General features: G+C 40.3%; 5 protein-coding genes across 9 annotated transcripts; 3 read left to right on the top strand and 2 right to left on the bottom strand.

Annotated features, from left to right (window-relative positions):
• Positions 1–799: 799 nt before the first annotated feature.
• Positions 800–44,857, top strand: rasgrf2b (Ras protein-specific guanine nucleotide-releasing factor 2b). 2 transcript variants are annotated; one of them, XM_040154292.1, is made up of 29 exons: positions 800–1,111; positions 16,143–16,249; positions 17,413–17,560; positions 20,809–20,898; positions 21,094–21,230; positions 22,256–22,372; positions 22,551–22,630; positions 24,497–24,690; positions 24,863–24,972; positions 25,060–25,178; positions 27,523–27,683; positions 27,815–27,881; positions 28,531–28,667; positions 29,231–29,313; positions 29,696–29,944; positions 31,447–31,539; positions 32,995–33,488; positions 35,940–36,065; positions 36,981–37,070; positions 37,375–37,481; positions 39,241–39,353; positions 39,521–39,581; positions 40,181–40,284; positions 41,283–41,367; positions 41,468–41,665; positions 42,175–42,254; positions 42,389–42,506; positions 42,609–42,677; positions 43,304–44,857. In XM_040154292.1, the coding sequence occupies exons 1-29, from the start codon at positions 836–838 to the stop codon at positions 43,394–43,396; spliced, it is 3,906 nt and encodes a 1,301-aa protein (XP_040010226.1). In that variant the 5' UTR covers positions 800–835; the 3' UTR covers positions 43,397–44,857. The 2 variants fall into 2 exon arrangements, 1 of the variants encoding a protein (XP_040010226.1); XR_005709477.1 differs by lacking the exons at positions 40,181–40,284; positions 42,175–42,254; positions 42,389–42,506; positions 42,609–42,677; positions 43,304–44,857 and having other exon boundaries at positions 41,468–41,569.
• Positions 44,858–52,551: 7,694 nt separating this feature from the next.
• On the top strand, positions 52,552–56,751 carry LOC120805252 (creatine kinase U-type, mitochondrial-like). The gene is made up of 9 exons (XM_040155318.1): positions 52,552–52,694; positions 53,238–53,436; positions 53,520–53,615; positions 53,719–53,940; positions 54,054–54,139; positions 54,901–55,024; positions 55,318–55,452; positions 55,570–55,695; positions 56,635–56,751. Exons 1-9 carry the CDS (start codon positions 52,552–52,554, stop codon positions 56,749–56,751), a joined length of 1,248 nt encoding a protein of 415 aa, XP_040011252.1.
• A 2,656-nt stretch (positions 56,752–59,407) lies between these two features.
• LOC120804814 (CD59 glycoprotein-like) lies at positions 59,408–60,008 on the top strand. The gene is made up of 3 exons (XM_040154460.1): positions 59,408–59,456; positions 59,562–59,663; positions 59,839–60,008. The coding sequence occupies exons 1-3, from the start codon at positions 59,408–59,410 to the stop codon at positions 60,006–60,008; spliced, it is 321 nt and encodes a 106-aa protein (XP_040010394.1).
• Positions 60,009–66,129: 6,121 nt separating this feature from the next.
• On the bottom strand, positions 66,130–76,863 carry LOC120805353 (corticotropin-releasing factor-binding protein-like). Of its 4 annotated transcripts, none has more exons than XM_040155530.1 (8): positions 76,612–76,863; positions 76,377–76,464; positions 75,584–75,741; positions 74,129–74,339; positions 72,644–72,798; positions 68,043–68,073; positions 67,953–67,960; positions 66,130–66,920 (listed from the first exon to the last, which is right to left on the bottom strand). In XM_040155530.1, exons 1-8 carry the CDS (start codon positions 76,690–76,692, stop codon positions 66,846–66,848), a joined length of 807 nt encoding a protein of 268 aa, XP_040011464.1. In that variant the 5' UTR covers positions 76,693–76,863; the 3' UTR covers positions 66,130–66,845. The 4 variants fall into 4 exon arrangements, with proteins under 4 accessions (XP_040011464.1, XP_040011463.1, XP_040011462.1 ...); XM_040155531.1 differs by having other exon boundaries at positions 66,883–67,000; positions 76,612–76,861; XM_040155529.1 differs by having other exon boundaries at positions 67,953–68,073.
• Positions 76,864–89,038: 12,175 nt separating this feature from the next.
• On the bottom strand, positions 89,039–93,804 carry LOC120805603 (homeobox protein orthopedia B-like). The gene is made up of 3 exons (XM_040155977.1): positions 93,768–93,804; positions 93,005–93,399; positions 89,039–90,137 (listed from the first exon to the last, which is right to left on the bottom strand). Exons 1-3 carry the CDS (start codon positions 93,802–93,804, stop codon positions 89,634–89,636), a joined length of 936 nt encoding a protein of 311 aa, XP_040011911.1. The 3' UTR covers positions 89,039–89,633.
• Positions 93,805–121,274: the final 27,470 nt, after the last annotated feature.

Raw genomic sequence — 121,274 nt, forward strand, 5'->3', positions numbered from 1 at the left:
TTTAATCTGTAAAACCGGTGGACTTTCCCCTCCAATAAGAACTACAGCTTTTCTTCTTACTCGGCAGAAAGTGAAGGAAACAGATTTTGACAAAAGGAGGCGTTGAACTGTTGTCTTACACCTGATTTCGTCCAGGATGAGTACTGTATTTATTTTTCTTCACCCATTAATGCATTTGTTAGTGTGTGCTCCTTGATCCAACGCTATTATTAATGCAGAAACAAATCACATTTGCTTCTGAGGGATCTGAATTACATCTCTAGCCCTCTCACCCACTCTCGAACACACTCACACACTCACACACACACACACACACACACCCAACTCACGCTCCGCCTTTAATTCCGCCAACTCCAAGATCAGCACCCATCACCGGAGAGAGAGAAAGACAGAGAGACCTAGTGGGTGTGAGTGTTTGTGTGCGAGAGAGAGAGAGAGAGAGTTAACCACTGTCCTACCGATTACAGCTTATCGGGTCTGCGATTCGGTCACTGTCTGTCCACTTGAGGGTTCTCCCCTCTGTGAACGACACGCCTCTCGCTTTCTCCCGCTCCTGAGTTGTAGTTCATTTATAGAAGCGTGCTGTTTTTTTTGTTGGTTTTCTTTGGCCAGCAGCCTGCATTCGTTCTAATGCATGTGGGACTCGGACATCTCTACTATGAGTTCCTCTGCAGAAGCGCTTCCCTCAGTGAGGCAACTTTTCCGTGCGCCACGGCGCCGCTGAGCCGCGCGTCTCTCGGGGGGAAAGTTTACGCGCAACCCCCGGCGGACATGGGCTCGCGGTGAAGACTCCGACTGTACCACTTTCTTCTCCCGTCCGAACCGTGCGACAAAAATGCAGAAGAGCGTCCGCTACAACGAAGGGCACGCGCTGTTTCTGTCGGCAGTCGCGCGTAAAGAGGGGACCAAACGCGGCTACCTGAGCAAGAAGACGGCGGAGAACAGCCGATGGCACGAGAAGTTCTTCGCCCTTTATCAGAATATACTGTTCTACTTCGAGAACGAGCAGAGCGCGCGACCTGCCGGGATTTACCTGTTGGAGGGATGCACCTGCGAGCGCGCGCCGGCGCCCAAGATGTCCACCACGGTGAAGGAAGCGCTGGAGAAACAGGTGAGAGATTTAAAGAGAGCGAGTGGCGCCAGTGCACTGAACCCTGCTGTCAATGGACAAGTGCCCACATCTAACCGCTCAAAATCTGCTCTGAGCCCCCTGACATCAATAGAAGGAACAAATGCCGTCAGTTATTATATGGTAACGGACATGCACACCAGAGCGAGTAAAATTTTCTGGAAGCTAATCTGTTGTGGTTTTCACGTAACCTCTAGTTTCTAATTACATACTTTAGGAAAAATATAATGATTAAAAAAAAACAACTGCAAAATCAAATAGATTCCTCACGCTCGAACTGGCGCCCATGTTGGCCACTGAAAAGAAGAAGCGGCACATGCAGCATTAGACTGAAGTGGCTGCAGCAACTCCGCGCCTCTGCTCCCCACAGTTTTCGAAGAGCCCTGTCGGATTCAAGAGCTCCAAGTGCATCCTCCCATAGCAGGTGACCGTCCCCCAGGGATTCGAATGCGCAAATGGCAGCAGGCTGGTAGGAGTGAGCAGTTAGAGCATGCTTCCAAAAAAGCCCCCCAAGAAAACAAACATAATAAAAACCATAATCGGGTCCTCGCCTTTCAACAGTCACAGGCATATCTATTTCTCTCTCTTTCTCTCTCAGCAGTTGGAACGGTTCCTCTCTCTTTGATGTCATGGAATTTTTGTAACCACAGAAAATACCTGATTTGTGATCTGTGGAGTGTGAGCCCAGTAGTCTGTCACATTTTCATAATGAACGGAGTAGAGTAACTAAACTAACCTGTACACCACCTTATACGGATTAGTCAAACAAGGTTGAAATTTCTTTGTAGCTCAAAGTCAAATTCATTGTAAGTCTGACATTGGGAGGCACAATGCAGCAACAGGTTCTTGTATTTAACCCCATGAATGCTGTGAAGGAAGAGAACAAATTTTCCTTATGTATCACATGGAAATTTGACATTTTCTCGATCCAGCAGTAAATCCATATCATTTTTACATTTAATGAACGATTCATTCCCCAAGATGCCACGTTTTTATGGCTGTAACATTATGTCAGATGCAAATATTATAGATGTCTTGTGCTTCATTTAGTTAAACATAAGTGCGGCGGGGCATATTTAGTGTCTTCAGAAAATGGATCTGAACCACAATATAAAATAAAGGTCTGTGGGATTAAGGCATTTATATTTGTGCAACTCTGTTTTTTCTAATAATAGACCCGCTCCTGAATCCTGCAGGGCTGACAAATGTTTGGCCTTCATGACTTAAAAAGCTGCGATATGCAGGGAAATATTTTTGGGCAAATCTTTTAGTGACTCTGCTCCTGGAAGTTGCCTCAGCATTTTTGCCCCGACTGTAAGGTAGACGTTGATGCTAGTAAACATTTGAATTACCATTGGCACATGCGTTTCGCCGAGAAAAAAAATGAACTGCAAACAAAACCGTACATCTACTTCATGAAAGTGATCACAGAGAAAACAGTGATTTCTGTTTCTGATCCCAGTTTTCAGCTGGCCTTGGGAACTGTGTGCATGTGTGTGCACGGGCATCGTGCCCGTTAAAATGTAGGGGGAGGAATACACTGGAGAGTATTGACTTTTTACTGTTTGGGCAGTGTTAAGGAGACAGTGAGTGGATGCACAATTAATCATACGAGAGCTGAATAGAGGTCAAAAATAGCCACCCATCAGTCCACAGACTCCCACTTACTTGTACAGTAGACGTCTGTCTCTTTAAATGTACAGTGTGCGTAAAGACAGTTCAATTCCAGATGTATGCAAATGCAGGAGAGGCCTTAGGAAAGCCAAGAGATGGTAGCTTGGGGTTTTAATCAAGTCATAGGTAAAGAAGGAAGAGTATGTCTTTATATCCGTAATGGAGTTTTTATTAATGATGATGAAAGGAGGACAGGTCTCTTTTTGAGGGCAAAATTACATGTGGCTCCAACCGCTAATGGTGGTATTGATGTAAGCATAAAACCTGTCTCTTCTGATGTTACCAAGATTGGCAATTATCTTATTTTATGCTCTCTCTTTGCACACTCACGCTGACTGTCTCACTCTCTATCCCCATCTGTCTCACTCTCGCACTACAGCTGTGATGTTTAATTAGGGTTATTTTCAATCTGTCCTCAGCTGAAACCTCGTGTGCTGCCATGTAACCGCCACATAGCCATGCACACAGGATGAATAAACCGCATAACGGTGAAATTTGTTCGTGCCTATAAGGTGTGTGTTTGCTTGTGTGCTCCTGTATTTTAGATGATCAAGTCTCGATCAAGTAGAATTTCAGAGTTCAGTCTGATCCACGGTTTTGTGTCATAGGATAAAGTGAGAGAAAGGTCTTCCGTCTTTCCATCAGTCGGTCTCGCTCTTCACTGTTTCTCTGTGCAGTCGAGTGGGTATGCCAGCAACCTGCAGTATCACACCCCCACAGTGAACCACAATGCAGCCACACAAATACCACACAGCTTCTGCGTTCCTGCTCGCTTTCTCTCCCTCACTCTGTTGTGCTCTCAGATAGACACAAACCCTTCAAATAATTTGGAGTGTATTCGCACCGGTCTGAATGGTTTCCACAGCGACTGTGGTTACGCATTGCTGATGTGAACGCATGTGTGCGTGCGTGTGTGTGTGTGTGTGTGTGTGTAAAGGCCAGCAGATTTAGCTGTGCATAAATTGGCAAACTATACCTCCCCCCTTCATCGGGTGTTGAGTTGGTTATTGATCCCAGACAGAGTTCATGAGAGGCCATGAGCTGGTGGAAAAGGCCATTACATACAGTGTAGTCCGTTTCCAGATTGCCACTCATACACACTGCTGTAGGAAAAAAAAAAACAAGCCAATCAAAGCCTTTGTAGAACATTTTAGGTGTATAGGTTGGGAACATCATCTAATTGTGCCAGAGCCAGGATCCAAACAAATATAGAGACAAAGCATGAATGAAGTCAGTGCAGCTAGAGAGTCAGTTTTAAATTGATTGACAAAAATTAAAGTGCTAAAAGGAGAAAGCTATGCATTTTTTTCCCCCTTTTTGCTCAGACTCCCCTCAGGTTTAGGAAAAAGTTTTATTAGTTTTTATAATCAGCTAATTTATCAGTTGGCCCCTCTGGTAAAGAGCAGGGTCATACAGTGGTTTTCCCTCAGTTTCCCAGAATGGGTATTAAATACAAAATGCTGACAACAGCCAGGCTTGGAGTGCACAGCAACAATTAAATAGTAAATAGACATTAATTACATCATTTACTGGTTATGAAACGAAAGTTCAGTCTGAGTAACAGGCTTAGTACGGTGGCCATGAGGTGCAAAACACAGTGTCTCCAAAAATAAATGAACAAAACACAACATCAACAGCTTATTTTTGAAAATAAAAAAAGCAGTTTTTCAGAAAACAAAATGAGAGTAAAGTACCTGCTGTTCACGTGTTCGCAGCTGATGCTGCATATACAGCAAACATACCGCAAATATGCTTTTTTTTCCACTTCATTTTGCACTTATCACCTGTTTAAGCATGTCTCTCTTAAACAAGGGAGACATGCACTTGTTTGTTTTTGTGACAGTGTCTTTGTCCAATTTTCCTTGGTTGAAAAGAAAATGTAAATAAAAAAATAAATAATCAGTACGCCACTTTAGTAGGTTCAGTGCTGCTTTCCAAAACTAAGTGCATTCAGATTGTTGTGTATACGTCAGCTGATTCACTGTCAAGCTTTGGATTTGTGTAGGAAGGCACTTCATGTGTAAAATAATCAAAACCAACCTTACTTATTTATTGAAGAGGAACCGTACTATCTGTTTCCAGAACGTAAGACCGTGCATCATCATCAAGGATGCCTTGAAAGGGATGGACAAAATTGGCTGTTAAGGGGATCGAATCATTGGCCTCGCCTTCATCCATGCGTGATGCACACGGCTGTAGTACAGCGAAAGGGTAACTTTCATTAGAAACGTCAAGTGTGGGAGAGATATCATGTTAATTCAGTCCTGTCTGATCTGACTGCACTGGCTTTAATAAAGTGTGCTTTTGTTGAGCTATAGGCACATAGGGTTCTTTTCAGCAGCCAACTTCCTCATTAGAGTTCACGCAAGAAAAGGTGGGATGACACTTTAGGGTCGAAGTGTCAGCGCTGGCTTCCTGATGCACGTATGTATATGAATGTGTATTTGCACGTGTGTGTGTACTTAGTTGTCATTAGAACACTCCTCTAGCTCTAAACGCCCCTCTCAGATCCATGCGTTTTTGCTGTTGCTCACACTAATCGTCTGCATCAAGGAACCAATTCTTCCCGTATTCACAGAGCCTGATCTGCAGGCTGCTTTTCATTTTCCTCTTAGGTTTTCTGCCAAGAGTTAGAGCCATTATGGACCTCATTAGTGTCAGATAAGAATTTAAAGCTGGCATTTGTCTTCAAATCTGTCTCTTGTGTTTAAAATACTGCACTAATCAAAGTATGGATGAAAACGAGGGTGGACTTTACTTTTAAGAAAACCCTCCTGATACAACAACAGTGTTCGGGTATCTAATTAGCATATACTCCCTCTCCTATCCAAAAAATTTTGTCTCCAAATTTTCAAATGTTCATGAACTAAAAAAAAAAAGTTTATTTTAAAGGAGTAGCTCAACATTTTGGGAGATACGCTTGTATGCTTTCTTTCAGAGAGTGAGATGAAAAGATTGATACCTCTCTCATGTCTGTGTGTCAAGTGTGGAGCTAAGGCCAGGAGACGGCATAAAGCCTGGAAGCAAGCGGAAAAGCTAGCCTGTCCAAAGTTCAAAAATAAGGGCAAGTTACTTGCTGTAACTATCTCATTGTGAGCAACAGTCTGGTGCAGTGACTTCTCGGAGTCTTGTTGTCACCATGAGGTTATGAGACAACCAGCCACACAGAATTGCTGGGCAGAAGGATAAACTATTGAGCCTTAAAGGGGCTGTTGTGAAAGTTTTTGCAATTTGTAGAGAGCCAGCGTAGCTGTTCCCCCCTTCTTCTTTATGCTAACTAACGCTATCCACCTCCCGGCTGTAGCTCAGTACTTAACACTCTCAATTAACCTTCAAATAAGTGTATTCTCTCTAATATTAAACTATTCCTTTAATGTTTTTCTAATCAATTATTTCATATGAACAATGGATCAGATAGTTATGTGTAATCTGGGCTTGTTTGTAGCAAATAACCCACAGAAATTTATCATCAGACTCTACAGTTCCCACAACTCTATCGAGCTTTTATTATCTTTCAGCTAATTGTCTTGGTTTTATAGCTCACAATATGGCTGTTTTGGTTCACTCCCACTGCTCTCTTTAGTGTTGTATACAGCAGGCAGCTCTTTTCAGCAAAATGTTCTAAACGTCCTGTATCTGGTGAACATGATGGAGAATTTATCAGCTAATATGAATACTGGACTAAAAGTAATCACAAACGTGACTCCTAATGAATACTAACATCACGAATGTCTACTTGGTATGTAAAAAAGCAGCTTTGCTAACTTTATCGCCATATCAGCCGTATCAGCCATATCAGCCATATCAGCAGTTTCAATTATAAGGTGATGTTTCAGTGTTGTGTTGATAACTGGTGGTGCTGCTCCCAGGGGAACAATTAATACACATTTGAGCTTCACAACAATGCATTTTGTGTTAATTAAATGAATTTTAAGAGGGTTTTATTACCTTATAATTGGTCAAATTTTCTCAAACCATAAAGGAGCATTTAAATATTATGTTGTTAAAAGGTGCTCTACAAAAAAACTTTCCTTGCTTTCAGTTTACCTGAAAAAGTAGAAGTGATCAAATTTGGTGGTGGTTTTTATTGGACAGCTTATTGACTGACCGGGACACCCATTAGTCAAAAGTTGTGGCTATTACGGACCTAGCCATGAAAAGGATTCAAATGATTTCTGCTGCAAATTTGCTGACTCCCTTTCTGCAAAATAGCAACATAATATGACAATGTTGCACCATAATGAGGCCTGTCAGGAAAGCTGAATTTGGAATGGCTAAAACATGTCAGTCACCACACTGCCTCAGGTTAGGCGGGGCCGAGGTGAGAATAATACATAAAAGAAAACATCCCAGCAGGTATAAGATTCATATCATCACATCTCCTGAACTTGCTGGGCTGTTTTTTGTTGGGACGCCCTAAAAGCTCTGGGAGTGCTGAGCCTCTGTACTCTTCAGTGGTGTTATTGGTATTGCTGGAGCTGCTCCCATCTCTTATACATACTCCTCCTGTCACCAGCTACAGTTGCCGATGCAGAGTGGTGGCACAGGGTAAAGGACACACACACGCTCACACACACATCCCACCAGGACAGTATAAAATAAACTGTAGCGTTAGGTAATAGGATTGTCGAGTATTCTCATGTGTATTTGTTGTTGTCTGTGCAGCACTTATGAGTGCTGCTTTTTTGCAGGATCAGGCCAGACACACTGGCAATTCTCAAGAATATATTAAAATAGAGTTATGGTGTGTTTAGACACGTCTGCCGTTGCACTGTGGGGGTTGTAAAACAAACTCTCCAATCCAGGATCTATTGAAAAAGGTGGCAAGATGTTTCTCAACAAATCCTCCTGGCGATGGAGTGATGGAGCAACTGTGTTAGATGGGAGAAGAAGCTTTATGTTGGCTTTATATTATATGTGTGTACATGTAGAGTAGGAGGCCAGCATTGAAAGTAAACAGTTGAGGAGGGGAGCCATTTGTTTAATCTCCAGATAAACAGGCAGGTAATCACTGATGAGAGTGTTCTGAGGGAGGCGCAACAGTTATCAGTATACTTACAGTATATACTGTACAGTGTGTATATGTGTGTGAATTGTGCGTATGTGGGAAAGTTTTGTGCATGTGTGTATGTGCGACAGAGAAACCCCTACTTTGTAAGAACTTCTCTGGAGGAAGTGAACAGCATGGAGGGCAATGAGAAAGCAGCAGGATGCGAGATGTTGATTCAGTGATTGTCACATTAGCTGATACATCATTAGTTGAATTCAGTGGTTACATAAAGTATTGCCGGTGCCATTGCTGCTGTCAGATTAATGTTGCGAATCTCTTCCCAATGACAAGTCTGCCGGAAATAAAAAAATTGGTTGGATTTATTCTAAAGAGAAGTAAAGCTTTTTGGATTTCTGAAATTACAAAATAGATCTTTTAGGGTTAGAAATATACAAAGAAGGCCATTTAATCTCAAGTGAGACAATTAACCTGTCAAAGATGCTACATTTAATTTTTAATAAAATTTAAATTTTAATAAAATGTCCAAGGTTACTGAACAAAAGAAAATAAAAAAACAAAACTTAATACAAACATACAGCAGCATAAGAGTGAAATAATACAAACACAACATGTAGCCCAGATACAATTATAGGCACCCTTAATTAAGCATGGTTGAAGAACCTTTGGCAAAAATGGCAGCCTCTAAATGTTTCCTGTAGCCATCTAGAAGCTTCTTGCACCAGTTTGCTGGTAGTTTCTGCCACTCTTCCATTGCTATGCGTTCAAGGTCTTGTTGGCTCTTAAATTTGCAGGAGTCCTTTTTGCGGTGGCAGATTTCAGCTCTCTCTGAAGGTCTTTTCCTTTTTTTGCTGCTAGATATGTGCTTTGAGTCATTGTCCTGCTGGAGGACCCATGACTTTCGCCTCAAGCCTAGTTTTCTGACACTGGGTAACACACTTAGCTCTAAAGTGCCTTGGTAATCATCTGATATCATCCTTCCTTTTATATATTCAATGCCTCCAGGACCAGAGGCAGCAAAGCAGCCGCACAGCACGATAGAACCTCCACCATGTTTTACTGTAGGTAGGCTGTTCTTACCCTGATGGGCCTCATTTCGTCGCCTAGGAACAATCTGATGCAGTGCATTCACAGAGAGCAATAATTTGGTTTCATCTGTCCATAGAACATTATCCCAGAAAGACTGTGGCTTATCTATGAAAGTTTTTGCAAACATTAGTCTTGCCTTTTTGTGCCTTGTGCGTTATATGGTACAGCCTGAAACCACCACTCCAGATTTCTCCAGGTCAGCCTGAAGCTCTTCAAATGTCTTGCATGGTGTTTTTTCCACTATCCGCATCAACCTTTGTAGAGTTCTCTAACAGAGTTTCTTCTTAGCGCCACGTCCCGGAAGCTTCTTAACATTTTTATGACTGAAACCTCTTGATATTTTTACAAGCTGTTAAAATGGGTTTCAGGATCTTTGGCGCTTGCCTTGTAGCCTTTGGAATTGTTATGTTTTTTGATAATAGCATTTCTGATGCCCTCTGACAGCTCTTGTCTTTGCCATTGTGAAAAGACACTGGAAATAATCAGCCCCTTTTTATGCAGTAAAGCCATTATTCATTGGTTAATTCATGTTATGTTAACACTGAAAATTAAGCACAGGTGAGTCTTATTTGTTTTTTTATTTTGAATGAGGACCTCATTTAAATTCATCAAAAGGGTGCCAATAATTGTGTCAAGTGTACATTTTATGTCTGTATTTTTTATTTCACAATAGGAAAGCATTTTGTTGTTGTTGTTGTTCAGTAACTTTGGGCATTTTACTAAATATTCTGATTATACAAAATTGGTTAATTTGCATTTATTTCTGGAGATGTTATAACTTCTGTACTTCAGGGGTGCCAAAAACTTCAACCAGTATTTTATAAAGAGTATGACTATTTGCGGTTTTACAGGGGGTTACTTTATGTTTGGGACTATTTCTTGGCTGGGAGCAGTGACTTCCTTGAGTCTCATAATAACAGTAAGGTTGCCTTGCGACCAGAGGAGACTCCAGGTAGGCATCATAAAACTTTAGTGCCTTTTTACACTTTGGCTTTTGTATTGATTGAACAAATGAGATATAATGATTCAGCTGTTTAGCCCTCTTTCCAGTGTTTATGCTAAGCTAAGATGACTGCCTGGTGGCTGTAGCCCTCTATTCAACAGACAAATATGTATATCAAACTTATGTAAGTCTTGACAAGAAAATTAGTAAACATATTTTCATAAATTTCAAACTATTCCTTTAAGGTAGATGATGTTTATTCTCTCTACTACATTATTTATTGTGGAAAATATCAGATGACACCTGGCCAATTATTAAAAATTAATTCACGATTTTGGTGTTGTCACACATACATCCATGCAGCCTGCTGTACAGTAAATGAGATAAAATCTATATAATTGAATGCACAAGGTTTTCATGACAATAGCAGTTTGTGTTTTTGGTCCCTTCCTTGGAGTATTTATGAAGCTACACTCGGCAGAAAAAGATTATTGCCCCTGTGGGATCATGACAGGAGCTGAGAAATGAGAGGAATATGAAGAGGAGAGACGCAGATTGTGAGTCTGATCTAGAAGACTGGTGGGTGGAAAAAGGGAACCCACACCCCACTCTCCTCTTTATCTTTCCAAATCTTTCTCACACAAATGACTTTGTTTAGTAACTGACTTAACCCTTATAATGGGCAATGATGTATTTCATGGCTTTACATGGAAATTCTGAATAAGCTATACACGTTATCAATGAAATTTCAGTCTGTTGCGAAAAGCCAAGTGGTTCTGTCTGCAACATATCACCCCACAGTATTTGAATTTTATGTTCCTCTAATTACTTTTATTGGGTTTTTGATTTCAAAGTAATCCAATTTTCTCTTATATGTTGTGGCTTTTTTTCTGTAGAATATCTTCATACCCAGTGTATGATCTTTTCAAACTAAATAAGTGATATTTATTGTGAATATGAAGGCCCGTACTCTCTTGCTGATATGTTTTAGGCACCGTGTTCTCCCATGAGAACTGCCGACAACAGGAGGTTTGAGATTATCTCTCTTTTGATAATCACTCACGATCACAACATGTGGTTCTTTTGTAGTATCTCACTTTCTGTTTTGTTCTGTTCTTTTGAGGAAAACCCACATGGCGCATACTGTGTACTCCCACATCCACCCACTCACAGGAAATCCAGTTTATGGATTATATCAATTCCTCTATCCTCTGAAGTCTCACATACATACACATGAATCTTGCCTACTCTCTGTTGTATTTCTCTGTAATGGTAATTATCGCCCTGTGGGACTCTGGATCACTGTGCAGAGCCTGCAAAGGTGGAGACACATTATACATCAGCTTCCAGTGAAGCCCATTGTTTTAAAACGGCCTGTCAATTATCTTTCTTTCCACGTTGTAATCAGCACATATAGATCTAAGTAATAATATGAGACAAAAACCTGTTTTTACTCTGAAATTGGTCAGATGTTAACTGCATACACAAATGACAAAGGACAGTCATGGTGGAAATTATTGGCACCCCTGAATTCTGAAGTACAGAATCTAGAATTTCTTCAGAAATAAATGCAAATTAAAAAACTGTTTCTTTTTTGTTATTCAACCACTCTTTCAGTACCATAAGTGTATACACATTTAGCCCCAGTTGAGATCAATCCTTTAACACTTTGCGTATTCATGCCTCTTTCTATCCATTGAAGTATGCAATATTAAAGCAGTAACATGCCAGTCGCTTTGAAAGGCTGAGAGTGAGAGTCGAGAACAAAAAACAAGGTCCATCTGTACAGCACAATTTGGCCTCTCGTCAGTGCAGATACCAAAGCAGACGGCAGTGTTGCATCATTAGTGGCTATTCCAGTCCCTAAACATCATTGGATCCCAACAGTGATTCTGTCATCTCTACTTTTAAATATTTAGAATAGATGAGTATTTCTGGATCCCCCAGCCATCGTTTGCCTAATGAATCCATTACCACGTAGTCCAGCAACATCCTTGACTCTTTAATCTCTAATAAAGAAAAAAGCATTTCATCACAACGCTGCCGTGAGACTGAGGGTGTGTTTGTTTGTGGTAGATTTCCTAATGTTTACCGTAGACAAGATGGCGGTGCATGCACATTGCGAGGCTCAGTGTTTTACCAGATTTCACAAAATAGTATTAATGTATCTGTTTGTTTCCGGCGGGTTTGCCCAATTCAGCTAAGCGAGCTTCACGTACAGCAAACAGACACAGTTGGAGATTAACTCTTGGTGCACCAACATAGTTTTGGCCTATCCATTCAACTTTGATGAACTACAACCAGAGTTAGAAAGGACACCGTGGACAACTCACCCCGAACCAGATGTGTCTGGCGCCTGCGTCGAGCCCGTAAACAACGATGAGGTCTGTATGTTTAGATAAGGCTTAATCCACATTGGCCAGTTCTACCTAGCATCTTACTCACCAATGTACAGTCTCTGGCAAACATGCTGGACAAACTAAGGGCTTAGACCCTCACACAGAGAAGGCTGGGGCCAACTTGAGGAGGGTAATCTCCCATGCTAAACACATATCAAAACAGACGACTGAAGAGCACTGCAAATCCCAACATTCCCCCCTGAGCAAGCACGTGGTGACAGTGGCAGAAAAAAGACCCAACCAGGTAAAACCTTGAACAGAACCCGGCTCATGATGGGCAGCTGTCTGCCTCGACTGGTTGGGTTGTGAGAGAAAGAGTGAGGGTTTGAAAGAGAGAGAGAAAAGGGGGAACATAGCACAATGCAGGTTCCAAATAAAGATGTATAATAATAATAAGACTAATAATAAAACTAATAATTATAATAATAGGGCTAATAATAATAATAATACGACTAAATATAATAATAATACCAATAATAGGCAACGACAAGATAGGGATGAGGTGCAGCATCTGGCCGCGTGGTGTCCCAACAACAACCTGGCCTTTAAGACCCAGAAGACCAAGGAGATCATTGTGGACACACACATTAATCTTCATCCCATGTACATCAAACTTCAAATTCTTTGGAGTCCACATCTTCGACAATGTCACCGGGTCTGTGAACTCCTCCAACCTGAACAAAAAGGCGCAACAGCGCCTTTACTACCTGCAGAGTCCTAAGAAAGCTCACCTGTGTCCCAGGATACTGGTAGACTTTTACCGCTGTTGCATTGAGAGCACACTCACTAGATACATTTCAATGTGGTATAGCAATTGCTGCGCATCAGACTGTAAAGACACCATTGGGTGGTAAAAACTGCCCAACAGATCACCGGCTCCCAATTGCCCACCTTGAGAACATTCACCATAAATGCGCAAAGCATTATCCGCAAAGCATCCCACCCTAACCATGGTCTCGTCACTCTCCTCCCATCCAGCAGGCATTACCGGAGTCTCCACTCCCGCACCAGAAGACTCAGGAAAAGCTTTCTTTGCTGCGGCTGTGACTGTGACTGCTGTGGTCCACATCACAGCGCTAAGCATTATTTCACTCATCACTGCACTGTCTCAGTACTTTTATATTTGCCCTGCTCATTCTTGCACAAGCTGAACATCTCACGCTGTTCATATTACTGTTATTTATATTGTAAATACAACGACCTATACTTATTTTGTCCATACGGTACATACAATCTTACTGGCACTTCTGGTTAGATGCTAACTCCATTTCATTGGCTTTGTACCTGTACTCTGCACAATGACAATAAAGTTGAATCTAATCTAATCTAATCTTCAGCCTCTGTTGGACAGTGAGAAGTAGTCAGTTTTTGTCAGATCTATTCTCACAGCAGGCAGTTTTAAATGACTGACCCAAAATTTGCTGCCCTTGATTGCGTCTGTGTCCTGCTCTGGGGACAGTTTCATTTTCTGTAATAGCTGTTTCTCAGAAAAAAATGTTTCACGTGAGTGGTAAATTGGTCGTTAGTGACATAAAGAGTGAAAGAGTAGAAAAGAATCTCTGTCTCTTTGTCTCTTTTACTTTTCCTCTCTGTCTTTATTTGTCTAAATGAAATTTCTTACAGTACAGTGAAGGCCCTGAGGGATCGGGGCTACATTTGAGTTGATTTGAAGGGAGAGTGAGCTGGTTCTCGTGAACGGTACTCTAGAGTTGGGAAGCTGCGTGTTTACAGCTCGGAGAGACTTAGACCTCTTACTGTGTTCCTCTTCGACGAATGAGGGCACAGTATAGTGTTACAGTGTAATTCAGTGTATTACATTAATGCTATTAGCTCCAGCATATTGCAAAAATCTTCTGTATAGGATGAGGTAGGCTACCATTAAACTTTAATGACTGCCTGTGGGCAGCTGGGTAACTGCTGCAGCAAATAATAGTATACAGTAGGGGTAAAAAAAGAATATTAGAATATAAACATAAAAGTGGGATAAAATACATACCAGATTTGAATTATTTAAACTTAGAAACTGACTACTTTAGCACATGTTAAGCAGAGAGCAAAACTGGGAAGACTTCACAACAAAGAACTGAGTACAAACTTTTACATAATATAAAGTATCTTGGCAAGGGAAATGCTATGAACAAAAATAATACCAGTATGGTGATGCTGTATTCATTATAAATGGTGGTGGATTGTAACTTCTGTTACAATCTAAGCACATTTACTTAGAAGAACTGTACTTAGCGGCGCCCTGTGGAGCTTTCAAACAGTAGTTATGCCAATATGCAGTTTTCTCACCAAATTGTATTGTGTGTATCCTTCAGGTCTGACGGAAACTGAATAGCACACCCCGGACAGGTCACCAATCTATCACGGGGCTGTCCTTAAAAGCAAGTAATAATAATCAAATATTATAATACATAATAATATTACACCAGCAGGGTCCGTTCTGCCTTCATAATGAGTATTTTTACTTTTGATATTTAAGTACATTTCGCTCATAATGCTCCTATAGTTTTACTTAAGTAACACTGTAAACCCAATACTCTTACTTGTAACACAGTGTCCTTACATTGTGATATTGCTCCTTTCACTTAAGTAAAAGATCAGATTACATCACTGAGAATAAAATAGGAATTGTTATGATCACTATCACTATCATCTCTGTATATGTGATGATAATGACAGGGACGTCTGTGTGATCAAAGCATCAATACCAACATGATGTGAAAACTTTGGATGTATTCACTTAAATAAAGCTATAAAAGGCAGCTAAATTGCCATCCTTACACATAATGTAATATTTCCCTCCTCCTCATGCCTAAAATTGCAGGATGGATCAATAAAAGCATTAAATGAACAGAGATAGTGCTGAAAAGCAGAAAATGGATGCGCAAAACACGGCAGAAGCGTCAGATGTTGGGTTGCCATGGAAATGTTATCTTGTTAGGTAGTGAAACAATTTGGAAATATGTACTGGGTTAAGAAATATTACGTAACAAGTCTTTCTTCCCCCTCTCTATCCTTCCCTGTTTCTCTTTCTCCCTGTCAAACACTGTAAGAGCACAGATTATCGCTGATATAATAAAATCCAGCCAGCCAGTGAATTGAAATGACAGATACAAAAAAGAGATAGATAGAGACGGAGGAGTGTCTGTGTGTATGTGTGTGTGTGTGTGTGTGTGTGTGCTCTAATAACCTTGGTGACTCTGTCCCCAGCCCACCCCCACTGCAGGGGCTGAAGCCCATCCATCCTCCTGCAGGGAAAACATCTCTACCCTGGACTCTGCTTGGTTCACTGAATCCTTACTGAGAGAGACACAAAGAGATGAAAGTATGAAGGGATGTGAAGATGGAGGAGGAAGAGGAGGAGGAGTAGGTTTTGACAACAAGAGAAGTGAGGATGGCGGTTGAGCTGGGCAGAGGAGGTGGAGTGGGATGATAGGTGAAGTGCAAAGAGAGAGGGAGGAGGAGAGAGGTGGTTGGATGAAGAGAAGGGAGGAGGAGGAGGGAGAGTCCATGTAGCGCTCACTCTTCTCTGTTTTCCCTTACTAAGAATAGCAGCACTTCTGGTAACCCAGTGCCCCAGGACATGACCATTTGAATACAAGCCTCTATCACTTCATATAATGTCTTGTGTGTGTGTGTGTGTGTGTGTGTGTGTGTGTGTGTGTGTGTGTGTGTGTGTGTGTGTGTGTGTGTGTGTGTGTGTGTGTGTGTGTGTGTGTGTGTGTGTTTGTGTGTGTGCGCGCTCTACTGTAGAAGTCTGTCTCTGTGCTCGCATGTATTGGCATGTGTCTGCATGTGAGACCGGGGAAGTATTTTAAAAGCAGATACTCAGGGAAACTCATCAGGGTCACAAATATAAACAGCTTTTCTCTCTTAATCTTTTTCTCTCTCCAGCACTACTTCCTCATCGTGTTTGGGCATGATGGACAGAAACCTCTGGAGCTGCGGACAGAGGAGGAGAGTGAGTGTGATGAATGGGTGGAGGCCATCCAGCAGGCCAGGTATACACATAGTATTACATAATGCGTATCTCCTATGAGCATAATAGTAGCAGTGTTTGTTTAGTTAGCTAAAAAAAAAAAACGTGCCTTCTTCCTTTGCATGGAAGGGAAATACCGTATCAAATTAGATTGCATGACAGCAGTTTGATTTAATGTGACAGAACAATAACATTAAACAGCATTAAAATGAATGTAAATGGTAGTGTTGCATGTTATAGGCCATTAAAAATGAAAGCTGGTTGTTTTCCAAAGCATAACCCTAACTTCTTGCACTTGTTTTTTTTTTAACTTTCACTTCATTTTCAGTGCTGAATTCATTGAAACTTGCTTTACATACATAGTAAAGCAAGATTTAAAAAAAAAATCTGCATCTGGAAAGCTTCCTTGTTGTTTGTTGGTTCATTCACAGAGACTATGACATCTTGAGTTTTGAGTATCAGCTGTTGGGAAGCACTTCATTCACAGGCTCCACTGTGGGAAAATTCAACCTGGAAGATAATCAAACTCAGTGCTCTGAAACGTCTGAAAAAGATAATGTACATTTAATAGTTTCGAAGCAAGTGGGTATGGTTTGTACTTTAGAGATGGTGCTTTACAGTCTCAGGTTCATTAGTTGCTCCTGGTGTCACCTGAACTTTCATGTTTCCCTCAGATTCACGCTAATTGGTCAGTGATTATTCAGAATTTCTGACCTGACTAAAGCTACATTATGTGACATGGCTCAAGATATGTGGCATTAAGGTGAATGGAATCAAACCACTGCTGGCCAGCAACAAGACTGCCAGGTGTGAGCCCACCTCCAGTTGCAGTCTTAAAAGGAAATTATGGCACCCCCTAGAAGAAAGTATGGTCAGCAGGAATATATAGTAGACGCATTTATTGATAAAAGGATAAATCATACCAAACCCTCAGTATGGTCCTTTAAGACTTCCCACAGGGTGGATAAGCATACATCTGATTCACTCAGCAGCATTAATTTCACTGTCATAAGTGTGTTTTTGTTTTTCCCTTACTCTCTGCCATAATGCACAGTGGGTTACAGCAGCAAGATGAGATAATGCAGTCTAGTGTCTTATTACTGTCTTATTTAGCTGTTCATGCTGAGGTTGTGTGCTTCTTTGCATATCTCTGTGTATATTTCTGGACCTCTCTTTTATTTTCAGTTATTCTGACATCATCATCGAGCGAGAGGTGCTGATGCAGAAATACATCCACCTTATACAGATAGTTGAGACTGAGAAGGTGGCTGCCAATCAGCTGCGCACCCAGCTAGAGGATCAGGACACCGAAATCGAGAGGCTCAAAGCAGAGGTACAGTATACATGTATACACACACACACACACACACACACACACACACACACACACACATAGACCTTAGAGGTACAATCCTCAAGGTTTTCATTATATCAAACCTCATTTTCATGAGGTTTCCAACCGCAAGCATTTCCAAATCACGCAGGATCTTAATATTTTAAAGTTATAGGTGGATTAAGAGGGAGAAATTAATAAATTAAAGCATAATCAGGCTCTTTTAGAAATGTAAACAAGTTTTTGCCAACTGACATCCATCACATAGCTCCTCTGGTATCACTCTCTGCTAGCTTCTGGTACTATATGATGGGGGGGGGTTAGCTCCTAACCCCAATTTATATTTAATTAGATTAATTTATTTAGTTTAAGATGAGTCATCAAAAATATAATAAAGTTTTACAGGAAGAGAAAAGAGAGGGATTTTGCTATGGAAAATCCTCAAAAATGATTTGTTTGATATATATTTGACATAACTGAACACAGGGACACAGGATTATAACTTGGAAAATTTATATTTTTATTTCACTGTCTTTAAGAAGTATAACAATATTTGGTTATGACTGACACAACAAATAGATCATGGTCTTTGCCGAAGGTGATTGCAGTGCTGAGAATCCTAAAAATGAAGACCTCATTTCCCCTAAACCTGTTTCTTCTTAATTTTTTATGGTTTTTGTCAGGCATTGGAACTCGCTCGCTCGCTCAATCACTCCCTGTGTTTATGTCAGTGGAGGAGTGGGCGTTAACGGTGCTCAGTCACCTCTGAGCATAGGAGGAGAAGCCCACCGCTCAATAAAGACAGTCCAGCAGCCTCCTTACAAACAGCTGCCAAGCCATTACGCTTATCGAACGCAGCATGTTTCTGTTCTGTTCACAGCACAATAAATCAGCAGTGCACGTTCACACACAAAACACAACACTGTTAATATGAAGTACTTCCGATTCTCTCTCTCACACACACACACACACACACACACACACACAAACACACGTGACAGCAGGTAATTATTGGTTTATGTTAATTAGATCAATAGCTCTAATCTTTTCTCAGCTAAACAATAAGTGAGTTTACAGCGCTTTTCGATCCAGACATCACTGTCAAATGTTGAAATATGGATATGTCAGTACATCACGTAGATTAGGGCTGAATGACGATTCAGTGTAATTATTTATTGTCTTTCGCTGGAAATTATTGTGATGATATGATTGTATCATGTTATCATTTCACAAAGTTGTCGTGTCCAAATTAATAATTCCAAGCAAACTGTAGATGAAAACTAGCAAAATGACTTACTGACATGTTTGACATGTCTCACGTAGTGCATAACAGTGGGACACAGTTATTGCAGAAAACACTTTTTGGTTATTATTTTTCTAATTTTGCATTCATTTGCCATATCATGATATATAACGATATTGGAAAAATTGTCTTAAAAAAATTATTTTAAAAAAATATTCGAAACTCTTCTCCATATATGTGACATGTATGCTGGCCTGTAGACAAATTTCCCACTTTTTGCAATTTCAGCCGACCTAACAAAAAGAAGGTTTTACTACTTTTGCATCTGATGAGAAGTGGTTCCTACGCGCATATTCTCTTATGTGCCACGTAGTGGCCAGAAGGCCAGAAGGCAAGGCAGAGTTATTCTCACTTTACAGGTGTCTGATTGAAATTGAATTCTGGTCTGCGCAGCAGTCTGCCCCAGGGGATGCCATTTACTCATCGGGCCAGCTGCTAACATCTCCATAAATCACACCACCACTGTCATTTCTAATTCTGTCTCTGCTCATCTATGACAATAATTACTTTTATACACATTTTGCTTGTATACACTTTTTCTGTCTTTGGGAAAAAATAACACTATGTTGAATGGATTAGCCTGTTACGCTGCTTTTAATTGTGATTCTCCCTCGGAGCAACGAGTGTAGCAGATAGTTCTTACCACTACCCACTGTGCTTATATCTCACTGGCAGGATACACTGAGCCTGGTTTATAATGAAAATGCTAACGAAAGACATTTTATATTAGGAAACATCTGCCTGTGAAATGGGGCTGCTCATGAAAAAAGGATTGGACTTTGAGAGCCAGTGTGCAACTAGTGATCCTTCTCATTAAAACATACTGTTGTTTGTTTGTTTATGTGTGTGTTGCTCCGTGTTTATGAATAATTAAACCAACTAGCCACAGTAACTATCAACACTTGGCAGACTAGTTCCTCTCTGCTGCCATTTGCATGATAGCGCTAGAGAATAGGAAAATGAAAATGAAAGTGTGTGGCTGAAAACGGCTTTGGTTTCATCTTTCATGCTTTTCTTCATCATTTGATAAACTGATGTTGCCAAGAGGGCTTGAAAGTAAAACTAAATAGGTTAAAGTAATATAGTACAACAGCCGAACTTAACCTCCGCTGAGTTTCTCTCTGCCAAGAAAACTCTTTTACCAGCTATGTTTGAGATTCATCACTGTTATTTAAACAGAAATGGTGCTATCTATTATCAAGTTTACAATGTGAAATGAGATTTTTTCCACAGCTTAATAACATTTTGAGCCTGGCTTATTCCCTTTGTAATGTTTCTCATGTGTGCCTCAGTTTTCAAACCTGGAAAATGACACTAACTCTGTGGAAGGTGAAACCTCACACATCCAAAGGCTAATCTGACTCTGCGGACTGAACAGTGTATTTCCTGTCTGTAAAAAAATGTAACAAGAGCTGACATAATTGGACAGATTAAGTCTCTAAAATGCCTTCATTTTATGGTTACCATAGATTGGTTTCTACCAGAAGTAGAACGTATTCAGCAGCAGCAGATTATATTTTGTCTTCAGTACCTGCTGTGCCCTACAAAGCGCTACAGATGATCAGACACATATAAGCCTTAATTTGCGTACTGTCACCGGCTGATAGCAGCCCTCCCCCTGCTCTGTCATTCTCTGTTTCTGAATGAAAGCAGCGGATTGTCAAAGATGAGGAAGTCTGATGTCTATCTGGCGAAAAACAAACCAACAGTTCACTGAGCACACGCTGAATACCTATCACCGATACATTACTCAAACAAATGACTGTTGGTCTCATTAGGAATATAATATCCTCATTAATGAAACCTTATCACTTTCTGCTATACTTCAGTAGACCATTGTCTCTATTTAATCTGATTTTCATGTAATTTAATTTCTCTTTTTTTGCACACACTGAGTCGCCCACATTATTGCTCATATTGTTTGTGACTGAAATTCTCTTAAAAGATTGTAGCTCTGAACAAAACCAAGGAGCGAATGCGGCCTTACCATATCAACCATGAAAATGAAGACCCGGATATCAAAAAGATCAAAAAGGTAACTAAATCAGTTCTACATGTTCAGATAAGGTAACATCTAAGTTTCATGCATTTTTGGTTGCTGTAAACTGCCTAAACCGCCATCTCTAATTCATCACCTGTGATTTCTTGCATTTTTTCTTTGCTGGCATGCTGCTAGGCCACGTGTGCTCCACGCATCCTTGTCTAAGCTCGCTTGTTTGTGTCTACTCAGGTGCAGGGTTTCATGCGGGGCTGGCTCTGTCGGAGGAAGTGGAAGATCATCGTTCAGGATTACATCTGCTCTCCTCATGCTGAGAGCATGAGGAAGAGGAACCAGATTGTGTTCAACATGGTGGAGGCAGAGACAGAGTATGTAAATACATTATGCCTAGAGTGGTACAGTTGCACCCACTGTGGAAAAGTTGTCACTGTTGTCAAGCTTTGCAGCGCATGATATTATCTGAATTACTGTGTGGACCAAGGGGAGGATGCTATCCACGATGTGTTTTACTATAAGTGCTGTACAATAGGGCTGGGCGATATGATGATAAATACTGTGAGAAGACAGAGATTTGTCAACTCTATAGTAGATATCATTTTAATATCTCTAGTTTTATGAGACCATTCCAGTCAGCTCTGCAAATCATTGAACAGGACCGCACTATGACCGTATTGGATTTGCAGGATTTTTTGCATCATTGTGATGAAGTGCCTCGATTTGTCAGGTCTTTTATATCACTGGAGCAGTGATAACAGACATTCCAATCCTGTGTTTCATCTATAAATGGTTTCCCAATTGAATTTTCAGAAAACGTACTATATCACAATGTACTGTATATATTGATAGTTGATATAAAATTACACTGAGATTTTTATACAAAACCACATGCTCTAAGTCAGATAAACCCAACCACCTGACTTTCTTGCCAGTCTTTGTCTGGACCAAGTTAAGCTGTGATGACTAAATATGACCTAGCGCTGGAATGTACTGACAAGTCAAACATAATAATATATTTGACTAAATACCTTTATATTGTTAATACAGGAGAATTTGAGTTTTCAGGCCACAATGGGCAAACAGGGTAAGACCTTAATTATCCATTACTCTCTGCTATAACAAATAGAAAGGAAATTTTATCATCTAATTGTAAGATAAAAGTTAAGGTATATTACAATATTAAAAAAACTAGATCCCAACTATTAAATATTAAAATTGCCTTAATGGAACATAATTGCTCATGTAAGTGTTTAGCAGAAAAATCTGAATTTCTACAACATTGCCAGGAGCCTGCTATACATGACTGTGCAAGGCAAAACAGAGACATTTTCATAATCCAGGTGATACAAACGTAAGTGTTTTTCTGTTTGTCCGTGTGTGTGTGTGCGTGTGACAGGTATGTCCACCAGCTCTACATCCTGGTCAACTGCTTCCTCAGGCCTCTGAGGATGGCTGCCAGCTCCAAGAAACCCCCCATTAGTCATGACGATGTCAGCAGCATTTTCCTCAACAGGTGTGTATGTCTGTGTGAATGTGTTCGTCCAACATGTTCTGTCCATCTTTGCTTTGAGCTGAATCACTGAAGTGTTAATTATGCTGGAGGCACAAGCAGGGATGCACACTGAGGATTTAAAAAACAATAGAAACTCTTTTGTCATTTTGTTTTCATATTTTGTTCACACTGATTTCAGTGAGACCATCATGTTCCTACATGAGATTTTCCATCAAGGCTTAAAGGCGAGGATAGCCAACTGGCCAACTCTGGTGCTGGGTAAGCTGTTAACCTCACACAGTACACAAAACACACTTTATGCTCTGCTGCCACTCAGTGACATCAAGGTCAGGTTTCCAGTGGTCCCCCACATCCAGTTTTATCTCATTCAAACGCCAGCCTTGACATCTTTCTGCCACATCCATACATACACACACAAACAAACAGACACACGCACACACACACACACACACACACACACACACACACACACACACACACACACACACACACACACGGACACATGCCCTGATTTCCCTATCTCAGTCTGCAACATGCCCATTCATTGTCTTGACAGACAATGACCACTCAGACCAGAAGGCATCCCACGATTTCACCTCCTAAAACAGAAGCGCCCTCGACAGATAAGCATCACCTAGGAGACAGACTGCTGAAAGATGTGGCTGCAAATTACTGATGACAAATTCAAAAAGAAAATGGTCCACTGATTAAACATGCCACCCTTATCTGACTCCCTGCTTCAGGTGGATGCTGAATGTAGCGTTTGACCAACAGTATGTTTTACATCATGTCAATTTCAGCAGTATTTTCAGTGCTGATTGTTTGTTTTCTTTTTAGTATCGTTATGATAATATTTAGCTTCCAACACAATATGCTTTTAACATACATAAATGGATATATGCATCAATTTTTGACCAATATAATGGATGCATTTTCCTTTTCTTGCCTTTGACTTTGATTCTTTGATTCTTTTGTGGGCATGGCCCTTAAAATTCCTGATGATCCCGTAATTTGGTTCTCTGCGGTGAATGAAGAAATAGAAAGAAAAGAACGAGATAGCCACAATGTAACATAAATTGGTCAAATTAGCTTTACTTCATTCATTGATATGACTCCATTATGATGCAGTCGCTCACAGAATTACTGAAGCAGTGTTCTCTGAATTTGTTTATTAGGAGTCAGTTTCACGGCTACAGTACACACCCAGAAAGCTTACATAAGTTTTGAAATATCTTTCCTCATTTCCCTCCAACATTACCTTGGCCACATCCCTTCCAATACCTCCTCCCTTGTAGCTTGTCAAAAAACATTTTGGGGCTGGCTTGAATGAATTTATACAAGGGAATAAAACTGTATTTCCTTTATTTTGACCGTTATTCTCCTGCCCCGACTATGAGTTTAGATGCACAGCTATGCAGCGATCTAAAAGATGAGATACCATTAACAAATAATAATAATCAATAATAAATATAAACAATAACAAAATCATTGTAAAAATGAGCAATGGCTATAGTAACAACAAAACTTCATAACAGTATAAACTACCTGTCAAATTAATCAAATTGTTCCTCCTGCCATGAGGAAGCAAAGTATCAACAGTGAATGATCTACATTAAGTTCTATCAGTAAGTACAAAACAGTAACTAATCTAGTGAACATGCAATAGAACATACAGAGAGCCGAAGTCATCACGTCACATGTGGACTGGCCTGTGTTCCACTACAGCTGGTAGCTGGTTAATAGTAAACGGATCACAAATTAACAATCACAAGAAATCTATAGTAGAAAAAAAACACCAACAGATAATGTGCCAGCTTGGCATGTAGGTTTTTCCAAGCATCTTGGAGAATGTGCTGCAGTGCTTCTGTGCATTTAGGCTGTCTCAGTGTCTTCTGTCTCTTTGTGTAATCCCAGACTGACTCCGTGTTGTTTAGTGACTCCTTGTTCTTCTTGTCTCTGAAGATAGTTTTTATGACTCTGGCTGTATGTTTGTGCTCGCTGTCATGCTGCAGAATGAATTTGGTTCAGACAATCAGACGCCTCCCTGATGGATAAGAAATAAACATCTTAAGTGCCTACAACATTTGAACAGTACTGTACATGTGTGTGTGCTTTTGTTTCTAGCTGACCTATTTGACATCCTGCTGCCTATGCTGAACATCTATCAGGAGTTTGTGAGAAACCATCAGTATAGCCTGCAGGTTTTGGCCAACTGTAAGCAGAACAGAGACTTTGACAAGCTGCTGAAACAGTACGAGTCCAATGCTGCCTGTGAGGGAAGGATGCTTGAGACCTTCCTAACATACCCCATGTTCCAGGTAGAACTTGGGCACCAGCACACATTGGTTTTCACACAAATGCAATCCAACTTTTTTATATCAATTCTTGTCTCGATTTATTGCCACCATCTTTTATAAACTGTCTATTATAAATTGTTCATATATTTTAATAGCCTTTTTTTTTTTTTACATTGCTCTTCCCTCCTGTAAGATTCCCCGCTACATCATCACCTTGCATGAGTTATTGGCACACACACCTCATGAGCATGTGGAGCGCAAGAGTCTTGAATTCGCCAAGTCCAAATTAGAGGAACTGTCCAGGTGTGTATCTTTTGTCAGAATTATCAACTTTCCTGATAGAGCTTGACATTGAATACTGAACTAACTGGTGTGTTTGTGTGTGGCCAGAGTAATGCACGATGAGGTGAGTGACACGGAGAACATACGGAAGAACCTGGCCATAGAGAGGATGATAGTGGAGGGCTGTGACATCCTGCTGGACACCAGCCAGACCTTCATCAGGCAGGGTGAGCCTTCATCAGCTCACAGCACTGCTCGCCAGACAGCAAATCTCTGGAGATGTACTTGACAGTAACCTCACCCTGTCTGCCAACTTGTGATCTGAGAGCGTAGACACGGTGCTTTGGTGGAGCTTAGTTACTGAATCATGACATTAGTTACTGAAATACCTTCTACGAGACGAGAGATTTGTCTGTCAGCTTGCCAAGTAAAGATATGGTTCTACAAATTGGTTGTGGCGTACTAACTTTTTTTTCAATTTATTTATTTTCAATTCAATTTTATTTATAGAGCGCCAAATCATAACAGAGGTTATCTCAGGGCACTTTTCATGTAGAGCAGGTCTAGCCCGTGATCTTTATAGTTATATTTACAGAGACCCAACATTCCTCCATGTGCAAGCACTTGGCGACAGCAGCAAGGAAAAATTCCCTTTTAACAGGTAGAAACCTTGAATACAACCCGGCTCATGGTGGATGGCCGCCTGCCTCGACCGGCTGGGTTGAGAGAGAAAGGGGCGGGGGGGCATAGCACAGTAGATATGTAACATAAAGATGTGTAACAATAATGAGACTAATAATCATACTAATAATTATAATAATAGGGTGAATAATGCTACTAATAAAACTAAATAAATAATAATTGTTGATAATCACAATAGTTGAAGAAGTGGGTGTTGAGCAGGATCATCGGGGCAGTAGGTGGTTTGCAGTCACAGACCCAGACTCTCTAGCAGCAGGGGCAGAAATACCTAAAGAAAGCGACAGAAAGAGAGGGGAGAGAAACGAGAAAGCACAAAACTACGGGAGAGAGAATAAGTCAAGTTAGTAACGAGCATTGGTGCCATTCGAATGCGTACAGATGGAGAGGAAGAGGAGGAGAGAGGAGCTTGCTGCATCAAGGGAAGTCCCCCGGTAGTCTAGGCCCATAGCAGCATAACTAGGGGATGGTTCAAGCCAAGTCTGAGCCAGCCCTAACTGAAAGCTTTATCAAAAGGGAAGGTTTTAAGCCTGCTCTTAAATGTGGAGAAGATGTCTAGCTCCTGGACCAAAACTGGAACATGGTTCCACAGTAGAGGAGCGTGATAACTGAAGGATCTGCCTCCCATTCTAATATTGGAGACTCTAGGAACCACAAGCAAGCCTGCGTTCTGAGAGCGCAGTGTTCTAGTGGGGTCATAGGGTACTATGAGCTCTTTCAGATATGATGGTGTCTGAGCATTAAGGGCTTTGTAGGTGAGGAGGAGGATTTTAAATTCTATTCTAGATTTTACAGGGAGCCAATGCAGAGAGGCTAACACAGTAGAAATGTGATCTCTTTTCCTAGTTCCTGTCAGTACTCGCGCTGCAACATTCTGGATCAGCTGGAGAGTATTTAAAGATTTGTTGGGACGGCCTGATAATAAGGAATTATAGTTTGCCTTCTAGAAGGCATTTTTCTGAGGGGACAGTATCAGATAGGATAGTTTAAAGTAAAAGACTGATATAATCAAATCAAAACAAGGTGTTGTACTGATTTTGTTTGATGAAATTTCATGTATGTCCTGTAGTTTCCTACATGAACCTGCCAGACTAACTAGACTTCCACCACTGAAAGTTCTCGTTCTTTCTCTGTGCAGATAAATGGATTGCCTGTGATCACTCAGGTCTTAGCTAGAGTCGAGGTGCCAGAACAGTCTGCCTAATCCAACAAAGCAAAGTCGTTCTTCATCTAAAATGCACTGCGTAAATTGTATTTGATTTGGCATCACTGACCCGGGGCAACAAGTGGTTAGAGTGACTAAATTCATATCTGCACTGGTGTTCACCAAGAGGTATTCTAATTACTACAGTGTGCAAAAACTTTCAGATTAATCTGATTTCTCAAAATCCCTTAGATTAGGCAAAGCCAATTCTCCATTTAACAGTATGCATTGTTGAGCGTTACCGAGTGAGCATACTGGCTAAGTGAAACATATATGGCAAGTTACCTTTTGACTGCACAGGAGAGCAGATTGTGATTTTCCATGCTGTAACTGAGTCACAAGTCAGGGGATGAAGAGCTGAACCCCGATTCTATCTGTTTTTTTTATTCCTTGAAGAAGAGACAAAATTTTGCTACTGAATCCGCTTCTTTCAATTATCTTCTCTTTCATTCTACTTTCATTACTGCAGTGACAGGTGCACATACCACGTGCATGTATGCAGAAGTTCAGAAGTGTTTTTATGTGTTTTAAATATTTAAACATATATATATATATATATATATATATATATATATGTGTGCCACTGCAAATGCATAGTAAACCCAGCCCTCAGTATAGTATCAGCTTAATGAAATGTAATGTAAGCCTGTGCCCCTCCTGCTCTTCAGGCTCTCTGATCCAGCTGCCGTCAGTGGAGCGAGGAAAGCTGAGTAAGGTCCGCTTGGGTTCTCTCACTCTGAAGAAGGAAGGGGAAAGGCAGTGTTTCCTCTTTACTAAACACTTCCTCATCTGCACACGCAGCTCCGGGGGAAAACTGCACCTTCTCAAGGTGAGAACACCTTTACCTCTGCAGTCTAACCATGTATATATCAGTGAGGAAATTCATTTTGTAAATCAATAGCAACTTTAGTCCACAATGCCAATAAACGGTTGTGCATATTTTCTCTTGAACTCTTGCAGCAAGGTGGAGTTCTGTCCCTTATTGACTGCACACTCATAGAGGAACCAGATGCCAGTGATGAGGAGAGTAAGTTTACTACATCTACTGAATGAAGCAGTGTGTCCATGTTGGCTGACACAGAGGCAGCTCTTATTGGTTCATTTAGGCCCCTTCACCTCTCAGGAAGGTTAATTAGGTGTCAGAAAATAAGTTCAGAAATTACTCCCCCACAATATCAGGCTGTCACCTCTTTAAATGTCAGGTTTTGATCTTTTAACATTACAGCTCCATTATTATTATTATTTTTTTTAACCTGAGGATTCATTTTGCAAATAGGGAGACTGGTGAGGCACCTACACACACACACACACAAGTGCTGAGACAATCACATGCATATGCACACTTGCTTTAAATACACACCTTTACAGTTAAGCCTCAGGGGTGTGTAGAATGGAGATAGTAGGTCTGTTTGATTAACCCTCTGTGTGCGCGTGTTTGTGTGTCTGTGTGTGAGTGTGTGTGTGTGTGTGTGTGTGTGTGTGTGTGTGTGTGTGTGTGTGTGTGTGTGTGTGTGTGTGTGTGTGTGTGTGTGTGTGTGTGTGTGTGTGTGTGTGTGCAGGCGTATGTGTATGATTGTGCGTGTGCAAGCATTTTTTTAAAAAGTCCATTTACTATTATTATCATTAAGTGGTCTGTTGTAATGTAAAAAGCTCTTTCTTTTTCCTCTATCACACAGCTAAAGCTGGTGGTCAGGTATTTGGTCAACTGGACTTCAAGCTTGTTGTAGAGCCATCAGATTCACCTTCGTTCACTGTGGTGTTACTGGCACCATCGCGGCAGGAGAAGGCTGCATGGACCAGTGATATTAGCCAGGTAATACACAGACTCACACAAACACACACCCATACAAACACAGAAAAACAAGGACCTCGAAATAGCAAAAGCATGTCTCCGCTGGGCATTGAGAAGGCTCAGTGATAAGTAAACACAGACTCGGGTGCAGTTCTCCAGGGGCGGGTTGAGCTCACTGCATCAGTACTTCACAAACAGAGTTGTATCACACAAGCATGTCAGACTGGATTAATTCTTATCAGACAAAAAATTCACTGACAGTTTTAAGTAGCCTCTTTTCCACATCATTTCCTTATCAATTAAACTTGAAATCATTTCAAAATATTTTTTGCACTTGTTTTGAAAGGGAGCATACAGATATACAAATGAGTAGCAGGAAGATTATTTAAGAGTAAATAATGAGTATTTTTTCCATCAACATGATTTATGAAGTTGCAGACTCCACCAATCAGCTGCTTTAAATACTGTAGTTCAAAGAAAAATGAAAATAATTTTGCAAATAAACTCACTTCTCCCCTCTCATTCTGTCATTCATTCACTTTTTTCTCTCATTATTTATCCTCCTTTTCTCTCTGTCTTTGTAGTGCATAGATAATATCCGCTGTAATGGCTTGATGACCAGCGTATTTGAGGAGAACTCCAAAGTCACTGTGCCTCATATGATCAAGTAAGTGTGTTTGTGTGTGTGAAGAGGAACCCCCATCTCTTCATGCTGTTGTTACAGAACATAAGTTTATAATGTAGCATACCTGGGTGAAAATGTTACACTTGTGTTGATGTACAGTAAATTGTTAGGCTGTATGTTATGTATGTTATGCTTTTTTTATATTTATTTATGCTGATGCTGAAACCTGCTTGACAGTATTCTTTGGTATCCACTCTTATTTTTAGCCTCCTTCTTTGAATTATGTGGGTTTTGTGTTCATTTCTCTCGTTTACTTGGCTGTTTTTGCTCAGCTCCTTTCAAAACCTTTTCCTTGCTTAGCAGCCCAACAGTCACCCATGCTCGGTTGTGTGTGTGTGTATGTGTGTACGTGTGTATCCATCAGATCCGATGTGCGTCTCCATAAAGATGATGTTGACATTTGCTTCAGCAAGACGCTCAACTCCTGCAAGGTCCCCCAGATCCGCTATGCCAGTGTGGAGAGGCTGCTGGAGAGGCTGACCGACCTGCGTTTCCTCTCCATAGACTTCCTCAACACCTTCCTGCACACTTACAGGATCTTCACCACGGCAATGGTGGTCATGGACAAACTGGCCGACATCTACAAGAAGCCCTTTTCCTCCATACCTATCAGGTCATACAGCGCATACACACAAATATACAGTCATAAACACAGAAAAGTGCAGACACAGAAGCAGACAGAAATTGCACATACGGTACACATTCATTGCTACCAAGGAGCTAATAGCATCTCATAAATCGTCACAGAATGTACCTTTACTGGTCTGGATTTTTTTTTTTTTTTATGAAGGTGTGCACATTTATCCATGCCAATTTTGCGTGTGTCTATCTATATTTATGTTTGTATGATTTTATGCTCATGCAAACACTAATACAACAAGGATGTGCATTGCCGTTGTGAGTGTGGTTTATTAACTTCTCCCACTTTTTTTGTTTGTTTTTGTAAATCTGTGAATGATGTGGTCAGATGGGGGTCAGGGTTTTGGACTCGGCAGGCAGCTTCCACCTTTGTCCACAAGGTTAAACACATATTTGCTGAAATACATACCAGCCTGTGTATGGAGGCCAGCAGAACAGATACTTTTTGGCACAGTCATAGGAATATATTGTGTGTCAGATGAGAGTTTTGCTCTCTCTCTCTCTCTCTATACTTTTCTCATGCTCTCTCTTTCCTATTAGGCTCTGGCTCAATCAGAATTGTGTGTTTATATTCCTTCCTCAGCTTTACCTACCTTTTCATATGACAAAGCTCTGCCTTTTCCTCTGCCCAAGGGTTTGTATGCTAAGCCTAACTCACCATGGCCTGTGGCCTCCTTCACTGGAGGAGAACAGGGACCAGAGGTGTGCAGGAAGTCTGGTGGGGCCTTTACTTAAACGGGAAGTGCCTAATTTTTGCCCTTAATGTCACTACATTTGGGGATATGAGTGGCCACTCCTTGGGTCCTTGGGCCACTCATATCCCTATCCACTTGTAAATTTTTTCTCTCTCTTTTATTCTCCAGAGAGACTGTACAATAGCAGGTCTATGAAGAAGATTTTTCTTTCATGTTTTATCTTGGTGGAACTAGTTTGAATGTCTTATAATGGCCATCTATTGGCAAAGATAGGTGCACTGAAATTTCCACTATTTTACAGATGATTAGATTGAACCTTGATCCTTTAACGTAGAACCAAAATGGCCCCCTTTGGTTATCTCAGATAGATAAAAGAGGTGCACTCTATTTCATTTTTGACCCTTCCTGTTAGAGAGTCTCTCCATGCTACTGTTATGGACACACACATGCTGACATACATGCAGAAATGCAAAGATTCAGACGTTAACATAGCTCTTTGCATCCATTTTCCACTTGATTCTTCTCCTATGTGTCACATGTCGATATCTGGGAGACTGAACATATGCTGCTGTTCTCTGACTCACACACTGCCTCCCCTCCTCCTCAAAAATGCCTTCCCTCTTCCAAGAGATGAATTTATCATCCATCATCTTTCCTCACACCATCTTCTATCTCAGACACATCTCCTTCCTGCATTTTCAGGTCTCAATCCCACCATCACACCCATCCATTTAATCATTTTTCTGTGTCATCCATCTCTTCATGTCCCCTTCAACTACAGGGCGCAGTACCACTCATTTGACCGCCTGTCCATCTCATCCATCTGTCCTGACTACAGTCTGAAGATCAAGAAGATAGCCATGGACCAGTCCAAGTAACCAACTCTACTCTCTCTGTCCTCATTCTTACTGTCTCTTTCCTACTTTTTCTGCCCGTTCTTCCTTTCCTCTCATCTTGGTCTGGAACTTCACTGATGCATGACTTTCCCCTTTACCATGACTTTTTAATCTACCAACTATCTATCTCTTTATAAAACTGAATAGCAACAACTCACAGGGTCGTAATTTTACCAACTTTAAACATTTTTGGTTGATGATACATAGACAGGAATGGGAGAAGGGTAGTCTCCAATATGCAGCTGGTCTGTAGCATGTTTTCTCACTGGATCATTCCTTCCTCAAGGCTGGTTTTTCTGTATTCATATTGATCCTTTTTGTCTTTCCTATTCAATCTGCTTCGTATCCTTCTATTAAGCATATTCTGGTGCTTGCTTCCTGTTATTCCTGTGCTTAATTCAAAATTCTTCAGCATTCCTCCTCTCTGCTTTTCACGTATTTTTCCTTCCTCAATCCTCCTTTCATTTCTCCCCCCATCTTTCACTCTGGAATGCGATTTGTCCTCTATTTCCTGCTGAATATCAAGCTTATGTGAATAAATGATGGCTGTGTTTATCTATGCACAATTACTCGTCCCTTGACGTAGCTCTGTACACATGATTCGCTGAGCAGTGTTAATGTCATCATGAAATGGATAACCGAAATGCTTGCTGATTAAAACTTTTGCACTTTCATTGCCTAGTTAATAAGGCGTTTAAATGTTTTAAATGTAATCTGCAATAAAAACTAGATTTTAAAATTGTAATCTCTGAACTGGATGCATTTTTGTTAACTATGATGCTCCTGTTAGGCACATGATCAGGTACTAAAATCATGATCATTAGCTTTAGCTTTAAGGGTGTTTGAGGGTATTCATATCCACAATGGTTGAACAGTTTTAGCCCTTTTTTATACATAATCCTTCAATTTTAGGGAAGTGCTGCAGTACAGTGATCCTAAACATTCGAGAAAAACAACCAAGACATTTTTAAAGCTAAACAGCAACATTTTCTCCTCTGGTAAAGATAGTCACCAGACTTCAGTCAAACTGTGCATATGTTTAACTTGCTAAAGAATAGACTGGAGTCAAAAAGCCCCTTAAAAGCAAAGTTTTGATATATATATATATATATATCATATATATAAAGCTAAAAGTCAACGCTTCTTTTACTGAGACACTGTTCACTACTCTTCTCTTCTTTATGAATTATGAAAACCCACTATGTCATTTTATTTTGACCCTAAACCAGGCATTTATCTCTAATGCAGGAAGACTATTTGAGAAAATCCATTTTCTAATAAACCTTTCACAGTTTTGGGTATAGAGAGTAGCAACGTCTTGTTTTGAGCTGCTGCAATTACGTTTCCTTTTCATCCATTTTCCTGAACTCTCTCTTTATTGCTTTTTTAATATCCTATTATTATATTAACATACTGCTTCTTCCCCCTTTCAGGTCCTTGGAGCTCTTCTTTGCCACCAATCAGAGTAACAGAGGTGGTGAACACATAAACGACAAATCTCCTCGTCTCTGCCGCAAGTTCTCCTCTCCTCCTCCTCTGTCCATCCCATCCCACACTTCCTCTCCTGTCCGAACACGAAAGCTTTCCCTCCACTCCCCCATCACTACCAGAGTTGGAGGCCTCGACCTTACTAGTCCACTGTCAAACTCCAGTATCAACCACAACACTTCCCAGTCCGCTGCCAGTAGCCCTACATCTGCCCAGACCCCCCAGACCCCGACACCTCAGACCCCGACCCTGACCGCATCGTTTCCTCCTCCGGCTCCCTCCTCCACCTCTCCCCCACCCAACAACTCCAAGTCAACACAAGACCAAGTTTCTCCCACTCCTTCGTCCCCGGACCAGAGTCCCGGCCCAGCTGCAGAGGGAGAGGAGATGCCCAGGATAGACCCTTTCTGTGGGAAACTGCGACGGAGCATCCGCAGAGGTACATCCACATACAGCATACAGTATAAATACAGTGCAAAAACATTTACAGAACATTAGGGCTGCATCTTGTTTAAAATCTATCTGTATTAGTTTTGAAATATTAACATCCTTTTCTACAAATCCTCTTTTACATTTGTCAAAAAAGCCAAAGTTCTCAAATTTTAAATGTATAAACATAAGCAGCCACACGAGAACTTTAACATGAAAATACCAAAAGTGACAAAATTTTGATTTAAACTAGAAATGATCTGATCAGAGATTAAAGAGTAACTTAACAGGAGGCTGAAAAGCTGTGTCTCACTGTCCTCTCTGGTTTAGAGTTTCAAATCTGTTTCCGTCTGACCACAATGATGCGTCTTCAGATGTGGTCAGTATTGTGCTTTTTTGCACCTTAAACCACACCCACAGGGATGTCATGGTGTACTGACACTCCCTTGTGTACACCTCTACATCACGGCAGCAAGGTGAGAAGTGGGACCACTGGAGAAAAAAACAAGATAAAGTAGATATTGCTATGCTCACTAAATATCACATTTTGGATGTTTTAGTGGTGGTATGCATCTAGAAATACTGTCAAAAGATGATTATTGTTCTTTTTACCCATAAATATGAATGCAACAGAAATAAAGATTTAACCCTAAATTTTGTGGGTTAAATTAGACAAAACTTTAATGATTGTAATTATTTTGGAGGGCTGTAACAGCCATTTGGAGAACTGTGAAGCATTGCCAGATTATCAAATTCTCCCACTGTGCTTCTGTACTGTGCTTAGGTCTTTGCCATGTGCAACTTGTTAGTGTGTGCAGTTTGCTCTGTAGGTATATATTCTATATATTCTCTATAATGTAACATCCACATATAGAGCCCTATTGACATACTGAAATGCTTATGAAGGGCCGTAGGTCACTCATCAAATGGCAGAGTGTTAAGTGTTCCCTATAAAACCAGAACAGGTACCTAGTGGGACGTCATTATCTCCTTATATTTGTGTGCTTGAGTCAGCTAAGCTGACTGCCCGCCACACATTCTCAGATCATCTAATAGTGGTGTCAAACAGCCTCTCAGGGTATCTGAAGCTGCACAACAAGGACAAGCTGCAGTTAGACCCTCATTACCATGTGCACACACATAAAAATGTGTGTGTGTGTGTGTGTGTGTGTGTGTGTGTGTGTGTGTGTGTGTGTGTGTGTGTGTATAAGAGTTTTTGCATGAATGTGTACACGTTTGACAGCTGCTAGGAGACAAAAACCCATTAGCACCCGTACCATAAAGCCACATTCACCTCCGTCACATATTGTCTCTCAATTTCTTTCACTCTTAATCAGTCAGTGTATTTGCAGTACTGCATGTATCTATGAATACATATACACATATGAATGGTGTATATTTATTTCCAAAGCAAAACACCAGGATACATATGATGTAACAAGAGCATCTATGTGGCGCCAGGTAATCAGGTGCTGTGTGTTGTTTACTGTACTTAGCGCCAAATACAAAAATGGATTGGCGAAAAATTAAGGGAAAAAACTGATTAAATAAGCGTAGAAATGTAATGATTGCAGATGCATCCATACAGGGCATGAGGTGTCACTGAATGGTTTGACGGATGTGAAAATGGATAAAAGCGTCTGGCAAATTAATAAATGTAAATGTAAATGTTAAAAAAAATGTATGTCAGGACCCTCACATTCACCAAATCTCAACCCAGCTATACACCTATGGAAGATTTTGCTCCAATGTGCAAGACAGTGCTATACGTAACTACCATCAAAACACCAAATGAAGGAAAAATAATAATTTTCAGGAAAAATAATGTTTGTCCCTCTAGTCGAGTTCCAGAGACTTGCATATCTACGTCAAGGAGAACTGAAGCTGTTCTGGAGGCTTGTGGTGGCCTAAACTTAATGTTGATTTTCACTTTAATTTGTCAGCCATTTGTCATGTATATTCAGCCACAGAGTAATTCAGGTTCAGTTGTAATACTTGCTAATATGCCAAGACACACTTGAATTTTTTCTTTTTTTTTCTGGTCACTGTATTTCTGTATTTGTGTTGGAGTGCATGTCCAAAGGCTAAATACATGTTTGCATTTAAAGAAATCAAAAGAACTCTGACTGGACATTTGCTGAATGAATCAAATATCAAAAAAGGCATGTTATATCAATGCACTTGCAAACAAGCACTTGTATACACACACACACACACACACACACACACACACACACACACACACACACACACACACACACACACACACACAAAATGTGCAGGGAACAAATAAAACTCTCAATTTTATCCACCAGTTATACTGAGTGATCCCTACCTAGCTGTGAACTTAAGTATAACAAAGTTCTCCACTAGAGTAGAGCAGCAACTGTAATGACCATAACCACCATCATCATCTCCATCATTACTGTCATTCTTGTCCTTCTTCTCTCCTCCTGTCTAGCTGTGCTGGAGTCAGTGTCACTGGAGAAAATCATCCCAGAGTCTCCTCAGAGCAGTGAAGCAGGAGACATATCTCCATGTCGGTCTCCTTCCACACCTCGACACCTCCGCTACAGACAGCCTGGAGGTAAGACTGTGTGTGTGTGTGTGTGTGTGTGTGTGTGTGTGTGTGTGTGTGTGTGTGTGTGTGTGTGTGTGTGTGTGTGTGTGTGTTTTTGTGTGTGGTTTATGACTCATTAGTAGACCACAGTGCCGTAGCCACAGGCCTCTGCAGTGGGCAGTGCTGTACCCACTGACAGGCTACGCTGCAGAACCCCAGGCAAAGATCCCTGACCCAGCAGGCTGACATCTTAGGTACAGCAGCATAATACAAAACTCAAACACCAGACCATGGTATAAATGGGCCATGTGTGTTTGTAAGAGTGTGTGAGTATGACTGTAAGTGTCTTGGGATAGTTTTCCTTGAAGTGTGCCAAGTTAAATAGACTTCCTGGATGACATTAAAGACAGTCTCTGCTGTATGTAGGACAGCGGCTGAGGCAACAAGCAGTTGGACGGCTTGAGTTAGGATGATGATGATAATTAAAAGGGATAAGTGTTTTGATCACAATGAGGATTCCTGTACAATTGTTGGAAATATTGCCAATAACCAGAAGTATATTTATGGTCTGCAATGTACCTGTAACAAGAATGACAATGTTGATGATTGGGAGTTTTATAAATGATGATAGATAATAGATGGTGAAGGGGTACATTTTCAGGTCTGTAATAAATATATGAGCTAAATAAACTTGGCCTGTTGTTACAACCAACGTACTCTCTTTGTGCAAATTATTGTTTTGAAAGTGTGTTCATAGTCATAGCAACCAAATTGGGTATAGTGCTTACTAACATAGTATGAATAATACATGAATAATAAGGCAAACTTTTTAGCCATGTCTGTTTTTGCCAGTTGTTGTCCCTCACATGAGTGATAACATTGGTAAAAAATTATAACAGCATTGTTGGCTTTGATGATAATTATGTGTTTGTGTGTTTGCAGTCCAGTCAGGGGAGAACTCACGCTGCTCAGTCTCTCCTGCCTCTGCCTTTGCGATCGCCACAGCCGCAGCAGGACATGGTACACCACCAGGTACACACACACACACACACACACACACGCACACACACGCACACACACACACACACACACACACACACACGCACACACACACACACACACACACACACACACACACACACACACACATACATACTCAAACACACATTGACACAAACACTGATCAAACATACTGTACAATATGAAAGAACATGTGTGTTCTTTCATATTTCTGAGATTTCTGTACAGTAAAGCCCCAGATCATCAGTGAAAGTTTTATATTATCACGCAATAATAACATATTGTCTCTGGCTGTCCTTTTCCTCTCTTTTTCCAGTGTTTACTAACTCTGAAAGAACTTGTGATAAAGAGTTCATCATCCGCAGAGCGGCAACTAACAGAGTTCTCAATGTGCTGCGCCACTGGGTCTCCAAACACTCACAGGTTTGTCTGCACCCACCACTGTCTTGTCTGTCTGTGTATGCGTGTGGGTGTTCCCTGTTTTGCTGGGGTGATCAAGTATGTGGTCTCATTAAAGTAGGTGTCTGATGCATTCTCTCTCTGCTCTTTTGCTCTCACTTGAGCACGTAAACAGCCCCATGCACACAAACACACCACATATTGCTGGCGTGTCAATTGGACAGCCAGCTCGACCTGCCTCAGTCCACCTACTTACTCTTCTGCTAAACAGCCAGTGTTGCCTCTAATGAATTGAATATCAAGGTAATTGCCTGACTCCCTGCATAGAGGTCCGTCCAGTCTAACTGCATTGATTTGTTTTATGTATTTTTCTTCAATAATGCAAAATGCTGTGAAGACAGGTCAGCTTTAGCCGGCTTATTAGCACACAAGCGTATATACAAACACACACACCCACATACTGTACACCCAATCATATTTTTCTTTTGGAAGCCAAAGAAAAAAGAGCTCGTTAAAACTGTACTTTGGAGTTAAACTGAGGTGGGAAGGACAGGGGAAAAGAAGAGGAAAAGAAAGACTGGACGGAATGAAGAGGTTCAGGAGGACGAATGGACAGTCGCAAGACATGAAGGATTATACAGCAGTGATTGATGATTGGTCAGATTGGGGAGACTAGAGAAAGTTATTAATCGAGTAAAGTAATAAAGAATGGAATCACCCATAGTTTAGCACTGTATGTAATACTATGGTCTGTGTTTGTCCTGTACTTCTGTTGGAGGTGATATGAGGATATATACAATGAAAATATATGCATTTGTCAACCATAAGATATTTTGCCACAGGGTTTTACACTGTGGTAGCTGTCCCTCTAATATCTAACAAAAACACAAGAGTATTGGGCCATTAGGACAATGTTGCAAATCAAACCCAGGAGAGTTTTATAGTAACATTGAATTTGTATATGATTTCTGCATCAATGTGAGACCTTGGTTCCTTAATTTTTAAGTTTAGGTATTTAATCATCTGGATTAAGTCAAAACAGACAGTCCCCTTCTGGTTATTTTATCCAAAAACACGTTGTCAATTGATTTTCCGGAATGTACCACTCTTCATGTGTACTGTTAACTACATAGTTACTTAATTACAACTACTTTTGGGATGTGGGTAAGTACCGGAAAAACATGGAGACAGCTTTTGCATTGTGGTCTGCTTTAATGACAACCACAACAGTTGGACAACAGAACTCTTGACACTAAACTTGATACACCCACTTCACTGTGTTATGATGTATCAGTCCGCCAGACTAAACAGCATTAGGTAGTCCCTCATCTACAAACAAAAAGGATTGTTTAAACTATAATATATATACGTCTATTTACATCAATTAAATTATGTGAAATATCTGAAAAAGCATCAGTAAAATAGGGTATAAAATAAATACTCACAAAAAAATCTCATCTTACATTAATTATCACAAGAAATATCAATATACAGAAAAATCTTTCAAAAAAGGAATATACCATGAAAGAGGATCCTGTTTTCTCCTAACGTCTGTCTCCATGAGGGCCAATTTGAGTTTTACACTTTGAGAGTGACAAAAAAGGAAAATATGAACCTTCACCTCTTTGGTTAAGGTCTGGTTTTAGAGTCTAGATCAGCATTAGTTTCAGGTTAATGTGAGGGTACTAGTTGAGTTCAGGCACGTTTGTGGTGGGTGCTGGGGAACCCATATGTCTGTGAGGGTCCTTTCATTTATAGAAGTCCATGCTGCGTTTGTGTTTAGGACTTTGAGATGAATGGGGAGCTGAAGATGTCCGTGATCTGTCTCCTGGAGGAGGTGCTCAGAGATCCAGACCTTCTGCCTCAGGAGAGGAAAGCTACTGCCAACATACTTAGGTACAGCACACACACAAATATACACAAAAATGTGCCCATACACCGACATGCTCCATATGTATGAAGCACTTGAACATAACACCTAAAAGTTGAAAAGTTTCTCTCACTAAATTGTCACTAAAGCTTATTCTATTCTATATTCTATTCTATTCTACTCTGTCTCCTAGCGCCCTTTCTCAAGATGAGCAAGAAGATGCCCAGCTGAGAATAGAGGACATCTTGCAGATGGTGAGAAAATTGCAGCACATAAAATCTTTTAATATCTTTTTAGTGAGCCACTGAATACATCCTATTATGATTTTATGATTAGCTAGTTATTACTCTGTTGGATCAATTAGGCTGCAATAATTTATTGTATAAAAAGACAAAATTCTACCTTTTGCTGCACAACCTGAACCTCTTGTTACTGCAGACTCGCTGACTGATAAAGCATTTAATTTGAATTGGAATAATGATGTGGACTCTCTATGGGATTACTTGGTTTTAAGATCAAGCCTCCCAAATGTATTTACACGGTAATACACACCTCACCTAAATCCTTCTCAATTTTCCTGGTTACCCCCCTTTACCAGTTCCTAGAATGAAAACAATCAGGAGTCATGAGCGCCCCTGGTTAATGGTCTTGGCTTAATAATGATTGGGAATCATAAACAGATACACATTGCCTGGGTAAGAAGCGAAAATCCTCTGTCAGCAACCACTGTCATCTCCTCCAGGCAGAAGGGGGAAATGCATCCTCTCCTGACTGTGACCATCTCCAGGGGACTCTCAAATGTCATAAAACATAATTCATCGTGGCCAGTTTCTTTCTCCATTTGTGTGTTTAGGCGGACTGTCCGAAGGCAGAGTGCTTTGAGTCTCTCTCAGCGATGGAGCTGGCTGAACAGATCACTCTGCTGGATCACATTGTCTTCAGGAGCATTCCTTACGAGTCAGTCCTCTAATAATACTCTCACACTGTGATCTGCATCAGGCCAAGCAAAACTAAATCACTTTCATGGATACTGCCTATTATGAGAGCAGTTAATCATTGCAGCTCCCTCGGCAGAAAAGTATGCCTTTAGAGGGACAACAAGGAAAACTGATGGCATTGCATTTTAACCTACATTATTAAGTTTTACTTGAAATGACTAGAATTTTACTTTGCTTTGTTTTACTACTGCTATGATGAAGGTTTCTACCTGTAATCAGCTTTGTGAAACATCTGTAAGACCTGCATTTAAATATTAGATAGTTTGTGCTGTGTATTTAGTCATTTAATTCTTTGAAAATGGATTTTGGAAATAATTTTTACATTCAGTAGCACTGATTTACACCAGTTTCCTCCTCTGCTGTCGGTTAGGTAAGGTGGGTGGCACAGAAAACGTAATTAAACTCTAAATTACATTTTTTTTCAAAGTGCAACTGTGTTTGTATTTCTCCTGTATATCGACATATATTTATCTCTAGCCATTACATGTACAGCAGAGTAAAACAGGTTGAAAGCCTCATTGTAACCACATCTAATGTAATCTTACCACATTGCCGTCTCTCAAAAAGCTGTGGCCTAAGAAAATTATGCAGTTCTTTGATTTGTGATATTTTAAACCAGTTGAGACAATAATCACATACATTTAGTTTTTAAGTAATTATAATCAGAAGCAAAGATGTTTTGTTGTTTTCTCACACCATTTTATTTTGGCTAGATGGCAATAATGTTACACAAACTGATCACTGTTCAGTTCTTTATTTCTCAACAGCCTCCATGAGCCACCTCTTTCTTTACTCATGGTGCTTAACTATTTCAAGAAATCCTGGAAAATGTGATCATATCCTTAAGTTACAGTATTTAGCTAATGTAACTTAAATCTTATGAGATTACTGTGCTATATTTAAGAGATTGTGATCTCATGTGGATTTATCATACGTCTCTGTCCTCCCCCTCTTTAGAGAGTTCCTGGGCCAGGGTTGGATGAAGGTTGATAAGACAGAAAGGACGCCCTACATCATGAAAACTAGCCAACACTTCAATGATGTAAGCGTTTCCAGTGTCTTTAATCACATTTTTGTTTCCGGCTCCACTGTCTGGATCCAGTACATATCCTTTGATATTCTCTCCTCTTTCCCTGTCAAAGATGAGCAACCTGGTGGCATCACAGATTATGACCCACACCGATGTGGGCTCGAGGGCCGGCTCCATTGAGAAGTGGGTTGCCGTAGCTGACATCTGCCGCTGTCTCAACAACTACAACGGAGTACTGGAGATCACGTCTGCACTCAATCGCAGTGCCATCTATCGTCTGAAGAAGACCTGGGCTAAAGTCAGCAAACAGGTAATACATGATTCTCCGTCAATCCTCTCCGTGTATAAAATCTATAACTCAGATGTAAAAAGCATAACACAGGTTGTCAGTAAGTATTGTAATTAAAAACAAGTTTCTATAAAGTTTTTGTAACTATACAGGCTAAGAAGAAAGTTGTTTTGTCTTCGTAATGTCTACAAATGAATGACTCCCGGTAAAATGATATTATTAGAGAGTTCAGAGAAAAGACAACGCAGAAAGGCATTTACCTGTCATGTATAGTATCTGCTCCTCGCTTAATTCACTAAATTAAATAAAGCCATAATCATCCAATCACCAGACAGTCTGTCTCTTCGCCGAGCCATTCTCCCTCTTCAGGACTGAAGCTAATTTGATTTTGTCTTTTTATCATATTTATTATTATCATCTTTTATTAAGACTAAGTGGATCTTCGATCAATGCAACCATCTTGTTTGTCCTGAGTTGTTCATTATAATCTTTCAAATTAATTTTAAATGTGCATTTGTGGTCTATCCCAGACTAAAGCCCTGATGGACAAACTGCAGAAGATCGTGTCTTCTGAGGGAAGGTTTAAAAATCTGAGGGAAACCCTGAAAAAGTGAGATTATGCACGCTTTCAAATGATAATCATTATACATTTCACAAATAAGAAAATAAAAATGTGCTTTTATTGACTTTGAGATGATTTGTTGTGCACATTCTTCCGTCACACTTCACACTGTCTTCCTACAGCTGCAACCCTCCATGTGTGCCATACCTTGGAATGTATCTGACAGACCTGGCCTTTATTGAGGAGGGAACGCCCAATTTTACTGAGGAAGGCCTTGTTAACTTCTCCAAAATGAGGATGGTAGGAAAATACATGCATAAAAACTGCACAAAGTCGATGCAAATCATCTGTACATGCACACTGTAATTTAATTGTCAACTTGAATTCCACATTTTGTTCTAGATATCCCATATCATCAGAGAGATCCGACAGTTCCAGCAGACTCCGTACAGAATAGAGCATCAGGCCAAGGTACTCTTCTGTAAAGACATTGGATTTTTTTCCAATAAGAGTGCCTTTTATTTCTAAAGCGCATCACCAAAGCAGCATTGAATATCATCGTATTTACAGTACAGTTAGAGAATAATAGAGTTTAAAAGTGCTTTACAAAACATAAACAGAGGATCAAAAAAATTAGAAGTCAGATAAAACTAAAGAGAATATGCTTTATAGTAAGCAAAGATCGACTAAGGAGGAGTTTATAAAAAGATTGTGAAAAATGAAAGGCACAAGTTTTTACCGCACAGATGTTTTATGGAAGTGCTTGTCTCAGCTGCTGTTGTGAAAGGATTGTTGAAAATCCCTTTTGATATATGGTCGTCTTTTGGAAATGTACATCTGTAATATTTTTCTGAGAACTGTGGAAAGTAGTTGGATAAGAGACGACTGAGATCTAAATTTAATTTGAATTAAAAACCATATGTGGTAAATGGCTCACTTTCAAAGTCATTTTGGTTTTTCCCCTATTGAGCCTTTTAAAACCATCTAGCTGCTAAAAATGTTACACATCTCGCCCTTTAATGGAAAATAACAAAATAAAGCTCGTCGCTGGCCAGAAACTTACAGACTTTCTCCCCCCTTTCATGTGTTCTCTCCAGGTGACCCAGTACCTTCTGGACAAGACTCTGATCATGGATGAAGACACGCTCTACGATCTCTCGCTGAAGATCGAGCCCAGGCTTCCTGCCTGAGTTACGGCTGTTTATGGCCACAGGGAGCCTGCCAAACCTGGACCCCCCAGGTGCAACACACCCATGTAATCTCATCATTCAAGCAGAAAGTTTCAGGAAGCTTTGAGAGCGACACAGAAATGGAAAAAAAGAGACTGATGTGAGCGATATCTTGAGAGTCAAGTATGAGGATAGTCGAACAAGCTTCAGAGTTTTACAGGCGACTGAGGGAGCATGAGAAGTGGATAGGCTAAGCATTTCTAAATTGTTGGGCTGATTGTCTTCAAGGAAAAACGAGCTGCATTGCATGAGGGTTATGAGATGTCGCTGTGTGTGCTCATCATTCCTCAGTGGAAAGTGTGGTGCACAAGACACCACACTTAAGTGCAGGAAAAGCTGAGAGCGAATGAAATACAGTGGGTAAAACAGAGATGTAGCATATACAGATAGTGTGACAGAGAGATGTCTGAGCTCGTGTCTCTGTGCTATTGTCTGTGTTCTGTTGCCTGTGCTTTTCCAAGCCATGTCCTGGACCTAGAGCCCCAAGAATGCTTTCTGTCATGAGGATGTCAGTGCATAAAACTTGCATGATTTCAGCTTGGGATATAACTCTGTAAATGGCCTTCAACCTGAACCCTGACCCACAGCTTAGCAGGCTTCACTCTTACCAGGGTGACTCTCTAAGCCACTATGCATCCTCAGTGGGCTGGGTACGGCAAAATGCCTTTAAGCCTTCAAATATAATGTAGAAAGACACTAAAACAAAACACATAAAGGTCATTTAAAATGGAAAATTTGATATATTTTGATGAAGTGGCTGATTTTTCCATTGATAAAACAATTAATTCTGAATTTTTCTTTAGTCGGACTATGCCTAAAGACTTCCCATGAGAATGGAGAGCTCCTCTTTATTTTTTTTTTTTAAATGTCCACATGAATGAAACAAAATGAAAAACTTTATCAGTGCCTTCCACTAGTGTAGGTCAATTTCCCCACATGCCAATTTACAAGCATAAAGTTTTATTTTAATCTCACTGAGAAATCTTATGATTTCTTTTAAAAATTTAACTGTAGTTTTCACAAATTCAACTTTTGTCAGAAAATAGGTCATGTAGACTTAACAGTAGCATGTTAGTGTAAACTCGGTGAAGTTATTGCAGCATCTGATCGTCAGCAAATATCTCCCTCTAGTGTTTAAACATTGTTATAGCCTCCACGGACCCAAAGCTTTTGCAGTGTTTGTGTGCAGTTTGATTTCTTTCGGCTTCCGCAAACTGTCTGATACTGATGTGTGTGGTCAGGTCCCAGTGTGTAACTCTTGGATGTAGGCTGGGACAGTTTTTGCACTCTCTGAGATGTAGCTTAGCTTGAGTGACAGTATGATAGTTATTTTCCATGCTATTTATTTAATCAGATACTGTATTTATATTATATTTGTATATAGTGACTCCACACATATCATATGATTAATGAAGGAATACTTTGAATTGTTATGCTGTGAATATTAATTTTTTTTTTTTTTTTTTTTTTTTGGTCACTCTTGTTTTTATGTTGAATTCTAGTTTTGCATCCCAGGCTCTTGTATTGCAAGAAATCTGTATAACTTTATTCTAAAAAAAAAAAAAAGATGTCTTTTGAAAGTTAAAAAAATGTAGCATTTGAATAATCAGAATTTGTTTTCCGTATTGCTGATATGATGAACGTAGTTGTGCTGCATGCACACAACAGCTGCATGTTGTGCATGTCTGAGTGGACGCTCCCTGTACCTTGTCCCTCTGCTTCTCTATCTTAGTATTGTCTCTGTAGCTGGCTCTGTTAAAAGGTATAAAAACAATATTTTGTCCCTCAAATCTGAAACATTTGTCTCTTGGTGTACCATACAAAGTCAAGCATAGACTTTAGGCTATGTCATCAAACGTCTGTTGTTATGCTGTAGGAGTGTTAGAGGTTATGCAGGCGTCATTGAAAACAGAGAACTTTCCTCATAAAACAATAACCTTGTTCCAGATTGATTAGAGGAAATGTTTTCAGGCTTTGCTTTTGGGAAAACTTGTCGTTTGCACTGCGCCTGTAATTCTGAGTGTCTGTTTTACATGCAGGTTTGGGGATCTTGGTTGCTATATTTGTATTGTAATATTATTTTTGTGTATTTGTGTGTTTATTTATTCGTTTGCATTTTTCACTTGTAGGTGCAGGGGAAATAAATTCAACATGCCTTATGTGTTTGCATTGTGCAGTTTCTTCCACTTCTGCTTCCCCTGACAACAGGTGGACTTAATTTTAATGCCCATATCATTTTGTCAACAGAATGTAGGGCTCCAACAATCTGTGGTGCATCGACAAATTCAACATTTCAGCTACAATATTGGGGCCAAACTTTGTGAAACCACCAACATCAGGCTCCACAACTACAGTAAAACAGTGTGTATATGTTTTAAAGGGAAGCAGTATTTTTGTATTTAACCAAGAAATCCTCTTGAACATTTATTACTGATATTCAGAGTTTTATCTGGTGCTGAGGTCTAAGACTAGACCAAAAGTAGAATTCACCAAATTTAAGAATTAATATTCTTCCCTTTGTCTAGGAATGTCCCGATATCAACCCACTTGTACATACTCAAGGCCAGAAATCAGACCTAGATCAGAATTATACATTCTCAAAGTACCAAATCTGACGCTGCTCTTACAACGATGAATAATTTAGAAATTTGAATTTAGAAGTTTGAACCAGATGTTGCACTAGAAAACTACATCCAGTAGCATGTGCTCTCACAGTCACATTTAAAAGAAAACTAAATCTTGATCTAGTATTGTCATTCGGACAACACTTGGAGATGCTTCACAGATAATAACTTTCTATTTTTGCAATGTTTGGACCTTAATTTTATGAAGTACACTGTCTAAGCCTATATCATGGTATAGGTTGTCTCCCTAACCATCCAGATTTGATGGTTAGGGAGACACACACAGCGAAAAACTGAAATAACTGAAATAACAGCTTCCATTTTAACTTAGATTAAGGTTATTCTTCAGGTTGTGTGGTTGCTGTAGTTTGAAGAGTATTCCATCATAGAGCTGGTGCTTTGAAATGACAACCACAGTTCATACATATTTAAATAAAACTACAGTGTAAGACCACTTGTACTTTGGCCAGCAAACACAGTTGTTAATGTATCCTTTGTGAAACAGTTCATCAACAGAAATTTCTGTTTGATCCCAAGAGCGGGTCAAACAAAATGCCAGAGCCAAGAATAATTTCATTTTTATCAGTATACTGTACAGGCTATACAATAAGCACTGCTGAAGGTTTTTTGACAACCTCTTTCTCGAAATCCTGACTTTGAACAAGATAAAGGTTTCCACATTTACTGTCACCAAGTGTGACCAGGTACTGCGGACATCCTGCCACCATGTGCTCTCGAATGAGGTTGCCTCTTTTTGCATCAGTGAGGGCATGACCTGTATACAACCCGTGAGCTAACGTGCTCCACCCTTTATTGATTTTCATCCGAGATATTAAACTTACCAGCTACGATATCAAAGTGAGGTTTAGATATGAAGAGGAATCAGTATCTACAGTGAGAACAACAAACGACACTGCTATTTGTGGTTGTTGGTGGAGATAACGTTAGAGTGAGGGAAAGGGACAGAAATAGAGAGAGACACCCCAGACAAAGACAGAGGGAGTGAGAGAGAAAAATGTCATGTAGTGTAAAGCCCAGACAAGTTGAGCAAATTTTTGCAACGTAATAAAGTCATCATTCAAAATGTTGTCGAGGAGATGTGCCAATTTCTTCTTCTGGGTTCTGGTGTCAGTTTTCAGTGCAGATAACCCAACTGGAGGGTGGCATCTGTGGCTTGTAAGTATTTGTCTCCCAGTAGGGGTTTTATGGCAGATCAACCAACATGACTCCTGTTTCTGGTGGACAGATGGTTGGCACTTAGTTGAAGTTTATCACAACACTGTGAGTGTTACATCTCAGCCTTTTCCAGTCAGAGACAGCAACTCATGGGTTTAGTGAAAATTAGTAACACTGGATTTGAAATGCTGAAAAAAAAAAAATAAAAAATAAGGAGAGGGTATCTGAATTTAGAGGCACAATAAATAATAATGACAAATATGTAGTCTAAAAGACTGAATAAAAACATTCCTTTACAGAATAAGGATTAGGCTTCTCTCTCCATGTTTGTGTAGCATTTTGCCTCCTTGGGAAACATTTGCGTTTCTCCCCACCCTCCGCGTCATTACTGAAACTGGACTTTACACTGAGTGATACGAAAGTACAATCAAAACACATTTGGAATTCTGGAACGTTTTTGACGAAGTGTATATATTCAGAGCAGGGCTGATAAAACTGTAGAACTGTATTTGAGGTGACCCTGGTCCACAATTTGATCAGTCTAAATAGGCCTATTAGCCTGTTTAATATGTAATAAACTTGAACTTTGTCTTACAACTGATAGATGTACAGTAAATGGACTAATGCAAGTTTTTAGCACTCTATGGGACTAATTAAGAATATTAGTTGAGACCTTTGATTTTAAGAGTATTTAGGCCTAAAATAAAATGTCCCAATGTAAAGAAACCTAATCAAAAAATCTATTAGTGAACAATACCATAATTATCCATTAAAATATTTTATTAAGAAATCAATTCTTTCAGTTTATATTAGGATCTTTCTGACCAAACAAAATAATAAAGATAGAAGTCAGAAATACTAATTTTCTGTATATACCATAATTCATGTAACGAAACATAGGCGGAATCTTCTCACGGGATGTGTTAGAAAAGTCCCCTTCTGATATGCATCCATCTGTCATTCATGAAACTCAGCCAGGCAGTTCTCTTTGGTGTGAAGCACAAGTGTACATCACATTTACTGCACTTCACTCGTGTTGGGCCAGTGAAGTTGTCGTTTCTACACCGGACTTGCTTTACAGTGTAGTAAGGCCAGTTGGAAATACCGTCCTTCCTGATCTCTGGATGTGGGAGGGACTCTCTCTCCTTTTTTTGCTGCTTTGGGAGAGGTTCATCATGGCTTGGCCACACATGTTTGACTTTGCCTAAGCAGAGAACATCTACAATGGCTTCCTTGAACTCTTTTCTTCTGATTTTATAAAACTCATTATGTAGAAAGGTACTCACGCAGTAGACCTCGTGAATGAACAAAGGTCTACTTTCTGTTACTGGAGATTTGGAACAGGTAGTGCTCTGTAAAAAGTGCTGTCAACTTAATTACTAGATAACATGAAATCCAAAGTATTTAAAGATCTGCTACAGACATGTTTTAAGACATATGACAATACCGTGCTTGGAATAAAGAATATATGAATTTGCAAATATTTTTTTCTCCAGACAGAAATGTCACCTCACTGAAAAGTTAATTGAAAAGTCAAAGTGTATGTGCACTGGAGGCTTCATGCTTCCACATCACACTTGTGTAAGTTATATAATATGCCATGACTGGCTTCCAACTATTTCGCAAATCAGGCTTTTATGTATGATTATATGAATGGGGGGGGGGTCTGTGACACTCTGAACAGAAGCAACGTGTCATTTTCTGCAGTAGACTTCTGAAAGATGTCATTAGTTCAAAATCATGTTTAAACAATATTGTTATAAAATGAGGTAAAAGTCACAAAGGTGATAAATTTGGTGGTAAACAAGAGCTTTTGAGCTGTAAAAGAGGGCCCAGTGATTCAAGGAAACAGAACATTAGGGTCAAACCTGCAGCTGAAGTGTTAGTGCTAGTTGTTATAAGACACTTGAACAATATTTGTTAAAGCCTTTGAGTGTTTACTTTAGGTGCTGGACTTCAAAACTCAGTGCAGCGTCTGAGGATTGAACCCAATATTTTTTGATACTTAAGAGTTGGCCTCAGACAACCTCAGGAATTTCACCAAACTTGATTAAGCTTCATTTCTTGGAAATTTTGACTCATTCTTTTGGACATTGGACTTCAAAATATAGGGAAGATCACAATGTTTGCACATTTGACCTTAAAACTTTGTAATAGTCCTCTGACTCTTTAAGCCATTTAATCAGAACCACTTGAACAGTGTTTCTTAGACCTTTTGTGTCCGTCCATTGGAAGCTGGACTTCAAAGTTTACTGAAGATTGAGCCCACAAACCCAAAATTTCAAAACAGTCATCTAACAACTTTATCCTTTTGGTCAGACACTTATGAGCTGCCTCTCTTAGAGACTTTGAGTTCTCACTTTGGGTCCTCAGAACTTCAGAACCTCAGAACTTCTAAGCAGTCCTCTAACATGCTGAGACTGCTCTCCAAAGGAAAAGTTGGGACCACTTTTGGCAGGTCACGGTGGCATTGGAGTAACAGGACCATTCAGAAGGTTTGAGTTTTTTATTTGAATCCCAGACAACTTGGTCCACTTTGAAGTCCAGCACCCAGAGGAAGAATTCAAAGGCTAAAAGAAATAGCATGAATGTTGCTGGATGGATAGCTCAGGGAGTTAGAGGATTGTTAGGTAGCTTTAGGGTTTTGGGTTTGATCCCTGAGAGATGCATTGAATTTTCAACATAAAGAGTCAAAATCTCTAAGAAATAGAGCTCAAATGTCCCTAAAGATCCAAAGGCTCTCGGAAATAAAGGTCAAGTGTCTGACCAGAGAGCTTAGGCGACTACTTGGAAGCTCTCAAGTTGTGAATTTGATTCTTACGAGGCTCAGTGACTTTTGAAGTCCAACACCCAAAGTGATGACTGAAAAAATCCCAGTCATCACGCTGTATGCACCAGCCCCCCCCCTCATACACTAAAAACTGGTCTAGGGAGAAGTGTCCCTGTTACGAGCATGCCTGTGTGAGTGTGTATTTGTGTGCGCACGTGCATGTGTGAAGAGGCAGGCAGACATGCTGAGTGACAGTAGAAAGAGGATTTTCTGTCTGTTTCCCAGTGAGAGGCTTATCCTGAGCCACTGTCCCCATCCCTCTCTCCTTCTCTCTCTCTCTGTCTCTCTCTCTCTGATACCATCTCTGTTCATCAGTCTGCTCTCACTCTGCAGGTTGAGCCTCTCTGGACTGAGCTGCAGGACACACACCAGCCCTCTGCTGCCTCCACTCTTCAGCTATCCTCAGGTGAGTGATGGACTCTCCCTCCTAACTTCTCATCCCTCTCTTTTGCAGGTCTTTTCCTCGTCTGTGTTTCCCTCCTGCTTCTACATACAGTGGAGTAGCTGTTGCAACAATTATGTAGAATTCTTTCAAATATCACTCATTAATGTTTATGGTCAGAGTAGGGGCGTCAGCTTTCCTCTTAAAAAGAAACATCTATATGAAGTTATATTGTTGTGAGAGTATGCATAAAGATCTAATTAGGATTTAATATATTTTGAATGTTTTATCAATCTATAATGGAAATTAAGCTTTGTTTCACAGCATGTATTTTCACGACATGAGACTCCAATCTTTTTATCAGCTACCTGAGCCTTTTGCTTTGTACTTGCTCCTTAAGCGATCATTTACAGCACACTGTATAGCCTACACAGCAGCCACGTGCATTAGGGTTTCTTAATATGCCTGATATTAACAGGGACCGACCACCAACCAAAACTCCAGCTGTGGCTCCTACGCCTAAAACAGACTGTTCATCTTACATTTCAAATCAATTATAAAAAAAATCTATTCAAACAAAACCCATTCACAGTAACAAACATAACTTTGTAGTATGTTTTTTTCCCCATTTCAGGAAGGTTCAAAGGGTTCAGGTGGCTCTCCTTACTACTTTCCCTCTTCATCTAATCTTCTAGACTCTGATGAGAATCCCTCTAAGCCATCTTTTCCCCTCACTCTCTTATACTTGTCCTCATACTCTTTAAACCCTCCCCCTGACCTTAATCTGACCCTTAACCCATTTTCCACTGCCCTTTACTCCGTCATTCAGTTTCATCTTCCCGCTTGCCTTCTTTTTATGTTTCCAAGTCTGTCTTTTCTTTTTTTACAGTGAGAATCTTTGGTTTCTTTCTATACATTCACCTTGCCTATATTTTACCACAGCTCCTCTTAAATTAGTTTCCCCTAACTTCCTCTCACTCTCTCTCCCTTTTCCAGTATTTATTCGACTAATCCTCACCACCCGCCCACTCTCTGTCTCTGTTTTCTTCCTTTCTGTCTTGTGCAAGATTAGCTCAGCCCAGGATGTCAGAGAGGATCATGTGTTGTCCAGGGATGAAGCCAACTCTGAGCTGGCACTTCAGCTTAATCTCATCAATTGCTATGATCTATACTCTGTGTGTGTGTGTGTGTGTGTGTGTGTGTGTGTGTGTGTGTGTGTGTGTGTGTGTGTGTGTGTGTGTGTGTGTGTGTGTGTGTGTGTGTGTGTGTGTGTGTAAACTGTCCTTTTTTGGCTGATGTCATTTTCAGCTCTGATATTTGATTGACATTATCAGAGTGATTGGTGTCGGAATGGGTGATGACATATTGTATTAATATGGTGGTATCTCTCTCAGTATTCAATCACAAATATCTGATCACCTGAGCTGCTGGCTCTCCCAGGGTGACCAATGAGAGGGCTTCTGTCTGCTTCTAGCATAATCTCATCACAAAGGCTGCAGGCATATCTGTTACTTAAGCAGGTGTTAATGCAATTAGTTGTTTTGTCTGAGTATGTGCCTGTACAGATGTGTGTTAATAAATCTTAATGTAAATGTGAACTTAAGAAAATTATCGAACTGTATGACAAACAGTGGCCACAGAGCAACAAATACAAAAAGTGAAATATATTTACTGCTGTACTACTGTTAATAGTCGTTTAAATATAAAAGCCACAACCACTGCTACTTCCAAATATGTATTTATCACTGCAGTCCAAAAAAAAGGGGCCTTGTAAAGGCTTTGATTACTATAATTCTCTGTTTTCATATTCACACACTTACACCACTGTGAGATTTTTGACGCAAAATACACAGCCATGTTATAAAGTTGGAAAATAAATACTCTACTACTTATAGGTTACAGATTGTTGATTGTTGTACCATCACCAGCTATTACCACATTTCATTTAGTATGAAAAATTGACAAAAATAACACCTTACTATGGCAGACTTGGAATTTGTAACTTTACTTTAAAAAGATAAATAAATCAAACATACCTGAACATGATGGAAAGTCATCTCTGCCCTCTGACCTTTCATCAGGTAACAACCCAGATCACGTAAACATGGCGAACTCTTTCACTCGTGTGATGTCTGGCCGTAACACAGCAGTGATGTTGGCCAGCATTGGAGCTGGCACACTGGCATCTGGATACCTCCTCAGTGACAACACTGCTGCCGCTGAGAGGAGGAAACTCTATCCACCCAGGTACACGTGTGTCAGTGTGAATTAATTTCACTTGCACAGCAAAATTACATTACTGTTGCCATCAAAGAAGACAGCAAAGCACCTGATCAGTTACACTTTTAAAATGAAGAAATACATTTTAGCATGTGTTATTTCTGCAAAATAAAACATTTTCATGATATTGCATAATCATGTTTGTGTTTATTGAGACACAATGCATGGTATACATGCAAAACACTCCCTGATGCAAAGTGAGTGAGATAAATTCAATAAATCAACATGAATGTTGATGTCACCAGAGAGAGGCATGCATCTGTCGCTGCATAGTTTCTTGGCAATGCCTCCCTCCTGAATTGTAGCAATTCATGTCAGCACATCTGAAAGACTAATAATTAATAGACAAAATAAAAGGTACTATGTATTTATATATGTATAAATACATAGTACCTTTTTACAAAAAATATTTGTCTTGGAAGGGTTACAGACTAGACTATGAAGACAGCTCTACTAATAGTGAAACTTTTTTGTCCAAACACTAAGTTAGCTGTTGATAACTTTCTACAGTGCTGATTTCCCTGACCTGAGGAAGCACAATAACTGCATGGCAACAGCCCTGACCCCAACTATTTATGCAGGACTGAGGGACAAGATGACCCCCAACAACTGGACCCTGGACCAATGCATCCAGACTGGGGTAGACAACCCTGGACACCCCTTTATCAAGACTGTGGGCATGGTAGCTGGAGATGAGGAGAGCTACGAGGTTGGAGTTAATGTTTACAATGAGTTGTTGCATATTTAATCCTAAAATGGGGAAAACTGAGTATTTGTTTTTTTTAAATTCAGGTGTTCGCTGAGCTCTTTGACCCTGTTATCAAGGAGAGACACAATGGTTATGACCCTCGCACAATGAAGCACCCCACTGACCTGGATGCTTCCAAGGTTACACTTCTCTCCATTGCTCTCTGTATCACATGGTCTTCTCCATCCATAAATTCCTGTGTCCACTCCTGCATACAGTGACCTAATACTGTCTCCCTCTCAGATCACCTCAGGAATGTTTGATGAGAACTATGTGTTGTCATCTCGGGTCCGTACTGGTCGTAGCATCCGTGGGCTGAGCCTTCCCCCGGCGTGCTCGCGCTCTGAGCGCCGTGAAGTGGAGCGTGTAGTTGTCACAGCTCTGTCCGGCCTGAAGGGAGACCTGGCTGGTCGCTACTACAGCCTGGGAGAGATGACTGACAGGGAGCAGCAACAGCTTATTGATGTTAGTGCACAGTCACACACAGTCAGAGACAAGGTTGGGTTCTGTCCTTTTTTTTTTTTTGTTGACCTTTGCCATCTAATATCTTTGGCTCTGTCCCTTTACTGGCCAATCAGGAGCACTTCCTGTTTGATAAGCCTGTGTCACCTCTGCTCACAGCAGCTGGGATGGCCAGAGATTGGCCTGATGCTCGTGGGATCTGGTAAGACTAGGAGTAATTTAGTCTGAAAGAACTATTTCTGATTTTGTTAGCTTAGAGACCCTGCAAAAGCTGTAGTCACTGCATGGTTTGTTCATTCTGTGCCATTACCAGTGGTTTCTTTGTGCTGGGGTTTTTAGTTTATGGAAACATCAATAGAAACACAAATAAGACAACTGCTAATTTGTGTTCATCTCCATTCTATAACTTCTTTTTAGCAATGTAGCAGTGTCTTATGTGATGATATTCACCAATTTTTTAGATATTAATGGTTATTAAAGAAGTATTTGGTAATACTGTCCTACATCAGACACCATTAAGCCCCACCACCATAAAATTGGACAAACATGACTGGAGAAAAGTGGATTATTATTATTTTTCCTACACATTTAGTGCTTAATAGATCACTGGTAGTAGCCCAAAAAGTTGCACTTGCACCTCCTCAAAGCCGAAACTAGAAATTATCCTCTTCAGTCTTTGCAAACAGCTGTTTTGTACTGATCAAATGTTCATCTCCTTTCCTCCTTTACCTCCAGTACTCTCTTTACCTTTACCTCCATAGCTCTGACCCCCACTAACCCACCTGTGCCTTCATAACCTATGGCCAGCCTGACACTGGAGGCACTTGGTCTCCTGAATGTGATTGAAAAAATACCTTTCCTTCTCTCCATACAATGACACAACCATATTGGCAAATGTATTAACATGGATATCAAATGTCAGCTTTGAATTGGAGTTTAATTCTGCCTTCTTGACTGTCTCAGGCACAACACTGAGAAGAACTTCTTGATCTGGATCAATGAGGAGGACCACACAAGGATTATATCCATGGAGAAAGGAGGAAACATGAAGAGAGTGTTTGAAAGGTTCTGCAGAGGTCTTAAACAGGTATGCATGTCTCTATGTCCTCTTGCACCACCACGGTCCAGTGTGGATTTTTAAAACAACCTCAATCATTTAAAACAAATCCAAGCAGGTTATCTTGGTGCAGGGTAAAGTATTGTAAATACTTGACAAAACCGTTGCCTAGAAAATTGTATTGAACAAGGCCACAATAACAAAATACAGTAGAATTAACACATCAAAAAACCAAGAAACATAGCCTTATCTGCTGTTTGAACTAGCTTTTAAATGTGTTCCAAAAAGTAAACGTATAAATGGTCTTTTCTTGTAACTTCTAGGTGGAGCATCTAATTCAGGAGAAAGGTTGGGAGTTCATGTGGAATGAGCGTCTGGGCTACATCCTCACCTGCCCCTCTAACCTCGGTACTGGGCTCAGGGCTGGTGTGCACATTCGCCTGCCTCTCCTCAGCAAGGTATTTCAGGAAAACCCACTGGCAACCACAACTGCACACACAGGGGGACGTGTTCCCCCCCATATTGTAGTTCTAGTGTATGAAAATGATTGAATGTGTGTGATGTTCATGGTCTAGGACCCTCGCTTCAAAAAGATCCTGGATAACCTGAGGCTACAGAAGAGAGGCACAGGAGGTGTAGACACAGCTGCGACTGGAGACACCTTTGACATCTCTAACCTCGACCGTCTGGGCAAGTCAGAGGTAAACGCTTGAAGTCGAAGGCAGCAGCCAAAGTAAAAACAGAAATGAGCAGCAAGTAAAAAGACACATAGACAGAAACTAGAGAGCAGACATCCCAACAGGTGTGGAATGTGAATAACCATACTCCCCTGCTGTTCTTTAATCTGTAAATCCAGGCAGGGATGTGCCAGTTCAGGTTAAAAGATTTCTGTTTCCTGAACTTTTCATGCCGCACTTCCACACAGGCTGTGTACCACCAGGCACTTTCAATCAAATGCTATAAAAGGTCATAGATGGTTAAGGTCAGGGCTATAGCTGGGGTTTCTTCCAGTCACACGAGAAGGGGCAGGATCCTGAAAGGCTTAACTCAGGGAGCAAAAGTTTTTCTATTCTACTAGTGTAAGATAAACTTGCCACTGCCTCCTAGCATAGGCCTTTCTATGTATTTGTAGGACAATTAAAGCCAATCAGATGCCATCTGCTGTTGGGTGGGAGAGGTTGATGACATGGGCATCATGTATGCTAGTAGACAACAAGCAGCAGAATCACAGATGAATTAACCTTAAAAACAAAATATATTAGTTTATAAGAAATCGAAGGTCGCTGGTTCTCAAATGCTATGTGGTTGAGAGAGTACAAGCGTTTTTCCTCTTCTTTCCCGCCCTGACTGTACACTGGGAATGGCTCAATAAAAATCAACTTTTGATGCTCATTAAAAGTATATGACTGCATGTATATGCAATACATTTTAAATAACAACTTATTTAAGAAAAAGATAAATTGCTGAGTTAAAATCATACTGAATTTATTCCAACCAAACCAGCTGATTTCACTTAGTTACACTCCTTCAACCTGCGAGAGAAACTATTCACTGATATAAGCCGGATATTAGTTAAAATGTAACCTGAACCTGTACATATCGATCATGTGGTTTTGACACTAGTTACCATGTATCCACAGGTTGAGCTGGTACAGTTAGTGATTGATGGAGTAAACTACCTAACTGAATGTGAGAAGAGGCTGGAGAGGGGGCAGGACATCAAGATCCCCTCCCCCATCCCTCAGTTCAGGAAGTGAACATCACCTCTGCTGGGAATCTTGGAATAAAGCAGGCGCTCCAACCGCTGGAACTGTTGGTCTTACAAGATATTCATGGCATATCTAGCACTGTACTGACTTACATGCACAATAATTTCATTACATGTACATGAATTCTAAACACAATAAACTCTTGATGAACTGAGTTGTATTACTGGCAGGTGTTTTACAATTTTTGCGGTGTTACAGCCTCTGTGGTGGAAAAGCAGAAAATCACCTGAAGCTTCAAACATGAAAAAGAACTAAGCTATTCAACAGTGGTGGAGAGTAAGTACATTAAATGAAGTATAGTACTTAAGTCCTGTTTTTAGGTACTTGTACTTTACTTGAGTATTTCTAGTTTATGCTGCTTTAGACTACATTTCAAAGGGAAATACTTTAACATCTACTCCACTACTATCTAACAGCTATAATTACTAGTTACTTTTCAGAATAAGCATTTACATTCAAAAACATTTGATAATCTTTATAAAATATAATGCATTGTTAAATATTAAACCAGTGGTTCTCAACCTTTTTGCTTGTGGCTTTTTATAAAAAAAACCAGTGTCAACCTGTGGTCCCATATCACGTTTCAGATGTCTATGAGTTGTTAGCACCTCCAACAAAAAGACATTTCCCCGTCTAAACTTTCTCATATGGTTTCTTTTAAGTAAAAGTTTGAGGCCAAATTATCCATTATTTCATAAAAGAAGATATAGGGAAGTCCAAAAAATGAATAGAGATTTGTACGTGTCTTTTCTTCTTTCCTGCCCCATTAATTATCTCAGGTCCTCCCCAGAATCTTGTGATCTTCTGGAGGAGGCCAGACCAATAGCTTGGGACCCATTGTATTAGAGCACTTAAATTCAAAACTGATTATGAAGTAGTTAAAACTAATCTAATATCAGCTTTTTTTGTGCAGAATCAGTACTTTTACTTTGAATACATGAAATACATTTAGCTGATAATACTTCTGTACTTCTTCTTAAGTAGGATCTTGAATGCAGGACTTTTACTTGTAATGGACTATTTTCATTTTCATTGTTGTATTGGTACTTTTGCTCAAGTAGAATATCTGAATACTTCTTCCACCACTGCTTGTCAATCAAACCCAACCAGGTCATATTCATTTACTTCAAAAGCACACAGAAATATGGCAAGCAAAAGATAAGATTAGATAAAAGCTATCATAAAACTATAAAACTGTAACTCAAGTGCAAAAACACACACACACACACACACGCACGCGCGCGCACACACACAGTTGACCTACCATCCTCTGCTAGTTCCTTCTCTTCCTTAGACAGAGATGTTGTTATCAAGCCGTTGCCAACTGCCAGACTTAATAAGATGGGGCTGTAACGGACTATAATGTCACAACCCTTTGAAAGTCTATAATTAAGTGTTGTGCCCCCACAGGTCTTGCACTATGAGTTACAAAAGAAGACTATAGCCACTTTTACTGCAGCAAGTAGGTTAATGTTCTTTTGATTATCAGATTTTTTTTTCATTGTCTATTAACTATGAAAAAGGAAAAAAATAGCATGAATAAAAAAAGGGAGAAAAAAAGTGCCCAAATTCTGGATCACTCCTCAGTGTTAGCTGGTCGTTAACCTGGCATTCAGACCTCACCTGTTGTCTATACAAGGCGTTTAATCCAGGGATGAAAGGCTAAGATCATTACTGAGAGACACCAGTCAGGCAAAACAGAGGTGGCTGGTTAACACCATATCGTAGCCAGTTTCATCTAATTTACATGTTTAGATGAGAAAAAGTGGGGATTGTACTTTATAAATAAAGGCATCCTACCATGAGAAATTAATGTTTATTTAATTTGGGTGATTGGTGACTGGTTAAATCCTGCTGCTCAGAGAGTCACTCTTCCTTTTCTGGCAGCAGATTAATGACGTAGATCTATTAATGCTATTAAAGATCTAAACTAAAGCGCTCAGAAACTGTGCGTGTATAAGTGTGTGCTAGTAAAGAATTAATGCTGCAATTATCACATCTGAATGAGGCTAGGATTTATTTGATGGACATTAAAATTGTATTTTCTGAGCAGATCATATTACACACAGAACCAATGGTAGTTTAACTGCAATTTTGCAACCACTTAAAGTGTACCGTCAGTATATGTGGAGTACTTGTAGGAAGCCTCGAAGAGGGAATTTTTACAGCTATGATATGAATATCGTGCCAAGGTCATTGTAGATGTCTTTAGCTGTATAAACATTGATTAGTTACACACATACATCTCCAGGTGTGGCAGCTTCAGTCCCAGCTTCACCACATGTGGCTCTAGTATTTTGGGTAAATACCTTGTGCAAATATAGGACAAACAACACAAGTTCTCAAGTTAAACAGCCTCTTATTGACACTGGAATTTCTTTGGAAAATGGACTGGTGATGAATTTGTAGGACTGTCGAGTCATATTAACATAAACTAAAATATTAACTTTAAAGGATGACTGGTGCTGGCCGACATTCCCAGACGTGACCTGCCCAAACAAAAATAGCTGTTGGTACCAAGCCAATCTTGTGAGGTGTTTTGGGGCTATAAAACACAGAAGGAAGTGGATAATGTTCATTTGACATCAGAGGTCTGAGGAGTTTTCAATTCTCTGCACTTTCTCATTTTATCAAAGGCAGAAAAATGAGACTGTGTGCATCTTTGGCTTTCATCTGTATGATGCTGTCAGCAGGTAAGAGCAGGAAAGTTGAGCAATCAGCACAGAAATGAATGCAGAATTTGAATTTAATTTTTTTTCAAGCCTTCGTGAACATTTTGCATTCTCCTTTGCCTGCAGTGTATGGGTTAAGGTGTTACACCTGCTGGGATAATAACCCCGGCACCTGCAATAACATATGGGTTTGTCCTAAGGACTATGACCGCTGTGCCACAACAATAGGTAAGTTTAATTTACCACCACATATGGCTTTAATATCATATATTCTTTATGGTGTGATTTTTGCTGACAGCTATGGCAAGCCTCATGAACGGCATAGTCTGAACTACGACGATGTCAATTTCTATTACATATTTAACTTCTTTAAAGGAACTTTTCCTGTCTTTCTCTGTTGCAGTTGCTCAAAATCTGATCTCCAAATACTGTACGAGGAGTGATGTGTGCAATAATGTTGATACCGTGGGTGTCAGATGCTGTGCTGAAGACCTGTGTAATGGAGCAAAACACAGTGGAGTCTTTATCCCTCTCCTTGTAGTGCCCTTAGCCATTATTACACTCTTCATTTGAAGCTTAACATCCCCATATTTATATTTTTCATGCTGTAAAAATCTAAATTGGTGCTTTCAGGAGAACAACAGCTTTCAAAGTTGAAAAAATACACTGATAACCAAACAATTCCAGAGGCAGTGGTGATCTGTGAAATATATTTGGAGCCATTCAAGGAAACCTTGAAATCTAGAATCTTGGTTGACTATTGAGAAAAATTTGCTTTTTGCAGAGTAGTTATGGTGATAGTTACCTGTATAGTAGAACTTCCTCTTATTTTTAATTCACCCACACATATAATATATACTGTATATATTTTGAAATAGTTGTATGTATATCATGTAGAAAATGTAAACTGGTATTGCAAAATAAATATTAATTTCCTTGCAAATACAATTTGCCGACTTTTTTTTGCTCATATTTAAACAAACAGATTTATTCTGCATATGCTGCCAGATTTATGCATCTTTTTGCTCGTTTTTAAAAATCGAAATCTAAAGTCCTACAAAACCTATCAAAAAAACATAACTATATTCATACAGCAAAACTGTAGCTAACTTATTTATATAAGCCATATTTTAGAGGAAAGAACAACTTGTTAGGAAATTATTTCACTTGGTAAGGACACCATGCATCGTCCTGTGTGTAGTTAAGGAAATCAGGCTGCAAACACAGTTACACTGTGCTTTAAAGAAAAATAAAGAATAAAAGAAAGTAATAAAATCAAAAAACCTAAATATAAGACAAGATAAATAATTTAAACAATTACAACAAACACCATCAAGAGAAAGCCATGAGATAAAAGCTAGTTTTAGGAATAGATTTAAAAGAGGATACTGAATTTGTCTGCCTGAGATTCTCAGTCAGGGAGTTCCACAGCAGAGGGGCCTAGAGAGCAAAGGCCCAGTGACCTATAGGGACAAGTTGAGATTTTAGAACCGTTAGTAGGGCCCTGCTTGAGGATCTCAAGAAGCGATCCGGCCCACAGGGAGTTAGCAGATCACATATATATAAGCAGGAGCCTGATCAATTCTAAAACTCACAGGTAACCAGTGAAGGGCAGCAAGTACTGGTGTTATGTGGTCGCTTCTCTTAGAATGTGTTAAAAAGCTGGTAGCAGCATTTTGTATCAACTGTAGTCCTTGGATGTTTCCACCATAATCGAATAAAGGGTGTCTCTTTTCTATCTACGTCTGCAGATTAAAGGAATGACCTGATCTTTGTTAAATAGCTCAGTTGGACAAAGCAGGATTGCAAAACTTTAGTCACCTGACTGTCAAAGTACAGCTCTGAGAACCGAAATAACAGTTTGGCCTCTTTTTTAACATTATTAAGCAAAGCACCCAGACTAGACGAATAATTGTTAATGGTGATTGTGCGGGCACAATTATAATTATTTCTGATTTGGAGTCATTCAACCACAGGAAATGAATGGACATTCAGTACTTAATGTCATCAAGGCCGGACATAATAAAGGACACATCAGTGGTACCAGGGTTTTGTTGGGACATAAAGTTGTGTATCATCTGCATAGCAATGAAAATCAACATTATGTCTGTGCATGATGACGTGACAAAAGAGTGGCAAATGACAGAAGTATCTCAAAGAAAAACAGTGAAAGATTTGCCAGACAGATATGAGAAGAACTAATCCAGAGCCACATTACTAATGCCAACATAGTTTTTCAGAATGCTGATAAAGACATTGCGGTCCGCTGTGTCAAAGGCTTGAGGTCAAGGAGAATTAAAGTGGTGTACAGTTTTGCATCTACGGCAACCAATGAATCATTGGTGACCTCGACCAGAGCAGTCTCAGTGCTGTGCAGCGAACAAAAACCAGATTGAAATTTTTCAAAAAACTAATTATTGTTCATAAAAGAAATCAGTTGTATGGAGACAATTTTATTCTAAAATCTAAGATGTAAAATGACAGCTTCTGATTAAAACAGAGGGGTCAAGAGAGGGCTTTGTTTAGAGGGGGTAAATAGTTGCATGTTTAAAATTGAGGGAAAAATACCAGCAGACAGGGAGCAGTTATTAAAGGCCAAAATATGTGGCCCAACCATCTGAAATACTTTTAAAAATTCAGTTGTGAAAAATAAGAGTTTCTTGCTTCTTTTACTGCCCACTAATAAGCGGACATCAGATATTTAAGAGACGAAGGAGAATCACTATGTTTTTTCTTCCTCCATTTCTTTTCTGCTCAGGGTCTACAGAATCTAAAATATTTGTGCAGGAGCAATTAAAAACATGGAAACCTACATTGTGGCCCTGGTGTTCATGGATACTAAATAGTGTGTTTGTGGCATTAAAAGCTTGACAGAGACAAGGAACAAAGAGTGAATTTAGGGCACAGGAGCGAATCAGTGTGGTGGCTTTGGGGTCAAGAGAGAGGAACAGTATCTGGAAGGGCACTGCCTTGTGATCAGAGATGGCAAAATCAACCAAATTCCCATCTTCCACAGTAGAGGGCAGCATAGGAGAAATCAAAGATGACACACAAACACATACAAGGTACTCATGTGCGTGCACATCAGTTCTCACATTTTTATTTCTAATATCAGTATAGAGGATCTAAATAGGAACCAAATGATTGTTCCTCCCAAAAATATCAATTATTATAACCACGGATTTACTTAACTGGCCTTTACTTAACTTTAGTTAACTGATTAACTGAAAATGCTACATTAACATTTTTGAAAGTTTACAACCCAATGGCAGCCAGGGATCACAGTTTGATTTACTGGGGTAATTAAGTTGCAATTGTATAATTAATGGACATTTTTATGAAGTGAAGTCATAGCCAAGAAATGACCAGTTGCCCTGGTGTGCACTTCTGAAAGTGTAGTTTATTAGATGGTGTTGATGATGTGAAGAGGATGAAGGAGACTCCGCTGACACCGTCTTGATTGCATATAAAGGTTTATTACAAAGAAGTACGGCGTCAAGTCAAGCATCTGCAGATCTGCTTGTGAGAGGGTGTGAAGCCAATGAACCACTCTGAAAATCAGTCTTGACCACCGACTCTTAAATAAGGCAATTGTTTTCCTAAAAACTGTCACTAACATATGGTTTCAGTCACAAAGCATTAACTTCCTTTTCCAAACTGAGAGACACCCTCTGAGGACCTTTGACCTAGGGCATCTATGTAAACACAGCTCTACATATGTAAACATACACCTCAAAAGAGCAGACCAAGGACACACCCAGCTGATTATCAGCTCTTATCTCTATTCATAGTCCTTTATTACACATTTATTGCATAAAAACAAACTTGAGGTAATGTGGTCTGCAAAAGAAAAGGCAAAACTAAACAAAAGGGGATTAACCATTTTAACCAATCACCCCAGTTTCAGCACATAACTCTTCTGTGCTTGTGTGTAAACTGTATTCATCATAGTTCAAAACACTCATGAAATTCATTCTCTGATGTTTGTGGTTAATATGGCTTTATGTCATTAATAACCGGTTGTAAAGATGTATTGTTGTGAAACGTCATCTACAAATCTGCATTAAAAAAAAACGATTTTTACAGCATATTTTGAATTAGTTTACAGAAACCTCTATTTAGTTTAGTGTATACTGCTAATTAAGAACCGAATGACTACAAATGTATTTTGTATCTGCAATTGTAATTGAACAGCAGATTACAGAACAAAAAAAAATACAATTTTAGATCAATTAATGATTCTTTCACACAAAATCTCAGTAAAACACGTATAATTACATTATGTTCAATTAGTCATGTCAATGCAAGGAAGAGCTATTGCTCACTAGGATCTCCACACTTGGTTACTTCCAAGTTAGCCTTAAGAGTCATATTAATTGAGCAGTATCAAACTGATAAATTTGAGAAATTTTTATTATTGTTATGCTGAATTGCAGCTATATATATGCTGTATATATATATATATATATATATATATATGAGATGGATATTCACAAAATTACTCTGGACAGATGAAGTAAAGTACAACTACATTTTTCAAGATTGTAAATGATAACAGAGTCTGATTCCTACAGTAAATCCCATATATGCAGTGTGCTGCTTGTAATTTGGTGCTGATATGTTTTTCTCAGGGGTCAGTTGCTGATGTTAACTTGTGAATTAGATTGGCTTAATTCTCTCTAAAGAGGCATAGAGATAAAGTGGTGGCAAAATGTTGAGTAATATACACGGATTTTTGCTTTCACCAGTGAATTTTCATTAATGAGTGTTCAGTAAATGCTTACTGACTTCATTTTTCTTTCTGTGAAATAAAGTGGATTTACATTCTTTCTATCAGGCATGTATAACATATACACTTACATTTCAGCGGGGGTTTATCTGCTGCCAGTCTCTCCAACTTCGGACACGAGCCAAACTGTCAGGTAAAAGGATCAAGCTGCTTGATTGTTCTGCGCTAAGATCATGTTATTTTTGCTTTGCTGTATTACACCATAAAGACAATTAAATTTGATGCGTTGCAAAGCCCGAATGCAGCAGAGCACCAAATGTATGGATTAGGTACTCTTTTCGTCCATCATTTGCATCCATCATCTTGATGAGTTACAACTGATTTACTCATAACCAGAACGTCCCTGGTTCAAGTCCAGACAGGGACTTTTTTTTTTTTGCATCTCTCTCTCCCTCACTTCCTGTCATCGCTCTTCATATAATATACAATATATAATAATGAAACAGTCAGGAGTCATTCTCATTGCTTAATGATTACTTTTACCTTTGAATCTTAACAACATTTTGCTGTTAATGTCCCAGTACTTTTACTTAAGTAAAACATTTGAATACAATATCGCGTTTTTTACACTTTTGTAATTTTACTTAAGAAGGGTCTTAAATACTTTTTCCAACACCAAAGCAGAGCAAGTCACACACTGAAGCTATTCAGAATATGTGGCTACTATTCAGTAACAAGTTGGTGATTATTATGCAAATGTTGAGTAGCAAATCCGTTAGGAAACTGGAACCTCTGCACGGTAGATGGTGATACTTGATACTTGTTCATTTTGATATCAGATTTAACTAGTGGGGGAGTGAGTCAGTTATAATGAGCTCAAAAGAAGGAAGTCACTGTATACTTTCAGAGTCAGACCTCATGCAGTCTAGACCTGTCCTCGAAGCGCAGGAGCTTAATTTGCTCTACCAAAACTCAAAACTAAGATGTCTATATAATAATGAATAATGAAGGAGAATAGTAGTAACAGATTTTTTTCTCTCTCTTGCATATTCACTAACCAGTCCAGTGTGAATAATATCTTAAATAAACATTTCGTCTTTCTGTTTCTTTAGTGTTATTAATAGCATTAGCATATCTCATTCGGTACAGGGTCAGATTTCATCCACAAGGACTTGTGACCCCTCTTGACCAAACAAGTGACAAATTCATTTTCAGTCCACCATCACAGGACATTATAAATACATTACTGATTATTCAAGACTGCTGTGCCCAGTCCTAGAAACAAATAATAAGATTCTATGCCTTTCGATGGCATCCAAAGTGCATTTCATTCTCTAATGAAGACTGAAAATTGCAACACATCGAGCGAAAAAAGACGTCCGCTGGTTAATTAAATCATCACGGTTGAGCAGGTTTGAGATTAATTCCACATAAGGAGAAGATCAAAAGCGAGCCAGTTAGAAGGATGTCAAGGGGAATAAGAGCAGTGAGGCTTGTGGGATAATCCCATTAAGAGCTGCACATTCATTCAGACTGAAGATCCTCCACAAATGTACAGTATGTAAGAGATTAGGGCTAAACAGTCAGTGACAAAGAGGGGTCACAAGCAAACCTGTACTCTTAGTTTTAGAACAATGTGGTGTATTATTCTGTGCTCACAGTATGGAGCCTTTTAAATTATGTTTGTGAGCAAAGATCAACCACTATGAAAGCTATTTCAGAGTTTTTTCTCTGGAACAGATTGGATTACAAAAAAGAAGAGAAATGCATGCGTCATCGCTTAATACTGATTGCCAGGGACATATTTTAATACACTGGTATACACATACACATTTACATTGTACCTACCACCAATCAGCCACAACATCAAAACCAGTTACTGGTTTATATATACACACACACATATATGTGTGTGTGTATATTAAAAAAAGCAAGATTTGAATCTGACCAATTTCACCCCCCCACACACACACACACACACACACACACACACACACACACACACACACACACACACACCATAGCCAACAGTGAACAACAGTTGTTGGTTTTGGGTATTTACTGTGAATGTTATACAGTTTTGCTAAAAAAAAAAAAGACTAGACTGAACATTCTAACATTTTCAGAAGTAAAGAACATAATAGTATTGGGGGTTTGGGTCAAAGGGATGGATTCTACAGAGGCATACTAGTAAAACAAACACCAAGTGAACATGCAGTTCCATAATGAAATGGGAGAAAGCTCATAAAGACAGTCATTCACAAAAGCAGAACATTAAAAATCGGGTTCATTTTTAGATTGTCAAGTTAATATAAACAAGAGAAAGCAGAGATGTAAAACCACCCAAAGAATACTGAAACTGATATGAACTAAAAACAACAGGGGTGAGGTTTGGAATTAATGCTCTTGCCAAGAAATTTAATGTAACAGAGATTTTCATGAAAAATGACTAAAAAGAAAACAATTAAATCCCCCATAATCCATAAATTTGGGATGAATACAAATAATTCTTCAAATAAATACGCTATGATCAAAGCAAACATAACTAGGACACTAAATAGATTATCCGACAAAAACAATACAAAATATTTATTGACAGAATTAGGCAAATGGGACATTTTCACTAAACTGGTATATTTACAGTGAAATGGATGGCTGTGTGTGTGTGTGTGTGTGTGATCTCATTCCACAGTGCAGAAGTGATCCAGACTGTTCTCTCGGGTCTTGGGGAGCTCGATGTGTTCCAATAGTCGGTACTGGAAAGAAACACGGTTTATATAGTTTCCACTGGACACCAGCCTCAGCACCGAGTTATCACAACCAATCTTCATCTGGGCTGAAGGGCCAAAAAGAAAAACAGATACTTTACACTGGAGCACATACTGAGCATTCTTGTTCTCTAGCCAGCCCTTCCTAGCCTAGTTATGACAAGTGCATGAATAGGACTTCTTTTTAATTGATTTTTAATTAAAGTCTGTTCTTTGTTGTGTGCGAAGTGTTTTACATTGCACCAATTCACGTAGAGCATGGTAAATCAATAAAGATTATCCAATATAGTATAGAAGATATACCGTATAGCATATTCCAATTAAAAATGTAGGAATTACTCATTCCAGTGTTAATTAAAGATCATTGATCATACACTTTTATGAGCAGAGTGTTTGGTCACTACCATAAATACTCATGGGTCATTTTTTCAGAAAAATTTGGGAATGTATTAGTGTTTATTTTTGTGGGGAAGAGTGAAAAATCCAAAAAGAAAGAAAAAATACAATTTGCATTGCAAATATTTAGTATTTTCACCTGAAGGATGTTCCTATTATTTTGAAGGACTCATCTACAGCATAATCTGTCAGAATTTCTATTATTGGAAAAATATTCGAAAACTGTCCTCACCATACACAAGAGGGTCTTGCTGCTGTAACACTGTGAACAGTATGTGGGATCACAATAAGCAGCTGGAATTTAGTTTAACAGTGTTTTCAATACACATGGTGAAACATGCCAAACTGTGTTTCATAAAATCAGGGTAATTTTCCGTGAAAATCAATGGTAGGCATAGCATAGCATAGTATTGCAAAGTATAGCATTGCAACCACAGTATAGTAGACTTTTAGCATAGCCTAACATAACACAATATAACATAGAATATAGCATACAGTATAGTATAGTCATAGTCCAGTACAAGAAGTCAGATTTACAAATTGTCACTGTTCTGTTAGAAACCTGCTGTTACAATGAAAATCACAAATTCACACTGGAGGTAAACTGGAGGGGCTCAGACTCACCGAGACCACTGAGGGAGAAACAGAGGTCAGCTACAGGAAACATCTTAGAGGTGTCAACCCCGTTCCCCCCTAGCAGCTCCACGTAGTCACCTGACCCCGAACAGCCCGACCACACCTGTCTCTGTAAAACACAAACAACCAAGTATTACTTTTGCTGAAGTGCCGCTAAAACACGCCAGTAACTTATCAAATCTGCAAGTGCCATATGAGTATCTTTACACCCTAAGGGCGTAATATGTTGATGGGCAGTGCCCGTTTTTGTTTGTATCTTGTGTCTACTAGCACATGCACAAGGATGCACATGCGATGCGATTCATATTCCTGCTGGCGGCAGAGGTTGGAAATGCCCACATGTACCAAATGCAAGCTATAAAACACAAGGAAGAAGACAACAACCAGGTTGAGAGGGGCAATATACACCGATCAGCCACAAAGTTATAACTACTGACAAGGTGACATGAATAACATTGATTATTAGGTTACAATGGCATCTGTTGAGGGGTATGATATGTTAGGCAGAAAGTGAACAGTCAGTTCTTGAAGTTGATGTCTTGGAGGCATGAAAAATGGGCAAGCGTATGGATCTGAGCGACTTTGACAAGGGCCAAATGGTAACGGCAAGACGACTGGGTGAGAGTATCTCCAAAACGGCAGGTCTTGTGGAGAGTTCCTGGTATGCATTGGTTAGTACCTACGAATAGTGGTCCTAGAAAGGAAGTGCTCAAAGCTCACTGACACGCTTGGGGAGTGTAGGCTGGCGTGTGTGGTCGAAATCCCACAGAAGAACTACTGAAGTACAAAGTGCTAAAAACCTTAATGCTGGCTAGGACAGACCCCTGTCCACCGCCGAAAGCACCTACAATGGGCACGTGAGCTGGACCATGAACCAATGGAAGAAGGTGGTACATCTCTTCATGGTAATGGTATTCCCTGATGGCAGAGGCCTCTTTCAGTTGGATAATGCACCGCTGCAAAAACCGTTGGAATGGTTTGAGGAACATGACAAAAAGTTCACGGTGTTGACTTGGCCTCCAAGTTCCCCAGATTTCTATCCGATCAAGCATCTGTGGGATATGCTGGAAAAACAAGTCCGATCAATGGAGGCCCCACCTCACAATTTACAGGACTTAAAAAAATCTGATGCTAATACCTTGGTAACTGATACCACAGGAACTTTTAGAGGTCTTGTGGAGTCCATACCTTAACAGGTCAGAGCTGTTTTGGCAAGATGAGGGGGACCTACACAATATTAGGCAGGTGGTTTTAATGTTTTCGCTCATCGGTGTATGTCATCGCTGGGTTTTACACTATTCCACTGATCGATATTTTGGTGCCCCAAAAAATGTAACAATGCAAAGCATATAAAGGAAAATGAGGATTGCAAAGCCAGTGTGAACAGGGATGTTAAAATGCAGGTTACAAAGTATTCAAAAGATCAACTTCTCAAATGTTTGATAAGGAAGAAAATTTATTCAGCACATTTGTCAGGTTTCATGTGCTGGTAAGAAATGCTGAAAATAAACATATCTGTGTTTCTTAGCAAGAAAAACTCCACAGGATACCTTTCAATTCCAGCTTGGTCTGCAAACTGTCAGTAAATGTGTAGTGTTGATCAGAGCATTAATTAGAGTCACTGCTAAGGGAGACTTCAATCTAACTATCACATAGGCAGGAGTCTGATATTCTGTTGTTCAGAATAACGCTACAGTATATACCCTATAGAGTACCTCAAGTTTCAGTTTCTATGCTAATCTTTTATCACATACTTTTTACATAAAATACAATTACATGCAGCTGTATTTGCCTATTAAACTGTTCATACGAATCATCTTTGAAAGTGTAACGCTTGACACCATTTCTTTCCTTCTCTAACTGAAAGAGATTTGGATTTCATATAGTGTTTATGACTGAAGGTTTTTGTAACTTGCTTTGAACAATTAGGTATATATTTATTAAATTTACATAGTTAGATTTTTTTATATTATTCTGTTCACCTTTTGATGTGATTTTTTAAATTTTTGATTCACGTCGATGTTGCAGCTTGGCAGAACACGATTAATCATATTTAAAAAGGTTCTACTTGATGAGTTAAACTTTTAATTATTGCATACTTAATAGTGGTTGTAGTTATTGTAGCAGGAGAAATTGTAGCAGTAGCAGTAGTCAAGACTGTAAATAGGTTTACTTTCCTCTTGTGGCCTTAACTTTTTGGATTCTTGTACGGTATGAGGGAATGTGTTTAGATTCTTGATATTTCTCAAACCTGCAATAACTGATTTTTTTTTTTGGCCTTTTGGGGGCAGTGCAAACAAGTGAGCTCAATACTGTCAAACCATCAAACTTTAAGTTGATATGCCGAACTTGTTAGAAAACAGCACACACATACAGCAGTCCCGGTTATGGAGCAACATCAGCGTTAACTAGGATTAATTAATTTGGGTGGGTTTTCAGAACACTTTTGGTGAAAACAGATGCCTGCTGTGGCCAAAAACGATGCTATGAGAGCAGTGAGATTAAAAAAAACTGTAAAGTTGTGGGCCAGACAGCAAAACAATGAGTCAAAAACTCACTATAAAGCTACGTGAAGCCAAAGAGAGCAGGAGATTAGGGTGATTTTTTTGTCATTTCCACGAAATGAGAAATTGAAAGGGATTGTTTCACATTGTTTTCACTTTGTCGTTTGATACAATACTATTATAAAAATGTTGAATATAGCCACTTTAAATTGACTCAAGTATTTTTATTTACTACACTTTAAACTGATTCCATTATACACCATAAATTTGCCCCTATCGAACATTCAGTACAAAGAGTTAACAAATTTACAAACTGTAATGTGTACTGCTCCGTTTTGCTCATGAGAGTAAATAATTGAAGCTCCTACATAACCAATGTACACCCACGCAAGTGTTCTCACTTTGCCTAATTATAATGATAATAATAATAATAACCTTTATTTATATAGCATTAATTAGACATTTTGTCACGGGGGTTTAATTAGACTTTGCTACACCTGTTATCAGATGCTGATAAAAAAATGTAAGTGTGGGTCTGCAAACTATTTGCCAAACAGAACATTGATTTTGGACGTCTCTCCAAAACCCTGGATTATTTTCAATGATGATATTTTCATAAATTCACTGCCAATTTTTTTCAGTTAACTATTGCTCCGATAGCCACATATGACAAATAGAATACAAATAAGGTCAAAAATAGGGCAAATGAAACTAATTGGTTAAAGGAGAAAATTGAGATTTTGGGAAAATATGCTTATTCGCCTTCTTGCCAAGAGCTGGATAAAAGGATTGATACAACTCTCATATCTATACAGTAACATTAAATACACACCTGGAGGTGGAAGCCAACTAGCTTAGCTTAGCATAAAGACTGGAAACTGGGGGAAACAGCTGACCTTGCTCTGTCAAAAAGTACAGATTGTCATTTTTACATCTTTATACTATTTGTACACATCAAACAAATGCAATTTTATATGTTAATTATAGGTGCGTCTTTATAGGTGGTCGTAGGTGGATTTTGTTCTGCTATTTGTTTTCCCTGTTTCCCATCTTTGCACTACACTAAATTAACTGCCTCCCGGCTGCGGCTTCATATTGAACAGACAGACAGGAGAGTGGTATTGATCTGTAACTCTCAGCAAGAAAGCAAATAAGCATATTTCCAAAGATGTTGAACTATTCCTTTATGATTAGGACAATACAGACAAATCTTACAGCTATGAATATAATGGAAGCATTTGAAATGTGTTAGAGTCACTATCAAGTCACTTGACCCTATTTTCTCAGTTTTTATTCAAATATTTAAAATAATATATTGACTGAATACAGAAAATTTGTTTTTGAAATATTGAAAAAATGTTTCCCACCCACATAATGCTCACCTCACACAAATTGAATCAGTTATAAAAGATTTTTTTTCAGTCTTTATCTAAAAATAAAATGACGATACGATGATGATGAAGCAGATGATACCGGAGCTATAGCCCTGAAAATCCAGATGAATTACCTTTTTGTTTCACTTCAGTCATCTTACAAAAACCTGTATAGCTACATCCACATGCTTGTTTTACTGTTGCTATTTTTGTGAATGCAGTTAGGTAGCTAACTACATCCTACTTCTAATAGCTCCTACTAAGCTCACCAGATCTATATGGATTGCCTAACAAATCTGTGATTTGGGCACCAATTCAAACAGCTGGAACCAGGCTACTAGCGCAAGTGTTTCCCCTCTGATTTTTTGCTTTAAGATTTGTTCACGCTTAGGTAAATGGAATCAGTTATGCCTGGAGGCTGCTGGATCTTAATGTGAACTGAAACTTTACCAAATGGAAATAAGATTATGTCAAGCTGTAATAACAAAAAGGTTACCATGATTAGTGTGGATGGTACAAACAGACAAACTTATACAGATCTCCTTTTCCAATATCACTGGCTTTACTGAGAACATCCCTGTCTTTTAACAACTGTTTGTCATGACAATGGCAGTACCATGGTCAAACCAGAGGCCACTGTCCCTTTAAAGTACCATAATTCTGTTTCAATGCATTATAAATTTGATAATTTAAAGAAGAATTTCAGTAAAGTGAGAGTAATTCTTCAGTGAGCAGTTTCTTTGACAGAGAAACAAGGATGTTTGTCTGTGTGTGTGTGTGTGTGTGTGTGTGTGTGTCTCACCTGCGGGCTGAGCTCATTGCTCTTGGCCTGCCCCAGGCTGAGTTCTGTCAGTTGGATATCCACAGGGTAGATGATGGAGAAGCTGCAGTTCCTGCGCTGATGTGGCATCACCATGGTGAAGCTGCCCTCTGGACTCTGAGACATGATGTTACAGGCTTTGCGCGCGCGCACGCACACGAACACACACACGAACACACACACACACACACACACACACAGAAGAAGAGGTTTCAAATTAACAGTTCCCCATCACCAGAGAAACTCATTATTGACACCTCATGTTACAAATTGGACATAATCAAGGCTGACTGCGGGGAGGGGACACAATTAGGGTTGAGCATGGAAATCCAATTCCATTTCTGATGACAAAGATAAGAAAATAATGAAATTTGAATTGATAACAGTATGGTAGACTAAACGGGCACCAACATGATTCGGAACACTTTACTCCTGCGGGCATGTTGTTAATTTCAAAACATTTTCATGGTAAAAGAGCCTTGCCAATCAAAGCTGAGGGGAGAATGTAAGAATATGTATTATTGAGTACTATTTGTTCTGAAAGTGCGTGATTTGAATGATGTTTGACTGTTGTGTATTTGTATCTCTTTTCCATTTTTATGTTGATAACTGTCACTCACATTTACAAAGGAAACAGAATAAATATAGATACTATCTGCTTTTATTTTTGGCTGGACAGTGCAGCCAGCCTTACATACACCACGACTGACTGACTGAGTGAGCGACTGACTGACTGAGTGACGCAGTTACACCACTGGTCGGCCAGTCGAGTGTTCAAGTTTCCCCATTTGCAATTGCTCTTTCAAAATGAATTGGCACAAATGCTTTCTATAGCATCGTCAGGGGGGGCGTGCACAGGCGGTGTTGCCAACTTAGCGCCTTTGTCACTAGATTTACCGACTTTTCAGATGATGTTTTATGGCTGGTTTGATCCAATCGGAGCAGCACAGCAGAGGCTTGCGATCAGATAAAATAAAGGGACGATATTGTGGACAGGTACAGTTAATGGTCAATGCTCTTTTTCCATACATAATCCATTTAAACCCCATTTATGGTGTCAGTGCTATTTCTTTGTCTTACAGCCAGACTGTGACTCTTATGTTATGTTGCTTGACACAGTGTTAACACCGTGTTTGTCGAGCAGCTGGAAAGCAGGTGCATCCCTCTCATTCAGTCTCTTCCTCTCTCAGCCTTGATTAATGCTCAACCAAGCGCAAATGTCCAGGAAGAACACACATGCATGCACACAAGCAAGTGCGACCAGTCTAGCCCTCACCTTAAAACACAAACAAGCAGCAACACTCTTATTTAGATTTAAGTCCTTTCCTTGGTCCTTGTTTATATTTTTTCTTGTGATATTTTTTTTCCCCCAATTTTGCTTTCTCTTTTATGGACTTGATATCTGTTCATTTTGCTTCGAAGCTACTGAGCCATAAAGTGACTTCAAAGATGCATAGCAGGACTCACGGAAGGGGTTATGTAGCTTTTTAACAGCGAGGGTGAAGCCACTGTCAGGGCTGTGAATGCGGAAGAAGATCATGGCGACATTCTGAGAGGAGCGGCTGGTGGATCCCGGTGCTGGAAAGGAGCAGTAGTCTGTGTAGCGCTGGTGCAGAGGGAGCTGGTGGTCCTGGCTGCTGGGGAACTTCTCTCCTTTCAAAACCCAGCCGTCAAACATCTGGATGAGGAAAGATTTGACACGAGTTATTTATAAACCACGACAGGCGATGATAAAAATAGCTAACACAAAACAGTACTTTACTTGTTTTGTTAATTCACAATTTCACTCACATTTTGTTTTCATTTGGAAACATAATTCTGACATTACTCAAAGGAAAACATCAGTTAAGAGGTGAAACATTAAACTAAAACAACCAGTTTAGCTGTATGCCGCTGCTCCATGCTGGAACCTAGAGAAAAGGTACGAGTAAGAACTTGTATTGTAGCAGATGTAAAGCTGGATGGTCAGTAACTATGACAAGATGCCGGTTTCTGTCACTTTCGTCTAGGAAGACTGGGAAAATGTGCATAAAAGGAAATACTAAAATAACACTTTGTATTATGATATGACATTTGCTGTTCATAATAAGTACAGAGAGAACATGATGGACAACTGGAGACTGTGTAGCTAAATCTTATATTGGATAAATATGAGGTTGCCCACCAAGCAAAAAAAGAATATAAACTGATTACATCAAGTATATTGAATCTATGTTTCAGTGGACCAATATGCCAGTCTCCAAAAATCCCTATGCTTTCTTTTAAGCTTGATTCAAGCATACACTGTAGTGTAAAGATAGTACATTCATTTTATTTCTACAGCTTTCCAACCATTAACGATTCACATCACCATCCACAATGCTGCATTGTGAAGCCTATTTGATAACCATCATTATCCGGTGCGAATTTTGTTTTAGAAATATTCAGTAAATCATGTTTAAAAAGATAAAGGTGTTAAAAAAAAGACAAAAATATGGGGTGTTTGGTTTTGTTGAACACGATCAGCATCTTTCTCTTGATGCTGATGTGTGCAGGTTACAAACTGCTGCTGCTGACTTCACCCCAATCTTCAAACGCAGCCAGTATTATTAAGTGACAGAATTCCCAGTCTTTCTCCCCACCATGCCTTTCAACAGTTTGGCCCACATGAACTGAAACTGCAATGTAAGTGGCAGGCTTGGCTTCAGAACCAAAGCCCACGCTTCCCACACTTGCTCTGGGTAATGTGACCAATGCAGACAGGATCCAGAGTGGTTTTTGGCCCTTACATTCTGCCTCAACCCTGTTTGGCACCATTTTAATCGAACAGAAGAAGATGAAATAGAATTCAGGGTTTAAATGGAAAAGCAATGAACTTCCTGTTTTCCTCTCTCTGAGAGGGTAGGGGCTGTGTGTGTGATATTTTTGGTAAGTGGGTCCAACCTTGATGAAATCTCCAGCGCTGCAGTCGATACTGACTTCAGACAGCTCCAGACCGATGACCTCACTGGGCTCAGCGATGATGAAAGCAGCGCAGGCCAGCTGTGGCCCAGATGCCACAAAGGTGAAGTAGCCATCAGTGGCCAGCATGTCCAAGCATCCTACACACACACACACAAATACATGCAATGTTTGGTCATCATGACAGCGAATGGATTCACAAAACACTGTCACACATCATTTGACCACGAGAAAACATCACTGATTTAGTCTAATCTTAAAAAATGGGTCGTGAAGTGAAAGTGTGATGGAAATCAGCCTTATGGTCAAATACAACAAATCTTCCAGTGTTCAAACGACACAAGTGTTGACTGGAGAATTGTTTTGTTTTTTTTCTGTTCATACAATAGAGCTGATTTACCTCTGTGGAGTTTGTGCCAAAATAGACTGAGAGCGCCAAACTCAATCTGATGGAAGTGGACTTACGTGACCACTGACATTTTCTTCATTTATAATATTCATAAATTTTGACGGTGTGCATGGAAATTCTAAATAGAGGTACTATAGTCACTGCAGGCAACATACTGTATAAAGGATATGTACTGTGAAGCTGTGGGCATGGATTGATAGACTGACTGACTCTACAGTATCTGCCTGGACACCAGAGTTGCGGTGAACATCTCTGCACTGACTACTTTTAATTATGTTAAGGGTTTCCTTGTTGTTTGCCAAGTCGGTAAACGGTGTCAAGCATAATCAGCTCCCGAATAAAGCCATTGTTTACAGCAGCACTTACTGAGAGGTCGGCGGAAAATAAAATCCTCCGATTCTCTTTTCTGGTCCAGACTGAGCAGAGAATATAATCCATCTGAAGCTTCGTTGTCCTGAATGAAACATGACAGGAAACAGGCGTCAAGTTCCAGGTCAAAGCTTTACTTTAAAGACATCGGCTTAACCTGCCCGACTTAATCAATAATCACACCTCACTTTAGTTTCACTATAAAAAAAAGAAAAAAAAAACGGGAGCTCACCTCAATGTGGCGACTGAGCCCCATCCTTGATGAGAGGGAGATCAGAAGGAGGAACAGCTGGGCGCGCAGAGCCGGCGACATGCTGAAGTGCCTCTCTCGGTAAAGCGTCTCCAGGAGCAGAGGGGGATATAACGGCGCTGGCTGTGAAGTGGCAGCTTTTATAGCAGCACAGGCAGACAGGCAGGCAGGCAGGCAGGCAGGCAGGCCTACAGCAGAGGGTCACTGAGAAAACACTGAACCGAGGGGACTTGCGGTGATTTAGATCATGTGTGAAAAGCTGTCATTCAAAGCCATATATGGGCATTTAAATTGGCTTGGCTGGGTGTGAGACCAATAACAACTGCGTAGAATTTACAAATCTATTTAAAAGCCACGATGTATTCCTGCCAAATTTGAGAATATTACTTAGATAGGCTGTTTCATTGTTTGGCGGTTATTAGATTATGGCGGCACTTTATTATTGAAAATGAGGCTATCAAGACAAATATTGAAATATAAATCTAGAAGCACATGAAAATTTATCAGATGTGCAAAACATTTCAAATCTGATAAATCATTTTAGACTTACTGTTATAGAGTTACTTTGAACATTTGGCCAGATTAAAATGAATTTATAAGATCATTTGCACTTTTTCTGTACATGAATGGGTATTGTCCCTGATAAATAAAGACATTGTGATAAAATGTTAAAGTCACATACAGGCACATTTGTTTTATGGAAATTTCATATGTGAAATTCATCTATCGTTGCACAAGTTAAAAGATAAATGTCATATCTGCTTATTGTTCAATGAATGAAATGCTTATGTTAAACAAGGGCCCACATGCAAATATGGACTTGTACCCTGCACTGACCTGGATTCAGTTCTCAACGGCAGGACCTGAGGCTTGACCAGGAAGTCCGAACAAGACAAGTTGCAGTGTCTGTGAGTGGGAAGCCGGTGAGGGATCATAGGGCAGTGGTGGCATTAAGGTTCTCTTTAATACCCTGTGAGGGACAGGTCTAAAATCTGTAAACCTTTGCCTCAGAGCAAATGCTGACTGTAGAGGAGAAGTTTTCCGATAGCACTAATGTTGGACCGAATCACCCAAGTCTTTGTTAATTCCTAATGTGTATCATAGTACTTGTTTTTCTCAACCCCTCTGTTATAAATGTCATTTCTAGGAGACAGGGATTGCCTGAAAAGGATGTAGACTACCATCCGCCTCCACTCATACCCATGGAATTGCCAGCCGCACATTACTTTGCCTTTTAGCTCGCCTTCCTTTCCCCCTTTCTTCCTGCTCTGGGGTCAGTGGCCTCCACATTCTGTAGGCTCGACCAATTTAATGGCCAAATTCTGGTTCACCGTGCTGGTTATAAGGCATGGGCGAGACAGGAGAGACATCCAGGGAAAACTGGGTTTACCTACTTCTAAAGAACCTTCTCTATCTCCCTGTCATTAACAGAGAAATCATGGAGAAGTTTTGCTGATCTGTCTTTCTAGACCAAGAGTTTAGAGCAGCTAGATTGACACTGTGGCAGCAAAAACATATCAACAAATCCAATCAGCAACTTCAAACAGTATTTCTATCTTTATATTGAGTTTAGAAAATACATTCTGTAATCAGTTAGTAGGTAACACTAATTTTGTTCCACTCTAGCATACAAAGATCCTCACACAATCAGATTAGAGGAGAAGTTTGTTTAGATAGCATGGCAGATCTTTTATATTTGATGAAATACTGTTGTCCCCATTGTTTTGGCAAGCACATGTTACCTGCTACAGTTGGTATAACTTATACTACTGCTGCAGTAGAGCAGCATTAGATTTTGCCAGACACTGGTCATTAAGTGTATGGTTGTGTTGTTCCGTGCATATCTGTGTGGGAGAGGAATTCACAATTCGGCCACTGGCGCCGTGAATACTCGACCAGCGATGACCCACCTGGGTGTTTTTCTGCTGCTGAGACCCAGCCAGATAGATTAAAATGTTCCGCTGTATTCGAAAGCACGGTATTTATTACATCTATTTAAAAAACAAGAACAAACTGTAGATAGAGTTACAGTTTGCACAACAAAAAGAAAAAAAAAGGAACAGAATGTAGGTATAGGAAAGGAGGGAGCGGGAAATAGTCCGAGAGAGAGAAACTGTGATGTAATTTGGTTTGGAGTGACACTGCAAATTCATTTGGATGAGACTAATTGTGGGTGTCCATGCTGCCATTGTGAAAGGTCAAACTAGCTGTCAACGTTCGTGCACACTTCTGATAGCACAGCCCACACGTTCTCTCATTCATCTGAAATGAAGACGAGAGAATCTGTGTGAAACTCTGGCTCGCAATTATCTGGAGCTAATGATAGCTGACATTTTCTCATAGCGATGAAGGTCTGTGATGCCAAACATAGGAGTGCAAACCAAAAAAAACAGAACAATGATGAACATAATGAATAACATTTGGTTTAACACCACCTCAGTCTGTTGTCTACAATGCTGATGACCTATTCAAGGTGTATTACTTTCATTTAAAAGCCAGTGGTCAGTGATAATTATTAGTTGTCTTACAAAGTCCTTGTGTTGAGAAGATGTCTGAACCTATTAGCCGAAGTCTCGCTGCTAAAGTGTGTTCTGCTAATGTGAATGACAGCAGAGGGAAAGGAAAATGTTAGCAAAACGCTAGATGGTGTGTGTCTTTCATGCGCCGGCATGTGCTACAAGTGTTTATCCCTAAGCAATTTTACACAAATGCTACGATGTGTGTGATGTGGAGCTATGATATATACTGTAATTGTTTAAATTGTTTAAATTTTATGAAATGAATCGATAGATTTTGATGAACAAGTAACCCCACATTCTCATTATACTGCTCTAAATGATGAACCGCTATATCAATTCATATTATGCTGGTCTATTCACAGATAATCATGTCTAACCCCTCTTCCCCTATTACCCTCCCCAAACCCTCACCATTTCACTGAAAGTCTCGAATGAATGATTCAACATCCTGTGCTGACTGACACGATTAACGTCCTGTGCAAATGTGTCACATTGCAGAAACCAGGATAAAAAATGAAACGGTGGCAAGACAAAATCAACAAACAATTACATGAATAAAACGTGACAGCTTACAAAAGTATCCCACTAATATGTGACTTAAAAACACAGACCGACAAACACGGACGGTACATATTGAGTTAGCTATTAGAATCAGTGAATTTTGTTTGGTGTACACAAGTTGGCTAATGTCCCTGCCCTGATGTTGGTGAAAATGTAACATGAAAATCAGATATGTTTACAATTAAATCAATTAAGAAGGATCCCTGTCCTCATTACTAACATAAATCCCAGTGAAAGTGTCAGCTGCCTCTGTCTCAACAAGACAAAACACTACAACTCCATCTGGTGGCAAATGTAGGAACAGGTTTAATTATTTTGGGTCGATGAGGTTCACCACAATGCAATAGGTAGTAATCAAGAACCATACCCGCGATTTTCTTAAAAGTGCAAACAATTCTTTTCATCAGAATTTTTCTTAAAGACAGAAGCAGTTTGAAATTTTAAGGGGCGTAATTTTGGAGTGCCCTCTCTGTCGGTGAAGATTGCCTCAGCTGGCCAGATGTGGCAGGCAGCCCACCATGTGGTCAAAGTTAAATCACAATGATTGTTGACTCCAGACATTAGGGCCTTAACCCTGCCTTGTATCCCAGCATGCAACCTCCTTCTGTACACCTGGTCCCTGTCAAAGATAGCTCATATAGCTAAGTATTTTGCTTTGTTGTTCATTGTGTGTTGTCTCCCTTACACACACAGGCACACACACACACACGCAGCCACACACACACACACACACACACACACACACACACATGCACACACACGTACACTACTTGTGTGTGGATCTGTCTGTCAACGCAGCAGTCCAGCCCAGCTCTCCTTATTGCCTGACCGACCCATTCATCTCCTGTTGGGGCCGTAATGAGCCGACCCTCCCCGTTTGGACCAACCTGACAGAGAGAGATTACTTTAAAGCCTGCATGGATTTTCTTGCTTGTCCCCTCCTCCCCATTCCTCTCCCATGAAAGTGGTTAATTCAAAGTACATTAATGAGGAGCGATGGATAACACACTCTTCTTTTAATTACCTTCCAGCAGAGTTCTTCAGGGGAGGTCTGGTGACTCCCATCTCATGCTGGCCTGTTGGCTTGAATTGCTTTTACTGGTAAAAGTCTTTTATCTGATACATTTTGTAGTCAGGATAAATTATAATGAATAATTTAGGGGTCAGTCATAGAGACACTGTATATCAAGGTAAGAAATAACAGGATATGCAAAATAAACCATCATAAAAAGTGTTTTAGTTTGACTTTGATTCACTTATTCTCTCTAAGCATGTGCAAGCTTAGTTCAATGTTTGTCACACACTTTCCCGTATTAAGTCATTATTTACAAGGTTATTGGACAAACCATGATTTTATTAATCTTTAAGAATACAATGATATTGTTCAAACTGTGTATTGATCATGTTGAGATATTGTACATACCTGAAAGACCCACTGGAAAAGCTTTTGAACCGCTTTCTGTTGTCTTTGGCCTGGGAAACTAACAAACACATTTACAAATTGTGCAGTGATGATTGATGGCGCATCCAGATTGAAGAGAATAATTCTACATAATTATATACAGAGGTCACTGTGGAAAAATTGTTCCAGAGCAGCAAGGGATAGGTTAGACAGACTGACACAATCAGAGAGCAGTGGCCAAAAATTTAACTAAAGGCCTGAGGGAGTAAAATCATTGCTTAAAAAATGTTTCTTGTTTTTTGATTGGAAAGGAAGTAGTTCCTGCAAAGTTAAAAAATCATCACATTACATATATATTTGTATACATTTTGTTTAATATTCCAACTACAGTCTATTCTATTAGGTTTTGCTGTCATAGCTTACTCAATACTAACTCACTACAGCCTGATCCTATACCCAGATTAATGTGACCCTGATCTCCAAGCTCGGCCTGGTGGAAAAACACAAGACAAAGTTGAAATGAATTGAAATTATGACAGGACATAATTGATATGGGTCCTTGTAAGATCACTTGTTCTTTCAAACAGACGATTCATATCAGTTTGATTTGTTTTATTCAGAGGAGTCAGAGGAAAACAGATGAGAGATGATTTCAATGAGAGCAAGTCTGCTTTGGTATAGTGTATAATAGGGTACCTGCTGGGTTAATGATTAAGGACTACCTCCTATCTTTATGGAGCACACTTTTTTTCTGCAGACTGCATTCCTTTTTGTACAAAGTCTCAAGAGGCTCCTCAATCTTGCCTAATTGCAAATACTCAGTTTTTCTAAGGCAAACTGAGTTCCCAACTCTGCATTCTTACAGAGGAGCTGGGAGTGCGCAGCTGTGTATGACAGTTAGAGTCCCTTGAATTTTAGCAAAATCTGCTTCCTTTAACCCAGATCTGACTGATCATGCGTATGCAATTTGGATATATAAACTGTATGTTGTCCCCTAAACATACAGTTTGAAGTTCCCTGGTTGAAGTTCCCTCAAACTCTGAAACATGTCTGCTCAGGGCAGGTGGGTGGGCCTTTGACACTCAGTAAATGTGTTCCTTCATCATTCAGCCTCCACTGTGGTCTGGCCAGTCTTTTTCAGCCTAATAAACATTGATTAGTCCACATAATCAATGCACTCAATGACAATGATTCAGTGCACTGCATAAATGTATCGACTGCAATCACCTATAAACAGCAGCCCTCTTTTTCATGCATTTTCTGCAATTTATTAGCTATGTTTTGATGGAACAATAATTATACAACTCTCCGTAGCATCAAGAGACATATTTCATTAAGTGATACCGAGATGAGATAAAATATATTGACCATCTGTCTAGATTCTTTTAAAAAAATAAATAAATAATTGTATGAATGAATAAAAAACATTTTTGCACAGCACTGTGGTCCTCTCAACAGCCACCAGAAGGTGGCAATGTTTAGCTGCTGTTGGCTTTAAAGCGCTGTCAGGTCTTGGTTGCTTTCTTATCATGAAGTGTTTCACACTAAATTGTATGTTCTGTAGTTTAGCAAAGGTGAGTGAACTAAATGAAAAAGGAATATGACCAGAAATCTGTTTTTTCAGTGCTTAAAATTCAGTTAGAATCAGGGGATTCAAATTGGGAAATGAAGCGGAACAACTGTTGGATATTAACCTCAAAACCATAGTGTAATACAAAACTAGTTTCGCCACCTGCGTTGAGGTTCGGCATGTAAAAGGACATCTAACCTGTCAGTCTGGGTGAGGAAAGTTTTTGGGGAATACCATAACACACCTGTCTGCTCATATAGTTTCAACAGCACCACTGAAGATCCAAAAGAGAGCCATGTGAAATATCATCTTTCACTAAACAGTTGAGGTGAAAGAAAACGTGCAGAAGGAAAACCCCAACATGAAGCATGTAACTTTTCTATTCCTGGTTTCTGTGGCCATGCATGACCAGGTCATGTAATGAATGTTGATAAAGTAGAGAAGCCGGTTTAATCAGGACAGATCACTATGCAGAGGTGGAGAATGTCAGAGAGAGCAGGCACAGCTGCTTAGTGAGAAATCCAATATTGACTGTCGGGATAAATGTCCTGCATATTCTCTCATCTGTCCCAGGGGCCGTGGTATTATGCCTCTCACGTTAGCACTCCTAATTGTATTAAAAATGGCTTGTTATTGGGAGAAAAATGACTGAGAAAACTATCATGATTATTGCCTCTCAACAACGTTGGCTCCCAGAGCTGAAGAGGTGAAGTAATTGTCATGGCTTTGGAAAATGTCAAAAATCGGGCGATGCAGTCTCTTTTGAAAGAAACCGTGGCTTTGATTGATCGTGTTTTAACTTCAAACCAATGGGAGACAATGCATTCACATTCAGTGCCTCATTCATTGTGTAATTCTGGGACTATAAAGCAAGAAATGTCACATAAAAGTGTAGCAGTCAAGACATTAATTTGCACCTTTCTTGTTTTATACTTTTCAAATTGTTATATAATTATTTGTGTGTGTGTGTGTGTGTGTGTGTGTGTGTGTGTGTGTGTGTGTGTGTGTGTGTGTGTGTGTGTGTGTGTGTGTGTGAGAGAGAGAGAGAGTTTGTAGGTAGACACGTACTGTATGCATGTACGCATGGCTGTGAATGCATGCATGAGCAGAAATGAAACAGACAAATCCATCAGACGTCCACTGGGTTTTGGTGTGTATGCCACCAGGAGCACCCATTAACAGAAAATAAATGCTTGACGCCATAAAGCTGACAGTGTCTCATTCATACTGACACTCTGGCTAAATTACACATAAAAGCACTGAAAACATCATCATTAAATATTGATTTTAAGGATGGTTGAAAAGAGAACACATCCACACATAATCTGCAGATGAGGGAATTTGGATAAGAATCAAAGCAGATCGAGCAGAGTGGTTAAAATAGGCAGCTACAGGGGCGTCTCATGAGCAAAAAGATGGACAGAATGGAAGCGGAGGAAGAAAGAGAGAGAGTAAGAAATGAGAGGGGGTTAAAAGTGAAGAGAGGTAAAGGGTTCGGGGGGGTTTAGAAAGAGATTTAAGGCTGAGGCTCAGAGCAGATGTTAGCGTTGATGATGATGGATGCAGGTTGTTGAGATGCAGAGTTGTTATCATGAGAGGCACTCGCAGCCTCCTCACAGCACACTTTCCCCCCAGATGTCACTGTGTGTGTGTGTGTGTGTGTGTGTGTGTGTGTGTGTGTGTGTGTGTGTGTGTGTGTGTGTGTGTGTGTGTGTGTGTGTGTGTGTGTGTGTGTGTGTGTTTGTGTGTGTGTGTGTGTGTCTTTGTTACATGGCAGTGGACAGGGAAATACTAAAATGAGAAAGCCATGTGCCAAAATAATAATAATAACACTAAAAATCCTCTATCCATGTTGGTTTTTATAAAGTTGTATATGAAAATTGAAAATGTCCTCTTCTGTCTAAACTTAGCTCAACTACAAGAAATTAAAACAATGAGGAGAAGCAATGAGATATAACAAAGGAGAGTTTAGAGACTGATTGGCACAGATGAGGCTAATGAACAACATCTTTTACACTCTTAGGCGCAAAAACAGCGAAAAGCAACTTCCTCTAAAGGCATAAATTGGATTAATTTGAAGATTTTCCACCTTTATCTCACACAGGAGAGAGGTTACATTCTCTTGCATTAAACCATGTATCACTGGGCTACCACATACGTCCCTGCAATAATCCAACCTCGCCAAAAACCACACACACTGGCTGCACACACACACATTCATAGGCAGCAGGTGGTGTGTGTGTGTGTGTGTGTGTGTGTGAATGGGATATGTTGAGTGGTAACCTGCTCTACACTCTAACCAGATAAAAGGTGCAGGACAGAAACATGTCGGTAATTGATTGCTAATTAGTTCCTTTGTTGTCGCCCATTGTGTCCTGACAGAGCTTTGCCCTGGGCTGTCTATTCACACACAGACTCTCTGGCCTCGCAGCAAGGAAATAACCATAGCCAGTCCACAATGAGTCACACTGATGTAACCCCAGCAGGCAACAGAAGCTGCTTTTACAAAGACGCAGGTACAGAAGACTTGACGGTGTAAATGGTGGATTTTTTTCTCATTCACTTCACAGGACATTCTCAGACAGAAAAGTACACATGCAAGTTTCATTCCACGATTCGTGATGAGGCAAAAAATCACCCCCCCCCCAAAATTGTCAAGCTTTAGTGTCCTCCCTCAACTGCATCCGGCTTAACAGTATGAGTTGCAACAGACTATGTGCCATTTCCACTGAGTTGCTATAACCACATCTCTCTCCCCTCTCTCATCAGTGCATGAGAAATTGCCTAATGAGGAATGGGTCGCACATTTCCACAAACTCATTAACCCGCGAGCGAGTGAGACTAATTGCAGCGTTTGGGTAATGTGATTTCACATCTGTTACTGCAGCCCAGGACACAGTAGTCAGCACAGAGCTGGATCTAGTGGGCTGAGCCACACATAGAGCTAGATTTACCAGAACAACACGCTCTCAGGCTGACACATGCTGCAGCTCCAGCCTGGATGGGTGGAGCAGCAGTCAGTTTGGCTGTGGTTATAACATTTGATCAACGGTTGTCATGAAATATCTTGTAATTACATGGTTCTGCGGGGTGGGTGGGCCACATGCATTCACTCTGAAAAAAATACTGACTCTTGCTAGGCCGGAGCTGGGACGGGTGATGTAGAGGTAAATATATGAGATAAATAAGCAATGACCTCGAATCATAAGAAAAAGAGTCATTAAATTAATAGAAAAAAGCAACATTCTTTTGCCGTTTCTCTTTGTATCCCATAAAATGTCAATTTAATCTGAAATTTAATGTCAGACTGAGAGGGTTGGCCAACTCTTTTCCACAAATAAATGGGTTTAACAGCCATTTACATCCCTAATTCACACTGATGTTGGTTTATACTGGTTGACTGTAATCTTCAATGAGTGTAAACAACTGAAAACAACCTATCTCACTTTTTCCACTGAGCCTGGACTATAAATTTACCCAAGAAAAAATATATTTTCAGTTATCTAAAGGTTTTCCCTCACTGTGGGGGGTTACCTGTGCTTTCTTCTACTCTGTAAAATAATAGTGTGGCCTATTCATTGTATTAATCTGTAAAAAATGATACCGTGTTAGGCTGCTGTATGGCACACTCCTAAACAGCTTAAAAAATAACGTAAAAAAAAACAACAACTATTTCTTACTGTATGTTAGAAAACTTCAGGCTATTTCATTCAAGTTAATTGGGTATAACAGAAACATAGGGTTTCACACACACACACACACACACACACACACACACACACACACACACACACACACACACACACACACACACACACACACACACAAATGTGAAAGCACAGAGAGGAATAATGAATTTTTCAGGGTCTTGACTTGGGTTCCTATTTTCAATAATTTAGTAAATTACTGCAAACAAATTTATGTTAATAGAAAAGGTGGGAACCAACTGTTTAATATGGGAAAAGTAATATACTTTTGTTAATTATGATTAATCCTCTGTTTAACCCCCCTGCATTGTTACAGAAACTCCAATTATAAGTTTACAGGCAGTGGGACTGCTTATGGTACAGCCATATCTCATCAATTACCATCCCGTGACCGTAAATTGGCCTCAGCGCTGACAACGAGATGAGGTTAACACGCTGATTAATTTGAGCTGCTGTGAATTCAGGCTCAAGTTGACACTTATAATCTTTGACACAGACAGTGAGGTCCGCTCACTTTCATAATGGAAAAAAATTGTAATAATAAAATTATTTACTTCTTTCTGAGCTGCGTCTGATTTATAGACATTACATGTCACATCAGGATAATTTGAAATGAAAGTAACGCAAACAAGGTGAGTTTTTCTTATTACAGAACTGATGGGCAAGTAGTTGTGAATTTTAAATAAATGTCAAATGATCAAAAGGTGTAAAAACTAAACGGCTTGATACTGTTTATCTGTATTTTCTTTTTGTTATGACATGCATGTAATGTAGTAAACACATACAAGGCTAGGCCTAATAGTAAATCAGAAATAATGAAAATACGCCAGTTTGCCAACTTCAGGGTGGCAGTGTGTCAGCTGAGATTCATAAATAGAGGATTGTGTTTGTCGACGGCTATAAAAACACACAACTGATGTTCGTAATATTTTTCATTTTCTGGATGCTGTAGCTAGTTCAGTTGCCAGCACTACAGTAACTGTAGGTCGCACTGGACAGTAAAACACATGCAGGTTTTGTGAAATTGGCAAATATTTCATGCATTGTTTCCCCCACTTTTTTTTCCTAAGAGTGAGTCCCTAGGAAACGGACAGGTCAACCTGTTTTATTATTTATTTATTTAACTGATATTTTGCTCCTCACTTTGTTAGGGTACTGATTGATAGATGCCAGACAGCACCGTCCATAAACAGCTGTTCATGTTGCATTAAAACAACAAAACAAAAAAAACAAAAAACATGAAACTGGCCTAGAGTTTATTGTTGTATTTTAATTTTCTAAAATAATTACTCAAAATAAGGTCAGTTTATGTGTGGGCCCATAGTTAACCCACTAGTTCCTGTCGTCCTAACAGATCTAAAGTAACCTTACAGAAGCACTATACTACACTGGTGTGAGCCTGAAGATAACACAGTAGTCTAAAAATAACACAGAAACGTCAGTAGGTTGGGTTGCCGGAGACACACTTTTCTTTTCTTAAATTAGAATAACCTGAATAATAATGTGAAAGCTACACACTGATTCAGCACTGACCCAACTCTGACTCACACTTGAACATTATTACTGTAAACCACAGTTTGGTTATTTGGGCCATATATGTACAAATTGCCATTTGGCAACCACCCAAGAGCAAATGGTAGTGTATCTCTGCTATGGTTTCTAATGCAGTGCATAGGCTACAGGGGTAGCCTGCAGATGCTGCGTATCAGACTAACGTGACACAGATGCAGGCCGATAGACATGTATGTAATTATTGGATTATCGATAGGCGCAAATCTGGTGGAATTCCACTTGCCTTAATATTTCTGTAACATTCCCATGGGAACTAGGCGGTCTTTTTCATTTAATTTTCATCTCCTCCGCCATTTCTGCCACAACCCCAATTGGATATTATGATGAATTTTAGTTTGGCTGCCGATAACTAACCGATTGTCACTTCTACTTGGTGAGCTAGTGTCACTCAGCCAACTTTAGCCTAAAAATGCAAGCTGTAGAAAGCTAGGCTGGTGCAGGCCTATACTATTGACATAGACCCACACGGCCATGTGATTCATTCTGTTCAGCTAAGTCCATCCAGTCTGCTCAGTGGGATGACCGTCATGGGTAAAAGCAATGACCGTCACATCACAACACTGACATCTTTACCTCTGCTGTCTGCCACCATGGGGCAGACACCCTTCATAAACCCCTAACCTCGTCAACTCAAACGCTGTAAGATAGCCTGAACTAAATCCCTACACAGCAACTTATTTACAAAAACCAAAACAAAAAAAAAGAAAAATCCACCATGACCCTACAATGGGTTGGGTCAGTACTAACGATTACAATATATTCTTCAAACAAAACAGTAATTAGAACATTTGTTCAAATTTAATGGAGACATGAATCATTCTTGTTTTGACATTCTTGAAAATTACTTTTATTTGTTTGTCATTTTAAACTGGTACAAACCCGTCAATGTGGTGCATTTTCGATGTAAGTTCAAACATTTAAGAAATGTGTCAAGTAATAGCACATACAATAAGTTAAAACATGTCACAAAAAAGACCAGCGGGTACATAGCAGGAATGTTTTATCTACACAAAACATCCTAAAACATAGTAGGCCTACTGAAAGATCATGTAGTTTTTTTTTTTTTTCCTCTTTAGATTTATGCTCCCATCCCATGCAGACGAGACTGAGGGTCGCCTCCAAATTACCTGTTCAGTCTGAGTGGGAGCCATTCTCTCCTTAAATGATCCAAGTGTTTAAATCCACATGCACAGTGCATGCCTGAGACCCAGTTCAATAGGCCCACCTACGGTATGGCGCGTGTGTGGCAGGCTGTTACCGAAATTTATACCCAATCTTATAATAACACAACTTCACCTGAACACAATAACATGTGTGCGTAAGGACGCACTCAATGAAAACTTAAATACGACGATTGTTTGGCTCTCAGTAATTAGGGCCTATAGTCTAGAGATCATTACAATAGTATTTATCATCAATATTTGATAAAATCCTTTTGAATTAACAAGATAAATAACCCCAATCCCAAGTTATTTTTTCTTCCATTTGTCCATCAGTGTTGTCCTTGTCTTTTAATCATTATGTCTAGATGAAGTCACATACAGTCTCCATTTTCTCACATTTCAGGGCCTGATTAGCTTGCTTGTTCTCTCGTGTTGATCTAAATAGCGGGAAAAAAAACAAAAAAACAAAAAACAGAAAAAGAGCTTCAGGGTGGGGCTGAGAGAGGGTCACTAAGTGAAACTCATGGACACTGTGTGCTCCAGCGCTTTGCGCCGCAGTGACGCGATGCTTGTCCCTCTCCACATGTCACTGTCCGGGGAACTACACAGCTGCGGGGAGCCCGATACGTTCGTGGGGCCGGAGAGGGAGGCCGACATTCCGGGGAAAGGTGTCTGGTAGAGGTGGGACTGCAGACCGGAGCCGTTGGATGACAGGCCGTTGGAGAGCCCCATGGAGTTCGGTGGCGGGCCTGGACCCAAGCTGCACTGTGACAGAGACTGCGCCATGCCAGGCTGGCGACCCAGGGCAGGCGGGAGCTGCAGCTGGGAGACGCCCGGCATCCCCGTGGCCCAGCGAGAGTCGTTGGCATGGAAGGAGCACAGGCTGTTCTCCATGGCGGCCGCGGCAGAGAACTGGGGCAGGCCCGGCGTTGGCAGCAGCGTCCCCGGGGCGCGGAAAACATTGGTGGTCTTCTTCCTTTTCTTCCATTTAGCCCGTCTGTTCTGGAACCAAACCTGCAAGCGGAGAGACAGGACCATGAGCCATCAGAAGGGCAGACTGAGGAACACATGTCTGAGCTGGTGTCAGTTTACATTACACCATAATACGGGCAACAAGGTCGATGTTGGAAGAGTGTCCCTACAGGACGTGCTAGTGTAACCATGGGAGAAAAATAGGCGAATATTACGCTCGATAATCTCACTTAAAACCTCGTCACATCTCAGAAAAATTTTACTGCTGTAGCAGAATATTTGGGTCTATATAATATTAATACAACAAAATGTCTATAAATCATTCACCCTCCACATGTATTTTATGCCATGGCAGCAGTGTCCTTGAGCAGCACAAATTCTCTAACCGCTGTGGGGCCTGCTCTCAATCTGACCCAACACTGCCGGACCACTGGGCTGGGGCAATTTGAATGAGCAGGAAATAAATGCAGACCTTCTTCAGCCGGCCTAGTGGACTCTTATCAGAATGCGTTCACCGCAGCAGCCGAATAGGCAGAGCTTTGAGGGGGGTTTCTGTCCGACAACAGTCGGTGCCATCCATGAATCGTGCTAACTTCTGTCAGTGCACGGCCTTTACGACATCAAGGGGAAGCCCCCTCGAATAGAGGCGCCGTAAATAGCGACCATTCGGTTACTGTCCACATATTATCACGTGTTTCTAAGACGCTATGGGTGGAACCAAAGAAGTCAAGATGCCAGTGCTAGGGGTTCCATTGGAAATAAAACAGAACAGAAGGCGCTTTGTATAAAAAAACGCAGCAATCACAGGGGGGTTCATTACTGGCGTTCCGCAGCAGTGGGCCCAACAATTTATTTCTAACATCTTATTTACAATCAGATTAACTGAAAATTGCCCTAAATATTGTGTGGTCTTAATTACAAATGGCCCTGCATTACTGTAGCCTGCACAATCTACGGGAAAATAAAATCTACCGGTCCACACACACACACACGAGCCCGCGTGCACGGCTAGGAAAAAAAACGCACGCGCGCCCCCCGTTGGGCTTTATAAAGATTTCATCATCTTCGGGCGTGATTAATGCGCGCGCGAGGCCGTGAGTCGATGCCTCCGTATTAAAAGTGAAATCTCGCTCTCATTCCGCTCAGCCAGCCGTGAAACGTCGCCCAAACCCATTACACTCGGGGGGGGGAAAGAAAATGCAATTTCTCATTCCATTAAAAAAAAAAAAAGTACAATATATTCTTGGGTCCTATTAAGACGTCGCTGATAGCGCATTTTAAAGGGAGAGGCTGAGGAGGCACGCACGCGGACCAGCCCGCCCACTGAGGGCTGCACCTGCGCGGCCTGCACTAATGTTTACCAACAGCCAGCGGGAGCCGACCTGCGCCGAGCGGCCGGGATCCTGCACGGGATGAAGTAAAGAATTGATTATTAAGGTGACTAATGGTTACACTGGTTTTATTGCTTTCACTGGGATCATTTGCATGAATTTCGCATCACTGGTTAATAACCCGTTCACTGTTATAAATAAGATTGAAACGGGTTGATAATGTGTTTGGTTTATTAGAGCCCGGTGTGGTCCTGCATGCTTGTTCAGAAAATAAGCACTGTGTGACCTAGCCAGCATAAATTGTTTAAAAGTGATGTGTGTGTTCAATTTCCCGAAATAAGAATCATTAAATGACATTTTAAATGTCATCACTATGAGCAAAGCGAAGTAAAAAAATAAAAAAATAAAAAAAGTGGCACACATTCCCATTTCTGTAAAAAAAAAAAAGGGGGGGGGTCATATTTTGTAAACGAAATTCTTAAAGATGTACTCTTTTCTTTCTGGCCAGCTTAACTCCCTGTATTCGTAATTTGTAACGATACATATCGAAACCTTAATTCTACCTGTGTAATGTTATGCAGTTGTTGCAGGTCCACGTTTCAAAATTGCACAGAAACAAATGAAAATCAGGCTAATGCAAAATGAAAGAACTCTCACACCCCCAGTTCCAGTATTTCCGGGGACAGTCGTTAACACAATATTTTCTGAAAATTGTAAAAGGCACCTTGGTATTTTTGGCTTCGTGAGCACCGGATCCCTGCTCGTTGTCCGCAGATGAGAAATGTTTTAGCACCTTCGACAGAGACTTTGTATATTAGCTGGGGCAGGGCTTCCGAAAATGAAATATATCTCTTGCGATCGGGCTAAACTTTGAACTAATTATGGGATATTTGATTCATAAAATTCAATTATAACGGGCTTGAGTGGGTATATATTCTAAAACCACCGTTGTTAGGATATCACAACACATCGAACATACTCTATATTTCTTATGCAGTGCTTTTTGAGTGTGTGTGTGTGTGTGTATAACTAGGCAGGATATATCACTGTTTGTATACCTAAAAAAGAAATGATCTGAAGTGATTCTATTACTTTAATGACAAACCAAACATTAGGGCACTTTGAGTTGCAGTCTGAGGTCATTTTAGACCGCGCCAGCTGGCGTCACTCCCCTGGTGCTAGCTTTGATATTTTGAGGCATTTGTACCCAAAACTTGACACCTGATCGCCAGAAAATTCCTGTGGAGGAGGGGACCAGTGACAAATATGTGAATTAACGTTATGGTAAATGACGAGATGATCAGAGGCGACCAGACCAGACGAACAAACGGAGAGATCACTGGTCCAGAAGCCTCTTCTGGTGTGAGCTGAGCTTATTTTGCTCACTGCCTAGCAGGTGGAATTAAAGGATGGTGGGTTTTTTTTTTTTTTGGACATTTATATCTTACTGAAAAACCCCACAAGATCAACTGTGCAACCAAAGCCACACCCTGACACACCACGCCAGTGTTTGCGTCTTGTGAAAAAACAAATAAAAAAAACCAACAAAAACCCCATCAACATTGCACAAGTGTTTACCTGAACTCTGGACTCAGTGAGGCCGATCCGCAGCGCCAGTTCCTCCCTCATGAAGATGTCAGGGTAGTGGGTTTTGGCGAAGCTGCGCTCCAGCTCGTTGAGCTGCGCCGGGGTGAAGCGCGTCCGGTGCCGCTTCTGCTTCTGCTGGCTGGTGGGCTGACCGGAGCTCTGCTGCGGTTGCTGCTGCTGCTTCTCCTGCTCCTTCCCGTTCACCGGCATGCCGGCAGAGTTGGAACCCACGGTGGCGATGTCTTCTCCCGGCAGGAGGGTGGTTCCCTCTACGGAGTCCGAACCAGGGGCCATGTCTCCCGGATGCCCCTGGTCTGGCACGCCACCTCCCAGACGGCACTTGAGAGCCTCTCGGTGTCCGAGTAACTCTGCGGCGTCCTTCATCCCTGAGAGGATGAGGAGGCGAGAGGCGAGAGGCTCTGAGTAAATACCCGGCAAATCTTGGAGCGCAGCATTTTTAAACGAGAGTTGCATGAAATAGCTTGGCTTCTTTATGAGAGAAGCAGTGGGTTCATTTAAAAATATAACAATAATGTCAGTATAGCTTGAGTCATAATTCTACACAGTCATATTTGCTGTCAGATCATTCCTAATACCTGATAAATTACTCGTAAAGAACTGCTTTGACCAAAGATAAACCACTTAACTGCTAATACAATTAACTACAGACTCTATATATCACTTCAAAAGGGTAAGCAAGAAGTTGAAATCTTACACTGGAGTTTAGGGCCGGAGTTTAGTGATGATAACTCACCGAGCCGAGCATCCAGGAGGTCGGCGTGAGAGAGCATCGCGTACCGCTCCAGGGCGAAATGCGCTCCAAAAAAATCCTACAACTTTGGGGCAATTTAAAAAGTATATATCGTCTAAATGAACGAAAATTCGGTTTGTGGTTAAAAAAGGAGGTCCCTTGCATTATAATGTCCTTTAGAGCGACGGGGAGGCGCTTATTAGTTGAAAGAACCCGTGAGCTTCCTCAAATAAGAGCCAATCAGAGCGGGAGTTTGGAAATGTCAGCGACGTGACTCCCCCCTCTTTTTTTTTTTTGCTTTTTTCTTTTTTCTCTTTACACACACAGGCACGCACACAAGCTCGTGCGCGCACATACCCGAACGTGCACGAAACACTACAATTCAATTCAATCCTCTGCCATTCCGTCCTCTGATTTATTAGCTTTTCATGCTCAAATTATTCCACGTTAAACACCTTAATGTGTTTGTTTAATCTCATATAGCCCGCGCCATGACAGGACTCCTGTTTGTAGACAGACATACAGCACATGTAAAATACAGGAGGTGAGCAGATGCAACGGCCTGTTTTATTTTGCCCAACGAGATGGGAGCTTACAGTTGTTTGAAGCAGAAAGGCATTGCCATTGAATAATTATCCATATCCAAATCTCAATTTTCAAATCGTTGGACTATGTCAATTAACCTGTTTACAAACAGTGACCATGCTTCTGAAAGGGGGGATTTATTTCCCAAATAAACACATTTCGAGCTGATTACTCTTTGTATTTTTTTTTCTTCTTTTTAATAGGCCTGCTTTTTTTTCCCACCGAAAGGGGCAGTGGATTGAGTGTATTCTGTGTATGCTCACAGTTTGGACTTTTGTCATAAAAAGAAGAAAAAAAGGAGACGAGAGAACCTCATGACGCCAGGCCTCCTCTCAACACCTCAGAGCCCCACATCCCCTCCAGTCCTTGGATCACAAACACAACGAATATCGCTCCCATTCCCCCATGGCAGGTGATTTGTGGAGACAAATCGGGGAAATAAATAAATAAACGAGTACAGATGGATTTAAGCTCTGTTAGTGATCGGCCGCTTTAGCTCCCATCGACTTTTCATCAGCGCGGGCGCAATTAAAGCTATTTAGGCCTGTTTGGCTCAAACAAAATCAGACGTGCTGGACCCTAAACGATTGTGCCCCTTTAGCAGTGGTCCATAAGTAGGTCTATTATACAATTAACAGGACAGTCATTGATCTGCGCTCGACTCTCACTTCTCCAGACAGTGCTGGTTAGAGGGGGCTTTTGGCAGATGTCAGGGTGAGCCCGGTGAATAGACCACCGCCTGGGACTAAATAGGTTTCCTTGCAGCCGCACAAAGGAGGCGTCCGAGCGAGGACTCCTCTCTCTCCTCCCGCGCCACATGGAGGCAGCTCATCTTTTATGCCCCTCAACGGCAATCTGCCGGGACGCAGGGAAGTAGCCTATATGTGGCGCAGCGTGAAGAACTTAAGGAAATGGACTGGTGCATGGTCCACTGAGATGAGGAAAGCTGTGACCAGCTCGCGAAGGCTCAGGATAAGCGATCGACGGCGGCAGCAGCAGCAGCAGCAGCAGCAGCAGCAGCAGCAGCAGAGCCTCGATTCGTTTGATTCAGACGTGTAGGCAAGGAGAGAGGAGAGGGACTGTCTGTGTTGGGAGTTGTAAGGCCAGCCCTGCCTGTGTGAAGGGCTTGAGCCGGGAGAGGTGGTTTGTATGCCCTCGACGTTGTTTGATTTCCAATTAGTCTAAGCATGAAGATAACTGATGTACCTTAAAACAAACAACAAAAAAAATCTATATTTTTGAGATGAACTCAGCCCATGTAAGGTCATGTAGATAAGTTTCATTTTAAAAAAAAATGTAGCTCTTGTTACACAAAATGTGTATTAATAAATCTATGAATAATTAAAAAAAATACGAATTAAGTAAATATAATAATAAATTACGTTCATTTAATTTCAATTCATGATTATTTTAAGGCATTTTTTCAAGTTAATATCTGGGACTAATTTGATTTAAAAAAATTCTATCAGTTAAATAATAAACGTGCCTACGACCACTACAAATACAAATGCAATTAAATATTATTGCTAAAAATCGTGTTGTGTAAGTTGTATGTTTTCTGTATTTCCTGTTTATTTTCCTATAGAAAAATAAATAGATAATAATAAATAGTATTCAAATATTGATTTAATATTAATAATAATAGTAACAATAATAATAATAAATCTTATTTTGGAAAGTATTAGTAGCTCTGCCATTAAAGCAAAAAGCCTAATTCACAATTATTGATATGACGTCCTGTTTATATAAGACGTGTAAAAATCTAAAGGTTGTAGCTATTCTAGCCCACCTATCTGAAGCTTTGCATGATAAATACTGATATTGTGGATTGTTGCAGTGACAACAGCCCGGATAGCAGATATCCCCTCAGCTGTCCGATCCTCGGGCTGTAACTTATGGCTGTAATAACACAAACCCACATGAAAAGGGTCTATGTCTCACTCAGCCTCCCTAACTGGACCACATCAATCTTCCCCAGCAAAAACACACTCACATACAATCCTCCCGGGTTAATGCGGCGCATCTGACTGCGGAACGGCTGTTTACACGCGAGGAGACACTTTTAATGGAAGCGCACCAAAAACAAATGCAATTTTGTAGAGCAATTTCAAAGATCAAGAATTCCGTGTCCACCCTCTCCGCGCTTTTTTAGCAATCAAACTGCGTTAAATCCATTGCTCATATGGGCCTTTGCAGAACAGGTTAGAATAATACGAGTAACAAAAGGCAGATGCGGGGATGAGATCCTTTACTCTCCAACCCAATTGTAACATGGACCAGTAGGCGAACTGGCTGTTTCGTATGTTCAGGCCTATTGCTTCGCCTCGTAGGCATATGCATTCATTCAGTTATAAAAATCTAAAAAGGAAAATCGATTTTCCGACTGCAGAGACGGCTCTCTAACGAATCACACTGTAGTTTCGTGCGGGTGATTTGATGACAGTCGGGGGAATAAGAAGCGGACCAATAAGTGCGTTGCATCCGGGCCCGAGAGATGCAGAGAGAGGCGATAGAGGAGCGCCGCAGACGGGCAAACCCATTAAAGGCTTCCCTCTTCGGCCACCCGGCCTGGCTGCACCATCCCGCGCATCTCATGCCCCAATTAGGCCCGCTGCCCTCCGCCTGCTCTCCGTTACTGCGTGATCTGGTGCACAGAGCGGTAATCACGGCTTCAAATAAAATAATCAGCAAAGAAGAGCGATTTTCTTAATGAGGAAGAAGAGGCGTGTGTCACGGAGAGGGTGGTGTGGTGGCGGCGTGAGTGCGTGCGTGAGTGTGTGCTTAGAGGTGCGTGCGTGTGTGTGTGTGTGTGTGTGTGTGTGTGTGTGTGTGTGTGTGTGTGTGCGCGCGTGCATGTGTGTGCGTGCGCGCGGTTGGTGGTAGTTGCGTGGTTATTAAAACAGCAATGAGTGTCACAGTAAGTGTCATCAACACAATGGGGTTCTGTCTCAACATTTTACAAAATGTTTCATTACTGCTAGGTGTTAAAAGTCGACCCCATGCTCAGGTAGTCTATCATTAGGATGCTGGGGGTCGCGTGCAATTAACAGAAACGCCCAGTGTGAACAACCTCAGGTTGAAGTAAAGGCACGTGTGTGTTCCGTCAATGTCAACTTCGACACCTCAAGCCAGTCAAAATTAAACATAAAGGTGGAATGTTTCAACATGTTTATTGGCTCAATATCCCCAAGGAAAAGTACACTCATGAATACACAACACCACTTCCCCAAGTATGTTATACTGGTGGGACTTCTGTGGCTCACAGACATCTGTTGTGGATTTTGGAGGCATAACCAGGAGGTTTGTTTGCCGTTAGGCCATTAATGCCTCCAAAAAGCCCAATTGAACGTTCACCACCATCTTACAGTTCAGAAATACACTTATCTACACTTAAACCTTCAACACAACCAGAACAATCCTGCTTCTGGTTATTTCTTAAATCCATCAACTGGAAAAGTTAATTGAAAAACGTGTCAAATTGTGTCTTCTGTATTATTGCCCCTCTGTAGGTGAAATTTAAAAAGGTCCCTCAAAACCAGACTTTCAATATAATATGCTATATTTGCGATGTTGTCATGATTCAAAGAATAGTTTGTTCTCCACACAGAGACCATAAATACCGACTGTTCGGCTAACATTCTCTTGGTCCACCAAGGGACCTTAACGTCTAAATTGTCCCCTAATTGACTAAAAGGTGGCAGCCCTAAACATCACACACAGTCATTGTAAGTCCCAACGACATAAGGCTAGCGGCGCTGCTGATGCTGGTAGCTTAGAATCACAACGGTCAACATGCATGTATGCAAATCGGGATATTTACCCAAATCATAGATGCACCCAGTATATTGAGTTATTGTATATTATCCAATGAAACTCAAATGAACTGGCCCTGACAGCTCATGTGGCAAAACCCCAATTCAGCTAATTTCCCACTTGTAGTTTGATTCAAAAGATATCTAGATTGACACAATTCTGCACCCCTTCAAATTAACAAAACGCTAAGTATCAATGGGGGGGAAAAAAATCTTCATTTTCATGGTGATCAATTTTAAATCAAAGCTCTTTTCCTCTCCTTCTGAAAACGGACATTTTGGAAACACAGGGTTTAAAAGGCCAAGAGCAAAACAAATCTTCTTTGAAATCTGTTTTGACAGTTTATCGTCTGAGAGTATGAGCCCCTGTAGGTTTTCATTATTTCCCACTACTGGCAGCAGCGTAAAGCAGCAATGCTTGAATGTGCTTTTTCTCTGTGTTAATTTAATATCAATGCATAAATACTCTATTTAAAAAAAATAAATCCTATCTTAACATAATCAAATTTAAAACAGAAGCAACAATATTTCACTAAGAGGGCTAGAGTATTAAGCATACCCTGTAATCTATTGTATTTACAGCCTGACCTCAGTCCATTAGGCTTCTCCAGCTGTCTGCAGATCTAATTCCTTCTCCTCCCAGACACCTTGACTTTCCCTCCAGTTCTGCTCCAGCTATTAGAATATGTTCTTTCTTAAGTCCGGTCATTAGTTAGGTCCATTACTGTGGCTCCATCATTAGGAAGCTGTAATGCATCATTGAAGGTAATGAGTGCCTTACATTACAGGTGCCAGCGAGCCTTAGACACACCGAACGAGACCCTTGTCTCTACACTGCAGCCTGAGAACAACTTGAGTTTTACTCATTTTAACCCCAAAACTGTCAGCGTGAGGTGATGGTGGCGAGACAAAGTCCAACCAATGATCAGGCGTAATATTTACAGTGTTATGAGAGCTTTTAGTTACTTAACAATGCCTGAGATGCTCTGTGGGAAGGAAGATGATTAAGTAAAACATCACAATTTATTGGTTTCAGATGGTGATAATACTGTAACTTGTGGTTATTCTTGCAGCAGACAGATGTACATACATCCTCACAAACATACATACCTCCTACACACACTTGTGCTCCTAAAATACCAGATAAAGGGGAGGACTTGGGTCAGTAGTGTCTCTGAGTAGCTTGAAATTAGAAACATGTGCTGGTAATTATCAGACTGAAGCAAAGCCACATCATGCAATTTAATGCCTCAGCAAATTAAAGAATAAATGGGATCAGTCTCTTTGACCTTGCTCACTCCAAACTAGATCTACCTGATACTTCAAGTGTGTGGCTCACTCACTCTGAGACTTATATAGGCGCAGGCGCGCGCGCACGCACGCACGCACGTGCACACACACACACACACACACACACACACCAGGGCAAATATATAGTATACTGTGGAGAGAGAGAGAGAGAGAGAGAGAGATACAGTACGTGTGCACATAAATACACATTCTAAAAATGAGATCTGGCTGATTGTGTGATGATAGGAACGATGTGAAAGCAATGCTGTAAAACCTATAAAATAAAACGAGAAAGCACACACACACACACACACACACACACACACACACACACACACACACACACACACACACACACACACTTGTTGTATGTCTCTGTTGTCGCCGCCCATCACACCTCGCAGCTTTTCCAGTGCTTTACTCACCCAGCCAGTTCAGCTCGTCTCTCACTTCACAAATCCCGCACTTTCCCATCCATCCATTCTCTTTATCACCCTCTCCTCGTCTCCTCCCTCGCCCCCCCACCCCCACCCCCACCCCCCCATCCACTCCGCCACATTTCTGCTGCTTCTCTGCTAAACACGGCGCACTACCCCTCCCAAGATTAATTGATCATCAATTTAGCTCTAATTTGGACCAAGTCAGCTGGTAAATGGGGCAGTTTTCCCTGATTGTTAGTGAAATGTGTGCAAGTACATTGATAAATTTTGATTATTTATCAATTACAACCAAATGAACTAAATCTATTGAATAAATTCTAGCCTGATTGCCATAATAGAGTTTGAAAATATGGCTATTGATAATGATTCCGGCTAATAGTCTTTTCCGGCCGTGGTTGCCGGCTTGTCGGAATGACAACACAAAACTCATTTTTCACAGAATCAGCTGAGTGAGTGCGAGGCCGATCTTTCATTAATCAGTCACATTACGGAGCTGATACGCCGTAATACGCGACGCTTTCCTCAGAAAGACTCAAACACTTTGTCATATTTTATGTCAATTACCAGTCATTCCGTTGTGTTCCATCAAGACATCTTGTAATAGTTAACATATGCTAAGGTAAAGCTCCCCTGTCCCGCCCCTCCGGGAGCTCCATTGGAGGATGCCGTCTCTGTGTTTGGGGGAGACAGGGGCTGATGATGAAATGGGCCCTGCTCTTAATTTCTTATTTTCCTGAGCGGAGGCGCTTATGGGAAGGGTGGAGCGCAGGCTTTTTAAAATGGACCTGCCACCGTGTTTTCCCAAAGTTAATGGGAAAGCAGCTTGCTGGAAAATAGGAGAGGGAAAAATTGGAATTAGGTTCAGGGGCTTTCACACGCAATGACAAGGGATTGCTATGAGCCACGGGCCTATTTCCACACAGACATACAAATTAGTGCCGTCATTTTCTCACGGCTTCGCGCTCATACCTAAAAGTGATTTTTTTTCTTTTTCTTATTTACAATATTTTCAGAAAAGTGTGTGACACGACCTCGTGGCCCGAAACGCGTATTTAAATATAAACCATATAGAAACTGTAGCACGCTCCGTACGGGCCCGCTGTTCAGTGAGGAAAGCGGAATCGATCTCAAACGTGACTTACATTTGCCCTCTCCACTCTGACCGCTGGGAGACAGGAGGGAGCTGGAATAACTGCGATATCAGCCTTCCTTTTTAATCAACGATATGAGCCCCTCCGCACCAATCATGGCTGCTGGAAGCAACTTAATGATCAGCATTTAGACTGGGCAGGTAAACCACGGCGCTACGGAGCCAACGCGGGGGCCAAGCGCAGGTGAATTAACCCAGTCCAGATCTAATATGCTGGTGTCAGCTCTGGTTAGTGCGCGGCTAACTGCGGCCTGTATTGGCAGTGGCATAGCATCCAACATCGTCTCCCTCATATACCAGCAGGCAGCTATCTATAATCGATGGCCACTTTTAATTGGACAGGCTGTCTGTTAGTGGACACCGAGGGCTGGGCAGGGGGAGCAACACTGTATTTACCACATGGTTACTGTGGATAAATAGGTTGGGGACGTTGGAGGTTTTCTCTATAAGAAGCCAATCAACTGCATGACAGTCAATTATATTTGAGAATTTCCCTCAACAATTTATAAGTATCCCAGTCATAAATTCTGTAATAAGCATAAAATGCTATATATTGAAATATTAATAGGCCAAAATGCAATGAGGTAGATTTTTTAAATGCACTTTATATTATATTATATTATATACACATACATATGCATACACATACATACACACACACATATATATATATATATATATATATATATATATACACACACATATATATATATATATATATATATATATAGTTTTTGTTTTTAGATCATCCAAACTAGGCACTGAATAGCCATTATTTGTCGAGCTGCTGTGCTCACAACACATTTCATCATTGATAAATTATTGCAAAGGAACTGACATTATATTAACTCCGTTTACCATCTAACAGGCAACCATATCATTGTTTCCAATTGTTTCAAGTGCTACAAAAACAAAGGACCTTTTATATGTCATTTCAGCTTATTTGAACCGAGTGGGCCCACTGCATGGATCACACAACTAGCTCCTCTAAAAATATAGGTTGATTGGTGCTTAAGATATGGAATCAATAAGGTTAGACAGGAATATCTTCACTAATGTAGGCAGTAAATGAAATAATCCGCAGCTATTAGCCTCATTTCTATCGAGGCAAGGGGGTCAGATAAGAGGAGAAATGTGAATTAATTCTCTCTAAGCCGGAACGACCTACTGATACTGGGTTGAAAGGCTTTTCATTCCATATCCACATACTATTCATTATTTCTAAAATGAACTCCGCAGAGGTAGGCTACACTGCCTTGACTAATAGGTCTAAGTGACTTTTCCCTTTATTTCCCCCCTTGAGGTGCGAGAGTCTGGGCACGATCAAAAATGCTACCACGTGGCTGCAGAAGTTTAAAACTGGGCTACATCATATTTGGAGTAGCCAAGGTACCATCTGACTTACATTGCCTTAACCGTCCTCTCTCTCTCAGTCCTCCCTCACGATTCATGCCCGTCACCCCCCATACCAAGCCTCTGCTCTACTCTATTTTTCTCTTTATTATCATTGTAATTTTTATGTCAGTATTGTTTGTGGGGGGGGGTTGCCAGCGCTTAGAGTAGGCTGGAAGCGGGAGATAGAGGGCCACCGGTGGACATGCTGCCTTTGGCGCAGCCTCTAATTGATATTGAGCGAGCTGCTGGTGAGGAGCGCACAGGGCCACTGCTGGCTAATCTATGCTTTAATCAGCGTGCGTAATGAGAGTGGCGGCGCGATCGGAGAGAAAAGAGACTTACAAGCAACGTCTGTCGGGGTCCGGGGGAAAATATTGGGTCTAATTGTTGCGATTAAAGCGAAACTAGAGGACACTGGAGGTTTTTTTTTTTGTAGCGAGAGAAGGTGCGAGGAACTCTGGTCTCCTCCGGCACCACCCGGGCTGAGCCCTCGGGCGCTTTCCAAGGTGCTGAAGTTGTGGACGCTAGAGACGACGCGGGTAACTCAAACACGGGCTTGTTGCCGGTGACCACCGACGACGCATGTCTGGGTGGGCTACCCCTTTTTTTTTTTTTTGCGCCAACTCGCTTACAAGAACCTGATCACCATTCTGGTGAGGCAGGCGGATCAGTGAGCGAGGCGGCCATTGTGACGGAACAATGCGTACCGAAGGGAGAGGCAGGACGAGAGGCAGGAGGAAGGCAGGCCGCAGACTGAATAGCAAGCGGAACATTAGTAGAGGTGTGTGTGGGAACACTGTCAGGCAATTAACAGGGCATTAGAGACGACGCACACACATACAAGCACGTCAAGCCACGCAAGCGCACGCATATACATAGTTCTGCACATCACATGATATAGCCTGTCTTTCCCGCGCCCACATATGCGCACGCAGAGCTTAACTTGCTGACAGGGTGTCACAGGTGTTGATTTAACCGGTAATGTGTGTTGTTACATTGGATTGCATTGGGTAAATTTGTAGTCATTTTGTTCATCCACAGGCCTTTACAAAGCACTGGAACACATTTTAACGTCATGCAGTCCAGCACAGAGAGAATCTTCAAAATGCACGAACTCCATAATAGTACTTTCAACGATAACTGGACATTTTGAGCGAGTCAGTCTCTATTTGCATGCATGCGATCGTGCATTTGTTTGTGTTTTTGTGGTCACTCAGTGGATAACGGACACGCAGGCAGCAAGGGGGGGGGGCAGAGGGAGTAAAACAAACACAGCGCAGGGCAGCTGAGCGCCATTTCACACCCAGAGCCTCAGCAAAGCTGTCTGACAGTCTGCCTGTGGCTGAGATTAGCCTCATCTATCCGGTGTCAGTGACGGTCGTGTCCAGAAAATCACAGCATAAACGGGTCTGAATGAGGTGTGAGTGTTCCTGTGTGTTTGTGTGTGTAAGGGGGGGGCGAGAGAGAGAGGGAGAGAAAGAGAGAGAGAGAGAGAGAGAGAGAGAGAGAGGTCAACTGATTACTCATACAAACAGACTGAAATTGACTGCGGTGCTGTGGGAATGTGCGGGCAGGGGAGGGATGGAGGGATGAACCGGGTTTCCATGTGACAGAAACAGAGCACACCTCAGTCTTCCCCTGCCGGGTCCACTTCCCGTCCCCGGTGCTAACACTTTGTCCTCTCATCAATCACACCTGCACGGATTTATACACAGTATATGAACAGTGCACGCACTCAGACACACATTCTTGTTTTTCTTTTTGTATAAATAACGAAATTGATGTGTAAGCATAGCCCTTTTATTTCGGATAGATAGATCGTTTTTATTATCAGATAACTGAGGAGGGATTTCCCCGAGCAAAAAGAGATATCCACCAGTCCGCAAAAGTGACAACTTCTAACAAAATGATTGATAGCGCAAATTGGAAAGAAATCATGGCACTTTTTTTTCTTAAAGGTTAGAAGACATCTGGAGTCGCTGGCTGGCAAAGCGATTACACTTGCAACAAAGTGGATCCTGTAAATTTAAGAGATAATGCTGGTGAACATTGGTTGCTGTTGTTATTATAAATATTATTGTGTTTTTAAACTCCTTAGTCGTCTGATTTAACTGCAATTATGTACAAAATGAAATGACTACTGGGAGATTTGAAATCAGACCACATCCTGTAAATTCAATCTAATAAAAATTTCCCTCGCAGTCATTTTCTTGATTAAACCAGTAGGCTACTTTTAAAAGTTTGCTATTATTCTCTTGTTATTTTTATTCCATAATTCCAAACCTGCAGAAATAAATCATGCATATTTTAAATATCTTGTAATCTATTTACTTCTGTTTTTTTTTTTCTAACATTTTGCCGAAATAAATTGAAAGGCAAACATTGGAGCGTTCTCTCTCTTCGTCTGTGCTCCCCATTTGTAAAATATCCAGTGGGACGGAGAAATGGAGATATCAGGAGCGATTATATTTATGAGACTTTCTGACAAATAGGCACAGTTACGCTCCGCCGGCGCACTCCCTGTTTACATAGACCAGCTCCATCTCAGCGCCAGGCGTTTATGGACCGTGTATGTGCGTGTGTATTGACATGCGTGAGTGTGAACGCCTGTGTGTGTGTGTGTGTGTGTGTGTGTGTGTGTGTGTGTGTGTGTGTGTGTGTGTGTCGTCCACAGACGGCCTGGTGACCTTGGCGGGGGTCACCTGTGGGGAAGTGATACATCTCGGAGAGACAGAAGACAAACCAGAGCTTTGTGGAAGCGGACAGCTCCAGGAAACCTTCCAGCACCGCGAAGCTGCTGAAGTTTTGAAGGTGACTGCGTGATCCCCCCCCCCCCGTGCATCTGGAAATGCCAACGTCCTGTATGCACCCTGACTCTCCTGGGCTCCCCCCGCGCTCTAACTGCCTATTATGGCTCATATTAGAACGAAGGTTATTTCCTATACAAATAAAGTGCCTTTGAAAGAGATCAGAGAAATATGTGTGAATTTCTGCTTAATTTATTTGATCATCCCACATTACAAAGCAGCGTAGTGCTCAAATGTGATAACAAGTTTTCAGTTCCTTTCATTATGTAAGAGAAATTAGACCACGATAGGATTTCACTGGGGCGCGGTGGTTTCCTCGGATGAAATGTAATTTGTGGGGAGAATTTGTTGTATCTGTCACAAATATTCCCAATTAGCTGCGTAATTATTTGAGGGTTTCTGCAATTACGGCTTAAACCGGTAAATTTGAAGCTGTGGCTGCCCCTAATTGGTCTAGATTTGATATTTTGCATATTTGCATAATGAGGAAATTGGGAGGAAATTGTGTTCATCCATTTGTGAAAAATTCTATGAATTTTATGAATCTGAAAGCCATCCCCTTGCGGTCGGTGACTTTGCCTCAGCTCCCAAGAGGAAGCGCCGCGGGGGCGCGCAGGGCACGGTCACGTCTCCACGTGCGCTCCAGACGCACTCAGGGTGAACGCAAGAGCGCTTTACTGTACTCTCTGCAGGAAATGTTGCAGGTACCCACGCGTTGCAAATACAATACTATAAAAAAAATATATTACAAAAATGGTTTGGTTAGATATTAAACCAACAAATAAAAGCACAATATTACTGCAGTGGGATTTATAAGAAGACACATCTGTGATGAAAGCTCCATAATGGCATTTGCTTTATGCCTTTGTTCAGTGATTTATTAAACATTAGCAAAAGGGCCATGGTTATCTCTTTCATTTTCCATCCGTTAACAAACAATATGGCTGTATGGGTTTTATTAAGAAGCCTTTGATTTTGTCATTAGGTTTATATTAGATAATTCATCCAGATTGGTCTGTGAGACTTAATTATGCATTATCACAGTGTGCTGATTGATATTGAGAAAGCTAAGTGTTCTATGTAATTGGTAATAAAGAAGGTAATTTTAGAAATTTGTCCAATCAGTAATGATTATGAGGCTGTGTGTAGGTAATGATGTTAACCCTAGTTGCTTCTTACACAGTCCACCTCAAGCATATCAAATATTAAATATAATAAGCTCTACAAAAAGGGGAAATACCCTGTTCACACACATTAACATTATTAGAAAATTCCTAGTTTCTAAAGCTAATGAATTTTTGAAAATGAGCTGAGGAGGCCTAACCTCAGGTACAGTAAGACACTTCACCTTTGTGGTGTGACTTAGATATAACATTACTTGAAGGATCCATCTGATAATAATGGTGGTGGCGTGTGTGTCCTCTTCATGTAAGGGCTTTAGCCCACTGAGAGCCGTATATCAGAAAGCAGTAAAAGAGGGACGCTAAGAGCACTGATGAATGTCTCAGAGATAGATGTGTTAAGTGACCTTGGTGCATTACACTCTCCTTCAAAGCCAGAACAATGAAGATTAGTATAGTCTTATCTTGCAACGGCCAGTGTGTGTATGTGAGTGTTTGTAGTCTTGAGGCTGTATCTTATACTCACTTTTCCAAGACGGTCCAGATTTTGTTACAGGAATGGCAGCACTTTAGTGTGAGTGTGTCTACAGGTCTTGGGCTTGTCAGCTCCCCCTTTTTTTCCCTTTTATGTGCATATTTGCCAATGTGTGTAGATGTGTCTAAATTTTATACAGTATTGGCTCGTTGCTTTCTAATGAAGGGCTGCAACTACAGATTATATTCATTGGCGATTAACCTGCTGATTTTTTTTTTTCTCAATCGATTAAATGCTCATTAAATTTCTCAGAGCCTAAGTTGATGTTTTCAAATGTCTTGTTTTGTCCAAAATCCAAATATAATCAATCTACAATGATATAAACCGGAGAAAACAAATCTCACATTTGAGAATCTGGAAGCGGAGAATGTTATGTTTTTGCTTTGTCAATGACTGAAACGATGAACTGATTATCAAAATAATTAAGGATTAATTTTCTGCCCAATCAACAATTTGCTGCAGCTCTATTTTAATGTTAAAAGGGTTGGGTTTTCTTTCCCCATTCTAAATGGGAAAAAAATATGGAAAATCCTCTTAAAACTAAGGTTGATTTTCTTATTTCCTCAAAGAGAAAAATTTAGACCGAGTCTGTCAGCGAAGACCCTGAATTACTGCAACCGTGGTTTTATTAAGAGGGGAGAAAGCAAGCCAAAAACAAACACAAGCACATTGATTTATGGGAGGGATATCACACAAAATACCCTTCTTTAATATTCACGGGCAGCTCATAAAATAGGCTGCATAATAATTTAACCATTTCATGGGATATTAGACCATAATGACCACAGTCCACCCCTCTACACCCCACAGTCCTACAGGCTACACACACATACAGATATACACCTCAACCCCTGGGCAGACCAGTGTCGGGGCTAATTTATAGGTGAAAATGAAAGGCAAGCTTAATGTAATGGCTCCTTACATCCATGAGATATTATTCGCACCACCACTCCATAGGTTCAGAAAGAGGAAGATTTTGAAACAAGAGGGAATGTGTGGACTAAAGTAGGGAGCAGGTCAAGTGAGAGAGAGAGAGAGAGAGAGAGAGAGAGAGAGAGAGAGAGAGAGAGTGAAAGAAAGAGAGAGAGAGAGAGAGACTAAACACATCAATAAAGGGATTGGAGGGCTCACAGCACACATTCTGTTTTTTTTCCCAGGGAAAAAACAACAGCAGCCATGAATGTGTTCCCAATGAATCTACAACTACAAGCCTGAACAAATAGAATCACACACACACACACACACACAAACACAGTGGCAACAACAGCAGCAGCAGCAGCTGAAACTGGCATATTCTACTCTTTGAGTTAATGGGAATAAAATACCTCAGTGGATGAGTGCAGATGTGTTTGATACAAATAGTCATTTTCCTATTTGCTGCCTCATTGGGCATGATGAATGATGGAAGTCAGGGAGGCGGTGTGATAAATGGCAGCACCTTGGCTCTACTGCATGGCCTATTGATTCTCCTTCTTTATTACCCCTCCAACCCAGCTGGCTGCGCACCCCCCCCCCCCCCCCCCAAAACACACACACATACAGGAGCATGCGCACACACATGCATGCAGTGCTCGCAGAGAAACAAATACACAAGTGCATGCAGCTCAGTGAACACACACACACACACACACACAAAGCATGCAACACATGCACATTTGGAGATACACAGAGCACGGGAAGGTGATGAGAGGCAGCGAGAAAAAGAAGCAAAGAGAAAGTAATAAGAGGTTGGAGGAAGGGTGAAGAGAGCAAAGCAGAACTGTGTTTTCATATTTATGGTTTAACAAAGCCATGAGATGGTTGGCTCAGATGGAGGATGAAATACAATGGAAAAAAATTCTAAAAGAGAGAACATCAAAACATACAGATGACTCAATTAAAGCATTTGCTGGAGGGGATTCAATCTTCCTGAAAATGTTTGGTTCATTTATAAAATCCAAGCTGTCAAAGACTGAATAGTTTGATGAGGGATTGGCCTGTGTGTACAACGCCATCAGTCACACAGACAAAGCGGGCAGATTAAATCAGTGATATGACCATCTACTGAGCTCTTCATCATGAAGTAATGAGGGTAATATCCTCCTCTGCACAGTAACATCCAAGCAGATTTCTAGTAGACAATCAGACGAGTCCAGACTACTGTTACTGTCTCTGCTGAACATGGGCACGCGCTGAAAACAGTCACACACACATACTGTCAGTGAGGCAGAATGGTGTTTAAGTAGCAATGACAGGTGTATTCTGTGTGACAACATGTGCAGAGGTGAGCCAAAGGAACGACTTCCTTTTGGACAGTAGTAAGTGAAACGGTTCAGAGGGAATGAGGTTCGATGCATAGCTGAGAGAGAAAAGGCCCGTCAAAGACGAATGAAGGAAATGTCTCTATCATCACTGTCATAAAAAAAAAGCAGACTTAGTCTTCCTTTATCTCTCTGAATGAGTGCGAAGGAACAGAGCGATCTAAATCCCGCTGACCTCTCAGACTTTAATTTACCTGCTGCATCTCCTTGACCTTGAGCCACAGAGATAATAATTCAGGGTCTTGGGCTGGTGATGAATGGTCTGTGTTCATGTGTGCACGTGCATGTGTCTCTGTGTGTGTGTCCATATCTAGAGGCTCCGAGCTAGACAAAAAGGTGTAAAGCGCACCCCTATACATAAATACACACCTGCGACTTAAGTCTGTGTTGTGTAATGTTTTAGATTAATACAGAAGGTTGGCTGTTTTGCAGTTAAGATAAATGTTCCATTAGATAAATTGTTCCGTTAGGCTGCAGAGTGATGAAATATTCTCTTGGTTTGTAGCATTTATTCAGCATTTACATTATCTTGCAATTAATTTTCCATTTTTCTGATTGAACTCTCAGTGCCACCTTGGTTAAATATTTTACCGTAATTTACATAACATTAATACCAAAGTTATTACGAAATATAAAGAATGAACACCAGAACACCAACCGAAGGCATTGTTCACAACAAAACATCAGATTTGGGCTGCCAGATATATTTATATCTGTGTGTCCTTCTGTCTGTGTGTGTCTGTGTATGCGTGTGTGTGTGTGTGTGCGTGTGCGCGCGCGTGTGTGTATAAAGTAATGTAAAACATTAACAAATGTTTGTGGGTTTCTCATTTTACAATAACTCATAACATGTCATTAACATTGATGAAAGAACTGTTCAGATCCTTTACTTAAGTAAAATTAGCAATACTTCAATATAAAAACACTCCATTACAAGTAAAAGTCCTGCATTTAAAATGTCAATTAAGTAAAGGTAAGTAGGTATTAAGATTTACTTTAAAGTATCAAAAATAAAACTTCTTATTATGTAGAAAAATGTGTCCTGTGAGTGTTTTATCATTATATATTTAATGAGATGATTATTACTGGAGCTGAGTATAATTTTATATACTGTTGATAGAGTTATCTTTAACGGCGCATCATAACTTTTTTAGCTCACTACATGGCTTGTAACTAAAACTGTAAAGTGATTTATATTGGATAAACAATAGCATTTTTATTTAAAAAAAATGGCAATCATAAAGTATTCGTCATAACAAATCTTTAAATATTAGTTAACATTTATTAAACATTAATAAAACAATTTTTTACAACTTATAAACCATGTATAAAGGGTGACTTGTTAGATATTCCACTTTACTTTAAACCCCCTTTTTAGCATTTAATATAAGCATTATATAACAATTTAATATATGGTTAATAACACACTGTAATGTGGATGTAAGCAGATAATAGGTGCCTTTTAATGTATTTGTCAACAACTATAACTCTTTATGTGGACACCATTAGGTGGAAGCTGCTGTATAAATGGATAATGAATGGCAATATGGTAAAACACAGTTGTAATATTTTATAAAATATGTCCTCGTAGGAGAAGTTAGAATTGTTGACAAATACTGTACATTGATAAACACGTAGAAATGTCCTTATATCTGTGCACAACTATAGGTTATTTATTAAATGTTGAAAGATTGCTTATAAATGCTAACTAGGGGGGGTTAAAGTATATTTTAAAGTATGTTTTCACCTGAATCTTTTTTTGGATATGTGTATATGGTAAATGACAGGATAAGTTGACACTTGGTGAGGTCAGTCCACCAACATTTTTTTTTTATGCTGATTGCATTTTTTGCTTATGTGTGTGTGTGTGTGTGTTGGCGCGGTGAGCATGCGCGTGTACATGTGCAGGCTTGATGGCTTCCACCTCACGCTCCCCGCTTTGAAAGTCCATTTGGACTCCTGCCTACAATCACCTTCTCGTCATCGCTGTGGTAACGGAGCCAGGTCTAATTAGTATGCATTATCAATTAACAAACTTAATAGCCGGCAGATTGATTAGATCCTCAGTTATAGGGGCAGAACTCAGGCGAAACATGGAATGAAAAATAATCATACACACAGGTTTTCATGCTCACTCTCTCTCTTTCACTCACACGCAGCTACACACAGACACACACACTGCAGCAGCAACAGCGGCAGCTCACTAACCTTCTCCTCCTCCTCACTTGTGTAATTACTGTATGCATATGGCGGTGAGTGGATTGGGAATGAGGCAGTGTGAGATTTTAAATAAACCTTCAGCTTATAATGAGTCAGGCCGCCATGGCTAGTTTAGCTCTGATCGTGCTCCACTCTAATGAATGACAAACCTTCTCCACTGCACATATACACACAAAAACATGGAAACTGTTCAACTGTGTATCAATACAATAAAGATGTGCAGTGTGTGGATAAATGTATAGCATGCATCTTTCACTCCCAGACATTCATTATGCACGTAGAATCTGCACACACAGACATAGACACAGACACAAACTCATATCCACACACACTGAGAATGTAATCAGGCGTTAGGTTTACCCTCCTATCAGTCTAATGGAGGTTAATGAATGATTAGGTCTAATAATTTTAGAGTGGAGCTCTAGCTTAGCCACACGATGCATCAAACGCTAAACAGAGTGAGATCAACAACAGAGTGAGAGCGTCAGCAACAAGAAACAATCATCAGTGTTGTGACGGTGACATGAATGCAAAGGAGAAAAAGTCTAAAATTGCAAGGAAAACCTCATCATTGAATTTAGATTATCCTAACGTCTTCAACATTTCATTTTTAAGTCTCGATCACCGCTTGTGCTGTCCGTGGTGCTGAAATGCTCAAGTTCAAAGCTGCAACTTCAGTGAAAATAATTCTGCTGGTAAAATTAATCAGATAAGAATGTTTTTCATATTCAAACTGTTCTCTGTTCAAAGAAGCTAATATATCAGTTTGAAACAAAGGCACAAACAGGGTGTCCGACTGTCAAGAGGAGAAAGCCTGCAGCTTATTGAAATAGTTACACATTTTTTAACTTTAATTTCATTTTCTTTCTTTGGGTAAAATAAAATAATACTGATAATTTTCCATAAAGTTTTTCCCCGTCGCATCATGATGCATTTGATTTGGAATGTTTACATTTAAAGTCAGAGTCAAGTTTGAGTCAAAAATTGACAAAATTACTAGACAAGGTAAACAAAATTAATAAAAATGTAATTTAAAGTAAAATCTGCTTCTCCTAAATTATACAGACTGGATCCAGTCAGCCTGACTGCAGGCTTCATATTGTCAGTGGGAATGAATAATTTTTGACAGGTCTATGAAAACAACAGATGTGACATCAAAACGTACTGAAGCAATTTGTATAATACAAGCCACGGTATAACAGGGGTATTTTTAAAAGGCTAATAACTCAATTTGTTTTGGAATATTGATGGTTTTTGGTTGGTCTTGGGAGAAAGAAGATAGTGAGGCAACAGTCAATCAGTCAGCACTAGGATGTGGGTTCCCTTCCTAAGCCCTGGCTACTAAATAGGCCCAGTATAGAACCAGTGACCTACCACATCAGTGAAAGGCCAACTCATGGGCATTAAAATGCAAACGTGCACATATTTCACAGTGTTAAATTTTATGAAGCATTTAAAGCACCATCCATCCAGTAGTAAATCGTAATGGTCTTATTTCCTATTCATAATATTCATACTCGCCACCTCTTAGCAGTGACATTAAAAATGTTTGCATCTCCACCAACTTGGAGGTTGAAATTAAACTGAGTTTGGCAGCAAAGACACATTCATATTTGCACATTATCACACACACTGACACACAGCACACACATACACAGTGTGACTTTAGTGCAGATGTGCGCCTGGTTTCCTTTGCTGCATTGTGGCCCAGTTTGCAGCCATCTCCCTCTGATGTATAACTCGTTGTCCAAGCCTTAATGTTGATTTATTATCCATCCATAAATTAGAAAAATATGTTTGAGAATTCCATGGCGCAGCCAGGCTCTGTGGACCGTCTGGGGATTGGCTGACGTGTCAGAGGCGCATATTGGCTCGCCAGGCAGCCTTTTGTTTCCCTGCACCAGCAGGCATTTAATGAGTGCTGATGGCTTAAGGTAAATGTGTTAGGACAGACAGCAACAACAGCCACAAAAACAGTTTGCTACATGGGAGAGAAGTAGACCCACTCAACAGCAGAAACCTGCTCCTTTTTCCTTACTTCGCATGCATGTCTGTGCTTGCCAAACATGTTAAACAACATGATTTTCATTACAAATCATTTGACCCTTTGTATGAAGAGTCAACTAAAGTTTCATAAACAGTTCATGCTTGTGAACTTCACGAGCGGGGTCTTAACACCACCTTAAGGACTATTTTGCTAATTTTACAAAGATTCAGCCTTCCATTCAGCGGTTCAATAAAATGCCTCTCTAGAGCCAACTCATCGTATTAGCTCCAGTTTCAGCACTATGCAAGCCTATTTTTCTCTTATCCTGCTATTATCGAATAAGGCTGATTATTACTGGTGATGATTCTCTAGCTGGTCCTGTCTGACTTGTGTACTGACATACATACTAATTTCTAATAAAGCGTCAGACATCTCTGGGGGTAACATGTTGCAGCACAATCCAGACTGTGCTACAGTCCTATCAGAAATGTTTTTGTGCAGCTCCTATTAATCATAGAAGTAATCATAGGTCAAGGTTTAATTTTGTGACATAAAAAGCTGCCATGATGTACGCTGGAGCTTCATTCCCCATTTATCCAGATAAGCCTTTAGCCCTATGAGACACACTGTACAGTGCATAATCAACGCACTGAGACAGAAACATCATCGTCATCTTGTCTTGAGCTGACACTGTCACTTCATTGTCATGGCTGTTAGGTCTGCTGTGCTGATGTCCTGCTCTACTGTTTATGTTACAGATGTTGCAGTAATCAGAGCAGCAGCGTGTGAAGGACTCAGCCAGCAACCCCGACCAACACCACGCCTGCAAAGGTCATTGTGGAAATGCTGGGTGATGGTGATGGCTGGGATAGAATGAGACATGGTTCCACTGAGATAACCCATTTTTCTCACATCGATACTTTCGCCATCAGTTGCTCTCTTAACTCTTTAGATGCTCACATTTTTCCCTGACAACCTCAAACAGATAAAAAAAAACCAAAATCACCTGCCAATTTAATTCAAAAGCTTTAAAATAACTAAATAAAATGACTCGTTTTTATTTTTAGAACTTCACTAGATGCCTCAATGTTAAGTATCTTGTCCTGGTGACTCAGTGCAATATCAGCAATTAAGCCAATTCAGTTTGACAATAACAGGGACAGTGAGGCACTTGTGTGCTCAGTGTTTGTTCATAATCCATTATTAATCCATATTTTAATCATCTTGTTAGAATTTTGAACCAATTACAGTGGTTGTCACAACATTAGCTGGCCAGTTTACTCTCAAAATGGCTTTACCCATTAGCTGGGATTTTGAGTGCCTTTTCTCATGCTGTTTTGATGCCAGCCTGGGTTGAGTAAACAACTGGTGTAGTTTTGAGGGGGGAGAAAATGACGCCTGTGAGACACACTTATTGTCCGTCAGCAGGGTTAGCTATGTCTCAGTCTGAGCATTTATCCTGGGCCATAATGGGGTGCTGAGTTGCTAGTGGCGGCCATTGTTTAATGATCTCCTTCGGCTCTGGGAGTAAACTACTGCAGTAATCAGAAGGGTAAACTCAGCTATATTTCAATTTGGAGAGCCGCTCTTCCGTTCAGAGAGGCCGCTCTGAGACAATAAATAATAGGACTACTTAGCCTATCCCACAGGCTGCCTCTCTGACACCTACCCAAACACACACACACACACACACACACACACACACACACACACACACACACACACACACACACACACACACACACACACACATATAAGTCGGCCTATAACAATTCATGTCCCTTCCATAAATCAGCCCCACTAAAAGCTGGTGATTAGCGACATCATTTAGCCCCTAAAACCCAAACAGCGACAACTGTTTCCTTCCCTGTTTTAGGGAGAAGATGGAGAGATGCACAGATGGTAAATTGGTTGGAGGGGAATGAACTGTAGCTGGATGACTGGACTTGGGAATGTAGAATAAATTCAATACAGGTTTCAGATCAGGAGTTGAAGTTATTTGGGCTATTTATTGTGGCCACTGACAGTTTTGACCTTATACATTATGACGTGGTCACTGGGGAGATGTCAGTGTCCTTAGTGAAGCATTTTGTTGTTTTTAAGGTCACCAAAATTTTCAAGGTGAGTGTGTTTGTGAAAACACTAATTGAAAATTATCAGTTGAATCAAACACTTCCTAATTTGATTGTTTTTGCAGTTCATTTTATACTCTAATCGTACTTAAATAAATCCATATAATGTTTACATGTCATGATGCGCTTTGATGAGGCAATGTCTGGTTTTAAATCAGAAAGCAAAGGCAGTTCCTTTTTCTTATTTCTAGAGCAAAACTACAGATAAACAACTGTACCTAACATATCAAACTTATGCAACTGTATTATTGTGAAAAATCTTTAGTGGGTAATTTCAGTACTTTTAACTTTCCAACATATTTCATTATCTTTGTTCCTCTGTTCACCAAGGCACAAATTGACAATATTCAACTGCATAGCCAATTTGCTCACCCTTTAAGACATGTAACAGACCCATGGGTGACAAACAGGCAGTTTAGATGAAACATCGTTTTGATATTCACTCTTGTGTTCCTTCCCAATCCTGGTCCTCGTATCATTTCTGGTGCTTGTTGTGCATTTAAATTTATTTTTTTACCATGATGTATGGACAACTGCAATGTAATATTCCTCTAGTTATTTTCTTATCAAGAGCTCAGTAAGCCCATATGATGAATTTTTTTTATCATCTCTACATCAGCAGTGGAAGCAGTTTTCAAATCACGGTAGGCCACCGCTGCGAAGTAAAACACTCCTGGTGATTATTTGCTTTGGAGAATATCATGTTGCGACATATGAAGCAGAAAACTAAAGTCTGTCGTAGAAGCTCACATTCAAAACAAAATAAAAACAGTTGATGTTGCAATATACTTGGTGTGGAGTAAAGACTTATGCTGATAGTCTAGCCTGCTACACAGAACAAAGGAGTATATACATCTTTACTTTCATTCTTTTTGTTTCCGGTAAAGTCACTTTTTACTTTTACAATTGGCATTGTATTTTCATTGATTACCAAAGGAAAAGAAAAAAAAAACATAGTGATCACAAAAACACAGAAAACAAAACTTCCTGATGGATTTGTGACAACAATAAGTTCTTTAAGATAGACCAGTCAAGACACAGCTTGCTTTAAGAATCCTTTTTTTTTTTTTTTTTAACTACTGACATTAAATTCTAACTTATCGGGATTTGTCTTTTCAGAAGAGGCACAGGATGCAGTTGGTTATTAGACTGGAGTGAAATGAAAATATTTTCAAGCCAATAATACCCTCAATCTTTGTTTTTTTCCTTTACCCCACTGATTTTCAAGCACCGGTAAAATCAAACACATTAAGCTACCTAACCCAACAATTTATCAACAATTTATTACTCTACCATCCTGCAATACTGTTCTGCTTGTCTCAGTGGAAAAGAATCAGACGTGTGTCTGATGATGGCTTCCTAAAGAGCTTCAATTAATGGCCTGTCACTTATCATTAGAACTGCTGAACGGGAGGACGCCAGGGAGCATGATGCAAACAAAGGCCCATTTTAGAACGTCAATTCTAAAAGCATCCATTGACTCTCTATTCTAGCGGCCGGCCTCTTAGGCCCTCGTCCCTGCTGGCCCTGAGCCCTGCTGTCTCTCATGGGGGATTAGGGGGATCTGCTGAAATTAGCCGTTTGGATGACAAGCAGAGGCCAAAGGACGAGCGGGTGTTAATGTCCCCTTTTACAGGAACAAAAGCAGTTGGGATTTTAAATAACATGTCTCAATGCCGCCTGCGGCCACTTCAGTCACGGTGTCTGTGGTAGGTTACTCAGCAGTGTTAAATGATTAAAGTCATGCGCTAGCAGAAGGAACTGGTGTGTCTGATAGCCTACATCATCCTGCATCTGTGGCTCAGAAATCCAGCGTATTTTTAAGGGGAAATTTGAAAAGTAAGGGTAGAAGTGTTGACTTCAATTTTGGGTAAAATGGAATAACCAAACTATGTCAAATTTTAATTTACCTGACTGGTGCCAATTTAAAACCAATGCTGCACCAATATTGTCACAATGAGCATCATTTCCTCAGCAATTTCTCAAAAACCGAATTAGATTTAAAAAAAATGTTTCTATTAGGGGCTAAAGGTGAAAGATGTCAACATTCAACTTGAAGTCATACAATTCCTAATGTAGCCCAACTATCTTTGGTCTGGCACTAGCAAGGTTGTTTACTCTTCATTACAGTTTCAGACAGAGGCAGGGAGATCCTCAAAGAGAACATCCACAACAACATCCTCTTGACTGGGGCTCTGCAGTGCTGCTTTTGTCCATTACGCTTGGCCTCCTCATTGACAGCCAATAAATCATTCATTTAGAGGCAAAGCAGGGAGAGAATCAAACAGCCATTTCAGAGCCTGAGGCCTTTCACTGTAGTGGCTGCTGCAGGGCACAGATCTAATGTAGAGTGGCTAGGCTGCAGGCGGGTGGAAGGGCTCTTAAGAGACAGGAGCGCATTGTTTGGAGAGACGGGAAACGCTGCTCTCATTAGACCTGGAGCTGAAAACCAACCTGAAAGGCCTGCTTCAATTTACCTGCCCTGTGCTTGGAATAAATCACCCCTGTGTGTTTGTGTGTGTATGTGTGTGTCTGTGTGTGACAGGCACACATACAAACACATGTACAAGTGCTAACAAACACACGCACACTCATAAGCAGACACTTACAAAGAGCTTTATACATGCCTTTCAGAGCACACCTCTTCAGGTTCAGAGTTGTTTTAGCGCAGCGCTTGTTAAAGGTAAAACCTTTTACCTCTCTACCTCCGATGGCCCTTTTATTAAGGTGCTTTCTCATTCAAATCAGAATCACAATTAAGCCTGTCCCGACTTGTGTGTGTGTGTGTGTGTTCTCTTGTAGATATGAGTACTTTTTTGCACAAAGTGACTCGATACCGCAATGAGTAGCTTATGCTTGAAAAAACTACTGTCATGAGCAATCGGTTGCTGCAACAAGGGCTGCTTCTGGGCAGATAAGTATAAGCATACAAAGATATAGCCTGGCTGTTATTATTTTTCGTAGAATATTAACAGAAAGATTCAGGATAATTTCAAACTCAAATTCATCCTTTGGCTTGTTGCCATGCTGAATTTCACAAGAGCCAAAAACTCACTCAGTGAAGCCAAATTAAAGAGAATCTAATACTTTACACCAGGTAGTCAGGCACAGCAGGTAACACTCTGTGACAAATCCCAACACACACACTGAGACAAACAAAGAAAAAGGGAATAAATTTCACAGTCTCTGATATAAAGACCAGAAAAAGGAACTGACAGAGCATGAGAGCAGCCTGGAAGAAGACGAAGGATGGATAGACGGTAAGTAGAAGGACAGAGGGATAAATGGGAAGATAGGAGACAAGCTGTAAAAGTGGAAGTGGAGAGCAGGCAACCCCTGCAGAAATGTGGTGGCAGAGATGTCAGTCTATTTAAATACTGATGAGGCCCTCTGTCTCTCCTCGTCTCTGCTAATGACATGCCTATCAAAGCCAAAACAAAAGAACCTACAGCCTGCTCCAGCAAGCCTGCCACAACACACACACACACAGTCAACAAATCAGGGTACATCTGTGTTTATGTGTGTGTGTGTCAGGGGGATTCTCACATTCCCAGTCAGGGTGTAAGGTACCACTGAGAGGTGATAAATCTCCTCTTCCTTGTCAGGGGGTGCTGGAACTGCATCCTCATACACAGCTCCCACAAACAAAGCAACAGAATCTCTACTTGGGTCTCTTTAGCATCTTTTTCTTTACTCTTTCCTCATTTTTCTTTTCCTTCTCCCCTCACTCTCTCATCCATTCGTTCTTTTGGCCTGCTCTGTCTCCACCAGCATTCAAAATTACGGTGTCACACTACAGCAGATGGATTACACACACATACATGGAGTCAAACGCACAGCTCATAAATGAGGTGAAATGGAATCAGACTCTTATTGAATGCCTGCTTGAAAAACTGTGTGACGTCCATAAGCACTACACTTGGTTTTCAACCCGTATCGATTCCTTCATGTTATTTGTTTTGAGGTGAATAGTACGTACTTGTTTTGGGCTAACGACAAAGTCTTCGTCTCAGCCGGTGATAGAGCATCATCATGAAAGGAATGGCCTACTATAAAACAGGCAATAAGCAACACAAAAACAGGTGCCTAAAAACATATAAGGCTGTTTGATACATGAACACAGAGTCATGACAGACAATAAAGTGTCCATGCAACAGACACTCAAATAGACAGGGGGAATATATATTTGTTTGGGTTTCACTGTGTGACTACATTTCCAATTGTTATTGCAGCTGGAAACAAAACTTTTGCTCTAAATTGGCTTTAAAAAGACATCATAAAACTGTCTCTCCATCTATCATCGCCTCTCCTCGTCTTCTTCTTTCGTCTCCTCTTTGTGACTTTAGCTCTAAAGCAGAGGAGAGTGTCAGCGAGTGTTCTGTTTGATTCAATGCTATCTAACCTTGCTTTATGAAAGCATTAAATTGATGGTTCCAGACCAGCCCAGAGAAAATGCACATAAAACTGAGACTAACTGAGAGATAATAGTCCTCGTAAACTGGTCTAAGAGCTCTATAACTCACAACGTCCTCAACTTGTTCTGTCTTACATAGCACAAGCTGTCGCATCCAAAATACTGATGGCCTAATGGCACAAACTGCAATGTAAATGCAAAAAAAAAAAGAGAAACTACTCTATCAAAAAATTTAACAAATGTAAGACTGAAACCTGCTATCACTCCAACATTTATTGATTGGTCTTTAAAAACATAAACCACAACTAGACAACTAAATCTAAGTCTCTAACAGTTGCTGGTTTATTTACATCAGCAGTAAAACAGCCATATATTTTGCGTGACTGTCAATTTGCGAAACGCAGAAATGTTTATTTTCTATGTCTAACTCAAAACGTTAAATAAATCATTGGACATCTTGGGAAATACACTTGTTTGCTTTCTGATGGGAGAGTTAGATGAGAAATCAATATCGCTCCGATGTCGGTAAATATGAAGCTGGAACCAGCAGCCAGTTAGCTTAGTTTAGCACAAAGACAGGAAACTGGGGGAAATAGCTAGCCAAGAAATTGTCTGGAGCGTAACTGCCTGTAAAACAGCAAATTCTTAGTCTTACACTTTGGTGTCTGTACGTATTAAACAAACAAGATATAACATAGTAGTTAGAGAGCTTTAGAGGTGCTGGTGGGTGGATTTTGTTACCTTTGGACAGAGCCAGACAAGCTGTTTCCAGTCTTTGAGCTATGCTAAGCTAACCGGGAACTAGCTCCAGCAGATGGTTAGCGGACATGACAGCGGTATGGATCTTCTCAACTTACTATCTGCCAAAGAACTAATAGCACATGTGAAAAATGTCAAACTATACCTTTAAATGATATCCAACATGTGAATATACAACAAATTAGTGTCATTGAAAAGTTACCGACTGGGCCTTTAATAAAGTAGCTTTTTATCTGATATGTTTGAGTACTTGTTTGGCTTAAATGAGGGTCTTTCCCCTTGATTAGACTGCTCTGTTGGATTGCTACGATTTATCAATAATATAGAAATATAATTGGCATTTTTATCTGTATATATACACAGTGTGATTTTTCTACATTCGTTATTGTTGATTAACATGATAACCTGAAAAATGTGTGTATGTGTGTGTGTGCGTGTGTGTGTGTGTGTGTAGCAGTAGTAGCGGCAGCTGCTGTCAGCTAGATGAGTGATGAGCCATGTGAGGGCAATGTTAGCTGTGTGTGTGTGTGTGTGTGTGTGTGTGTGTGTGTAGTAAGAGAGAG

Source organism: Xiphias gladius, chromosome 19, assembly GCF_016859285.1.
Source record: "Xiphias gladius isolate SHS-SW01 ecotype Sanya breed wild chromosome 19, ASM1685928v1, whole genome shotgun sequence".
NCBI classification, from domain to species: Eukaryota; Metazoa; Chordata; class Actinopteri; order Istiophoriformes; family Xiphiidae; genus Xiphias; species Xiphias gladius.

What these genes read in the sequence shown, in the direction of transcription:
- rasgrf2b (XM_040154292.1), top strand. Translation starts at nt 836, where the DNA reads ATGCAGAAGAGCGTCCGCTACAACGAAGGGCACGCGCTGTTTCTGTCG. An exon ending in CTGGCCAACTCTGGTGCTGG is followed by an intron (nt 22,631 to 24,496) that starts GTAAGCTGTTAA and finishes TTTTGTTTCTAG; the next exon opens with CTGACCTATTTGACATCCTG. An exon ending in CCGCTACAGACAGCCTGGAG is followed by an intron (nt 36,066 to 36,980) that starts GTAAGACTGTGT and finishes GTGTGTTTGCAG; the next exon opens with TCCAGTCAGGGGAGAACTCA.
- LOC120804814 (XM_040154460.1), top strand. Translation starts at nt 59,408, where the DNA reads ATGAGACTGTGTGCATCTTTGGCTTTCATCTGTATGATGCTGTCAGCA. An exon ending in CTGTATGATGCTGTCAGCAG is followed by an intron (nt 59,457 to 59,561) that starts GTAAGAGCAGGA and finishes CTTTGCCTGCAG; the next exon opens with TGTATGGGTTAAGGTGTTAC. An exon ending in CCGCTGTGCCACAACAATAG is followed by an intron (nt 59,664 to 59,838) that starts GTAAGTTTAATT and finishes TCTCTGTTGCAG; the next exon opens with TTGCTCAAAATCTGATCTCC.
- LOC120805603 (XM_040155977.1), bottom strand. Translation starts at nt 93,804, where the DNA reads ATGCTCTCTCACGCCGACCTCCTGGATGCTCGGCTCG. An exon ending in CCTCCTGGATGCTCGGCTCG is followed by an intron (nt 93,400 to 93,767) that starts GTGAGTTATCAT and finishes TCATCCTCTCAG; the next exon opens with GGATGAAGGACGCCGCAGAG. An exon ending in TCACTGAGTCCAGAGTTCAG is followed by an intron (nt 90,138 to 93,004) that starts GTAAACACTTGT and finishes CTCCGCTTGCAG; the next exon opens with GTTTGGTTCCAGAACAGACG.
- LOC120805252 (XM_040155318.1), top strand. Translation starts at nt 52,552, where the DNA reads ATGGCGAACTCTTTCACTCGTGTGATGTCTGGCCGTAACACAGCAGTG. An exon ending in AGGAAACTCTATCCACCCAG is followed by an intron (nt 52,695 to 53,237) that starts GTACACGTGTGT and finishes AACTTTCTACAG; the next exon opens with TGCTGATTTCCCTGACCTGA. An exon ending in GAGATGAGGAGAGCTACGAG is followed by an intron (nt 53,437 to 53,519) that starts GTTGGAGTTAAT and finishes TTTTAAATTCAG; the next exon opens with GTGTTCGCTGAGCTCTTTGA.
- LOC120805353 (XM_040155528.1), bottom strand. Translation starts at nt 76,692, where the DNA reads ATGTCGCCGGCTCTGCGCGCCCAGCTGTTCCTCCTTCTGATCTCCCTC. An exon ending in TATTTTCCGCCGACCTCTCA is followed by an intron (nt 75,742 to 76,376) that starts GTAAGTGCTGCT and finishes GTGTGTGTGTAG; the next exon opens with GATGCTTGGACATGCTGGCC. An exon ending in GCAATGAGCTCAGCCCGCAG is followed by an intron (nt 68,074 to 72,643) that starts GTGAGACACACA and finishes TGTGTTTTACAG; the next exon opens with AGACAGGTGTGGTCGGGCTG.